At 40.1% G+C, this 112,715-nt stretch overlaps 1 protein-coding gene across 5 annotated transcripts; it reads right to left on the bottom strand.

Moving 5' to 3' along the window:
* Positions 1–2,048: 2,048 nt before the first annotated feature.
* CCDC158 (coiled-coil domain containing 158) lies at positions 2,049–41,199 on the bottom strand. 5 transcript variants are annotated; one of them, XM_089526302.1, is made up of 27 exons: positions 41,158–41,199; positions 37,868–37,918; positions 36,458–36,494; positions 36,040–36,161; positions 34,419–34,669; positions 31,925–32,034; positions 29,777–30,104; positions 26,532–26,608; positions 26,220–26,330; positions 24,437–24,551; positions 22,831–22,950; positions 21,129–21,326; positions 19,213–19,695; positions 18,888–19,077; positions 18,030–18,182; positions 16,602–16,714; positions 15,237–15,395; positions 13,479–13,571; positions 12,619–12,741; positions 11,774–11,937; positions 9,360–9,413; positions 8,440–8,499; positions 7,094–7,155; positions 6,631–6,840; positions 5,585–5,608; positions 4,125–4,226; positions 2,049–2,208 (listed from the first exon to the last, which is right to left on the bottom strand). In XM_089526302.1, exons 3-27 carry the CDS (start codon positions 36,481–36,483, stop codon positions 2,132–2,134), a joined length of 3,525 nt encoding a protein of 1,174 aa, XP_089382428.1. In that variant the 5' UTR covers positions 36,484–36,494; positions 37,868–37,918; positions 41,158–41,199; the 3' UTR covers positions 2,049–2,131. The 5 variants fall into 5 exon arrangements, with proteins under 5 accessions (XP_089382428.1, XP_089382426.1, XP_089382427.1 ...); XM_089526300.1 differs by lacking the exon at positions 41,158–41,199 and adding an exon at positions 41,127–41,151; XM_089526301.1 differs by lacking the exon at positions 41,158–41,199 and adding an exon at positions 39,453–39,584.
* Between the last annotated feature and the right edge of the window lie 71,516 nt (positions 41,200–112,715).

The following is a 112,715-nucleotide window of genomic DNA, read 5'->3' as shown; positions in this document are numbered from 1 at the left end:
AAAGAAATTAGATTTGTCTGGCATGACTTGTTTCTCTGAAACCCATGTTGACTTTTTTTGATTATGGCATTGCTTTCTAGATGTTCACAGACTCTCTGTTTAATGATCTGCTCTAGAATCTTTCCTGGTATAGATGTCAGGCTAACTGGGCGATAATTGTTGGGATCCTCTTTTTCCCCCTTTTTTGAAGATGGGGACAACGTTTGCCCTCCTCCAGTCTGCTGGGATTTCTCCTGTTCTCCAGGAGTTCTCAAAGATTATTGCCAATGGCTCCGATATTACATTTGCCAGTTCTTTTAATACCCTTGGATGTGGTTCATCTGGTCCTGGAGACTTATATTCATTTAGTTTAACCAGGTATTCCTGTATTAGCACCTTACTTATTCTGTCCTCTTCTGCTCCATTATCCTCAGGTTGCCCACCCTTTTCCTTTTCTGAGAAGACTGAGGCAAAGAAGGTGTTGAGTAATTCTGCCTTTTCTCTGCCCCCTGTTACCATTTTGCCATCTTCTCCACGCAGTGGCCCTACCATTTCCTTCTTCTTCCTTTTGCTGCAGACATATCCAAAAAATCCCTTTTTATTCTTTTTAACCTCTCTAGCAAGCCTGAGTTCATTCTGCACTTTAGCTTTTCTGACTGAATTCCTCTTTGGTCATTTCTCTGTTTTTCCATTTCTTATACATGTTCTGTTTAAAACTTAGCTCAGTTGAAAGTTCCTTAGTCATCCATCCTGGTTTCTTGAGACAGAGTACCCTAAATCCACTGTACAGCTACGGTATCCCCTCCTAACTTAGCAATGACATACAGCAAAGAAATAAGTCTGTATTTTACAGAGGGAGCTGCAGTAATGTATAATCCTGTAGAAAATGTACAAGGTAAACATCTCTACTTATTAACATAGCTTTCCCCACCCAACACTCCTTTCATTGGGAATTGTGGTGCTGGGGAATAAGGTCAATTCATTCCACAGCATCTGAAAGCCTACCATGTTCTACAGGCCAAGAAGTGGGTACAGTGGACCCTTGTTATACGCTGGGGTTTGGTTCCAAGATCCCCCGTGTATAACAAAATCCGTGTATGCTCAAGTCCCATTAAATATAATGACATAGCAAAATGGTGTCCCTTATAAAAAATGGAAAATCAAGGTTTGATATTTGAAATGTATACTTTTTGGGAACATTTTCAAACCGTGTATGCTTGAATCCGTGTATAAAAAATCCGTGTATAAGAAGGGCCGACTGTATTGTCCTACTTGACAATTTCTTGAGATGTACAGGTGAGTTGCTACTGACAATTGTTTCCAGATAAAGACTCCACATGCTGGTGGTCATCTAGAGAAGCAGCAACCAAGTAAGTAGCTTGCTTATTTTCTTGCAAGATTGCTACTGGGTTTCCTGGTATGAGAAATAACTTTGTTCTTATGTGAGTGCTACTATAAGGTCAAAATTTGACCATATGGAAAAGGACTTGTAAATGTTCAGAAAAGTTAGTGAAGAACGACTTAAAGAGAAATGAATACAGTGACACAACGAAGCTGTCCATAACTGGCTAGTGATAGGATGATGCTCTGTGGTCCATCACTGCTGAGTGATGGATGGTTTGAGCATGCCATTATAAACACTCTTCTTAATTGAGCTTTCCCAACTCTGCTCAGAAAGTAGCGGTTCCATCCACTGAGCACTGATTTGTGATTAGTATTGCTGCATTATGCCTGCCACAGCTGTATCTGTCCCATGCAAGGCTGAATATGGTATTCCTGGGCTAAATTTAAAGACACTGCAATGCTACAGACATTGCTGTGCCGTGCCTTACATTAACAGGATTAGATCATTAAATACATATGAGACTGATCTCTGATTAGTTATTCCAGGTTTTTTTAAAATAGTAAAATTAAAAAAACTCCCCAGATAATGCAAGCTAAGATATTGAAGAGTGTAGTACAACATCTCTCTTACAGGTTTACTTGTGACTGATTTGCATCCGTTTTTTGCTGATTTCTTCACTGAATACTTTTCTAGTCCAAGAGACAGATTACAAAACTATGTTAGCTTTTATTATTAAAATAAGCAGCAGGCGTTCAACCTGCCATTCAACAGAGTGCAATCAAGATACATTGAAAATGGCACTACATTTCATTTGGACAGCTTCTTCTCCTTCTCCTTTGCTTTCTCAATCTTCTTTTCCTGGCATCTGATCATTGTAGACATTGCTGAAAGTACCATTGAGGGAAAAGGTCATTAACAGCACACATTAAATAATTCCTCTGCAAAAAGGTCATTAATACTACACTGCCGTCACTACAACTACATTACTTCTTTGAGCCAAAAATGGGGCAAGACTAGAGCAGCTGTGATCTCAAACCTTGGAAGATTCTGTGGGATGCATGTACTCATGCACTGCACAGCCTCCAAAGGGAAGGCTGCTTGAAATATCTGGAATGGGAAGGGTTTCTCTTGTTGGAATTTGCTTTAATAGGAAAAGGTACTCTTAACCAACTCCACAGAGGTTTACCTGCAATAACACTTTGTGAACTGCCTGAGCATGGGAAAGAAGTTGTGAAACTCCATGCAATCTAGCCGTAGGCTGCCTGAAAGTAAAACTGCTGAATTATAAAGGCAGCTGGGGATATTAGTGGATATACACTCCTCTGTATGTCAGGTTGACTTCACCGTACCAAAGCCAGAGCCACCCGTGGGGGTCTTCCAGGTCTCGAGTTTGGTTTTCTTTTTAAAATTGTTAAACATATGCCTCAATGGTTCCTGTCTGGCAGGATCAGTTCCTACGTATTAAGTGTTCCTGGAGTATCTGTGCCATTATATTTAAACTAATGATTATTAGTTTTATTATTCAATTACATCCCAAGCCTTCCCCAGAAATAAGATTCCGCTCAAGCATAGAACAGGCAGTCAAATATATAGCAGAGGTAGTGTCTACCTTCACTTCTTAAGAAAGATGGTAGAGGAGTGACAGCCAGTGCTTCATTCTGAAGCAGGTCTGGCTAAGCCTTTAAAAAAAATTAAAATAATTTTAAAATTACAGATATTAGCAAGGCACTGTAGGTGCAGAAAAAGGTGTTGATGGAGACAATGTCATCTCCCACTAGTTTTAAAGGCAAGAACTGTGGGTCAGCATGGTGTAGTGGTTTGATTATTGGACTACAACTCTGGAGATCAGGGTTTGAAGCTCCGCTTAGTGATAGAAACCCACTGAGTGACCTTGGGTATGTCACACACTCTTGGCTCCAGAAAACCCCATGATAGGGCTGTCATATGTTGGAAATGACTTGAAGGCACACACACAATCACAATGTTGGAAGGCATTATCATCATAGTGGCACAAGTAGCATCCAGCCAACACTGCAAACTCCGTTCCACTGAAGCACCAGCATCTCTATCTCCCATCTCCGGTCTGCAATATTCAATAATCTGCCAGCAAAGGATCATAGGAGCCTTCCTTTGCCTGTAGATGCTGCATCTACTCAAAGTTTGCTATACATACACCAGGAATATTTGAGGAGACAAGATAACCTTCGAGAAAAATCATGTTAGTTTAAAAAAATGATTTTTCCATTCTTCACCGTATCACTGGTGAGAGCTATTTAGTAATTTGAAAAGGGTCTCATTCAACAGTTGTTTAATAAGTATATGGGAAGCTAAAGCAGGGGTAGACACCAGCATGGTGTAGTGGGTTGAGTGCTGGACTCTTGAGACCAAGGTTCAAATCCCAATTCGGCCATGGAAACTCAATGGGTGACACCGTGCAGGTCATACTCTTTCAGCCTCATAGGATGGCAATTGGTAATCCTCCCCCTGAAGAAACTTGCCAAGAAAACCCCATGATAGGTTTGCCATAAATTTGAAATGACTTGAAAGCACACATGAACAGCAGCAAAGCAGGCAACCTGCTGTCCTACAGATGTTTTCAGCTACAACTCCGCCATTCCTGACAATGGTCATGCTAAACATGGATTTTGTAAATTTTGTATTCCAAAATATTTTAAGGGAATCAAATTGCGAATCTCTGGATTAAAGTGTGACTCTCTGTATATAAAAAAAACAATACATAGCAAGGCCAGGAACAGTCCAAGCATTTAAGATCTCTTTGTGATGTGCCATATTTCCATACCTTGGTTTTTCAACTGCAGCGTTTCCACAAGGTTTTGCAAACTCTCCATCTTGTTCTGTAGCTTCCTGCATGTACTTCCATTGGCTTCCTCTATCTGCATGGCTTTGGACAAAAAAGTAAACTGTTAAAGAGTTGTAAATCATATTCATCTGCAAGCAGCACTGCTGTAGTGCTGTAGACACTGAAACTAGACCAGCTGATAATTCAGTTTATTATTGGTGTCACGTTAACACTTGCCACTACTAGATGTCCTGATTCAGAATATCCGCAGATTTATAGTTGCGAAGTCCTAGCTATTTTCACAGAGTCACCCTCAAGCTTACCATGCAGACTTGAGAATAAGGGTGAACCTGATCCTGCCCCGGTTCATCCTCCTCCTGGTGACTAATCCTGGTGTAACCTAAAGATTGCTAGTCTTGCAGGAGAAGGCTTAAAGGCCTCATGACTATCCTAACACCATGAATGACCCCATGGGTAGAAAGTTGGACTTTCAGAGGGGTGTAATTGTTCAGGATCAATAAACATTTCAGGAAGGGAATATTTGGTTGTGCCTCACTGGTAAACTACAGAGACCAAGGGCTTTGAAGGGGTTGAAAATATCACAGCATACAATACTGAATATATACATACATAAATACATACAATCTGCTTTAATCAGTGGGGAACATTACACAAATTAGGTGTAATTACAAATAAAATTTATTATTTGCTTATTTAATAAATCTTACAGGAAAAATAAATAAATGTGTACAAATTTCAATGTAAGAAGTACTGAAATCCAATATGAAACAAGGAAAGGAAGAAAGTGTTTCCACATTTGGAGAATGAGGCGAAGGCAAGGCAAGCAGACATTTCACTCTCAGGGCCAACCTCACCCCCCACCCCCATCTGTAAAAAGAAATAATCCTGCTTGCCTAGCTTTCAGAGATGTTGTAAACCCAGGGTAGTGAACTTTTGCCCTCTACATATCAATAAACTATTAGTTCTGTCACATTTTGCTGCTGGAAATGCTGTTTAGAGAACTGGACTTCATCAACATCTGGAGGGCTATAGGTTCTCTAGCTGTGCTACAGAGGTTACCGAGGTAAAATATATGAAGAATTGTGCTCATTATTTTTAAAAATGAATTTTTATTATTGTTCATCAGGGCTATCAACACTGTAGTTGGAAAGGAAAGGCGAGTTCCAGTCTTGCTCTCCCACCCCAACAGTAATCCCCAAAATTCAAGATCTGTTTCACAAAGTAGGTGCCCACAAGCCTCTGAACTCATGTGACCCTTGAAGGTGCAAAAGCCTTTTACAGAGCAAAAGATATAACGGTCAGCTTTCTTTTTCCTTTTATTCAACGAAGAAGAGTGACCTGTATTTCAGCAATGAGAACAGATTTGTGAATTCAGAACCAGTTTTCCCTTCCAAAAGAAATGCAATGGAATATATTTAAAGAAGTAAAATTATACTTACAAGAACCAGTGCTGAATGAGATATCTGCTTAGATGGGAAAAAAATCAATTAGGATTACTCTTTTTCTTTTTACAGTCAAAGCACAAACACAGACACACACCTAACTAGCTAGATAGATAGCTATCTAATTGCATTCATTGCCACTGACTCTATCACTCCATGGCAAACCTTACGGACTTTGTAATTGTTACACAGATGCACAGACCATACCATCCCCTTTAATTTTGTTTGGATCACGTTTTACACAGTGGCCAATTTGCCTTTTTTTTAATTGAATGTTTCCTCAGAAATACATCTCACTGTATTCCATTTGTCTTCTTCCTAGGTAAGTTGTGCACAATAGTGCACCATTAATTTACACTGAAAGCCTTTTATAACAGAATTCTATGCACACTGACACAGAAATAGAAGTGACATCCAGGAAAGTTGGATCATTGAGGCTGTGAGCAGGATCTGCGCCTCTTAATAAAATCCTGCACACTGTTTGGATGTTGAATCAAATACTATTATACCAGAGGATTCCTGTGAAAGCCTTAAAGCTGATAAGACTTAGTGAAGAAAGGCAAACATTCCTTTTCGCCGGTGGTTTTTTACTGTTTTGATTATTACTTCGCACTAAGGATGCAATTCTTCACTAATTTACTTCTCAAAGGAAGCAACAAGCTGTTTTAGCAATTTCCCTCAAAAACCACATTTTTAAAAGAGTAATCACAGTTTGGGACTTACTTTGCACAATATTCACAGGTGGGTTTTAAGTGATTTTTTAAATTGTAGAAAACAGCATTTTCTGTGCAGGAAATAGCACTGGAAACAGTATCTTTCGTACAACCCCCCAATTAAAAAAATGCTGTTTTCTACACAGAAAATGCTATTTTCTGTGCAAAACAACTACATACAGAGAATAAGTCTTAAGTGATACTACTTCTGCTATAGCAATCATGTGCAAATTTTCTCATCAATCCAGGTTTTTTCTCATCAGGGTATCCCTACACTGGAGAAACACATTTCCCCACTATTTCTAATCCTCTCCCCTGCTCAGCACTTACTTTTACAAGCAGCTGAGGTTGTGGCTTCAGGGGAGTTGCTCTTCTTCAGACTGGATCGACGTTCCAAAGAGGGTGCAGAAGAAGCCTTAAGGTCATCCAGTGGTGCAGTTAGCAAAGAATGCACAGGAGACCTATCTTTGTACCTCTCCTCTGGAGACAGATTTTTCGAAGAGGTATACCGAGGAGTAGAACTGAAGATCGCTTCAGGTGCTAAATACAATAAAAGCAGCACACAAATAAAAACGGCAGCTGAATAAACAGAATAAAAACCTTATTAGTAGAAACACATATAGCACTGCTTTGAGGAGAGCACCTATGACCTATAACTGTCATTGCCACTGTCCTCGGGAACTATGGGATTTGCCTTTTGAAGGGATGGGGCAGAGATCTCTCACACCTAATTCTCAGCAAACTTCAGTGCCAAACGTATGAGCAATGCTTAATGCAACCAGTGGAAACTTACTGCTGGAGGCAAGTGAGAGGATTGGGTCTTCAAGGTCTGCAGTGTGTAACGTTAAAGGCTCCCTGTGTACAAAAAAAGTATAGAATTAACAGTGATTGTGCATGAAATCCATCCATAAAAACAACATATTTGTTGAAATGCAAAAGACCATATTTCTGCATACACAAGGACACCATTACAAACTTGTCATGGCGATAGCAATATTATAACTTCTTGGCTGGCTCAGAACCAGAGATCTGCTATTCCAGCCTTCTGTTTTCAAGTGGGTTGGCCAACCAGATGCTTCTGAAAGCTCACAAGCATGGCACGAAAGTTAATAGTCCTCACTTATTTCTCTGTTTGCCACATTTGATACATGGAAGTATATTACCTATGAACATGGAAATATTATTTTGTTGTTATAGGTTCTAGTCCTTTATAAACATTTTCCCTCTGTGAATTTGTCAAATTCAGCTGTCAAAGAGCTGTCTGGGCTGTACACAGGTAGAGGAAAAATGGCTAGAAAACTCCAGGGTTCCAGTATATTCTAGAGATTACTGTCATGTCTTCTCTGGGTGATACAAGGAGTTCATCTATTCATGGAAGTGTTTTTATGACAGAAGGAAAAAGCCATGGCACATGTTAAGAGACCAAAAAAATACACTGTGTTATAAATCAGAGACGTAGCTGTCTCAGTCTGGAATATCAGTATGCAAAGGGATCTTGCAACACCTTCGAGATCAACTGAGTGAAAGAAGTTGTAGCATAAACATGTCTCCAAATCTTATGCTACTTCTTTCACACAATTAGTCTCAATGTGCTGCAAGTTCCCTTTGCATACTGTACTATAAAGTTGCTTACACCAGATACCATTTCCTCAGGAGGAGCTCTACTGAAGTGCTGAAGTCTAGATACTGACCAAGGAGTGTTCTGAAAGGGCCAAAGGAGTTTATAATAGGGAGCACATTTCTACTTATGTATTGCACTTCAGTGGGATATGTATGCCTCTAGATTCCACTCAGAAGTACAACTGACACTAGCAACCATGGGACACTGGCCAAGAAGAATTCTGTATAATCTCAGACACTATAACTGTAGAATTTGTGTAGTCTGGGTAAAGGCAGACAGACAGATAGGAGATTTGGGGAAGATCAAGTTGCCCTTCCTAAAATCTTAAAGACATAACATTACAACATGAAGCTTCCACTCAAACAAGTCAAGGGATTGCCACTATTGTTTCCACTGGCTCAGTAATGAACTATTTCTTCTCAAAATATTTACTTCTTGTGGAAAAGCAAGCCTCCAAATAATAAGCAGCGATAAATGTCTAATGCCAGGATATTTAGACCAAAGACATTGTTTCTCACCTGCTGAAAGCATCTTGCCTCAGGGTAACATCTGTGGGTAAATCTCTGACTGCAGCCTCCCTGCATTGAGAGAAAGTCCATTTTTAAAGCTGGCAAGGAAATTCATATAAACATGCCAGAAGTTGTGATGCTAGGGGCAAAAATAGAGAGACAAGACTCCAGCACCTGCCTTCTTGGGTCAAATACATTTTTAGGAGAAAAAAGGATGATTCAATATATAGTTTTAAATTAAAAAAAAGAAAAAAGAAAAAAGGCAGCTCAAAGAATGTGACTGTTTTTTTCTACCAGGGTAACGCCCTTTCCTAAGAGAATTGCTCAAGTACTATAGATGTAAAGTCTAAAAGCAATGCAAAAAGAGGCACAGGTTCCAATCTGGCCACAAAACACTTAGTCAAAGGATACTTCAGAACAGATGCTGCTGAAGCATTTCTAATTTCTTTTTTAGCTCGGGGAGAGTAGCTTCCCTAAGAAATGGATCTGGGAGGTGTGTCATCTAGGCAACTGCCACAGGCGTGTTCCTGGAACAAAGCCCACTTTTCTGCTGAGAATAGTTTCTGTCATGGTGGAAGCATCATAAGAGAGGGATATAACTGGGCTCTAAAGCACAGGAGGAGGTTGGAGGGAATTGCATCTGTTGGCCATAGTGGTTGATAGAGTCTGAGAATTGCAGGCCTCCCAAAGTAAATATTCCAGCTTTGGGACTCTCCATAGAACAGGATTTAGAGGGAATAACTAATGTCTGAAGGTACAGTGTACACCTTAGCAGTAATCCATAAGTCTTTAGGAGATAGGAGAACAACTGCTACATCAAAAATACATAATACTAGAAAAGAAAAGAAATCTCATAGTTCTTCTGCCTAGCTGTGTCACAGTACTTCAGTCTTCAAAGGAGGAGGAGTACTTCAGCTTAACTGCCTCACCTGCTGTAGGTTTCATGTCTTCTTCTGCCAATGCATTCTCTGTTTGCAAGGTCTCTGCATGGGGGAAAAATGCAAACCACACCACAGGTGCTTGTTTAAATTCCTAGTCTTTCCTACCCTGAAGAGCTAGAGTCATTTCAAATAAATTACATATAAAACAGTTGGTTTGAGACAAGACAAAAAGAGGATTATGAAGTCTTCATCCCAAACATGGTGCCTATCTGCACAGTAACACACTGAAGGATTTTGTAGCAGCAGCGATAAATCCATAGAATGCCTCCAGATGGCAAATGTATCCTGAGGAGGCAATATTTGTTCCTGCAGGTCTCATGTTTTTCTAAAGTATCCAATGTTTCTGTAGTTATCGTCTAGTTTCTTGCAATTATCAGTACCACTGCAATATTTTTCCCCAACATCGAGTGGATTTCTTTTTAATCCTGAGATATATCATAACAAAAATGCCTCCTTCTCTTCTCCTCTTTTCTCTCTTATTTATTTATTTACACAAGAGTGATAATGTATCAGTGAAATGGCACTTTTGTATGACAACACTCATAAGGGAAAATATTTAAAAGAATGGAGAAAATTTGCTCATCAAAAACAAACCATGTCCTGCTTTTTTAAAACCACTTTCATAAAGTGCTAGTGCAGATCCAAGAAATCACTACAATAGCCTGCACCACCACCTCCACCCCCCAAATAATGGAACAAGTAGATATGGAAGCTACATTGATTTGCCAAACCTAATGCGCTATATTGTGTGGACTTAGACCTGTCTGAGAACCCTCCATTAGTGATCGGATGAGTTGTCTTCAATGACAGATGAGAATCATGGGATATCAAAGGGCCAAACTACACATTATGGTATTCGTACGTTTGACCAAGCATGCAAAGTTTTTCAAATGTGACGTGTAGTTTGGCTGTCAACTATTGAGATCATAGAGTGGGAAAATACAGGATAAAGGATTTAGATAAATGAATGGCAGAAGAACTTGGAGCTTAGGGGAAAAGCTGACAAAAATCTAACTAGGCCAAGAGAGGTTAGAAACTGGAGACTGTGAAAAGAAGTTTCGACATGATCCAAAAGAATGCAGGGAAAGAATTAAAGAGAAGAAAGTGAAGTACAAGTAGGACAGAATAAAACCAGGGAAGAAATTTATACAACCTTCAAAGGTGAAGCTGCCTAAATTTCAAGTTAATTTGAAATGACTAACAGACTTGCAGACCTCTCATCTCCCACCAGTTAGTTTGGTACTTCACCCACCCTCTTCTCCTGTCTGCTGTGAGTCCAATTTGCAGTTTACTAGTCTATTATCCCAGAGTCAGCATGTGAGGAATATTTAATTGCCACATCAAAGACCACAAGACCTTCCATGTACCATATGAGCCAAAGGTTTCTTTGTCTATGGATCATTCCTTTCCAAAATCAGGCACCTCAAATCATACATTTACCAGATTTTAGTCATTTTGGTTTTTAAGGAACTGCACTGGCAGTCAATAGGCTTCTAATCGGAACTAAAGATCCTGATGGTAACATTTAGAATCCTAAACTCCCATGAATTGCAATATTTGGAAGAGTGCCTCTCTATATATTTGCATGCCCAAGGACTGAGGGAAGCTAGAGGGGCCCTCTTTGTCTCCCACCAATGCAATATGAGGAGGTGGGAGAGGGCTTTCTCTGTTATGGCACCCTAATGGAATGCCCTCCCCTTAGGAGCTGAATTGGCACTGAAATTGGCTTCACTTCAGAGCCAAGTTAAAACATGACTTTTCATTAAATCCTAAGGATTTTATTTATTCAATTTCTACATGGCTTTTAAACTGTTTTAATTTGTTATGTTTGTTTAATGCATTTTTATATTATTCATATTTTACTGTTTTAATTAAAATTGGAATCAACCTGTTTAAACTGTTGTAATTCTATGTCACCCTGAGACCTTCTCATATAGATACCTTAAGAACATAGCTATCTTAAATATATAAATAAGGTGCAGTACATACCGCCATAAAGCAACATACCGTTGCTGATTCTAGGGTTAGGGACCGCGCGGCAACCGCATGGTCCCTAACCCTAGAATGTATGGGCGGCATAAAAATGACAATGCCCTGTATACACGGGCACCGCCATTGTTACATAAGCGCTGCACGGCATCCGCAGGTTGCCACGCGGCACTTACGTAATGAGTGTGCCATTGGCGCACTTGTTACGCCGCCTCTGCAGCTTAAACAGAACCCGCTTTCACTGATTATTTTTCCTCCTCAGGGAAGCCGCACGGTTTGGTGGCTGCAGCTTCCCTACAGAGGAAAAAAGGCCGTTGGCAGGCTGCTCTTTTCAGGCGGTATGTCCCAGGCCTAAATTTCTCCCCCCCCCCCCCTTTCCTGAAGGCAAACTGTAGCATTTTGCACATCCTTACAATGCATTGATAACACCTTCTGTAATTGAGTCAGTATCACTGTCATATTCTCTCCTGGGGAGAATTGCAGAGGGGATTTCATCAATTGTACTTCGTAATTCTTGAAGAAGTAGCTTTAAATCTCGTAATGGATCTTCCTTAGCTGAACTAGATCTGGATGGTATCTAGTGGAAATACAGATTGGGAAAAAATGACAACATATATTTGTATTATGATGTTATTGAAATATACCCAAACAAACAAACAAAAAACATTTTCTTTGGTTAAAAGAAAATTTGTTAAAAGCAGAGTGTGGTTTCATTTTATATTTTCTGAAATGGGGAAATTTGACAACGTGAGTCAGGTTTTAGTAACAAAGCAGCACGCAAGAAGCAAGAAAGCTATGGTGCACATCCGCAGCTTAAAGAAACAGACTATTGTTTATGAAGCCTTAGATGCCTGTCCAAATGTTGCCAGCAATACTGGTTTTCAGCAATACTTACGCACAAGTAAATTTGCATAGGATTACAGCCTATACTATTTTTGATTATTGCCATAGTCAGTTAATATATTTCCCACTTATCTTTATTAAAAAAATACAGTACCTTTATTGTAAAGACATTAACAACTTAGTGGTAGGGTTTTTTCAATCATACACTTTAATTTGAGATAAATTAAAAACAGAATAACTACTTACAAAATTGGAAATGAAAATAGACTTGCTCCAAAGATGTATTTTTTATTTTTAAAAAAATCCAAAGAAGAAGCATGTTTTCTAGATTCTTAGTATATTAGGAAACTTACTTGTTGCTGAACTCGGCAACAGCTTTCCAATAAAGTTTTTATGTTATAGAACAGATATTTACCAGAGAGATGTGGCCTGCAAAGGCTTGGGATGCTGGGGCACTAGAGGGGTGGGAGTGTGGCAATGTGGAATGCCGCTGCTTCATCAAAGAGGAGCTCAATGTATATCCTGGCCCCTGCAATTCCTGTGGAAGAGAGTTGTTATGAGTAAGCAGAATAAAGGAACTCAGCATGGAAAGCAGAAGAGGAGATGTGAGGCTCTCCTTTGTAGAAGATAAATCTCTAATTTAAAACAGCTATCCAGTATCAGTTACAGCCTGCTTAATGAAAACTGCAACACATGTACTGGGCCCTGCAACAAACTTGGATGCTTGTATCTAGGCAGAAATAAGGGAAGGGTAGTATATGGGCTTGTCTGCACAGGTCAGACCTATGTCCCCCCCCCCCCAGCCCGTTGTCCTGTTTTAGCATCAAACACATTAACAGGGGGCTTCTCAGCAGGCACAATGGCACGGCAAGAGAAGAGTGTGCACCAGTAGGAGGTCTCGGGCCAGCATGGGGACAAGCATGCAAACACTTATCCATTCCCGTGCCAACCTGGATGAGCACCTGGGCCAGAATACCATGGGCTCAGCCTGTGCTATCCTGGCCCGTCTGCTCAGCCCCTGTGTTTCATGAGACACTAATATTCATTGGTAATAAATTAGAAGTAAAAGTGTTGTAAGAGACAGGATGTGAGATGTTGTGCAATCTGACTATGTTACCTTTGATATATTTGCGAACAAGATTCATAACAATTAGCTGACAGAGGTATACCACAAAAGTGTTCCACACTAGGAAACAATCTGATTTTGAAAATTAAATTTATTTATATTAAAGAAAAATGATATGCTTCCAGTCCACCTCACTGAAGCAGACTTACTTTTACATCCAAAGCGTGCTGAAGCTTGAAGCGCATAGCTTCCTGTTCCTGCTGCTGCATAATGCATTGACATTCTGCAAACTGCAGAGAAGCCTGTGTGGGACAATGTTAAGGTCTATTAAGCTTTATGATGGAACTTTGATTTGAGCATTGTCAGTAACATCTGAAACACTTAAAAGGTTTTCTTTGTATCTTGATAGAAATGTTTTCAGAAACCTAAAACTGATCTACCAGTTTGGAATTCAATTATCTGAGGCTATGGTTGCTAGCACACTGAGGGTCAGAACTTATGAGATGACAGCAGCTACATTTGTCAGCCTCATTCAGAAGAAAGTAGGAATGACATTGGTTTGATGTTAACATCAAAAGGGGTACATGGGCAAGCACTCTCCTTATTTCTATGACCTATCTGTATGGTTCCACTACCAGATCAGAATCAGATAAGATCCTCTTAGAAGAGGAAGATCAATGTGGCTTTGAAAGGGAGGTCTGTGCCAATCCAACCTCTGAACACAATTTTTTTGAGTACAAGTCACCAAGACTTTTCTGCACTGGTTGGTATGTCCAGGGCCAGTCTGGAGCACTAAACTCTGGAACTGGCCCTGGATTGACCATAAAGTGGCTGCACATCCTGGGGTATACCTGGTGTGGTGATGCAGTTTTGTTTGCATGGGACAGCTGGGCTGACTCTATATCAACATGGCTGTCTCGATCCTTGGCCTCAGAGTCATCATGTCTCTCACATGCAAGGCCTCCCAGTGCAGCACTGCTCCTCCAGACGGTGGGCTCACTCATGTGACCAATGAGAGGAGAAGGTAGGGGGACCCCTTGATAACATGGTAAGGGTCTCCAGAAACCCCTGCCATGTGATTGGTGTGTCCCTCTGGCCTATTTTCTCATTCAGAGGCCTGTCCATGGAGCACCTGCAGGTAAGTAGTGAGGCAGTGGTAGCTCCAGGGACAGGTAATTCCCTTTCCCTGCTCAAATTGGGCCCATACTGTCTGCACACTGCAATACTTCACACTAACCGCAGGATTTTGTGGAAACAGCAGGCTTTCAACAACTTTGCTAGCTTTGGGGAAAAGTCTCTTGAACAGGGAAACCTGTGGTATTTCAGTAGAAACTGCCATACACTGTGGAGGGACAGCACCAGCATTGGGGTGAGCACAGGGTTTTTTGACCATGCAGATAAGGCCTAAGACTTTATGGAACATAAATGATCACACATCTGGCCTAGCTATCTACTTCTATAATTTTGTTGTTTGTCGTTTACCTTCAAGTTGTTTCTGATTTATGGGAACCCTAAGGGAACCACATATCATAGAGTTTTCTTGGCAAGATTTGTTCAGAAAAGGTTTGCCCTTAGGCAACCCTAAGATGAACCTATCCTAAGTTTCTTGGCAAGTTTTTTGAGAGGGGGTTTGCCACTGCCATTTCTTTTCCCCCCAAGGCTCAGGGAGTGTGAATTGTCCAAGGTCACCCAGTGGGTTTCCATGGCTGATTCCAGGGAATTTGAATCCTGGTCTCCAGAGTAGAAGTCAAGCCAGCACATCACACAGGTTCTCAATTTTGCTGGTAGCTTTCCTTGGAAAAATTTTGGTTTATGATGTGTATCACTTCAAAGTTCAATTGAATTCAATTAACTTTAGCTGGGTGATGTCCAGTGTATAGATTGGCATTTCACAGCTTCCTAAATCTGCCCTCTGTTTAACAGTAGAGCCAATTTTGGAAATAAACAGATGGAGTGAAGAAACATACCTTATCCAGTGCTGCTTCCATGGTGGCAAGTTTTTCTTTCAAGCGTTTATCCTGTGACTTTAGAATTTCCAGCTCACTGGCCATTTTTGTGTTTAAAGCAGCCATACAGGTAAGTTCCTGGTTTAGCTTATTTCTCTCTTCTTTCAGATAATGCTTCTCCTACATGGACGAAATGAAAAGACTAAAATAAGACTGATATTAAAATTTCCAAGAACTTACATTCTCAGATTTGAATTTCACAATCTAAACCTCTGACAAAAATTTGATGACACTAGGAAAGACTATGATCCCATGACCCACAATTTTATAGTGCAATGCATAAACAGTTTGTGACTGAATGCAGTACTATAACTGGACATGATAACTGGTCCTAACTCAGTACTTCATTCAAAACATTTTCCAAAGGGAACTGATTTTAAAAAACAAACAAACAAACAACTTCAGAAAGATTATTTTGGGATTCACTAATTTCCTTTTTAAACGACCATAACATCGACAAGCTGCTGTTTCAAATGGTTTCTTCTTCTCTTTATAATTCGTCCAACGAATATACTTTTATATGGATTTCAAATAGTCTGTATGTTATGCCAACACTGACCTGGTTTACTTATAAGATCAAACCATATTTTAGCAGTATGAGACTGTCTGCATCAAGCCTCAGGTGCGAGACACACCGCTCAAAATCGACGTGTTGGCACCAAAACTAGGGTTCCAGAGCATGCAGCAACCGCACACTCCAGAACTCTGGTTTGTGCCGGCGGCATCATCATGGTGGCATCCTCTCCACATGGGCGCCGCCATGATGACGCTGCCGCCATGCAGTGTCTGCCATGCCACTTCCTGCCCATCTGTATCGGGCCTAAGTTTCATTAAAACAAGTCACCTTCCTAAATAACTTTCCTATAATATGATTTAAAACTGGTATCATTCCACTTAAGATTCATTAGCTTTGTCCACATTTGGAAGACACAACAACCTGTGTAAAACAGGAGCAAAAACTCCTAAATTCCTCACAGTTGCATTGACTTTAGTGTTACATCTGAACAAACTCATTCTCTTAGGCAATGCTGAGATTTTCCAGTTTGGAAGGAAAAATAAGCTCATTTAATAAATACAGGGATCTATCTTAAAAGAAAACTACATAGAAATTCCTTCAGAGGAATTTATAAAAAGGTAGTTGAAGATCTGCAACAAACACTATGAGCCAAATAAATGTGACGTTTTTCATTAAAATTGTATGCTTATACCTGGGACAACTTTACAACAACAACCCTTTTTTCTAGTATTGTCTTGCCATTATAGAATTTGGCCTGGCCATTCCACTAAGAAAGACAGATCTAAAGTAAGTATTTTAGCAGTTTTGACCTTAGTTGCAGTGGTCATCGCTTCCTCCAAGAACTTAATCTTGCTCTGCAAAGCATCTATCTGACCTCGCTTGGCTGTGATTTGCTTCTGCATCCCCATTGCAACTTTCATGGCTATAAAAGAGAGTAACTGCAGTGTGTTAGTGTCATCTTGGTCTGATAACAATAAAAAATTTTCCGCAGGTATTATACCATGTTTTTTAGTACAGACATGCCCTAAGGCTTCTAGTTCTGGCCAAAATAAGATTCTTCTAGTGGTCTGAAATAATTACTAGCAGCCAAACTTTCTGAAATCGCTTTCATGCCACTCTAGTCTTCTCTTTAAAGCATTCTAAGGAAGTTTGTAGCATGAAACCAAGAGTTACTTTTTTAAAAGTAAAGGTGTTTCCAGATAGGGAAAGTGTCTCTGGAAGCTGCAGGCTTTGTATCTGTATAAACTGATTTTATTTTGGAGATCCCTATGACATTTATCTCAATCTTAGGTATTTTCTGGGACCTCTCAGGATTACAAAAGACTTTTAATTCCCACTCCCAAGGTAGATTTAAATTAAGCCACTATTTTCTGAAACGAAATTTATCTGTACTTGCCTATGTGTTTGGATTGTCTTGGAAGCAATAAAGATGACCACCAAGTAAAAACAGCTAATGTTTCCAAAACACAGATCCGAGACAGAGAGAGAGAGAGAGAGAGAGAGAGAGAGCAAAAAAGGATGTGTGTGTATGTTCAAGTTGCCTGTCAGTTTATAGGTCAACCCAATGCATTTCACAGGAAGCTGCTTTCAGTGGAAGTTGGTGAAAATTCATTTCTGAAATGTTGCCTGAGATTGGATGTGACATGACGGGGTGAATGGAAGGAGAAGGAAACCAGTGGTATTGCAAGAAAGAGACTGGATGCAAACCTGTGAATATGCAGGTATGATCAAAACAAAAAGAACAAAGTCTCACTACATCCTGAGATTATTATTTTTTTACCCATCTGGATGCACCTTAAACAGGGAGGGGGGGAAAGCCTGGGGCTAAAATTAGTGACAATCCTCCTTCTACACCAACCCCCCCCCTCCAAAAAACCCCAAGTTACCATTCAGTAACAATTATCATAATATACTTCTCGAAGGGAAGAACTGAGTGGTGGAACCTGAGTAAACAGACCCACCTACACTGCAATCTTGTAGTGTTTCTGACATTTCTAATGGTTGCCAACTATTTGGGGCCCACTGATCCTGGTCATGCTAGCTATAAGGCATATTAGCTCCACCAACCTTGTTGCTTTACTATTCTACACTGAATGCTCAGTTCTGATTCATTAACATTCATGTGAAAATCTGTATTAAAACATCAAATGAAGAAATAAAGCCACTTTATAAGCTGCATCCCTCATAATGGGAAAAACAACACAATTCTACAAAAAAGAAATAAATCCCATGATTACCATGGCCATCAGACCCCTCCATAGTCTTTAAGGTGGCCCTTGTTTGTTCCAGTTCAATCTGAGCCGATTTCAGTTGTAACTTCAGTTTGTTCACTGCAGCTTCCATCTCTTCACTTTTTTCTCGGAAGTCACTTTTTATAACTTCAGATTCCTCTGTAAGGCAACAGAATCAGAATGGAGGCATGGAATTAATGTATTGGTGAATGTATGTGAGTGAAATTAATAAGAAGTCAATGCAGATATCTCAGGGACCACTTGAGAAAAATCCTTATTTGAAGTTTCAGATGAAGCATGCTACGAAATGCAGCAGATGTAAGATAGGCTGCATCTGCACTGCAGAAATAATACAGTTTGACACCACTTCAACTGCCATGGCTCAATACTATGGAATCCTGAGATTTGTAGTTTGCTGAAACACCAGAGGATAAATATTTCACAAAACTGCAAATAGCAGAATTCCATAGCATTGAGCCATGGCAGTTAAAGATGTGTCAAACTGCATTATTTCTGCAGTGCAGATTCAGCCACAGACTAAAGGTACAAAGGTAGCTATGCTGGCTGGACAATAAGGGTGGTTTTAGTCCAACCTGCAAACCATCAGGTTGGGAAACAATGTTCCAGGACTACTCATTTTATTTCTTACCTGTCCTTCTTTCTCCCAAACCTATTTTTGCCACCCAAATGCCCCTTCTTCTATTTTGATTCATCCTCTTTCCCCCCACATTCTTAAGTTCCATCCGTCTACTCTCTTTTCTATCTTCTATCACTTGATTTGATTTTGCATTTTGTCCTGCTTTTCTATATACATACAGCAGAATGATTACTTTAAAATAGCATCAATAGAGAAGAATGAACAACCTGCAAGGGTAGCAAGCTCAAAGCGACTAATTTTTACTTCATTAACAAGCTCCTCTCTTTCCAGTGTCATCTCTTTCAGTACTCGGAGCCTCTCAGAGTTTGTATTCATCAGTTTCACTCTTTCCAGTTCCATCTCACTCAGGCTGGCTTCCAACTCACGGAGGTGGCAGTCTTTCTTGTCCTGCAAAATCTAGAAAAAGCAAACTAATTCTTATACCCCATGACTGTGAGTAGTCTGATCCTAAGATCCCATGACAAATACCAAAGTTCTTTCCTTAAAAAGAATTACTACTCCCTGCCCTAGAATCCAGTGAAACATACAAACCTTAAATTCTTGGATTTCCAGTTTCTTGTCATTGACCTCTTTCAAAAGCTGAGCATTTTCTACCTCCATTGCACCAGATGCCCGGCTATGCTGGCCTATGATCTGGGTCATATTCTCGATTTGCTTCCGTAGGATCTCAACCACCTTTTCCTTCTCCATCAGCTGCACCTTCAAGGATTCACACTCTGACTGCACACTCCGTAGGTGATCACCTTCATTTTTCAGTTGTTGGAGCTCATGTAATTTGCCATCCACTCGCCCACGAAGCTTCTGGATTTCCTCATTTGTCATCTCAATCACTGATTCCTTCTCTTGCAGGCACAATGTCAGCTCAGACACTTGTCTCTCTGCTGCCTCTAAGCTTATCTTTTTTTCTGTCAATTCTTCTACAACGTTGCGGAGCATTTCTTTGGTTGACTCCTGCTGGGCAGTCATGGAGGCCACTTTCTCTATACTTTCGTTCTTTTCTTTAATGGCAGACATCTGGGGAGGGGGAAAAAGCATTTCCTAATTGCTTTCACTAACCAAGGGATGTTATACAAATTTAAGTATAATTAGGGTAAGGGAAGAGGCAATTCTGAGCGAGAGGAGATGTGGATGAGTTTTTCTCCACTCTACTCAAACGTTTCAACTCAGCATAGACTTGATGCTTTTGTCAGTTATCTCTGCCAATTAACTCTTTTATCTGGAAACTTACTAATCACTTGTCAATTGTGCCACTTCCAACTTAACTCACCTATGTCCAGCCAGATCTTTCCTTTAAATAGGGAAGCATGTGCTTCCCTATTTACACAGATACTTACTAGTACACAGAGCTTGCCAGTCCTCTGTGACAGTGTTAGAGCCTGGACTGATCCATTATCTGAAAAATTTCTAGGGAGTTATAACCAGACAAATGCTCTGTCCTTTTGCACCTTTGTGGCACTTTTTAGTCATCCCATCCTTCCAATCCCCTGCATATACTTCTTTCACAGATTTATGATATATTCAAGCCTTATAAAATTCAAATGAATTTTTCATCTACATACCCTCAATTCCTGTTCCATTTTAATTACTGAAAACTAACCCAAACTGAAAGGTTTTATACTGTTTCCAAAACACAGATTAACTTAGTGTAGAACAGGCACCACTTTACATGCCCTCATTATACATTTCATTTCCACAACAGATCTATGGAGGGAGACTAGACTCAGAGAGGTAATGACCAATGGATTTGTGGCTGCATGAGGATTTGAATCCAGCTCCCCACAACTAATCAAACATGTTAACCATTACATCACACTTGAACTACACTTCTCAGATCAGTTCAAGCAGATGCTGCTCCACTGCTTTGTTCTATAGCTTTTACTTACAGTCATGAGAGTTAATAATTGTTCTAGTAAAAGCTAAAGTGGCCAGAGCCATTCTAATTGATACCAGGTTCAGACCAATGATTCCAATTTTCCTACCATTAAACTCACATACACATCCCACTTTTGCTTTTACCATAAAGCAACAATGCCATCAACAGGCAGCTGAAGAAATAATCACAGATTATTCTCTAAAATGCTTCCAGTCCATCCAACCAGTCACACACATGGCATATCAGTTTCATAGTGGGATAGTTCTATAGAGATATAACTCACTGTTCTTGCCTTGTCCATTTCCAATTAGATTTTTAATAAAGCATCAATTTGGATTTTTAAAATGTTTAACTGCTGCATGAAGGATGGGGAGCCTATAAAGAGCTGTGTCCGACCCACAGAATGGTGGTTTCCTGTGCCCTTTGTTGGTCTAAGAGTGGCATATGCTTCCAGATATAATAACTAAAAGAAAGCTCTCTCAATCATCAGGAGTTTGAGAATATAACATGCTATAAATTTTTCAGTGCATATTTTTCCCTTTGCCAGTTTTTAGCTTTGGGCATCACTCCTTACCTGTCGTTCCATTTGTTCCTGGCTTTCCATCTTCATGGACTTCACTAAGGAATCCATGCGCTGCAGTTCCATGTTCTTGTTGTCAAGTTCTCTCCGCAAATGATCAATGGTGATGCTGCTGCCCGTGTCTCGATCCCAGAGCCGTTTATTCTGCTCTTTTTCTAGAGTGAGCTCCATATCCTTCCTGTGCAGCTCACACTGCAAAGCAAAGCAAAGCAAAGCAAAGCAAAGCAAAGCAAAGCAAAGCAAGCAAATAAATAAATAAATAAATAAATAAATATTTTAAAAATCCAAGCATCAGACAGTAATTTTACCATTTGCTCTGCATTTTAAAAAGCAAAGAAGCTTCACATTCATCATTATTAAATTACTCATATTGTACTACACAGCCAAAGTAAGCCATATGCTAAAAAAAATCCTAAATAGCCACCTCTGCTTCAAATTAATCCACTAATTTAATCAAAATATCATGCAGCGATATAAAGTTTTCTTATTCTGCATAGAGATGGACACAGCTGAGCTAATAATGCCTGAACAGAGCTTGGAAGTAAAGTGTTACAACAAAATGCTTTAATTGTATTAAATTACTTCCACTCTTAACAATTGTCAAAGACCATCGATCTCCCCCTTGAAATACTGAGGGCCTAGGTAACTCACTCAGCAACGAAGAAGGAGGCTCCAATATTAGTTTTCACAGGGAACCTACTTCTGAAAATTGGTCTTTACTCTCTTGTCTTTCTCTAAGACAAATTGGAAGCCATGCAGGACTTCTCTAAAAGACTTTTGCTTCAGCTTACAGGCTTACCAACTTTAATGTATATGAGAATGATAATGTGCCCCCAAAGCATAATGAAATTATTTCTGTCCTAAATGAAGCTCAAAGAGGATAAGAGGCAAAACTCTGTTGTGGAAATGAACATCTAATCGTGTATGTCTACCGTGTTTGTTTTGTACACAGTTAAAGCCCCTTCCTAGAACTACTTCATGAGTTTTAAACATGTCTAAAAAATGATCTACGTAACTTCTTCCCCTCAAATCCTGAATAGCAAATCCTTAAACATTAGAGAGTTTATTTGCTAGTGGCCCTCCACGGATTCTGTATCCATGGATTCAACCATCCATAGCTTGAAAATATATATATATTTAAAATTCCCAAAGTGCTGTTATGACCTAAAAGCGTTACACAGCTCAGGTCTAGGCTATCTGAAGAACCATATTCTCCTATATGGTGCTGCCCCTGTTCTGAGATCTTCTGGGGTGGCCCTTCTCTCTGTCCCACCACCCTCATAAATACGGTTGGTGGGAACAAAAGACAGGACCTTTTCGATGGCAGCTCCCATTCTTTCCAAAAATTCCTTTCCAGAGAAGCTAGACTGGTCCCCTACTTGCTTTATTTCTGCAAGCAGGTGAGAAGCTTTTTGTTTTGACTAACTTTGGAGGGCTGACTGCTTAAGAGGGAATGGGCCTTGTATGATATGCTGGCTTTTCTATTTGCTGTTTTCTTTTTAATGGTTTATATTTAACAAGTTTTAATTCTCTCACAATTTAATTACAGTTTCAACTTTTGTATATTGCAAATTTTTAGCTTTTTTTAAAATAAGCTGCCTTGAATCCTGAATTGGGAAAAATATAGGATATTAATGCTGCTGGTGGTGCTGGTGCTGCTACTGTTACTAATAATAATTTTGTCTTAGATTCCTACCTTTAACTCCTGAACCTGATCATCTAAGTTTCCGGTTTCCTGGCTGTACTGATCCCTTTCACTTTGAGCCTCTGCCATTTCAGAGTGAACCAGATGCAGCTGTTTCTCAAGATCTTCTATCTACAATATTAATACAAAGACAATCCACAATCACAGAGAATCTTGCAGCAACTTTTCTACTCAGATGAGCAGCACAGTAGAGATGTGGCATGAGCAGAAATGTGGTAGTGAAGGCACAGAACTCAGGTTCCTGTGAATCTCACAATTGGTTTGGGTTTTTTTTGTTGTTGTTGTTTAGGTAAGCAACTATTTCAGTTTTGAATGGCCGGCATCCATAGTTTTTTGTGGGTTTTTTGGGCTATGTGGCCATGTTCTAGAAGAATTTATTCCTGATGTTTCACCAGCATCTGTGGCTGGCATCTTCAGAGAAAGTTATTAGATGTTAGTCGTTTGTTGAAATAGTGGAAACCAAATGGGGGCAAATGGGATTCGAAGAACTTGAAGGAACTATTTTAGGTTCCTGCATTATTTTCCACTCTTCTCAATGGCAGACAAAATCAAAATTATATTAAACGGTAAGAATAAATCAATTATATACAGTATGAAGTTTTCTTAGTCACAAGAAGTTCGTTTCTTCTTGGAGAATCATGTTTTTTTCAGTACAGAATTTGAATTACCTACTTTTTGAAAGACTATACAGCTCAAGGAAAGTGACTGGAAACAATTCTCATAAACCTAAAGTCACTCCACTGTATATGCTACATTAAATGCAGAGGAAAACAATTTATTCTTTTCACAGAGAATGTTTTATAGCTGGTGCCTATGGGATTGCCCTTCTCTGTTTAGGCAGATTGGTGGTGGATTTATTTCCCAAAAATGACTAAACAGTAGCTGGATGGCCATCCATCGGGAGTGCTTTGATTGTGTATGTCTGCATGGCAGGGATGGACTGGATAGTCCTTGTGGTCTTCCAGATCTATGATTCTGTGGTGCTGGGTTGCAGCAGCATATCCACAATGAACAATGCAATTCCAAGAAAGAGTAGGAGTACCTATTGCTTTGTATCCATTATCTGTGCAAGTTAAGAACTCATCAAAGAACTCACTGCATTACTTTCAAACACTCTGAAATGTTAGTGAGAAATCTACTTCTTGGAATTATTTATAAGAGAGAGTATCACTCATGTTACAAGACAATTCAGCTTTCACTCAAATGGAGAAACCTGCCAAGCACAGTGTTAGCAGTTGTTAAGAAGCCTTTGGGATTAGAAGTCAAATGGCAATGTATGAGTAACTGCCCGTAAAAAGTAAAATCAGAAGTATAACTTTTCTCAACCAGCTTGGGGAATGGCATGAAACAGAAAGAAAAAAAGACCCTCAAAATGATTTAGCCTGAGCATAGTTCATTCAACAGCTGAAGAAGGTTAGCTGAGGAGCATACATTTCTGATAAGTTCGTTGCTTAATTTGTGTCAGAAACACAAACATGAAGAAGAAAGGCATATGCAAACAACAAATTTCATTCTGGTGTATTCATCAGTACTGTAGTGCTGAACGTAGAGTTCAAGATCCACATAATATAACTACTTCATAACGTTTTGCACTTACCTTGTCCTGAGATGTTCTCCTTGATTCTCGCAGCTCAGAACGTAATTGAGACACAGTGCTTTCCAGCTGATTGATCTGGCGCATATACAATGAATTTTGATTTCTTGCTTGTTCTCTAAGAAATAAAGAAGAACAAGGAGAGAAAAATAAAAGAAGCCTGAAACAAACAAACAAACAAACAAAAAAGAAAGTTGATACAGGGATGTGTAGCAGTTTGCAGGGACAACCAAGGGTGTCTTTGGGAGGTACAGGGGGTTCTGACTGCACCATGTGACACCTCAGAGGGGGTGAACACCTGATGGGTCAGTAACTCACTGTCCACCCCAAGACACCCAAACCTCTCCTCCAGCCAGGGCACTTCTGTGCCCATTGGTTGTGGCTGCTGGTGGAGATAGGGTGCTTCTGCCACTTAGCAGTCCCTTCTGGGTTTGGCAGAGTTGCTGACTGGGCCAGGAAAGGGATGTGATGACAGTAGCAGAAGCATCAGTGGCAACAGACTCCTCCACTTCTGCAAACTGAAAAGTGTTTATGGCCACCCCGCCATCACTGCCCTTTCCCACCTGGCCAGCAGCCCTGCTGGACCTGAGTTACTACACTGGGGCAACACTAACCCTAGTGACACCACTGAGGATAGCCACTGACTCAAGGAGTTCAGCAAATTCAAGGAGCACCTATCCATCAGCAGTATGGGCTACAAAACCTAATGGAAGTTCCAAGTTTCAAATCAGGCATGTCTGTGCCAAATGCTGACTGGAACAAACAGGAAAAAGGCTGTGGGTTTCTTGTCCTGTTTGTTGCCCTTCCTGAATAATCTGATTGGCTACTCTTAGAAAGAAAATGAATTAGAAAACCAGGGATCTTCCTATGTTCAAACGAGAAATGAAATTAAGAAAATGAATGAGTGAATGAAGAAATGAGTGTGAAAAATCAATAAAATAGATTTACTGTTATTTGCAATGACTCATACAGTGAACTGTATACAATATTAAGCCAAACTGGTTTATTGGTAACAAGTAGCATGCAAACTTGAGCAACTAAAGTATTCAGAAACCATACAAAAGGAGAAAAAACATCAGTGATGTTTAGGAACCTGGACTCCTGACTAATCTTTCCTCTTATAATACAGAGTTACAAACCAGGGTCTGAAGCTAACTGATGGATCCAGGTTGAAGCAATAAGCCTTAAAAACTAACAAGTTCTATCTGCAGAAGTGTTGGTGCACTGCAACCCACTGCAATCCAAGCATGTTAGAGAAACAGCAAAACCACTCTAAATTCAGTCCAAATGTTACATTTTCCCTAACATGTTTCTCTTTACTTTAGTGAACAGAAGAGGAGCCAGATTGGAGTGATGGGGTATCAAGAGCCTCAGTTAACCAGAATGTCCAGTATGAAGGCAGCCAGTGGCTTATGACATAGCTGGAAAAATACTTCCAAATACCAAGGAAAAGTCTCAATTATTTTGGAGGCAGTATAAGATTTTTGAGGTGTCAGCTCTACAAAGGTCTATGAAAGGAAAGGTAAAATATAAGACCAGGTACTTGGAATTGTACCACCTATAGCCTACTGTGCATGTGTCATGGAATAGCTCCTTTTTCTTTGTTTATGGTGGGAAGGCAAGTGGGGACTTTCCCTATTTACTTTTTTCCTATCCTAGAGTAATTTCAGAAAGTTAATTAACTTTGAAGCAAATTTTTACTGATATGTGCAATCAAAGTAGGGGATTATTGCTTTAGTAAACTTGCAGTGATATACTTGTAGAACAGTACAACTGAGAGACATACTGCACAATTTCCAGCTGGCTTTGGATATTGCTTGCATGGCTGTGGGAAGCATTAGCATTCTCACTCAGTGCTTCCAATTCCCTTTCATGTTCACTGATCAGCCTCTCAATACTGTGATTGAAAAACAAAGAGAGACAGCATTAATAACATCAGTGATCTGTTTGCACAGAAGCAGGTGCAGAACATTTGATTGCACTTTAGTGTTACCAATAAACAGAATCTAAGGACTTGTCTACATTGGTTGCTTAATCCGGGGCTACATTCTAAACAGTTTAAATAAATTTAAAATACAAAAAGTAAAGAACAATGTACCTCTCATGATGCTGTTGAAGCAAAATTTCAGTTTTGGACTGGGACTCTCTCTTCATTTGTTCCAGTTGTTCTTCAAGCTGTTATTAATAAATTAATTAATGACAGCTGTAAACAATTCTTCTTACATGAAAAGAGCATGTAAAGCAAAATGTGTTCCTTGGGCCACATTAGTTCCCAGGGACTTCAACGCAGACCCCAACACCTTTTTTTAAATTAAGTATTTCACTGAAAAAGCAAACCTGCACCTTCCACAGGGGCAGTGAAGGACAATGTTACCACATTGTTTTAGGCCAGGAATGCCTTTCCCTCCCAAACCAGAACTGTTCAAAATGTCATTAAATTGTCCCTTGCAGCCCCCAAATTATTTTTTAATTGTTCATTTTTTTCAAAATAAATTTACAAAAATAATGAGAAAAGGTGCATAAGAGGAGATGCAATTCTCCAGGTCGTGTGTGTGTGACTCCAGACCTGAGTTAGTTGCCCATTTCTGATGTAAAAGACTGAAGGCACTGTTGGCTATGTATAGCACATGGATGTTAACACTACAATGAAAGAGAAATTAAAAATGTGTTTATTCAGGATTGTTACAAACATACCATCAAAGATTTCCTTATGAATTTGGAAGTGTTACTTTTCTTGACCACAACTTCCTGAATCCTCCAGCCAATATCAGATTCTGGGAGCTACAATCTTAAAAGGTAACCTTTTCAAACAGTTCTTTCTTATTATTGCAGCACCAGTGGTATGTATGCTGAAGAACTCCATTTACTCAGGCTATGAGACCTTTGCAATGTGGAGGCCTACTACCACACTGCAGTCTCTATGCAAGCTTTGTTTAGCCATGGAATTACCCAGCACAATTTTATCCTGAGATACTGATTGTCCTGCAGGCTGAAGTCAATGATTATGCTAACTAAAATGCATTTTGTGTGTCTGCTAGAACTGTCCCAATGCCATTAGTATTAGTGTATAGGCTTTCTCATAGCCTTTGCAATTTCCAATAAACCATGAGCCATTCAGATTGGAAACTGAATCTGGAGCCACTCCAATGAAATCAAGTGCATTTGGCAACAGTCATGGAAAGAAAAACCACTGTAAGATGATACACGAAATGCCAAGAACATTTAAAAACAAATTACACAATGTCAGTTTACATTAAAATGTCTTACATCTATTATTAGATTTATTGTAAATTGCTTTGAACATGTTAGGTTCAATGCAAAGTTTGACGTGTGCTTATTTTTTATGTATAAATAATACCTCCTGGACCTGGGGATGGGGGAGCTGAGTCAAGATCACATCCACAAGAAGGGTTGCTGTGATTGACTGAAGATCTGACTGATGTTTCCTTCTCTTGCAAAGAGTAGTTTGGAGGATTTTTGTAGGTCCATGACAATGGCACTCAGTAGTTGCTGCTAATATACAGATTGAGCCTCCCTTATCCAAAATGCTTGGGGACAGAAGTGTTTTGGGTTTTGGAATATTTGTATATACATAATCTTGAAAATGGGGTCCAAATCTAGACATGACACTCATTAATGTTTTATACACCTTACGCACATAACCTGAAGGTAATTTTATGCATAATATTTTAATAATTTTTGTGCATGAAACACTGAACTCTCAGAAAGCAAAAGTGTCATTATCTCAGGCACCCATGTGGACAATTTTGGAATATTTCAGATGTTGGCATTCTGGATAAGGGATACTCTGTGTGTGTGTATATCTCTCTCTGTGCGTGAGCAAGGTGAAACTAAGCAATATTAAATGTGACAAGCTTCTCTGAAAGGTTGGTTCATGTTTTCCAAATAGATTAGTGAATATTAAGAATGATTGTCAACAACCCTATATTCATTTTATAGTAGTGATACTTTTTATTTTTAGAAAAAGTTTAAATCTGTCTTTTAAGTTATTAACCCACTGTTCTCACTGCCACTCAGGGTTGGCATAGTTTCTGAGGAAAACAGTGTAGTGTTATGTGAACAGATATAACTTTTCAAAATTGAAATCCCATTTTTCTTGTGGGAGGTAATGGTGTTAAGAATGCAGTAGTTAGATAATTCTGCCGCTGTTGTCTACTTTTAACTTTAATCATGCTAGCATTTGAAGAAATTGTTTGGAAGCAGACAGAAATGCAGAAACCTGAAACTGTATTTGTCTCCTGACACATCCCTACTGTTCATCATGAACTGTGGTGGTGTAGTGGTTTAATGCCTGTACTGCAGCCACTCACTCAAAACCATATGGTTGCAAGTTCAATACCAGCAAAAGGGCTCAAGCTTGACTTAGGCTTGCATACTTCCGAGGTCGCTAAAATGAGTACCCAGATTGTTGGGGGCAATTATCTTACAGTTGTAAACCGCTTAGACACTGTTAGTTCAGTATGAAGCAGTATGTAAATGAAGTTGTTTGTTTTGTTTTGTTCCCAGTAATCATACATTTTCCTCTGCCTGGATCTAATGCTACTGTCTGTCACCTTCCATTCCAAGTCATAACAATGAGAGATTACAGACAGAAAACTAGTGCTTTAAAAAGGTGCAAAACATATTGCCTATGGTGTGTACACTCATCCTACTATCTCACATAAAGCTTCTTAGTTTTTCTCAGGGTTTGCAAAACAGCTTTGGACAGATACAAAACTGGGATTAAAGAACAGCATGTGCGCATGCACATGCAATGGCAACAGTGCTTTCATCTTACCACTTTTAATGTAGAAACAGATTGCCTATATTCCAGGGTACTGGAGTTGGATCCAGGATCTGCCATTTGCTAGCAAACTATTCCCATGCCATATCCAGCTTTACAGGAATCAAAGTTATTCCAGTTTTGACACAAGGGTTTCCTGGCCTGGCCTCAAACCTACTTAGAAGCAAAATTCAGAACAGCCTTGTTGGCACTTAAACCCATGCACTTTCAAAAGACCAAAATGCATTACACTGCCCTAGGGTTGTGACTAATGATATTGGCCATCAACTGAAAATATTACAGCAAGTAATCCACTATGGTTACCTGTATCTATCATATGAAACAACAAAGTGTATCCAGTGTCAAAGTGACAGCAGCAGGGAGGTGCTGTGGGCCTGTATTGTGCTCCCACCAGATGAATAAAATCAGTGTATCAATGTGATTCTAATCACACCACATGTTCTCTTTCAATCTGTCTCTCTACCACACATACTACAAACATACTGCTGAGTCCTATGCAATCTTTGTGCAATACGCAATGTGAATAGAAGGACACTTACTGGGGCAGTTCTTCCTCTGAGGCGCAACACCTCAGATTCTAGGTCTCGCAGAACTTTGCTGAAAGCAGTGGGCAGGTTGCAAATGTGGAGATTAGCAATGCTCTCATGTTCATAGACCTTCTTGCTCATGTCCTCTTCATACTTCAGTAGGGCATTCCGGAGTTCTTTGAACACATCTTCGTGACCCTGTACCATCGTCTTCAGATGTTCTATTTGGTTGTTGGCCTCCTTCAACATTTCCTCCTGAAGCTGGTTGGCTGTTTGCAGTTCATTAACTGTAGTCTTCATCTGGCAGTTGAGATCTTCTTGGGTACGGGACTCCTTTCGTCTGTTTATTGGAAAGAGAAGCAGCCAATAACCAATCTAGGCAACTCTGTATGTTTCAGTACATAAAAAACAGCTTCCCATTCTCCTCAACATCAGAATACAAATGTATGCTTCCCTGGGCAAGGGGACCTAAATATGAGATACCACTAGAGAGAAGGCTTGTATTTGTCATTTATGCAAGAGCTTCCTGAATAGGAAAAATCATGATCACAGCCTCTTCTGATGATTTCAGGATACAAGGAAGAAATTTAAGTTACCAGGAATAGACATTACAGTTATATGCACCATCAGCACCTCCCTTTTGGATAATAATTTTCCAAAATGTGTGGGGGTTTTAAATTGTAATTTTTAATTGTTTGATGTTTTATTTATACTGTAGGAATCCGCTTTGATTCCTTTGTGAAAAAGCAGAATACAAATAAATAAAAATAAATATATTATTATTATTGCTTTCCTGAGAGCCAACTTGGTGTGATGGTTTGAGTGTTGAATTACCACTCTGGAGACCAAGATTTAAATCCCTGCTCAGCTATGGAAATCTTTGGATGCCCTTGGGCAAATCACACTCTCTCAGCCTCAGAGGAACACAAAGACACCCTTCCAAACAAATCTTGCCAAGAAAACCTTGTGACAGGTTCACCTCAGGGTTCCCTTTAGTCAAAAACAACTTGCTTTGCTTTGCTGATTCAAACCACAAAGCTTCAATAAACATTAGAATCACAGACCAGGAAGCCTTGATGCCTTTCCAGAGCGCGATAGCTGCAACGGCGCGGCTATACGCCGCTCCTTTGGCGCTGCATCATATGGACGCAGCACCAGAGGAGCGCAGTGACACAGTGCACTGCATGGAGCAGTGAACAGCATCATGGCACACTGGGGAGATGGAGTCGTGGTGTGCGACGTGAGGACGGTACGTCCCGGCTCCGCCCCCATGCCAGCCCAATATGCCGGTATGTATAGGGCCTACGTTTCTATTAATGCAGTCTAAAATAGCATTTCCCTTCTTTGCTGCACCATCTTACTGCTGGTTCATGTTCAATTTATGATCAACAATAATCTCAAGGTCCTTTCGCATCCCTACCCACATATTTTCTACCCCTCACAGAGAGTAAAGAAAGAAAGAAAAATCCTCCATTGACACCAGTGGAGTCTTGCACCTTTATCTCCCCATTCAAGAAGTGGTGGTGGATTTGGGGCAGGGGGGGGTTATGTGTGTGTGTGTAACTAAACAGCAAAGTTGAATCATCCTCTAGTTGCATGCAATGAGTCTGATCTAAAGACTATCCCCAAAGAACATTTAACACAGCATGTAGTTTAACTATTTATTTATTAATATATCACTTTTTATTTTTAAAATTTCAAAGCAGTTTTTAACAAATACAATACATCTTATATTTAAAAATAGTATAAAACTAAACCCATTAAAACAATTCAGTGGAAACTTAGGGGTAACTGGTAACAATAAGAATCAGGAAAATGCATGTATAAACCTGTTAATAATTAGCAGACAGGGGAAATACCCAAGAATAGGTGCCTGCCTAATTTGAGTGGGAAGGCTCTTCTACATAACTGGTGCCACCACAGAGAAGGTCCTCCGCAACACCCTAACAAATGAACCTCACTGTGCTATGGTATGGAAAGCAGAGCACACCCCATCCTACTGAATGTAAAGACCAAGGCAGCATGTGTGGTGCATAAGCCTATCTCCAGAATCCTTTCTGTGTCTCCCTCCACACCAATTATTTTAAAGCTCAACCATAATGCTGCAGTCAGTAGAAATGACAACTGTAGCAATTTCTAATTCACAGTGAGCAGGCTTACCTGAGATCAGCAATCGACTCTTTCTCTCTGTTTGCTTCCCGAAGGTTTGCCTGCAACTCAAGTATTGTTTGTCTTAAACTGAATTTCTGTTGCTCATGTTGTTCTGTAGCCTGTGGGAGAAAAAAATAAATCACAACATTCTTCTGAATACTGGGCTGAATATAATTTAGAAGAAAGGGGATAGTGCTGTACCAAAGACCTTCAGAGTAGAAGCAGTCCATTAACTGTAACTAGAAGAAGGTGTTGTTAACTTCCATCAAATGAACTTCGACTTATGACAACTCCATGAATGAAAGACCTCTAAGTCACCCTCTCATCAACAATCCTGCTCAGGTTTTGCAAATTCAGGGCTGTGGCTTCCTTGATTATCCAGTCTGTCCATCTGGATTGTGGTCTTCCTCTTTTGCTACTGCCTTTTATCTTACAAAGCATCATTATCTTTTCTAGTGAGTCATGTCTTCTCATGATATGGTTCAAATACAGCAGGGTCAGTTTAATTATTCTAGGTTCTAGGGAGAGTTCAGGCTTGATCTGTTCAAGAACTCACTGATTTGTCTTTTTAGTAGTCCACAGTATCTGTGAATCTCTTTTTCAGTGCTGCTCCTGCTCCATTCACAAGCCAGTTATTCCAGCAGATAGTTCTTACTGAGCATGACAATCCACGAGAAGTCCCTCATATCAGTAATCCGACATATATCATATAAACATGTGCATACCCATGTCCCACACCTCACAAATAATACCTCAGATCTTAAGATGCAGCTGCCGGGGGGGGGGGGGGAATCTAAATTGATTAACTGGCCATCAGTTCAGTTTTACAAAACACATTGAACAGGATAGCAATAGCTCTTACTTCCTCTGATTAGACTGAAATAGCCTAAGGACAAAATTCTAGTCCCTCCCTTTAAAATTCTATACCTTCTTGTCTTCTGCCATTTAAAACTACAGTCCACTATACCTTCTTCCTTTCCTGTCTTTTTCATATCACTTTCTCACTTTGACTGAAGCAGTCTCTTAAACATTCAGATTTATCTGTAGTGCAGATAAATATTAAAATATTAAACTGCCATTTGTGCAGAGCTTAGAAAGTTACATTTTAAGGCTATGCCAAATAACCAGTCTGGTTATTTGCTAGTTTAGATGTGTAAGACAAATTCATTAAGAAAAGGGCTTGCAGGACATAAGAGTCCATACTGGCATGACTCTAGAGATTCTGGAAGTTAGTCTAAAAATTCATTTTTCCAAGATATTCATTCTTCATCCCTGGGGAGATTTGGGGAAAGACTGATCTCGCACAGCTAAAGATTATTAACAGAATTTTTAGCACCCTGACAAAACTTCCAACTATCACCATTCACAGAAAGGCAAGGCATAGTTCAGCTTGGTTGTGTCCAAAATGCATGGTGTCCTTGTAAGAGGATTTTCTTCCCAAGATTTTTTCAGAGGAAGTTTGCCAGTGCCTTTCCCTATGGCTAAAAGAAGCCGAATGTCACCCAATGGGTTTCCATGGTTCTGTGCTCCCAGCATCCTAGTGCAAATCATTACACTATGCTGGATCTCTTTAGTTCATCTTGTATAATCCACAAAGGTTTGTAGACAGACAGTCTGCCTTCCCAAGCCCATTTCTTCACTGCATTTAACTCCTTCCTCAGCCTTCATTCTTTCAGTTTTTCCACATTCTCTATTCAAGGCCAAACTAGATGTGATTTTTATTGCAGGAATGAATGCAATTAATTTGTTCCAATGCTTTTCAGGTTTCCTGAATTCTTATTTATACTTTATTCAAGTGTGTATGTTAATTATATTTGTGCAATAAATTGTGAATTTATTTGGCTTACCAATATCAGCCTTCACTCCTGTGACCTACCCCTTTCCCCATACCAGCAACATTGTTGTCCCTCTAATTTAGATACGGCTTCTAAACAGAAAACATATTGTTTCAATATTATGTTTGTTAAATGTTGTTAAATAACTATCATTTTTAATACATGAAGAATGGTAAAGGCAGCCATCTGATGAAGAACCTAAGGAGCTCTTTTCAGATCCAGGAGTTTTCCAAGTTAAGAAAATGGCCGCCAGAGCAGCTCTAGAAGCGGGGATGGGCCTGGGCTGTATGCAGATGGCAAATTCGGCAGTAAAAACCATCTGATAACATCAGGATGCCACTGAATTAAATTTTAAACCGGATAGAGGTAAACTGAATTAACATGCATGCTATAAGTTTCTAAAAGAAAATGAGACTGTTATGTGTCCATTGAACCAAGAAAGAGACTATGGAATTGTGGTAGCGTTAACTTGGTGAAATCCACTGAATTAACAAAACCTGTTATAAAGAGACATCCATGATTCAGGCTAGGCTCAGAATACAAGCTAATTTTTGACAGTGTTCATTCTCTGCTTTATTTGATTGCAGAAAACACATAACTCTGATTATAGTATCCATTTCCTGCACTTACATGGCTATCAGTACATTTGTCTTAAGTCTGAAACTCACTTCATTTAGCCTCTTCTGCAGATCTCTGACTTGCTGAGAATATTCTTCTATGATGGTCTCAACCTGCTCTCTCCCCGAGTATTTTGAGGGTTTTCTCTGGCTTTCAACGTCTAGATCATATTTACTATACAAGATTTTTGGAGGGCTACCACCAGAAGGACCAAGAGCAGAGTAAGCAGCGCTCTCTGTTTTTCCGCTTTGCATACTGGAAGACTGAAGATTTGGGTTGCTTGTAAATGGAACAGACACACCTAAAAACAAAAACAGAGAATTCCAGGGCAATGCTATGAAGTGTAAAGCTGGCAGCACCAGTAATATGGTGAACAGTTATTGATCACTTCCCTCTTGTCCAGACACTCATTTCTATGCAAACTCAGATAAAAATGAGCAATCAACACAACAGTGCTTTAATATAGTGCTGTATATCCAGACAGCAGTAAACATTGTTCAATTTAGTGAGTTCTTCATCTGGGAATTTATAATTTCCAAGAATTTCACAGCTGTTCAGCTGTTTTCTTTTGTTTATTTTTTTAATGCCCAGACAATTATATGCAGTATATGGCAGAAATAAGGTGTGATCCCCATTCTGCTACAAAGCAGTAGCTCTTCCTCTCCCATTAAACCATGGTGGAATTCATACCTGTGACATACAAAACTCAATGATCGCAGTTTGTGAATAGGAAGAATCTTTAGGAGTCAATGTGAAGTCGAAGGCTTTCATGGCTGGCATCCATAGTTTTTGGTGGGTTTTTCGGGCTATGTGTCCATGTTCTAGAAGATTTTCTTCCTGACGTTTCACCAGAGAAGAAGATGCCAGCCACAGATGCTGGCGAAACGTCAGGAAGAAAATCTTCTAGAACATGGACACATAGCCCGAAAAACCCACAAAAAACTTTAGGAGACATTTCCCCAAGGAACCAGGACACATCCCATATGTTCATGTGCCTTCAGGTAGTCTGCTGACTCAGGCTTGCATCCTTCCAAGGTCGCTAAAATGAGTACCCAGACTGTTGGGGGCAAATTAGCTTACTTGCTAATTATCTTACTTGCTGTTCACCGCTATGATCTTTGGAATAGCGGTATATAAATAAAACAAATTATTATTATTATTATTATTATTATTATTATTATTATTATGACGACCCCATGAATTTCATAGGATTTTCTTAGACAAGGAATACTCAAGATTCATTTGCCAGTACCTTCCTCTGAAATATAGCCTACTGCACCTGATATAGATTATGATTTTTTGTTCCATTAAAGAAAGTGTCAACATAAGGAGGGGGGAAAAGATCTGGAGGTACTAGCGTGGAAAAGTGTATGTAGGGCCTCAATTCTTCATTGTAAATAGCTGGAAAAGACAAAATGATCAGGCTATTTCATGGGCCACTTTTGAAGGGCCTCACACCCACCACCAATGACTTGTATATTACTTTGAAATGTATACCATGCTATACAATGGTTGTATAGAGTAGAGATCACTGTTAATTTTATTTTATCAATAGAGAATTGGACTCAGCGATCAGACATTTGTCCTGACAAATTATTTCATAGCCATTTGTAGAAAACTTCAAAGTGCTCTTGAATCTGTATAAATATGCATAAGATGCAGTGTACATACTTGAAGATGCAAGTTTACAAGGAGAACCAGCTCCTTCTCGATGTGTGATGGCTTCTACTGAGAACTTGTTTGCTTCCTCCTGGAGCTTTAAGGTCTCTTGTGACTGTCTTTGTAGTGCTTCTCTGTGCAATCAAATGGTACAATGTCAGTGGAGACAATACAACATTAATTACTCAATCCATAATAAGCCTATTACTTTCATTCAGAATATACTGCTGAATTACAGAGAACACTATATTTCATACCTTAACACCCTCACAAAAACCATCAAATTGCCACTTAACAGTTACCTTGACTGACAGATCATATTGCTATATTCTCCATAAAAAATACTAGTGATCACATGTATTCTTTTAGTTGAAAATATATTTACATATTATTGATGGAATGTCTTTAACAGCATGAAAGCAAGTATTACCTTAGTTCCTTAATATTCTTACTCATTTTTGCAAAACCTGCAAAAAGCAAAGCAAGACAAAACAACTGTATTGCTAAGTAAGAAATTAATTTCATAAATCTTACAGGTGAACATATACAGATAAACTTATAAGTACTACAAACATGCATGTGTCATGTATTTTAATACTCTGGTTTAAATTATGTAATTTTTTAAACATTCAAAATATTAACAAAAACATTGTTTAAAAAACAGAAGAACAAAGCATGGTATCCAACGTTTCCCAGGAAGTTAATTCTTAACCAGTGACGGCTGGTGGCTACTATGTCAGTGGGGTAGTGAATTGGCTCTGGATCCATTCAGACTTCAAAAGAATTATCTAAGATATAAAACAGATTCAGAATTTTGGACAGAAATTTTAATGTTTGTACTACACTGTGGAACAGATTCATTACTCCACTGACATAGGACAGCACCAGACACCACCATCTGTACTGTTAAACAGATTGCCTCATACCATAGACTCAGGCCCAGTACAAACCACTAGTTTGCGGTGGCCTGGGGCCAATTCTAGGGTTCTGGAGCGCACAGCATCCACACGCTTCGGAACCCTAGCATGTATGGATGGCGCCATCTTTACACAGTGCCATCCATACGGCGTATATGTCCATGACACATGTGCGCCGCAGCATCCACACCTCTGGGCGCCACTCTTATGGACATGTCACATTGCACCAATGGCGCACTGAAGATGACGTCCGTTCATGCCAACTAGTGGCAGTTGGCTGCTGTGGCATCTGTGCAGTTTGGCTGCTGCAGTGTCCCTCTGGAGGAAAACCAGACGCCTGCAGCCCGGACTTTCAGGGATGTATGTACTGGGACTCAGATTGATTTATATGTGTTAAGAACCAGCCAAATTAGTCTGTTAGAGCAATAACAAGTGACTTGTGGCATTTTAAAAGCTTCCATATCCATTATGATGCATTAACTTGGATTTTTTGTCACTATCACACCATATTTTATAATACCCTTAGTTATTACTTCTGTACAATTTTAAAAGCAAACTGAATAGCAATAGCATGTACATTTCTATACTGCTTATCAGCAAACTAGCACTCCCTAATGTGTTAGTCAATTGCCACCAACGAGCTAGGTATTCATTTTATGGACCTACGAAAGATGGAAAGCTGGGTGGACTTTGCAGTGCCAGCATTTCAACTACTGCCCCTACAACTGAATGCACCACTAACTGTCCATTTCTTCATTCCTCATGTCCCCCCCCCCCCCGTCTTTGAACATACAGACCATAATCCAAACATTCTTACCCTAGTTCATGCCTTTATTCTAATAGAAGCTAATATATCTTTCCCATACTCAGACAGCATCACATAAGAAGAATAGAACTCAGATGTATTGGCAAAGTATTGATACCTCAAAAGGTGCTTGCCGAGCTCAAGAACCACAGAAGGATTTCATGGAAATCTAGAAAAATATAATTCTATTAGCATTCAAAAATTTCAGACAACAGACAGAACCTTCAGAAAGCAAGACAGAAGATTGTACGTTGTCAGGGGATAGGCCATCATTTTAAAATTTCCAAACCATAACCACTGAGCTTCTGTTCTGTTTCCTCTTATGTGGGACATGGCACAATAACACATAGACTGAAGATAAGTGCACCCATCTCCCACTCTCCAGACTGCTCTTTTAAGTACCTTCAAGAAGGCAAGACCTTCAATGCTCATTTTATGTTTGTCAGGAGAGAAGGCTAAAAAAGAAGTCACATCTGTTATAATATCCATGAACTGGCCTTGATACCTAGTTCTCCTGGAAAAAATAAATGTTGCCCTGGGCTACTACTTCAGATTGCACATGGAAGTTCACACTATTGAATGCTCCTCTGTACAAACAAGAAAATAAACAGCTGACACAGGGAAAATGTTGATTGTTAAGAAGGAGTGGTCATCAGCTGGTATATACTTTTATACTGGTAGGCAATTTTATTTTTTGTATGGAGAGGCATTCAATCGTAGGATTCTCACTGCATTTTGATGTAGTGTGGCCCAGAGGCACACTTTACACCTCGCTGGGGCTGTACCAGCACCAGAATTTTATATAGGTTTCCATAGCCTTCACAAATATTGACTTAATACACTTACACATAGTTCTAAAACTGTAAAGAGTGCTTTTAACTTCTCATGTATTACTGAAACCCAAAACTCACTCTTTCTCATTCATACTGTGTTGTCCATCTTTTCTAAGGAACAAAATTATTATCATGGGAGGCAGAGTCAAATGGACACGGGATCAGCTCTTAGTTTTCATAAGAGATAAGAGAGCTGATTCAGGATGGTCCCAGGATCTGAGGTTTCAGGATCAAAACCTGAGACTGTGGGACAGCACAGGGATCACCCTAATATCAATGATGACTACAGTGTAGTAAAAGCTTGCCATTAAAATGGCCAGGGAAAAACAATTGTTTGAAGAACATTCTCAAACATAAAATCTGTTCCCATAAAGAATTTCTAATGATCCTCCAATTCACACAGTCCAATCAGCATAAGAACAACCGTTTTAGCTATAGTATAGACATTTGACATATTTATAACATAAGACTGTATATAATTTAGGGCTTGTGCATCAAAAATGAATGTTATAGCCTCTGGTGTCCTAAAACATATTTAAAGACCACTCCTTAAAGAAAGCAGCATCAGCGACTACCTATGTGTGTAAAGAAAAGAGGGGTACATATCCCCTAAATATATCAATTATATATTTGAAATTTGATCACTTCCTCCTAAAGAATCAAATATCGGAGTCAGCCAAGCTGACAGTTGAGTGCAATTTTAGGGACCATTTGAAGAAATGACAGGAGAGAACTGAAGGATTATTACTTTTAAAAAATGTAACAGGGTATGTGTTGTCTTTGGCTTCCTTCCCTGCTTACATCTCTAGAAATTATTATTATTATTATTATTATTATTATTATTATTATTGGATTATAAAGCTGTGATACCAGAGGTGCCTTAGTTCATCATCACAGATTGGGAGCTGCTGCCAAGCAACTAATGGAGTACAGACAGATGTACATCTCTGGGTCTCTGAGGAAAATTGCAGATTTCAGGTGCTCAACACTCCTGTATATCCCCTAGTAAACAATAATTTAAATATATTGTTAAGTTGCTATTCACCTCACTTTGGATCTTGTGAAAATAAAATGACATTTGCCACACTTGAGACCTACTGGGGCATAACTAATGCCTTGTTCAACTGGGTCTCCTGAACAATCTTGTCATCTAATAACAGCTCCCTTGGGTTCTTCTCCCCTTTCCAATTTCACATCCATCTCAGAAGTCTGGCCTCTCTTCCCATTATATATGTCCCCTGATAATATGAAAGCTTTGTGACCTGGTGCTTTAGAAAATCTCACCTAATCTGTTAGAGCACTCTGCCAGGTTGGAACAAGCAAAATATCAAGATGTCATGTTATAAATTAAAAAAAAAAACAAAAAAAAAAAACAGTCAGCCTTCTGTATCCATGGATTCTTTATCCCAATTCCTGTGGATTCAACCATCTACAGCTTGAAAATATTTTTAAAAATACATAAACTCCAGAAAGCAAACCTTGATTTTGCTGTTTTATATAGGGAACCCCATTTTACTATGTGATTGTATTTAATGGAACTTGAGCATCCACAAATTTTGTGTCCGTGGAGGGTCCTGGAACCAAACCCAGCACAAGGGCCCACTATATGTGTTGCTTTGGGACTGTGGTGGCCATTTGGCTACCCATTATGTCCTGATAGGATTCCAGGCAATGGCATCACTACGGTTGGTGTCACTCGGTACAGTCCCTCATGGTGTCACACCCCCATTGACCTCCTCCTCACATTTCACACCATACAGAACCCTTAGTCATGCCTTTTTGCACTCATGTTCCTCATAAATCGTAATTCCCATCCACCACTGAATGCTAACCGTTGTGACATACACAACTAGCAAAATTATACCTTCAAATTACAATATCATACGCACAACCTAAATGTATTTATATATACATAGTTAAGAGATGGTTAAAATGTGATGTCTTTTTAAAAAGTGCTGGGGACTCTCCTTTCTCCTGCCACTGCTTCACCTCACTCCCGCCATTAAAGCATTTCAAAGGCAAGCGGGTGAATGCCACAACCCTTTTCTGCCCAAAAGTAGGGGGCATCTGCCCCCCTTGTTGTGATGCTACTGCTTCCAGGTGTTTTGGACTCTGGCTCCCAGAATCCCAGACCGGGTGGCCAGACGTCCTCCATTTCCAGGACACATCCTACATCCCAACCTCCTGTTCAGGAGGAAGGTCAAAACGCCCTCCATTGAGCAGGTTTTATTGTGGAAAGCCCTACGTTTTCCTTGAATGTCCTACATTTGGGGGGTGCCTTGTCCTCCTTGGCGGTTAGGACATCCGGTCACCTTGATCCCAGACCAATGAGGCTTTTGGGAGCTGAAGCCCAAAACACCTGGAGGACCAGAGTTTGGGAAACACCGACTTAGAACAACAGCATCTCCTTTGGAAACAAAGTGGGGAGAGAACAACCTGAGAAGCACAAAGTAACCAAAGCTAAGGCAAGCAGGGAGTCACAGAGGTGGGCTCCTGGGCCTCGATGGAAAGGCCTGAGCCCCGTAGGCCCAAGGCCTGGCCCACCTGCTCTGGGCTTGTCTCACTGGCGACTCACCTGGAAAGGAACCAGCGAGAGAAGCATAGAGTGGACACCTGAACAGGTGTGGCCAGGAAACTGCAGCAGCCTCTGGTGGCCGGAGGTGGTACTGCATGGGCTCCTTGCAAACTCAGGAAGCCCTTCATGTGCCATGATGAGGCCTACAGAAGGGTTTCATGTAGGAGATTATCGCATTGGCTAATGATCCAGCTGCTCCCCAATGGGATACTGTCAGGTTGTGGGTTGCTGGTGGGTATTGTCCAGGAAAGCGACCAAATGGCTGATAAGACCAGCTCAGTTCCTAAACAAACAGTGCGAAGCAAGTCCAAAAGCACAAGAGATATTACCAAAAGGATTTGTCCAGAGGTTCGAGGTCCAGGGTATCATAAGGCAGTCTAAAGGTCAAGGGTTCCAGAGGGTCAAGATGGGTCAGCAGTCCAAGAAGCAAGGTTTCAGTCCAAAGAGCAAAGGGAGCCAGAGATAGAGTACTTTCCCCAAGAAAGTCAGATAATCACTGGCAACCAGACAAACGTTCGACAGCTGCTTCTATAGGCAGGCTGCAGGCATTCAGGTATGTCCGATTGCCAGTGCATTTCTGATAAAGCCTTTGAGACCTTTGAAGGCACTCCCTTTTGGTTCTATGCTGACTGAAGATAGGCACACTTCCCTGATCCTCCTCCATGTCCAAAGACTCTGCCACTGGCAGACTTGGCTGCTGAACCTCCTGAGAGGCACAGACTCTGCTGGAGCAGAGCTAGGGCTGGAGTCAGGCTCCACAGCTGCAGGCTCAGATCCCAGAGGCTCTGGCTCTTCCTCTGAGTCCTCCTCCAGGCTGGGCATGACAGGTATTATCACATGTAATTCACCGTTGCTGCTACTGCCGCTGGGCAGTTGCAACTCGGCTGCGTCCCGGGTCCCAGGCGCATTTCAGAAGCTAACTTTCCAAAACGGCAAGCTCCTGGCCTGGAAAAGTGGCCTCTGAAGCACGCCTGCGACCTGGGGTGCAGCCGGGTTGCAATTGCCTGCTGGCAGTAGCACCAAACCACATGCGATAATACCCACCATCAACCCGCAACCCAGCTGTATCCTGTTGGGGAGCAGTCGGATTGTTAGTCAGTGCGATGATCTGCGTAGTGTTGTCAAACTGAAACCTGGAGTTAGCTCCTGTACCTTTAATGACTGTATCACTCTCCTTCTGGGATATCAGTGTACACACCCCACATCCCCCTCCCAATCACCCCAATGACACTACTGGTTGAAGTCACCCATCACTGCTACATCTGACCAGATATCCTCCTTTTCCAGGACATGTCTTCTATTTCAGCCTTCTGTTCAGGAAGAATTCCAACATGTCCTCCATTTTGAGCATGACTAAGAAGCATGGATTTACATTTATAGGAGTGTTTTTAGCTTTTATTTGGTAATGTCCTACATTTTTCTTCAATTCCCTACATTTTGTGCTGCCTTGTCCTCCTATGCGGTTAGGACATCTGGTTACCCTGTTCATTTAGGTTGCCAGAGTGAAATCTGGAGGCAGCTCCTGTACCTTTAATAGTTGCTTAGAATAGGTAATTTCCACAGGTGTTGCTTGTTACTAGCTTTCATGAAAAGCAAGACCTGCTGAAACTGGAATTCCCACAGATGTTGCTTCTTACCTGGTTGTATGAAAAGCAACACTTGCTGAAATTCTCTCTTTTACTCAGCCATTTAAGGTACAGGTACAATCTTCAATCTGGCAATCCTGTAAGACAAAAAGGACACCAAAGTTGTGCATAACGCTGTCATTCTTACAACATAGATTAGTGCCTGGGATGAATTTGCAAGCACAACTTACTAAGGATCCTTTGACTCACAGTTTATCAGTCCTCATGCTGGTAAACTGTTTGCCCAATGATAGTGGTCTACTTTGTAGTTATTGCAATAATTACAGGTTGAGTTTCACTTATTTAATATGTTTGGGACCAGAAGTGTTTTGGATGTTGCTTTTTTATTTTGTTTTGGAGTACCTGCAAACATCTTACCAGTTCTCATGCAACGTGATGGTAATGATATTGGTCTACCTTGCAAAGTTATTGCAAGGATTATAGGTTGAGGCTCCCTTATCCGAAATGCTTGAAGCCAGAAGTGTTTTGAATTTTGCTTTTTTATTTTATTTTGGAATAACTGTATTTGCATATATGTACACAAGGAGATTTCTTGGGGATGGGACCAAAGTCTTAACACAAAATTCACTTATGTTTCCTGTACATCTTATATACATAGTCTGAAGGTAATTTTATACACTATTTTAAAAATAATTTTGTATATGAAACAAGTCTGTGTACACTGAAAGATCAGAAAGCAAAGGTGTCACTATCTCAGCTGCTTATGAAAAAATGTTTTGGTTTTTTGGAATATATCAGATTTCGGAATTCCAAACAAGGAAAACTCAATCTGTACAAGCAAATGTATCTTACAATACAGTAAATTTTTTAGGCTTCCTGTGGCTGTGAAGCCCATCTACGGAATTCTTTCCTCAGCACGCTTTGTTTTAAATAGTGCACACTTTTAAAATTACTCAAACTTTTATAATAATAATAATAATAATTATTATTATTATTATTATTTGTATACCGCCCTATGGGAAACCAATCCGCGCGGTTGACAACAGTAAAATATAAAATACAACAATTAAAAACACTTTTGTGTGCTTCTTAACATCGGATGGGATTTTAATGTCTTCTGTGGATGTGTTAATTTTGCTTTTCTATAGATTTGGTTATATTTTCCATGTCATTGTTGAAAAACGCTGAATATATTTATTTTAAAAAGTGAACAGTGGCACAGAAGTTTTAAAGCATATAGATGGGTGCATTACATGCACACAAAGGAAACACTTCTGATAGCTCTAAAGCACAAAATGTAAGGTATTAAATATAGTCATTAAGTTGAAGTCATTCAACTATATTTTGGTTTGTTGGATGGGCAATTATGGGAGGGAAGAAGGCCGAAAGGGAAGAAGTTCACTATTTTGCATTTAGACCAGCTTTAGACAGGCTTCAGCCTTGTGAAATCTATTTTACTAGAATGCTGAGATTCAGCAACTTGGTTCAAGAGAAGGAAGCAATTTCCAACTGCACCCCATGTGGCAAACACTAGGATGACCTACATATTTGAGTACAAAGCAACATCTGTGTTAGTTCAGGTCAGGAATTAGAACAATTGGAGGGCAGAACCTCTTTTTACTTTTCAATTACGTGAGAGTCAGAAGACCTTGCTGGATCCACTGGAAATCATTTAGCGATCTACCAACAACTCTCCATACATTTTCTGCCTGTCCTTAATTTAGGTACAGTGGACCCTTGGTATGTGCTGTGGTTTGCTTCCAGGACCTCTGTGGATAACAAAATCCATGGATGCTCAATCCCATTAAATACAATGACATAGTAAAATAGTGTCCCTTATATAAAATAGCAAAATCAACTTTTTGAAATTTATATTGTTTTTGAATGTTTTCAAGCTGTGGATGGTTGAATTCGTGGATAAAGAATACATGGGTAAGAAAGGCTGATTGTGCTTTCATTTTAGGACTTGTATACATGATTAAAATACGCCTCATTCTGTGTGCATAGAATGTGATCCCATCATACACAATACACAGGACTTTTTTTTTGGGGGGGGGTATTAAAAACTCTTCAAACTCCCTAGAAAATGGTCTCACAGATTTTTTAAAACAGCCTTCAGGCTTTTTTTTTTTGGGGGGGGGGGATTCCTCAAACTCTGCAAAAGATGGATCTGTTGCTTTTACCAGAATGTCCACACAGTTGTGAATTATCAGACGTGTGAACACCCGATTTGCATGCCTTCGCATAGCAGCACATTTCAGTAGAGGGCAGATGGATGGGTGTTACTGCTAACAGATTTCTTTGGTGTTTTGTGTTGCATATAGGGTTTGCCTATTCTCCTTGGCAATTTGCATCGTTTTTATTATTTTTTTCAGACTGATTGTTTAAAACTGGTATTCAATTTCCACATTCAAATAACCTCTTTACCCCACTACCAAAGATGATGGCCATTTAAAAAGTGAAAGGTTGGGAGGAGAGGATGGAAGAATAGGGTCATTTATCTAAACACCAATGAAGGCTTTACATGTTTTATTATTCTGAGTGAAAAGACAAATACTACGGATTTGAGGAAAATCTTACTTAAAGCCATTTAAGTAAGATTGTGGCTTGCAACAAGAGCCATGCAGTGCTCCAAACTTTCTTTGCTAGCACAGATGCAGTGCCAGCACAAGCGTGAATAGATGATGAAGGAAGAAGTGCATATGTTTGCATCCTTCGATTGACAGCCAAATCATCATAATCATCATCATCATGCTGCGTGTGGCCAATAGAAAACATTTAGGTTCAAAACGCACTTCAGAAATAATCCATTTTGAGACTGCTTTAATTGTCCTGGCTCAGTGCTAGGGAATTCTGGGAACTGTAGTTTTGTGAGACATTTAGCCTTCTCTGTCTGCCACAATAAACTACAGTTCCCAGGGTTCGCTAGCACTGAGTTAGGGCAGTTAAAGCAGTCTCAAACTGGATTATTTCTGCTGTGTGTTTTGGACCATAGTTGCAACTAGGAACAAACAGGCTTGGGAGAAATGAACACAATTAAGCATCAATGTGAAACTGCAAAAATCCACATAGATTTGAATAATAAGACTTACATGTAGACTAACCCAACAAGACGTACTGCTTTTCCTCCTCAGCAGATGTGCTGTTATTAGAACAAAATAAAACAAGAAGCAGGGGGAAAACAGTACAAGTTTAGAAGTGAAAGGCAATATTGGCCAGCGGTACTTGTTTTGTGCCTTCAAGTCACACATCTATCATGGATTTTTCTGACTTGAACTAACACAGATGTTGCTTTACACTCAAATATGTAGGTCATCCTAGTATTCAAACCCTGGTCTCCAGAATCACAATCCAACACTGAAACCACTGTATCGGCTCTTGAACTATCCATCATTTTATCACTGTTCAGGTAAGGATAGGAAAGCAAAGAATGATTCATTATTAGTACAGATATACTGTACCTCACTTTACAAAGCCTCTAATAAGAAGCTAATTTTTATTTTTGTTACGCTTGTCCTTTTTTCTCCTTGCTCCCTATCGGGAAGGGTTTTTAGCAATATTCACAATGGCACAGTGAAAAAGGGCTGGAAAAACACAGGCTTTCAGTGTTGGGTTGTAGCATGTGTCTGCAATAATTTTTTAAAGTAAAACTTGAATGGGGAAAGAGTAGCATTCTGCTCTAGTTGATCTTACATGTGCCTGCCTATAGCAGGCAAGACAAACAGCAGCTGCCTCCAAAATCCTTTACTCAGCATCCAAAATCAGATGTATTCAGCATGCAAGAGAGAGAAAATAGAAGACCAGATAAATACGTTTCACTAGCCTGTTAAAAATCCTAGATATATAAATGTAGTCACAAAAATAAAAATCATAAGAAAGGTGGAGGCAGGTAAAAGGGAAGAAATCATCTCTGGATGCATTTGAGATAAGCTTTCAACCTAGAAGGTTCAAAAGGTTTTTGTTTACTTATGCAAGGCTGACTTGACCTGGTTGTTTCAGTTAATGTTTGCATATCATTGGTTTTGGATATAAATTGCTGGAACATATTGAATTGGTCTTCTTTTTTGTATGTAGTAGGAACCTTTTCCTGTTCTTTCCATGTTATTTCTCCCTCTGGTACCAAGTTTCTATTAATTTACTGCCCAGGAGTACATGCATTTTGTTAACTGGGGCATTCCTGTATAAATAACATGTTGTTGTTGTGTGCCTCCAAGTCATTTTTGACTTTATGGTGGCCCTTAGGTGAACCTATCATAGGGTTTCCCTGGCAGGTTGTTTCAAAAAGGGTTTGCCATTGCTATCTTCTGAGGCTGAGAGTGTGTGACTTGCCCAAGGTCACCCATTGGTTTTTTTAGCATGAGCTGGGAATCGAACCCTGTTCTCCAGAATTGTAATCCAACACTGAAACCATTACGCCACACTGATTCTCCATATATATCATATGATAGATTAAATGGCAGAAGAAAAGGGTATTTTTTACATGACTTTTATTAAAAGGAAGAAGAAAAATGGTCTGAGAAAGCAAAAAATCATTTTAAACAAACAAGAGAGACAAATCTTATTTCACACTGTCACAATACAATTTTCTAGTTTAGGGTCATGAGAACCATAATGCTGTGCACATCCATATATCTGCCTCCAATATTAATTTGCTTATATCTATGGTGCAGGTACCATATATACCTTAAACATAAACCCAAGCAATTGTGTACAGTAACTAAATAAAAATGTAATCAAGACATTAAGTTTGATTGGACATTTTCAGGTGAAAAATTCTGAAAGGGGATATTTTAAAAAAATCATTTCTGCACACGGTTGTTCATTATAAATACTTTGTGATTAAAAAGACCTATAAAGCCTGTCTATGAGAATCTATGAAGGGAAAGACAGGAGGCAGGAAGTTCCTCCAATCTGCAACCTGCTACAGCATCAGGCTGGACAAAAGTTGAAAATTCAGACAATGAAACAAGTCAGTCATTAACAATGCAAAACCCCATCCTGGGCCACACTACATGCACCTACCTCCAGCACATTCCTGAAAGCTTTCAGCCTTGCAGTTTTCTGCAAAGTGTGAAAATGTGCATTATGCAGGTGGTGGTTGTGAACTGGCTTGTGAAATGAACTTGCTGGGCACACACAAGGGGAGAAGAGAGGGTCTTGCTTCTCTCTGAGGACTGCCCTACAGGTCATGCTTCGGTCTTCCCTTTGCACACGGCCCTGGTAACAGTTGGCTGCCAAAAAGGACTCCTGAAGTGTACAGCCGTTGAGAAAACCAGTAGCTCCACTAATCTTCTTTTGGGCTTCTGCTAGTGTAACCCAGGCAACAAAAAACTCCACCTCTGATAGTAATGTGTGTGTGTGTGTGTGTGTGTGTGTGTGTGGGCACGCCTGGGAACCAAACATTGCCATTTTCTGGTGTCCGGTTTCCACTAGCAGAGAGCTTTTGTTCAAGCATCTTTATAAGTGCTGTAGAAGGAAATTGAACACCTGCTGTTCTCAAGGCTCCTTTGGAAAGGCTTCTTTGCCACCAGTTAGCATATGTTCTTATGCACACAGGGAATGAGGAAAATGCATCATCCATAGGGTTGCCAGAGTGAAAATTGGCGGCAGCTCTTATACTTATAATGGTTGTACAGAAAAGGGAATTTCCACAGTTGTTGCTTATTACCTAATTGCATGAAAAGCAACATCGGTTGAAATTCCTTCTTATACCTAGCCATTAAAGGTACAGGTGTTGTCTCCAGTTTTCAGTTTAGCAGCCCTATCAGGATACTTACCTTTGTGGAACCGCAGGTAATGCTGATCAGTAGAATAGGCAATACAGCCAAATACCAAGACACCTCACAGTGGAGAAAGCAGGTGGAAATGAAAAATTGCAGTGGAAAGGCAGTAGCTGAAAAGATAATAATAATATAAAGTCATGATGCATCACAGCGAAGACTCATATTGGTCCAGCACACTCTTTCCCACAGACTTCTGAGTTGCTAGATTGACTTTTTAAATGCCAAATTCTAGAAATCTTTTTTACATGCTAAATCATTTTTACATGCTAAAATTATATGCACAAAAATGATAAACCATCCTTTTTTCTAAATCATTTTCCTTTGAGAGAAACGTTTTGGGTCAGTTATATTTGGAAATATTTTTGCTGCCAAGTCTGGGCAAGAAGGCACCAGGCACCAACCTATAAGTTGGCTGAGCATGGTGAACATGTACATCCAAATTACACTGGTTTTGCAATGGATGGTGCATCAAACATGGCTGGGTACAACAATTCTGTGTGGTCTAAAAGCTGTATCCCATTTCTGTTGTATCTCAGATGTATCTGTCATTTGCTGGTTCTGTGCATTCAATATGGAGAATCCAAGCTACCATCAAATATTACATTTTTTATTGTCAGAAATACACAACTGGTTTAGCCATAGTGAATTAACAGAAGCAGCATGCAAATAATTGTTTAGAGTGATGAACACAGCTACAGAATTTGAGCCAACTCAAAGGAAAGGTTATGTTTAATATTTTGATGAACTGGAAAGAGCTAAAGGCTTATTTCACTTCTACTGAACTAGCCTAATCACAGTTTGATACAAAATTTAAAGCACAACTTCTAAAGGAAATGCCAGACTACAAAAACTATTTGCTCTTTGACTCTGTGACACCTGTTGTGCAGGAATTTAAATACTGAATAGCCTTTTAAAGTAAACCAAAGCTGTTCATCATGAATTATACCAAGAAATATTTTTGCATCAGAAGAGTCTTCAGAATAGACTGTATGATGCCAAAAGAGGGGAGTGGTGTAATAATCAAGTTGATTTTGGTGTCAAATTCTTAAGAAGTACAGTTGATCCTCCATATCGATGGGCTAATCATCTATGGATTGGAGCATCAACAAATGGCCCTGCCCTATGATCGTCAATGGTGGCATGGGCGTGCAACCACGCCAACACAGCCATGTATGTGTCGATGTCCATTGACGATAATGGGCTTTGAAGTCCTGTGATTTTTAGTAAAGTTGGCCTTCAGTATCCGTGAGGGATTTGTTCCAGACAGACAGACAGACAGACACACCCCTTCTTGAATACTAAAATCTGTGGATGCTCAAGTTCCATTGTGCCCAATAGCAGTGCAGGCATGAGGCCGTGCTGCCATTAGGGACAATGGGACTTCAGTGTTGATGTGCATGTAGGCTTGCCGTATCCCGGGAACGGGCGGGACTATCCCGCTTTCTGGGAGGCGGGCACGGTCCCATCCTGCTCTTCCTCAGTTCCCGGGACAGGCAAGGCCTTCTCCAGAGGTGGAGGAGAGTCCAGGCTTCAGTCTGGGCTTCCCCATGGCTGGAGGAGGCCCAGGCCGAGCATTGCACGGCCTCCTGGGCCTCTGCCAGCCCCAAGGAGGCCTCAAAGGTGGATGCACTCGGTGCTTTGGACTTGGCTTCCCCGCAGCTGGAAGAGGTCCAGGCCAAAGCACCGAGCGTTTCAGCCTCCACCAGCCCTGGGAAGGCCTTGGAGGAGGTGGCACACTTGGCGCTTCGGCCTGGGCTTTCCTGCAGCTGGAGGAGGCCCAGGCCGAAGCGCAGAGTGTTTTGCGGCCTCTGCCAGCCCTGGGGAGGCTTCGGAGGTGGCGGCGTGCTCAGCACTTCAGGCTTCCCCACAGCTGTTGGAGGCCGAGCGCCGAGCACTGCGTGGCCTCCGCAAGCCCTGGGGAGGCCTTGGAGGTGGCAGCATGCTCGGGGCTTCGGCCTGGGCCTCCCCACATTTTTAATTAATTAATTAATTAATTTTTGTCCCGGTTTGGTGGCAGCCAATTATGGCAATACTGTGTGCATGATGCCATGCCAACATTAGGGAAAGTCCCTGTTTCCCCTGTGGCAGTGTGTGCACGCGGACACACTGCCATTAGGATAACGGGACTTCAGGTGAAGTCCTGCTGTCTCTAATGGTGGTGTAGCTGCATGTACATGCCGCCACTGGGGAAAACAGGGTCTGTCCCTAGTGGCAGTGCGGCTGTGTGCATGTGCTGACACTGGGGACAATGGGGGCTGTCCCTAATAGCGGTGCTATATGCATGCTCCACAGTTGGGGGCAATGTGGGCTTGACGTCTGCAAATACAGTGGTATCCCGGGTTACGAATTTAATTCGTTCCGCCGCCGCGTTCGTAACCCGGAAACTTTCGCTAGCCGAAAAAGCCATAGGCGCTAATAGCGAAAGCCGCGATTTCGTGCGAAAAAGCGCCGAAAAGCACCAAAAATTTTTTCGTAACCCGAAATAACCTTCGTAACCCGGAAATGTTTTTTTCAATTGATTTTTTTCGTAACCCGGAAATTTCGTAAGGCGGCGCATTCGTATCCCGGGGTACCACTGTACTCAAATCCGCAGATGGCAAGTCTGTAGATACCAAGGGCCGACTGTATGTGTGGGGAGGTCTGGAACTAAAAAATTTGCCAATATGGAGGGCCAACTGTATGTAATAAGTTCCTACAGCAAAACAACATTACTGAGGCTTATCTAGAAAAAAAATGTTAAGGAACGATGTATGTTATTAAATAAATGTTGTTAGCATATTTGGCAGAGGTCATCCATAACTGAAAGTTCCTCCATGTTTTTAATGTTGTTTCCTGCATTCTCCAGGAATGCAGCTGTGTTTTATGTGAGGTATCTAACTGTGGAATTTTAAATTCAAGCCATTGAGCCTGGTGTTGGCTGAGTTGGTAGAACAATAGGTCCAGAATTTATTTTATGGTGCTGCTCCTGGTGGAACCTGAATGAGTCATCAGGTTTCAACATGCAATCTAAACACAAACAGTACTTTATTACTGCAATATCCTTTAATTAAATTAAGTGGGATACAGACTGCCCAAAAAGGGCGGTCTGCTGCCACCTCCATTTCCACTGGCGGAAAGCCTCAGCTGCCAAATGGCGAGGCTTCCCAGCGGCAGAAAAAGAACCCTCAAAAAGCGGGTTCTTTTTGTGTTGCGCTTGCAATGCCCGAGTGCGCAAATGGCGCACTCGTGATGTCGCAAGCGCGACAAGATGTGCGGACGCTACACATCCGTCGCATCAAAATAGCAGTGCCTGTGTAGACAGGGCGCCACCATTTTGACGTACTGAGTACGTATAGAGTTAGGGAGCGTCTGAAAAGGACGCTCCCAGGCAACCCTAGCATGTACTCAGTACGTGCTTTTTGGCCCATCTGGACAGGGCCTTAGATAAGTACAACAGCTCTTCAGCATGCACAGACTAATTTAGAATGATCAGGTACTTGTATCGGCACAATTAACTTGTGTGAGAGAATATACACATCAATGCAAAGGAACACAAATAATTATTTTTTCTCTTTATACAGCTAAACAGGAGAATAGTATCTCTTTTTGGTTAGCATGACTTATTCAAGGTAACATTTGCATAGTGGCTGAAGATGTCAGCCTCATAATGATCTGGTAGATCCACGGTAGATCCATGGAGGATCTACATAAGTTCAACCTAGACAATGAGGAAATAGAAGTAGTCAAAGAGTTCCCATACTTTGGCTCAAACATCAATCAGCATGGGAACTGTTGTCAAGAAATGAGAAGAAACTAAGAATGTGAGGGAAGCTGTGAAATAAGTAGAAAAGATCCTAAGAGCAAAGATATACAATTAAGCACAAAAGTTAGAATCACACAAACCATTGTACTCCCTATTACCATGTATGGATGTGCAAGCTGGACAGTTAAGAAAGACAACGGGAGGAAAATGAATTCATTTGAGATGTGGTGCTAGAGAAGAGTGCTGAAGATCCCACGGACAGCCAAAATGACAAACAAATGGGTCCTAGAGCAGATCAAGCCAGCAAACTTCCTGGAAGCCGAGATGACAAAATTGAGGCTCTCATACTTCAGCCACATTGTGACAAGGTGCAACTCACTGGAAAGGATAGAAATGTGAGAAAAGGTGAAGTAGAAAGAGAGGAAAACCACTTGCTAGATGCAGGGAGGTAATGGGTATGAATTTACAGGAACTAAGCAGTTGCGGAGGATAGAGAGTCTTGGAAATGTCTCATGCACAGGGTCGCCATGGGTCAAGATGTATTCAAAGGCAGTTAACAACAACAAAAAGATCTGGCAATGATCACTCCCTTTAAAAGTGCTGGGCATTGTTCCCAAAACTGTCATAAACAAAGTTTTTCTTCATGAATCACACAAATGGGTTATTCTGAGCCTGTGCAGTGCATCTTCAGAATTCCTAGATCTATTACATAAGCATTTTAGCAGTAGCCTTGTTAACTCTCTGAGCGACCTACCTGCTTGCTTCCCACCTAAGCCTCAGTTTCTTTTTGTCTGCCACAGCAGTATCATTTCAGGAACACTTCAGCGTTTAGTTTTCCTGTCAAACTTTGCTTTCTATGAGTCTATACAGACTGCATTAAAGGCCGGTGTGAGGGTGGAGTGGGGGCGTGGCGTCCACGCAACGCACACCTTGGCTCCCATGCTGGTGGGACGTTGTGTGCCCCACCACATGGCTGGCAGTATCACGGCACTCCTCTGGTGCTGCGTCCAGATGACGTAGAGCCAAAGAAGTGCCGAAAAGCCACAGCACTGGTGGCTATGGTGCCCTTTCTGCGGTGCAAAAAGAACCTGCTTTTTGCAGTTCCTTTTTTTGCCACAGAAAGGCTGGGTCGGAGCCATGGCCTCAATCTGGCACTGAAAGGGGCAGCTGCAGGCTGCCTCTTAGGGACAGTCTGTTCAGCCCTTGTGTTTGACACAGACTGTCTTGGGTTTTCTTTATTATTTCATCATTCTTCATTCACCTTCACCTTACTTACTTTAAAAAGAGTACAGTGATTTCTGGCAAAATACTGGAGGTAAATGGCTGCTTCACTTGACTTTTGTGCTTGGCATAGGCTGGTTGTAATACAGAGATGATGTTAACATTTCTACTGTATGAGCAAAGCCTATCAGTGACTTCACGGGTGGTTTGGAAACAGTCTAAACTGACAAATGTTTGTCTTCTTTTCCCCCGCTCCACATCAATCCTCTTCAGTTCCAACCTCTCTCTCAATGGATTTTCCCATTCTTGAAAAAGCGGCAGGAGAAGCCAAGATTGTAGATGGGCTCCTCAGGTGGATACGGGCTGCCTACAGTCCGGGTACGAGTAAACGTGATAAGATCCGTTTTTGTCTTTTAGATCCCATGTCTCTCCTGCAATAATCTCCTTAGAGACTAACTGTGCAAAAGAGGTTTCAGCATACATTTTCGTAGACTTGGTCTACTTCCTCAGATGCATGGCTATGAAAGCTGCCGCTACAACTTCTTTCACGCAGTTAGTCTCAAAGGTGCTGCAAGTTCCCTTTGCATACTGATATTCCAGACTAACACAACTATGTCTCCGAAAGGAAAGTCATAGAAATCTTCTAGCTTACAGTAAGATTTGTGGCCAAGGAGCCTGGCCTGGTACTCAGTCTAAAACATTAAAAATAAATAATTGGTAATGGTTTTCATCCCTCCAAAGCAGAACCTCCTTAGCAGTAGCAGCCTCTGGAGTCCTTAGAAAATATGGGAACCTCTGTGGCATCACACAGTTCTTGGCCTGCTGTGACAAACAAGCCGTCCCATTTCCATCTCTTTCTTGTTCCCTCCAGTGAACACTCTCATTTAGCAAGCGGCAGGCATGACAACCCAGGCAGCGCAGTGGGAAAGTGCTGAAAAGAGTTAAGCTATCTCCTTAACATTTTTTCAAGGGATTAATTTCACCTGCTTTTCCTGTTTTCCTGGCATGCTCTCTTTCTCCCTTTATAAATTCAACCGGGAAACTATTTCACGTTCCAAGCCCAAGAGAATAAGTTTTTTTTAATGGTCTTGGCTTCATTCCCTTCCCCCTGTCGCTGCTACTTTTGACAAGTCACAAAATTGTGAAGTTAGCAGAAAAGCCAGTTGAGAGACGGAGAAGATGCTTTCATTCTTTAGAGGCAATGAACTGAGGAAAAAACGGCCATTGTAATGGTAAATGGCTGACAGAAGGGAAGAAAGGGGTGATAATCAATCAAAAATGAAGTGCTGGTCTGCACTGGAGGAGTTTGCTACCCAAAGTGTTTAAATGTGTTATTTTTGTTCCCTTTTTCTTTTCTTTTTTTCTTTTTGATATTTTGCCTGTTTATGCAAAATAGAAGCGGGTTAGAACTGTGAATGGCAAGAATCATGAACTAAAATATCTTACATAAGAGAGGTTTTGCAGAAGGAGAAATGCAACACAGTGACAATACAGCATCAGAAAGCTGGAAACTCTGATAATAGAAATGATATGCCAAAACGCTATTTTGAGGTGTTTTCTGCACAGCATTCTGGACTTTTGCTCAAAAAGAAAATGAACTCCTCTGGCAATCTTCCTAGCAGACTATGAGACGATTCATCATGGACGTGAGGGATTTTAATCTTCAGCTGTCTTGTCCCCAAACCCTTTCAATTTCTGCTTTTGGTTGCAGAGGAGGTTCTAGAAGACAAAGATGAGGATGTTGGACAATATAAACAGGGGCATTATTTCTTCTTCAAAAGGGAGCCTAACCCATAAAGGAAGATACATTTATTTGGAGGCTTTGCTCCACGGAGGAGCTCCATGGGGATTTACTTTGAAAGGCGGACTGGAACATGGGGAGCCATTAATCATCTCCAAGGTAACTTTGTTTATTGGACTTAGAGATGCATTGCGTTGCATTTTTTGCCAAAAGTGCTTCAAAAATCTCCAGGTGGACAGAAGTTTTCATTTCAGGAAAGAGCAAGAGAAGAATCTCTTAACTCATAACTGACAGAGTAGGGAATCTTTAAACAGATAGGACCTGTTCATTTCAAAGGTGTTAGTCCCAAAGAAGTGCTACCTTGGTGGCTTCTGCTTACTCCCTTGCAAGAGATGACTTTTCTGCACGAGAGACAAAATGTACATTTCTAAGCCAATTTACTGCTGAAATAATTTGACATGCTTGGGTTTAATCTGATTTAGTCTAATTCAGGCAAGAGAGATTAAACCTGCTTAAATCCATAAATTTCACTTTGGAGGTTCAAGCTGCATGCATCAGGGTGGAAAAACAAAAAAGTCTTTTATGCATTCATTAAATGTTTTTTTGTTGTTTTAAAATATGAGAAATGTATGGAATATTAGCTGTAACCAAAATATGCTGCTCTGTTGCTGGTTCTAGACAAAGCAGAAATCTGTCTCTGTCAGCAATAATGTGCAAGCCATAGGGTTCCACTGGGCTGTTTTTCAAACAGGGCTCTTTGCAACAGACAAGTGTTTCTAAACAAAAATTGTTTCAAGATGAAAAAGTACATTAATAATAAAGGCCTAAATCCTAAGGTAAGTCCCAACTATACTAGTGCCATAAAATCAGCTTGATTTACCTGTGTATTGACTAATGTTCAACAATGGTTCAATGTGTCTGCTCAAGTTTGGACTAAACAATCCATCTTCTCTGTGGCAGATTCAGTTTGAACACATACTCACTGCATTCTGAGCTGTTTATTACACAATTTGACCCACTACACTTTTACCGCACAAGAATGCCTATCTTCAGCCTTTAAATTATTCTGGGAAGAACAATCATCTTGAATTTTGAAATCTCTGCTTAACTGAGTGTGTGCTGAGTTTCCCCCTTTATTGAAAAACCTTTCAAGTGGAAAGAAGTGGTCAAACGATGATTGTTAATCTTTGGAGAGAAAAAGCTAAATCCTTAGCCTGGAGACTCTTTGTTTTGAAGCAAGCTTTTTTTAGCCAGTAGGTTTGATTACTGATTTATCAAATAAATAGTTATGAGTTTGGCCATGTTGATCAGTACCTTTCTACAGTGGATTAACTCATCACCAAGTCATTAAAGGTGTTCAGGAATTTAACGAAATAACATTAATTTGCTTTCTAGATGTCTGGAAATCTCTGTCCTGCCTTCACCTAGTCAGAGACCATAGCATTCAAGGGAAATAGCTAAAGCACTTGTGTTTTGTTTTTGCTTTGGATGATGTAGGCCAAAACTGAGGCATCCTTAGGGTGTAGTTTCTCCCCCCCCCCCCTTTTTGGACCCTAGAATTGATTAATAGTTGTGACTCTGCTGTACTTGTATATTTTCAAGGGATCGTCCATTTTAATTTGCTCTGTAGTGCTATACTTCTATACTATATAGGGAAAGATAATTTAAACACTATTAAAGGCAGCATTTGAGAGCAATTATCAGAATGCTTCCAACATAATCCAAATCAGATCAGAGCAGCTGTCAATATCAGTAATTTCTATGCATTGGTCTGCCAAATGACTGGGATGCCAAATTCCAGATGCACCAGTCAGAATGATCAGTACCTTAAGATTTTGAGAACCGAATTCCAAAACTTCTGGAGTCTAGAGGCTAAGAACCACTGCTCTAGAGAAGTGTTTCTTAAACTATCTGATGTGGAAGAATGGCTATTCCCCTCCTCCCCATGTTCCTGGTACCAGTACCATATTTGTGCCCATTGACTGCAATTGTTTCTTTCCTGGAAGCTCTCCAGGAATGGGCACCAGCTAGCTCGGGGATTGGAACTAGCCCATGGACCACCACTTTGAGTGTCCGTGCTCTACACCACATTGCATAGGATACCAACAGTGGTGTACACCCTCAGTTATTGCAATGAGAATAGAACCCAGTTTATGAACAGACTATGTTTGACATTAGAATATGTTTCCAGGTGAATTGTGCTGCTACCTCACGTGTCAAACATTCCCTACAAGTACCTGCTTAAGAACAGCTGTCCTGAAAGCCAGTCTACATCTTACAATTGCACTCTAAATAACGTTTATGAGTTTGCTAGTTATTGCCGATGCCATAATATGGGAGACAGTTGCAGCTGTGAACCTATTGCTTTTGACACTTGGTGCAGATCATTTTTTAAATACTCCCCCTCCTCTCTTCAACAGCCTTTTCTGGATCTGGTGGAGCTGTTGGCCAGGCAGCAAAGAGAGGAGACTCCCTTTCCTACGCAGCCAGCAGACCATCCAGACTCAGAAGGCAGCCCCTTCCCACCAGCGTACCAGGTAACAACCCCTCTGAGGTGTCACCCAGTGGGCTTCATACCCCCTCCACTCCTGTAGTGATGTCCCTGGACCATTGGAAGAGTTCTTCCACTCCTGGCTGCAACCAGGGATTTTTTACATGGTGCAAGGATGTCAAATGTGCCACTCTTCATATTTTAAGGGATGTCATACAGAACACTGGTAAGGTTCTTAGGGTGCCTCCAAACAACGCTTTTGTTGTACAATTTGTGTTGCTTGATAGGGAAATGTGGGTAGGGGTGGGAATCCAAACAATATTCTTTTCTTATAGTTGTAACTCTCCTATGTTTTCCTACTGCTTTTTCTAGTTTTTTTCTTGCCACACACACAAAAAAATGAGGAACAAACACTGGAATACTTGTACAATATATTTGTGTGTTAGCACTAAGAGCCATTCTTCTGGAAATACCTTAATTAAAGTAATGGGAAGATTAGAATATTCCCAGTCAAACTTAAGTTGAGTGTCTGTTTTGAAATCACAAAGATTTATGACAATTATTTTTCTCTTACATTGGTCTACTGTATATACTTGACTATAAATTGACCTCATGTATAAGTCAAAGGTAGGTTTGGGGGGTAAAGTTATGGATTTGGAGATGACCCATGGATAAGTCGAGGGTAGAACCTAGGGACATGTAACAAAGGTTGAAGCAAAGGAAAATAATGCCAAAGATTCCAGCAAGCATGACTGTTTGTGCTCCCCTAAAGGCTCGATGGATGAAAGAGTAGAAGGAGAGTCAATGCTTCTAGGATAGATTACATTCTTGGCTTTCACACAAGATGGTTTCTTTTTAAATAAGAGTTAAAATACATTACTTACATTGACCGATGAATAAGACAACTCAAGTTTTTGGGGTCAATTTTATGACCAAACTTTCTAGACTTATACATGAAGATATACAGTATATAAGGTTACTGGTAGGCAGTGATGAAAAGAAGTGTTGTGGAGAGGAAGTCCTCCAGTGTATTTATTGATATTTTATGACCAACTGTAAAAATGCTGAGAAAAGGACATAACTGGCTGATTTATTACAGAATTCGATGCCTTTATTATATTATCCAGTCTATCTACAAATTTTACAAACTCCAGTTCATTGACAGTGGTTTGAACAGAGATATTTTGAGTTGGTACGCTCCTCCTCTATTGTCTTTTGAGGGCTCCATCATCCTCCACAGTGTATTGCAAACTCTGTACTTTGTTGGGATGCTTCAACAATAAGAGATAAGAAATTACCAGAGCTTTTCAGCTGTTGTGTGTGTTCACATAATCTAAACCCTGATTGGATTTGCTTATTCCAGCTAACCTTTGTATGGAGCTTGACCAACAATAAAGAGATGATATCTCTTCAGACTGCAAGTAGATGATGATAGCATAATATGATTTATCTGAAAGTCCCTCATTTTTACAGTTGAGAAGGCAAGGACCAAGTGTAAGGTGTTGGCTCTCAGGAATCGAAGACATTGAGGGGAAGAGCAACTGTTCTAACTAATGACCTTTTGTTTTGTATTTTGGAAATTTTACTACCCCCCCCCCCCCCCCCAGGAAGATGAGCCCATGCATGTTTACTCAAGTGTTGGAATATGACTCTGGGAGGCCAGGGTTTGATATTGTGCTTGGCCATGAAACCTACTGGGTGACTTTGGTCAAATCACATACTCTCAAACTCAGGAGACAGCAATGGCAAACCTCTTCTGAACAAATCTTGACAAAAAAACCTCCATGATAGCTTCACCTTAAGGTCACCATAAGTTGGAAATGACTTGAAGACACACAACAACAAAGGCCCATGGTGTCTGACAAAGCTTACTCCATAGTAAGTTGTTCACATTCAATGCCTTCACATCTTGCCACTGTTAAGATTCCTCTTCCATCTGCAGTCCCCTCTAGCACACGGCATTATTTCATGTGTGAGTTTGTTCTCAATTTTAAGGATGTTTAACTGGTAGGCATTAAAGCAGATACTTGCACAGAGGAGCTTCGTTGGGCAAGAGAGATTGTGCAATATTTATTGGCAGTGAAAGCTGAGGAACAGGGAGAGCACAATCTCATAGTTCACTCCTTTTCTCTTGGTTCTGGTTTTCAATGTAAGCAAAATAATTAAACAAAAGTTGGTTCCTCTACCACAGAATAATAAGAAATATGAACCGTTTGGCACTGCCAGTTGAAACAAGATATTAAAATCACCTTTGACTTAGTGGAGTGGTGTTTAACTTATAATAAACTTTAAGCACGTAATGCATTTTCAGTGGTGGGAAACAGAATGGATTTTTTTTTTCATTCCAAAAATCTTATTGCAACATACATATTTAAAATAAAATCAGAGATGGCACATATTGAAAATTAATGAGTCTGTGGGACTTGGTTTCTACAACAACCAGCTGTCTTAATGCCAAATATGCTTGGGGTGTGCATGATAGCATCAATAAGTCAGTCTCTTGTCTTCCATTTCCTTAAAACTTCATTATAGAATTGATAGTCGCAAAAAGAAAAGAAAAAACTTATTTAAGGTACTTCGTATCTGTGGTATTTATTTACTCACTAGCAGAATGAGGTATTTCTGACTCAATAATATGTATAGCAGGAAACTCCTGAGGCAGAAAGCCTGAATTATAGGGTAGCTTCAGACCGTGGATTCAGATCCTGGTTTGTTTGACCCAACATACCTGTGTGTACATTTGGGTTCAAATGTTAAATCATGATTTAGCTAAAGAAATAATGGCTTTGTGCATATCTTGGAAAAGCGCTGTTTACAGGTTACATTTGAATCCAGGTACTGGATGTGGGTTTGGACAAAAAAATGATAAAATAAAATAATACTGAATCCTAGTTTAGGGCTTTTTACCCTTATAATGAATGTGCTTCCAAGCCTGAAAGGTAAGATAGGATAATACAAAACATCATTTATTTTATTTCAGATGGACGGAAACAAAAAACTTGGTAGTATGAGCTTTTGTAGGCTTGAGCCTACTTCCTCAGATGCACACTGGTTTTCTAGACTAACATGGCTATGACTTTGAATTATATTTCAGATGTAAAGTCACCATCATCCATTTTAGTAATCCTTAGCCTGAACACATGGACATTTCAAACAGCTCCATATTTATGGAGAAAAATAGACACATATTTCAGATTTTAATGTCTTGTAAACTATGGTAGAAGAATATATCAAATGCTGTATACAGCTAAGGGTGAAATAGCTATGCAAGAGAACATAATTCTGATTTCCAAGCGCTTAAGGGTCAGCCATAGAGAGATTTAAAAATAGTTGCTTTTTAAAAATAAAACGAAACATTGAATCAGCTAACTATAGATTTCTTAACAGGAACCTAAGAATAATCTACCAAAAGAAGTTCCAGAGTGGTGGGGCATCTGGGACTCCATGAAGGAAATACTATGTCTGACTGTCAAGATTTCACAAACAAAAGTATCTGTATGGAGGGAAACGTCTCTTAATGAGGGATTGCAAATTCAACCAATAGCCAGAGATGATGATATTGTACATTATTTAGGTGGTCCATGCATGTGTTGTTGTTGTTGTTGTTGTTGTTGTTGTTGTTAACCACCCTCAAGTCAATCTTGACCCATGACAACCCTGTGGATGAGACATCTCCAAGACTCCCTGTCCTCCACTGCACTGCTCAGTTCCTGCAATCTCCTTCATAGAGTCCATCTGTCTACCATGCAGCCTTTCTCTCTTTCTACTTCCCTCTATCTTTCCTAGCATTTTTGGTTTTTTTCCAATGAGTTGTCCCTTCTCATGATGTGGCCAAAGTACAACAGCCTCAGTTTTGTCATCTTGGCTTCCAGCAAGATTTCTGGCTCGATCTGTTCTAGGACCCATTTGTTTGTCTTTATAGCTGTCCATGGGTTCCTCAGCACTCTTCTTCAGCACCACATCTCTAATGCCTTGATTTTCTTCCTATGTTTTTTCTTCACTGTACAGCTCTCACATCCATACATGGCAATAGGGAAAACAATGGCTTGTATGAGTCTAATTTTTTGCTCAGTTGTATATCTTTGTATTTAACCTAGTTCTTCCATAGATACCCTTCTGATTCTTAACCTTCGTTTGGTTTTCTGGCTGCAATCTCCGTTTCTGTCAATGTTTGATCCAAGGTATGAACATTCTTTTACTATTTCTATTTCCCCATTGTCTAGGTTGAATTTGTGTAGATTCTCTGTGGTCACTATTTTTGTTTTCTTGCATGTACCTTAGTTAACAAAAGGGTCTCTTGTGGGGTATGTGTGCATGTAAAAGTATGTGTCATACACCCAGGGCATGTTCTATAAGGACATGGCAAAGGCTCAGTTTCTCACAGGCCTACACAGAAATGTGAGGTCTAGTTTTGTTCCCTGTGTATCTTTTTTGTTAGAATAATATTTTTCTGATTTTCTATTTTTATCATGGATTTTCTATTTTGATGTCATGTCACCTTGTCTGTCAGTGACCTCTGGGCACTGTAAAAGATTCCAGGACACGATCAACACATGTGAAGGACCCAGGGACATAGCCAGGATTTTGGGAAAGGGGGGGGGGGGGTCCAGACTAAGTGCCACCATTTAATGGGGCTTGGGTGCGGCGGTGCGGTGGCACACACCATTCATTTTATCTAACGGAAGGGGGGGGGTCCAGACCCCAAGGACCCTCCCCCTTGGCTAAGTCCCTGAAGGACCAGCCAGGCCTGTTAAGCTGTGCCATCACCATTTATAAACTGAAAGGGCATTCATTTGGGGCTGTGCATGGCAGGGAAATATGGAGTTGATTTTCACATCCAAAGGAAAAATAACATATCTGGTTGTTCATCACCATAAACAGCACTTCTGGATCACTTGTGGGCTAAGTACTCCAGGAAGAGATCTTAATTGGGTCAAAATCTATCCTTCTCAGGAAACTTTGGCTAGATCTATGAGAAAGAGTTTTTATACAGGCACGGTTTCTATCTTGACCTGGATTAAATTTCTTTTCCCTGCTACATCAGCACAGAGTTAAGGCCACAGCTGTGTGTTTATTTTTATGATTATGGCGTGTGTATCCCTTTGAGTGCAGATATTTCAGAGCTGCATAGCTCCTGAGTGATCTAACATTTAGAGAAAATGTTAATTTAAAGCAACAAGTATAACAGGGTTCAAGATTTAAGGAGTCTGTTGCTCACTAAAATCCATTTAGCTGCCCTTTCAGTGGTTACAACTCAGACCTTTTGGGAAAGCTTAGCATACCACAGGGCTTCTGAAATGCCCTTTCTAATCTTACATTCAGTAACCGTGTAATTAACAAGAGAACAGATTCTTGTCCTAGGAACAGAGGCCTCAACTGCATTCTTGCCTGGGCAGTAGCAACAAGGAACACTGTTACCTGCTGTGCTACTGCTCATTCATCTTCTTAAAACTTTCATAACCATTTAGCTAGTAGTCTATACTGGCCTGCAATAGTTAGAACTTAGAAGCAGAGGAGGAGGAGGAGGAGGAACTTAACATCCCCCCTACCCAGCAGGATGATACAGATTGATTCTCCCTTTCCCAAAATGTTTTGGATTCTGGAATATTTGCATGTACACAATGAGTTATTTTGGAGATAAGACCCAAGTCTAAACATGAAATTCATGTACGTTTCATATACACCTTATACATATAGCCTGAAGGTAATTCTATACATAATATTTTAAAAAAGTTCTGAGCCTGAAACAAAATCCTATGCACACTGAACCATCAGAAAGCAAAGCTATCTAAGCCACCCATGAAATAAGTTTTGGATTTTGGAATATTTTGGAATTCCAGAAAAGAGATACCCAGTCCATAGTAAGAAATAAACGTCTGATATTAGCAGTACTGACATGAGTGCAGGAAGCAGCCTAAAGTATAACTGAAGATACTAACTAGCATTTTATAGATTGTCCCTGTCCATAGAGTAGATTTTTGACAGGATTTTGATACTTGATGCTTGAACCAAAGTTGGCACAAAATAAGTCACATCCAGTGTGAAGAAAGGATAAATTCTATGATGTGGATATTCACAGTGAACAAATGTATGTATTTTAGAAGGAAGTTCTAGTTCCTTGCCATATCTCAAAACAAATTCCTATAAACTTCAAGCAGAAGAGCATTCTTAACTCCCCTGAACAGATGATATCCCCCATGATATCTTCTTAGGTACTAGTACTCTTACTAAAGTATTCTTCTTGTTGTTGTTGTTGGTTTAGAACAACAGGCTTATTTATAATGAAAATTATTCTTTCGTTCAGTGTACCAGTCAGGTTGTCAATCCTCCTTTACTATAAAAGGGCTTCTGTTTGCTTCTGCTGAACATTCCTTGCTCAGGGATCAGCTGGGACACAAGCAAAGGGAGCCACAGATTTTCCAGGCAGGGGATAAGGCTACTTGACTGCACAGATAATCAGTCTGCTGTGATCTGTGACAAAAGATTATACTGTCATCATCTCCTCTTTTACTCAATCTCTTTTTAAAAGTAAACTTGAAAGCTTGCTAAAGAATTTGCTTGCACAACTGATACACCGGAGTGATTGTTCCCAGTGATGTCCCCATCCCTGGAGTCTCCCGATCTGTTTGGGGGCTGCCAAGAGGATGGCGGTGGCCAAAAGGATGCACTCAGCGCTCTCCTTCACTGAGATGGCAGAGGTCTCCTTGTGAGGAATCCTTTGCCACTGTGGGGAAGCTGGGAGGGAAGCAGTGGGAAGAGGGCCTGACCAGGTGTCACCCCACTTCTGGGATGTCACCCAGTGTGAAGCATACCTCCTGCACCCCCCTAGTGACACCACTGATAGTTCCACATAACCATATTCCTAAACCATGAATGTTGAGACTGATATGGTACCTTATGATGCAAGGCTGTGGGAACAGTGAAACCCTGAAAAACATATAGCTTGATATAAAAACCATACTTTCTTAGATATAGGTATTTTTGATTTTAGTAGACTGCAGCCATAGAGCTGTACTCTGTTGTTGTTGTCATTTCTGACCTATGGCCACCCTAATAGCAATAGCAGCTTCATTTATATACCTCTTCATGCCTCCTAAGCAGTCTCTAAGTGGTTTACAACTGTAAGCTAATTGCCCCCAACAAGCTGGGTACTCATTTTAGCTACCTCAGAAAGATGCAAGGCTGAGTTAACCCTCTGGCTAACCCATCATGGGAAGGGTGACCAGATGTCATAATTGCAAAGGGGGAAAAGGCACCACAAAATATAGGACATTCGAAAAAAAATGTAAGACATTACCAAATAAAACTAAAAAACTAATGTAAATTCGTGCTTCTTAGTCATCCTCAAAATAGATGACATTTTCAAATGTCTTTTGCAATTTCAACCTGAAAGGTTGAAATGTAGGACATGTCCTGGAAAAGAAGGCTGTCTGGTCACCCTGATCACCCAGTGTTTGCTCCTTGCATCTGAGAAGTAAACCAAATCTACACAAGCTACAGCGTCTTTCACCCAGTTACTCAAATACAGAACTAAATGGACAATTTAATTTGTGTAGTAATACACCTGCCATAAGGTTTATTTCTGTAGCATTGGACTTATTATAAGCTTATGTAATATTGAGATATGAGATGAAACAACTTGCTAAAGAGCTCATGCTTTGCAGTCTAAATTGCTCTCCACATTCCTTCATGTTAAAAATGGACAAGTACTTGTTATGCAGTATCTTGACAAACATGAGTTAGTTGTACCTAGTTGCCATTGAAATGAACAAGCTGCGATCATATCCAACTTGCCTCATAGATTTCAATGGGGCTTAAGCCTGGATCCAGCACTAACATAGATTGAAGTAATAAACATTTGATAAAGCGTTGGACTGGAAGAATTACTGATGAGAACATTGCTGTTCCAGAAATGATAAAAATTCAATATAACCCGTAGATTGCAGAGTACATTTCAAAGTGTTGGCTGGGATATAAGCTCCAAAATCCCATTAAGACATAACAGGATTTATGTGCATTCCTTCCACCTCTTTAGCTTTCTGCCCTGGAAACATGTCATATTGGGCCAATGCCATTGCCTAGCCAATGCAGCATCATTTCACTTCTATAGTCCTTCCTTGGTAATCATTTGGCTTGAAATCTACTTCCGACTTCCAGAAGAAAAAGACACATTTTTTCCCATGGCACCAGCCGGGTAGACCTTATGCACGAAGCCTTGGAAAGAATAAGAATTTCATGCTTTTGTAAAAAACTCACCGAGCCTCTTGGACCATAAAAGGTAGTGGAGTGATATTATATGACTCTGCGGACATGGTAACAATGCGTCTGTCCTTCTGTCTACAATTATTTTAAAAACTGCCTGTGGCTGAATCTAAACAGGCAAAACAGTGCATCCTTACCTCACTCTCAGTCCTGTTGGAAGACAAGATGTCCCTTTCATTCCAGTGAGAAAACACTTATTTTTGATACCTGAGGGCTTTAAGGCAATTTTAAAAACCTTTCAGTTTAGAAGAAGTATTGCCCAGGATCTTGTTCACAAACAGAGAGCTGGAAGAATCAGCACTTTTTTTTTCTTTTTTCTTTGCATTATGGACATATGGGAAGCTTTGGATCTTTGATCTTTAAATATTTGCTTACCTTTAGATGTCCTTTCCAGTAGTGTGTCAGAGATGGGTTTCACGGGGCTAGCACTATAAAACACTACCTGGGAGTAGGCACTATTGAATTCAATAGGACTTATGTCTTGAGTAGACCTGTATAAGATTGCACCATATGCCATCAGTCCTACAATGGACTAGGTCTACAGTTTTCCAAAATGAGCATACCGAGACCCTGTTTCACGTGTTAATTTCATAGGCTGCATCCACACTGGAGAAATAATCCAGTTTGACCTGGCTTTAACTGCCATGGCTCAATGCTATGGCATTCTGGGAACTGTAGTTGGTTGTGGCACCAGAGTTTTGCTCTGGTGCCACAACCAACTACAATCTCGAAATGCCATAGCATTGAGCCATGGCAGTTAAAGCAGGGTCAAACCAGATTATTTCTCCAGTGTGGATAGACTCATACATGTTAGAAAAGAAGGCAGTCAAGTGGCGAAACTTAAATTTTGTGGCAGTATGCTTAACTTTTATGGAAGTGGCAAAACCTTAACTTTTATGGATCCCTGCTCACTGTGTGGCCATTTCACCCATCTCTAGCAGCATAGTGTCCCATTCCATGGCTCCTGCTGGCTGCTTGGATGATCCACCTGGTCTGATCATTCAGACTGATGCTTAAGAGGGCTGAACAAACCAAGACATTCCCTTTCTCAAACTCTGAACAGCATACAAATGTTCTCTGCTGCCCAGAAATGCTTAGTCTTCCCCATCCACTCTCCTTGTATATTTCCAGGCATTGCTTTGTGTGTGACTGTTAAAGGGGCCTGTGACTCTTGGCTTTGTCTTTTTCTTCATTGTTTGCCTTTCTTGTATGTTTTAATGTTTTGGTAAGGGAGTTATGACATTGGGCCCAATCCAGTTCAGGGGGAGAAATGAGCCAGCATAGTGCAGTGGGTGCGTCATGGTTTGACTGTTGGACTAGGACTCTGGGAGCCCAGAATTCAAATCTCTACTCATCCATAGAAACCCAGTGAGAGACCTTGAGCATACCACACTCTTTCAGGCTCAGAAGAAGCCAGCAGCAAACTCACTCTGAAAGGTCGTAGTAAGTAAACTCTGTGATAGGGTAGCCTTAGATAAACTGGAACTAACTTGAAGGCACACAGCAAGAACAAAAGTCCCCAGTCTTTCACCTGGGTTTTTAAAAATCCTTTTACAAGATCTTGTGGTGAAGGCTTTCAGTGATATTCCTTGCTTGGGGGCTGCTGGTCCTAGCTTACTCTCAAGTGGGAGTCATGCAGTGCCTTCTTTCTATATCCGATCCCATGTTCTCTCATCTCATGGAGTTTGCCCAGCAAATAGGCTGGCAGGGTAGTGGTGGCTCATCTGTCACCTAATCCACTGCTGCATGCTGTAGCAAGACAGCGTTTTGACAAGTTTACTTCAACAATGTCTCTATTCCTCTTACTCATTGAAGTTTGCACCCATCCTTCCATGCTAAACTTGCAATTAATTCATCTGTTGGCTCACTTAAGACTCACTGTAAGTATCTGAGCAACCTGGAAAGAATCAGGGCACATATCCAGATTACTAGGGTAGTCATGACAAGTGAAGTATAATTGCTAGTTCAGGGATAGGCAACCCTGTATCCTTCAGATATTTGGACTGCAACTTCCATAAACATTGTCCAAAATATCTGGAAGGCACCACAGGGTGCCTATCCCAGTGTTAATTTACAAATAGATTTTGCAATGTGAAAATAGCCTCTGTGCCACATACACAGCACCCTGAATGGCAAGGCACAGAAAGTTGTTGAGATTCCAGAGGGATCTGTACACTGTTAAGAAAGTGTATCTTCATGGGCCCATATCCTTCCTTCTTTATCTATGTCTGCCCATTGTACCCTACTCTCTTGTTTCATTTATTTTAGGTTAGACTGTAGGCAGGAAGTTAGGTTGGCCCTCCTCTCTACTATCCTTCCACCAACAGGCAAAGACTTTTTCATTTAAACTAGGTTTGGTGATTAACTGGTTGTTGCAGAAGAGTCTTAAATTGAGAGTATGCCCTGTACTTTTATTCTTATTAGCAATAACAATAACATTTACATTTCTATGCTGCTTAACAGTGAACTCAGTACAATCCTGGGCTCCATTCTCACTAGCCCATTTGCCCTGGATTGAACTGGGTAGATTCGGTTGCCCCCATACCGAATCAGCCCAGTTACAAGTGCCCACTACCCTTTACCCTGATGGGGCAATTTGCCCCTCTGAAGTTCACATTTGCAGTACCGCTTTAAAATGGAGCCTCCTTTGTTGTCAATCAAATTATCTTCCGCTTTCGTCAAAGGTGACATATTCTACAACTATTGGCCAACCGAATGAGTGCTTTCCCCCCTCCTTTTTAAAAACAACAACTGGCAGCAGTGTGTGCATATTCTGTCAACTTGTCAAATTTAAAAACCTCCAGGTGTGTGTGTGTGTGTTGTTGTTGTTGTGTGTATTTGAGTCTTTACAGATTATTGTAACCCTAAAACGATCCCATCCTGGGGTTTTCTTGGCAAGATTGGTTCCGAGGAGATTTGCCATTGCCTTTACCCTGAGGCTGAGAGAGAGTGACTCCCCCAAAGTCATGGGTTTCCACAACCTTCCCTCTGAATGTTGGCCTCTAGCTTCCCCTTCGCCTCCAGCCCAGCATTTCCTCCTCTTTGGAACCTCTTCCCTTCCCTTCCAGCCCAAAGCATTTGCATAATCTGTCACAATAATAATAACAACAACAAATGTCGCTTGCAGGGGAGGCCATCTGAATGCCATCTCTGCATCTGCTTTCCCTCCGACTGCCACCCCAGAATGCCATCTCTCCTTACATACACACATGTAGCACAAGCATTCACACATTGTATCAATTAGCCAAAATGAAAGGGAAACATTTGCAACATTGTAACATTCACATATTATGCCACACACACACAAAAAAATTTTTTAAAAAATGCCACTTGCAAAATGACCTGCCATGCCAACAGCGAGCAAACGAAAGGGAAATGTAGCACAAGCAGACACATTCTATCAATATGTATCAACCTGTAGAAAAAGCATTTGCATAAACTGTCAAAAATAAAAATACAAGAGAGAGAGAGAGAGAGAGAGAGAGAGCTGCCTGTGAGAGGGAGGCATGTTCTGCATGTTCCGCCCTCTGCCCTCCCTCTGACCTAAATCCCTCCCCTGAACTTGACCGATCATGACCAGGGCCAAGTTCGCATTTGCTGGCAGCAGGGGAGAAACGGGTTTTTCTAAAAGACACACAAAATAATCCACTTCCGGAAAAACTGCTCCAAGGGTTTTAAAGACTATATTGTTTAGAGAAGCATTCCCAGAGGTGAGCCCCTCTCTGACTCAGGAAGCCTCCTTTTAACCATCCATTAAGAAGCCAAGTCCTTCCTCCAGTCCATCTGCCTTGGTCCAGGCCTCGGAGGTGGAGAAGAACTGCTGGACCTGATCCCATTCCCCACCACCACTCCCTTCTCCTTTTGTGTCGTGTCTTCTTAGATTGTAAGCCTGAGGGCAGGGAACCGTCTAACTAAAAGATTGTATGTACAGCGCTGTGTAAATTTACAGTGCTTTATAAATAAATGTTAATAATAATAATAATAATAATAATAATGGGGATTTGCCCTGGATCAAGTGTGGAAAGACCCTAATTCTGATGTGTTTGAACCGGTGCCAATGGAAACTTCTGACTTTTAATTCGGTTTACAATTCGGTACAAAAGGTAGTCTGAATGGCCCCTAAGTGGTTAACAATCTGTAAGCCAATTGCCCCAAACAAGCTGGGTACAAGTCATTACAATGTAGTGTTATCCTGGCTGGGAACCAGAAAGGAGACTTGATAAAACTTGTGTTATAACATGTGTAGTGTGTCTCTGTTCAACACACAGTTGATGGACACAAATATATTCCAATTCTGCTGTTTCTCTTTCCAATCTTCCTTTATAATTTTTTGTTCCAGGACTACTATTCCAGGACTACTAGGAGCCCTGGTGGCGCAGTGGTTAAATGCCTGTACTGCAGCCATTCACTCAAGACCACAAGGTTGCGAGTTCAAGACCAGCAAAAGGGCCCAAGCTCGACTCAGGCTTGCATCCTTCCGAGGTCGCTAAAATGAGTACCCAGACTGTTGGGGGCTAATTAGCTTACTTGCTAATTAGCTTACTTGCTGTTCACCGCTATGATCTTTGGAATAGCGGTATATAAATAAAACAAATTATTATTATTATTATTCTGATCTCCAAGGTGGAATGCCCAAGGAGGTTGAACTGTTTTTTGTATGCTCCATTCCTAATGTTTGATTTATGACCATTTATCATCTGGCGCAGAGACTACCCTGTTTGCCCAATGTAGAGTGCTCAAGAGCATTGTTGACAGAGGATATCATATACCACATTAGAGGATGACTGTGAACATACCTCTAGTATTATGGGTGATGTGGTTAGGTCCTGTGATGACATTTCCCAAGCAGATATGTTGGCACAGTTGGCATCTGGGTTTGGGGTAAGTTCTTGTACCCATCTCCCCATTTATGCTATGTGTCTTCCTTTAGATAAGTAAACATTTGAGATTAAGAAGCTGTATTTAGGCAAGTAAGTGCCTGACACAAGAGCCCTTGAGAGGGCAGCGCTGTTGTCCAGAATGGGTTGTAGTTAATGGATGTATCTCTTAGTTGGGAGCTGTTTGGGACCACTAATGGGGTTCTGCCATTTCTTGTATTTAGTCTTTTCTGTAATATATTAGTCCTTGGTACAAGTATTGCCTTGGTGGCTTGTGGTTGGATTCCTCCCCCCCCCCCCCCCACACTTCTTTTTGTATTGTAGCTTGAGGAATGATTGTTGTAATTCCATGAGTTTGATGCCCCTGTCTTGCGGGGATGAGCAGATGCAGTTGTACTGGTGTTCAGTATAGAGATGGGAGCCATGTAAGTATATGTAGCAGTCAGTAATTTATTCTTGCTAATTACTGCTTAACACTAAGGTGATATTTTAAAATACTAGAGGTATTTCAAATGAAACCAGAAATGTTTTAATTAAGCTAGGTTTATTTCCTGAGGGTATTTTGCATCTTCACTGAACAGAACTGGCAACTTAGAAGGATCCAGGGGATGCAGGCTGTATCAGGACCAAAAAGGCTAAACAGAAGAAAAAATGTTTTAAACTTTTGAAGGTTTTGGGAGGGTATTAAAAACACACTTCTGATGGCCTCCAGAAATCCACCTAGTGCCAGTGTCAAAAAGCATTTATTTATTTTTTTACATTTAAAACGCGTTTGTGTTTGTTGGCTTTAGTTAGAGGGCACTGAGGAGACATAGCCCAGAAAAAGGACTTTAGGGCTAGAAGCAATCCATAGGTTGCCCTTTGGCCACCCCAGCTTTAGAATCTTAAAATGACAACCATAAATAGAGAATTCTTCTTTAGGTAAAACTCTGGTGTTTCCCTTCAGAATCCCTCCCAATTTAGCTCATTGTAGCAGCTTTTCAAAAAATGTGTAAATTCCTAAAAGCAAATCTTGATTTTTCCATTTTACATAAGGGACACCATTTTATTATGCCATTGCATTTAATGGGACTTGAGCATCCATGAATTTTGGTATCCACAGGGAGTCCTGGAACCAAATCCCAGCAGGTACCAAGAGCCCACTATACACCAGAAGGTTTCTGTCTCCTTCTCCAACTTTTCAGAACAGGGTTTGTTATGTTAGTACATCACAACATTGGTGGCTGCTAATTTCAACAATCCTTTTGCTCCAGAAGTATCCATGAAGACAGGAATGAGATTTTTAAAATGCTATATTATCCTCACATTATCAAATGCAGGGGGAAGGGGGGATGGTTTACTGATGAGAAAAGCCCCAAGGTTTTCCTTTTCACTTTGTCCAATTATGCTGGGATAATACCCTTGCCAACCCTGTCCATCACTTGCAAGCTCAGTCAGAGAAAAACCCTGACCCGGCCAGCTGGGTGAAAGAAACCAAACAATGATGAATTCACTTTTCAGTTGATCTTGCATGAAAGGTCTCAGAGTGGCCCATCAAGCAGCTCTAAGAATATAAGATATTTTTCCCCAGTGGTAGTGATGGGGAAGCAGAGATGAAAGGCAGTTAAAACTATCTTTAAATTCAGATTTAATTCTTTTTTATTCATTTCTGCTTAGCTGTTTACTATAATATTCTCTAGATTATATTGCTGTTTGCATAATAACCACTGCAAACTCTTCACAGAAATATTTTAACATATTTTCTCTGCAATAGTGAAAGGATTTAAGGAAAACAACTAACCATACATTGTTGCTATACCTTGTTGATATTGATAATATTAATGACCAAGAAAAAACCAAGCTATGGAACATAACCACAGACCACTGTTAAAGCCAAAAAGCAATATTTTGAAATACAATCAGAAGTAGAAAAGAAGAGCGGAGAAAGGGAGAAGACTCATGCTGGCAGAATGGAATATGTATGTGTTCTCCTCAGTGCTCTATCACAGTTCTTGTTTGTTCACTGAAATGTCTTCAACATGGTCTGTATTAATGGCGGATGGGATGGGATGGGATGGAATATAAAAACACAAATTCCAACAATCCAATATAAGCTCAGCAATGGTAAATCAAAACCAAGTTGCTTAAACCTCAGAGCCTGGGTAAATAACCAGATCTCAACTAGGATCTGTCCCTAAATCTCCCTTTAAGAAAAAGAAGGTGTGTTTCCTCTCCAAATTTATCCTTAAAAGTTCTCAAGTCTTTGTTTGAAGGTTGCACCTCCAAAATTAATCACAACACATTTAGACAAAAACAAACAAAAATTTGGTTTTATGCAGAAAAGCATGTGTATTTTTGTATTACCCTTACCTTCCCTATTTTTTCTCTCCTATTCTGTTTCCATGGTTTAAAAAAATTGATTGCAAGCTCCTTGGGGCAATTTCTACCTATCATTCTGGCTTTCAAGGAGTATCATGAAAATACTATTTGAGGATTAAAATTGGTAAAACATTATGAGCTTGTTATATGCATAATTAACTACAGCTGTACATAAATCTCTTATCTTTTCCCCTAAGCTCTCTATTCTCTTGCTGTCATGGGAACTTAATTAGTAGCACAAGAACGTCTGATTTACATAGAATAAACCAAAGGTTCCCCCACCCCTTTGGAATTTTTCACAAAATAGTTTGGTTTTCTGAGCTTGACCAAGTTATAAATTGCTTGCAAGTTCTGTGTTGGTGCAACCTTTTCTAAAACGTGAATACAGTCTGAAAGCACAATGACGACTTCCAGACCATTTGGTGCTGCTAACCTCAGAGACAGAAGCAAACTGTAGGCGCATGTCACATAACCAGCACTGACAGCGTCAAGGTTAATTCAGGACAACTGCATCATGATGGATGCAACTTTTCCTTGTTTCATGGGGACTCAGAGCTTCCTTTCCCCACTCCACCCGCTCCTCATGAGAAACACCGTAACAATCAGAACAGGAAGAGACAGGGAACAATGGGGAATTTTCTTTTCCACACCAGGATTTTTGTGTGTTAATGAGGCTCACGTGTGAGACCAGCCAACCATCTCAAACCGTTGAGTTTGCACATGAGTGCATCAAAAATGCACATGCCATTCAGCAACTTTTTAAATATCCAATGATTCCAATGAACACTGTATCAGTTCAGCTATTTAAAGTGCATGATATTTGATACTGGGAAATGGGGGAGGCTGGGATAAGAAAAACCTGTGCCATTGTTTTCAGAGGGAGCAGCAAGGAGGAAAGTCCATAAAACAGAGCAGCTTAGCAGTTATTGACATGTTTTGTTTTGCAATGCCATGCATTCCCAATTTGTTGTTCAATCAATTTTGTTTTATTGGAACCACATCTCTGTGCAGCTCTGCGGGTTCTATTGCTCACATGTGTCAGCACTGTGAATAAAAATGGAGTCGATGATGCAGATGTATTCAAAACACATTCAAGACATGCAGAGTTTTATGCTGTTTTATCCCAGGTCTATCCACATTGGTTATTCACACAGCCAGCAATGAAAATCTTTCAGGAAAACTTGGGGCTCAATTAGCCTGGGTTTTGCAGGGGTTTTGGCAGCTCCCTCAGTTTAATTGGATGCATTCAAAATGCATATGAACAACACCGATTAAACCCACATTCTACCAGGATTGTTTACACCAACTGAATAACCCTTGAGACTAGAAAAAAATGTCTAAAAGTCCCAGGTTTTGCTTCTGAACTAATTGATTTTATTTGGGAGAGCTACATGACATTTCCCCCATCCCAAAGTATGCCCAGAGAATACCTGTATTGTCAAGAACTTTTCATTCTCACTCCCATGCTCAGTTCAAATTAACCCACCATTTCCCAAAATGAAATTTACCTCTTTTGGCTGTTTGTGTTACACTGGAACTAACTAAAATGGCAGCTGCCAAGAATCACAGCGATATTTCCCCCCAAAATCCTGGATTAGTCTACACATTTAAAATACTCCTCATTCCAGTCAAACAGAATGTGATTTGGCCACATGCAGTTTGCAGGTGTTTGGCCTTTTTGTGGAGGCTGCTCCCTCAAAAAAAATTCCTTAAACTTAACAGGAAAAAGCTTTGCAGTTTTTACTGGAGTATCTTCTAAAATCTGCAGAAATGTACATTGTTGTATGTGTCACCATCTGTTTGCTTCCTATGCATTTGGATAGCTGCACATATTTGGAAAAAGGAGAATGAATAAATGCAAATAGATGTGAATTTGCACAGGAAAGTGAAGACAATTATCAATGCTAATGTGCGAAAATGTGCACCAATTCACATACTACACATACGTGCAGACTAGCCCCCAGATTCAACAGAGACCAAGCGAGTGAAAGAGGAATGCTAGCAATAGAAGAAAAGGATCCAAATGCTTAACTAGTATAATATTGCTAAAGCTCTTTAACAACTTGATTATAACTCCTTAGTTATAATTAAAAAGGGCTCAGTGGAAATTGAAATCAGTTTCTGAAGGGTTGCCTGAGTCTAGATGTAAAAGGTGATCAGTGGGAGGCAGAGGAGGAAGACTACAAGAGAGGGAGGATGGAGGGAAACACAGGATATTCTGAGAAAGAATTTGGATGCAAAACTATGAATATGCAGGTAAAATCAAAACAAAAAGAACTGGAAGGTCTTGATACTTCCAGGGACTTTTCCTCCTTTCTGGGTAAACCCTTAATCCTGCCCCAGATTTAATCTTCATAAGAAGGTTGTGTATATGTAGGGTTTTTGATTTAGTTATGTCATTTGTTGGTCCTGGAAACGAGATTTTCTTTTAAGGATTAATCTATTAGAAGGCCTGGTGGTTTCCCATGAGACATAAAACTAGTCAACCTGATGCTTATGAAGGGGTATAAAGACAAGGTTGCCCTGTTCTTGACATTTCCCATATTCACTTAGCATCCTGTCTACTGCTAGTGGCCAGCAGAGGGTTTGAGGAACTTTCACAAGCAAGTCCGCATCATGTTTCATTCCCTGTTGTAAATTTCTTATACTGTTGTAAAATGCCTTATATAGATTGAGTCTCTCTTATCTGAAGTGCTTGGGACCCGAAGTGTTTTGGATTTTGGGTTTTTGTTTTTATTTGGGAATAATGAAGTATCTTGAATATCAGACCCAAGTCTAAACACAAAATTCATTTATGTTTCATATACAGCTTGTACACAAAGCCTGAAGGTAATTTTATGCTATATTTTCAGTCATGTTGTACATGAAATGAAGTTTGTGTACCATGAACCATCAGAAAGCAAAGGTATCACTATCTCAGCCACCCATGATTTTTTAAAAGATTTTTTTATGTGTGTGTTTTAAATTTTGGAATTCCAGATAATGGAGACTCAACCTGTAGTGAGGAATGCAGAGATAATAGATAGGGATAACTATGTTGGCTGAAGGATCTTGGGAGTTGTAGTCCAAAAAGTAACATTTCAAACGCTCTTTGAGAGCTATTGCTCAGACTACACTAAGATAGACCAGTGTTTGGCTCAGAAAAAGGCAGCTTCACATGTTTATATAATGAATGGATCCATTTAGCAGGCTTGTCATTATGTTAAGGGGCTAGCAGTTAGAAGTGGGAAATAGCTAAGAAGCAGAACAAAAGTCATGCCTTCTTAGAACTGGAACATTCTGTTATACTGAGCTATAAGGAGCTTTCCACGTTAGTCTTATTAACAGTTCAGAAATTTTGGATGAAGCATAACAGTAACAATATAGTAAAATTGATAACAATGCTCTTATTGGTATGGTTCATCCAAAATTTCAGAACAACTAAAGGATCCAGTGTGGTATAGTGGTTTGAACATTGGACTACGATTCTGGAGACGAGGGTTCAACCCTTGCTCTGAAATGGAAACCCAATGGGTGACCTTAGGCATGTTACCCTCTCCCAGCCTCAATGGAAAACAAAGACAAACCCCCCTCTGAACAAATCTTGATAGCTTTGCCTCAGAGTCACCATATTTATTGATAGTTTAATTATATGTTAACTTTTGTATGATGTACATTTTTCAACTGTATCTGTGAGCACATCCAGACTTATTCCAAACCCCAGAAAGTCACAGATTTTGTTCCTGTTCTGGGTTATTTTATTTTGGAGATCCATGATATTTAGCTTTATACCAGAATATTTTCTGTCAGCTCCTGGTATGATCAGAAACTTTTTATAGCACCTCCCCAGGTCAGTTTATTTTAATTCAGTATAAAATTGGAACGAATAGGAGCAACAGCTGGGACTTTTAAATCAGTCTGGATGCACCCTGTTTTAACTTTTGTAAACTGTCGTGATTCTTGGTTTGGGGATAAAATGGGATGATGATAGTAGTGATGATGATGATCATGGTTACACTTCAACTGTCATAACTGCATTCTATGGAATCCTGGGGTTTGTAGTTTGGTGGGGTGATAAACCTCTCCGGGTTAGCATTCTAAGTACCCTTCACTCAACTACAAGTTCCAAGTTTATACCACTGATTATCTGGGAGAACAATATGGAAGAACAAGGGTGACTCCTACCTCAGTAACTTTGCTGATGCGTATTTTTTTTCTGCTGAGAATTAAGCAAAGTTGAGCTGCAAAAATATATTGGCTACAGACATACAGCTATTGTGGGAAGGGTATGCTCTGACTATGACTATCATAACTGAAAGACCTTAAGGGAACCAACTAGATTAATTAAAGAAAAGGGTATTGATCACCAGACATGAAAGCAAGTTGTTTCTAGATCAGACTGTAGAAGAAAGTGGGTCTGGACTCCAGTTGAACCAACCAGATGGCCATCTGTGTTGCAAGATTATTGTCACTGCTCTCAAGGCAGAGAGGCTTGGAAGCAGTTTTGCCCAAGTTGCACAGTCTTATTCTGCATGGACACATAGCCTACATTGCTGTTTGGCAACCATGGGACTCAATTAGGCATCCAGTGGTAGCCAAATAAAAGATTGGCATCATGCTAATTAGCCCAAGAGGGGATGCTGTTTTTCTTGCTCTTTTTATAACAGCCAGTCAGGGCCAGAATACATAATATCTGAGGCAGATGAGAATGATTTTTTAAAAACCAGATTTATTATATCCTTCATAGGGCTGTTGGAAATCCTCCTGGATGCCACATCTAAAGTACAGTACTTTTATATAAGGCTTAATGTACTTAAGCAAATGCAGGTCATGCTAGATAAGGGAAATCTACAAAAAGCAAAGCAAAATGCAACATCAGATTAAAATTGCTGTTTGTTGCAGCAGGAAGAGTTGCATACCCTTCAACTGTCCTGATTTGGCAAGGACCATCCTGCTTAATCCTCTGTCATCCCACTTTTTCAGCTGCTTTTAAAATCTCTCAGTCCCTCTCTCTTCCTCCCACTTTCCCCCATTGTCCTCAGCTTACTTCCATTGGTGCCAACTGAAGTGCTGATCAGATGGAGGGGGAAATCTGGGCACTCTGGTGCCACAACAAATGACAATTCCCAGAATTCCATGGCATGAAGTCATGACAGTTAAAGTAATGTCAAACCAGATTATTTTGGCAGTGCAGATGCAGCCAATGGCTTCATGACAGATGAGATATATTAATACCGTCACCCCTCCATTTTTGCGGGGATCTGTTCTGGAACCCCCCCACACGAAAAAACGGAGACTCGCATATTCAAGCCCCATAGGCTTGAATGGAGTGCATGCCCGCAAGCACACGGAGGGTGCTTCATGTGAGCACCCCATTGAGAATAATGGAAGTCGCCCCTCTGTGAATATTCAAAAGCACAGATCTCAAGTCCACGAGAAAGGAGGGGTGACTGGACAAGAGTCCTCACTACTGCACATATAACCAAAGGGAATGTTTTAAGAGAGAGTTTTGAGCCCAAGGAAACTGACTTTTGGTAAGCAGACCTTGCTTCCACTTGTCAATACTGACTGGCCACTGTAATGATCTGAATGACCTATATCATCTTGCCTATTCCGTTGAAAGGCGAAATGGGTTTATATCCCCAAAAGCTCATACTAACATTTTAAAACACAGCAAGTCTTAAAGGTGTTGCCACATTCTTTTTTTCTGCCCCACCCTTGGACACGCCACACTCTTTCAGGCTCAGAGGAAAGCAATGTATCTGAACAAACTGCAATCCAGCCACAGAGTTCTTTTTGGTTGGAGAAAGGAGGGAATTGGGTTATATCCTTTTAAAAATCACTAAAATTAGCTTAATAAATCTATTGGTTTAATATGGAAGCAATCTGGAGTGGGTCTATCAGGCTGTGCTCAATTTTTTTTACTCCTAGTTTTTCATCAAGCCTTGTTGGACGTAGGTGGCTGTAACAATGGTTGAACATAGTCAAGACAACAGATAGAAACAAATAAAGTTGTTACTATCAGACTAGCTTCTTAGTGCTTGCTTGTAAAGATTCAGCAGAGTTCCTCACTGGTGTATTTTAAAATTCTTGACCTTGCTTACTTTGAGGACTTACTGTGTCTAGTGACTGGATCCAAATAAGACTGCCCATTGCTTTGTCTTATTATGTGTTGAGATCTACAGCGACATGACAATCCATACTATTTAGCTAGATCTCCAAAAACTGTTGGGGGGGAAATTCTGATTGAGGTGTCCTGTCAAACCAAGTTCTAAATCTGAACATAGGGTGGCACTACAGGACAGTGTCATCATTTAGAATTTGTTTGAAGACCTAAATCTTTAGAATGTATATTAGGTCTTTGCTTTCACTATCCCTGGACACCTTTCCAGGTGTCTCTTTAATCTACCCAATTTGTAGGGCAGTTTTTTCCCCTTATTCCTGTTCATTTTCAGACAAATCATTGTTTTTCACAAGTGTTTATTGTATTAATGGTATCCCAAATAACAGAATAATTGAATAATACTAACAAAAAAGAATACTAACATTAGCAACAGAACAATACACATGCAAATCACTCCTGCCTTTCCAGGTCATACAATATATATACCCCAGTCCTTTCCAGGCAAGCATTCTCTGAAGATGCCAGCCACAGATGCTGGCGAAACGTCAAGAAGAAACTCTTCTAGAAATATGGCCACAGAACCCGAAAAACCCACAAAAAACTACTAATAAAACTGCTTGTATACTTATAAAATTATATTACAAACTTAAATATACATGTCAAAAACCCATTTTTAGTATCATGTGACAATACAATATAATCAATTGCTGATTCAAATTCTTGAAAAGGTCCTCCACATATGGAGCTATGAAACGGTTGAATAATTCTGGATTTGTGTGTGTGTTTTCTGGACTACATGGAATTTCTTCCGCACATCCCTTGTCAACTGCATATATGGAGGACTTTTTCAAGGATTTGGAACAGTAATTGGTTATATTGTATTATCACATGACACTAAATTTTGGGTTTTTTAAAAAAATGTATAATTTATATGTACGTTTGTAATAGAATTTTATAAGTATACAAGGAGTTTTGTTAGTATTATTCCATTGCTCTGTTGTTTGGTATACTGTAATGGATATGGGTGCTGACTTTTTTCTGGTTATTCTATTAATGGCTCAACTTCTGCTACACATTTTGGTAGCTATATAGACTTTCTGTTTACCATTCATTGCTTGTTATATTGTCAGGTATTACAGCCAGCTCTGACTTCCTAATGGATATTCCATTTAAAAAATAAAAATGCACGAATTTCATTTTCCAGTGCTTATCTAAACAATTTAGTTAATTGTTATTATATAATAATAATAATAATAATCATAATAATAATTAAAATTTATTTGTATCCCGCCCCTCTGAGAACAATCGGGGCGGCTAACAAAGTTAAAATACAGAACATGTAAAATCCCTAATACCCTCCCCTGCTTAAAAAAGTATTAAATCCACTACAGTATTTAAAAAGGCACAAAACAAAAAATACACAAACATATGACCAAAAAGTCAGCAACATCACGCCCGCAAACAGTGGGAGCAGCAGTATCTTTCCCAGACATTCTTCTAAGGCCGGGTTCTCTATTCTGGGAAGGCCTGCCGGAAGAGATCCGTCTTAACAGCCTTTTTAAAGCTGTATAAGGATGTAAGTAGTCGGATCTCATCCGGCAGGCCGTTCCACAGTCTGGGGGCAACGATGGAAAATGCCCTCTGGGAGGTAGTTGAAAGCCTAGATTTTTGTAGCTGAAGTAGGCCTCTCCCAGAGGAGCGGAGTGCGCGGGGAGGATTGTAGGGGAGAAGGCGGTCCCGAAGATAGTTTGGACCCAAGCCATTCAGGGCTTTAAAGGTGATAACCAACACCTTGTACTGGGTCCGGAAGCTAATGGGCAGCCAGTGGAGGGACTTTAAAACCAGTGTAATATGGTCCCTCCTGGATGTTCCAGAAATTACTCTGGCTGCCATATTCTGTACTAGTTGCAGTTTCCGGACCAAGCACGAGGGTAGCCCCATGTAGAGTGCATTACAGAAGTCTAGACGTGAGGTTACCAGTGCGTGCACAACAGTCTCAAGATCCCTTACTTCCAGAAAAGGGCGCAGCTGGCGTATCAGCCGAAGCTGATAACAGGCGCTCCTGACTGTCGCATTTACCTGGTTCGCCATCAGGAGCGACGAGTCAAGGAGCACCCCCAGACTGCAAACACAGTCCTTGACGGAGAGTGTGACCCCATCCAGGACTGGAGGTTGCAACCCAATTCTTGGTTTCGGGGCCATTACCGTGAACACTTCCGTTTTGTCTGGATTCAATCTCAATCTGTTTTTCCTCATCCAGCCCATTACTGCCTGAAGACATTCATTGAGAGAGGAGACGCCATCAGAATTCGAGGCTGATGAACGAGACATGGAGAAATGGATTTGGGTGTCATCAGCGTACTGATAATACCCAGCTCCATAATTCTGAATGATCTCACCCAGCGGCTTCATATAGATGTTAAATAACATCGGGGACAGAATAGCACCCTGCGGGACTCCACAGGTGAGCTCCCTTTTACTGGAGCAACTGTCCCCGAGCATCACCCTCTGGGATCTGCCTGAGATAAAGGAACGGAACCACTGCAATGCAGTGCCTCCAATTCCCACCTCCTTCAGGCGATCCAAGAGGATGCCATGATCTATCGTATCAAAAGCCGCTGAGAGGTCTAGGAGCACCAACAGGGTCACATTGCCCCTGTCGATGCTCAGACGCAGATCGTCAGTCAAGGCAACCATGGCAGTCTCAACCCCAAAGCCTGTCCTGAAGCCAGTTTGAAATGGGTCTAGATAATCGGTTTCATCCAAGACAGCTTGGAGTTGAAGAGCAACCGCCCTCTCGATCACCTTGCTCAAGAATGGTAGCAAAGAGACTGGCCTATAGTTGATCATATCCAGGGGGTCCAGGGAAGGTTTTTTCAGAAGCGGCCTAACAGCCGCTTCCTTCAGACAAGATGGAATATGTCCTTCCCTGAAGGATGCATTGATGATATCTGTAATGAACTTCCTCAATGCATCCCCCCCCCCCCCTGGACAGCCAGCCATGATGGGCAAGGGTCGAGAGGGCAAGTTGTTTTCTTCACTCTACCAAGGAGCTTGTCCACGTCATCGGTACTCACAGATTGAAGCTGATCCAGTACAATCTCATTAATGGAATCGCTGGACACCTCATCCATTGTTTCTGTTACAATACTGGCATCTAAGTCGGCTCTTATCTGAGAGATTTTATCTGCAAACAAGTTGTTAAATGCATCACAGCAGGCTGTTGTTGGGTTAAGTAAAGGGTTCTGCGCAGGGGGTATCTGCGTCAGATATATTGTTGTTGTGTGCCTTCAACTCAGAGGAGAATATCACACGAGATGCTTACCGTATGTAAATAGCCATTAAATCGTGCAAACGGAAGATCCCATTATTGCCAAATGACAGCACCAAGGATGCTTTACTGATGGAATGAGTGAGTGACGATGCCTCTACTATGATTTACTGACAGGAGAAGCATGCAGCGGTGTGGACACCGATCGTGGGTTTTGCATGATTTCTGACAATTTAATGGCGATGGTAAGGCTTACACGTGGTAAGGCTCCCATGTGATATCCTCCCAAATGCCTTTTGAGTCATCTCTCACTCATGGTGACTCTGTGGATGAGGCATGTCCAAGACACCCTGTTCTCTACTGGTCTGCTTAGGTTCTGTAATTTCATGCCTGTGACTTTTCTGATTGAGTCTGTCCATCTGATGTGCATTGTCTTTTCTAATGAATCTCATCTTCTCATGATGTGGCTAAAGTACAGCTGCCTCAAATTGATCATCTCGGCTTCCAGGGAGATTTGTGGTTTTATCTACTCAAGGACCCATTTGCTTGTCTTTTTGGCTGTCCACAGTATTCTCAGCACTCTTCCCCAGCACTATTTCTCAAAAGTGCTGATTTTCTTGTTATCTGCTTTCTTCACTGTCCAGCTCTCTCATCTGTACATGGTGATGAAGAATTCACAATATTATTATATTATACTATTATAATAAAAATACGCTTAAAATGCTGAAAAGGTTGTATATGAATTGATAACACAGGACCACTGGGGGGGGGGGGAGTAATACATTACTTAGTGTGTGAGTGTACACTCAATATGGAGTAGTCTAAAACCTTGGATCAAGTGTGGTGGTTCCCCTCTTCCATTTGGTCCTTTTCCAACTGTATGCTTACTTCATTCATGCATCAAAATCCTAGATATATGTCTGAAACAATTTCTAAATTGGCCTTTTCTGTTTTCTCTGCCCAACAATCAGCACAATATGTCCCACAGCTTTTTCTAGTTTTTGCTGGATTCAGCATTTTAAAATGCTAGGTCCCTATTTAATGCATGAACAACAGCAAATGCTGCAAATTTCTCCTAAAACTAAGTCCATTAAAGTTAATGAATCATAGATATGTTCATTAAATAGCCTGCCATTCTGAACTAACTTACTAAGATATAACTCCCACTGCAAATAATTGCTGTGTTCATGCATCTCAGAATGAGGAAAGGGGAGAAATGTGTGTTCAAGACCCAAAAAGAAGCATGGTTCTTTCACATCTTGCTAAATTTTATCAGTGAAACAAGGGTTTGGGGTGGAAATTGTGCAGCCCTGTGGATGTTTTTGAACTGCAACTCCCAGCCTTCCTTGTGAGCTGATATGCTGGCTAGTGCTTGCAAATTGCTAAGCAGCAACAGCTGAAGGGCTACAGTGTATTTCCACTGCTACCTTACATCATAATAGTATATGGATTCTGTAGTGATCCCCTAAATTAATGCCTATAGGATCTCATAGACTCTAGATATCTTAGTCATATATTTTAAAGAAAAGTAAAGCCTATTTTAATAGAATAATAATGAACACAAGGAACAGGAATGTTTACAATGTTATGGGTTATATAACTGTTGGATCCAGATGTACTAATATCGGAGTAGGCTCAGTTAAATCAGTGGAACAGCTGCAATATGACCAGGTCTTGATTCAGCTCCTCAAAATGGATATATTGGATCCATTGGCTATGTTTTTTGTTGTTGTTTTTTTCGCATATGGAACCCTCTTTCCATTTTTCATCAACAAAAGTCAACATGAGAAAAGAAAACAAGAGTCTTCCCAGATGAGAAAAAAAGTCTTTGAAAGTCCCAGGTTTAGTTTCTGTACAGACAGATCTTATTTTGGACATCTATGTTTTCTTGATTGCAAAATATTTCTTGGGACCTACCAGGGGATGTGGTGACTTAGTGGTTAAGACACTAGTTCTGATTATTGGAAGATCAGAAGGTTGGTGGTGTCTTGGACTGCAGCCAGTACACACAAACAACACCAATAAGAATGGCTTAGCAAGGCAATTAGCAAAGCAACTGGAAGCAGTCCACAAACCTTGCAAGGATTGAGCGTTAGAGAGCAATCCAAAAGCCAGGAAAACAGAAGTCAGAGTAGTCAGTCCAGTCCAGGGTCAGGGCAGCCAGAAGGTAGCAAGAGTCCAGTTCGTTCCAAAAGTCAAGGCAACAAGAAGCCAGTGCCGGCAGCAATCACACCAAAGGATCATGCAATAAACGCTGGCATTGAATTGGTGTCTCCCTGCTTCTTAAGTAGGAGATTCCCTCCTCAGTACCAGCTGAGGCTTGTTTGCCAATTGTCTCTCATCAATCCTCCTGGATCTGCGTCTGCCAGCACTCTCAGCCCTGCGTTGTTTAAAGGAGGGAACCTCCAGGCCTGGTTCCTCCCTAGAGTCACCACTAGGCTGCTGTGCCACCAGAGGAATCTCATCAGCACTAGGACCTGGCTGAGCCTCCTCCTCTGGGGCTGGGAGATCAGGGCTGGGTTCTGGCAGAGCAGGGTTAGCATCTGGTGTAGCCTCAATTACTTGTTGCACTGGAGCAGGATGAGCACCTGGTGTAGCTTCAATTAGCTCTTGCTCTGGAGGAGCCCCATCCTCCGAGACCTGCTCTTGGCTGGCCATGACAGGCGGTTCAAGTCCCAAGTGCTGCATGATGGGGTGAGCTCCTGCCACTAGTCCCAGCTTCTGCCAGCCTAGTAGTTTGAAAGCATGCAAATTCAAGTAGATAGATAGGTACTACTTCTCAGTGGGAAGATAACAGTGTTTGGTGGAGTCATGCTTGCCACATGACCACCAGAGCAGTTGTCGGACAATGCTGGCTCTTCAGCTTAGAAATGGAAATGAGCACCACCCCCTACAGTTGGTTATGACTAGACATTCATGTCAAGGGACTACCTTTACCTATACCTTTACCAGTACTACCAAGGACATATCATTCCTACTTCCCAGATCAGTCTGAATTAACACAGTATTTTCCTAAATGAAATATAGTTATACTCTGTTCTCTGTCTTATTCTGGAGCTAGATAAGATGGTTGTCCCCCAGTAAACAAGGCTATTGCTTCCAGGACACAGATTCAACATAGATCAGGCAAGTCGAAGAGGAACGTATGCACCAAAACAAAATGACCTAATGCTTCTACAGTGGGCTCTTCCCATCCATGGGGATTTGGTTCTGCTCCCCGTGATAGGAAAACAGTGGGAACTCAAACCCATATTAGTCAACAGGTGGTGACATGTGTACACCTGTGTTAGCACATCCATGTGCATGTGCTGCCATTGACTAACGTGGGGTGAGCTGATCCAGGGGAGCTCCAAACCATGGAAAGCTAGCCCATCAATATGGCAGACTCACTGTCATGTAATATTTCTAAATCTCTTTAGTATTTTGACTATAACTTCTGAATCATAATAAAGAAGGCTGAGTGGAAATTGATGAAAATGATTTACAGAAATGCCCCAGGAGTCTAGATTTGACACATGATCAGTGCAAGGAGGAGGGGGAAGAATATGAAGAAAAAAGAGTGAAGGAAATTCAGGATCTGTCAAGAAAAAAATTGGATGCAAACCTAGAAATAGACATGTAAAATAAAACAAAAAATAAATTTTCATTTTTTTCACAGACTGCCCCCCCCCTTTCTGTTTGAGCCCTTAGTCATAGAGAATAATTCCAATGATTTCAATGAGTCTCCTCTGAATATGAGTCAGTCTGGATCCAACCCATTATCCTAATATTTAATATTCTAATTATATAATTCTAAAAGGCAAAGCATGTGACGCAAAACTGATAGTAAGCCAGAGCAGTTGCATTGTGTTTTGTTATCATCATTATGTGGTTTGTGTCCTATCCTGAGAGCTACTCATATTCAGTCTGCTAGAAATAGCTCTTTGTGTTTATGCTGTGTTAGCTCTGATGAGCTGAAAGTTAAATTCCAATGGTTTCATCCAACACTTGCTTCTTATCAAGAAGCATTTCACTTCCAGCACTTACTTCCCCAGAGAAATTCACACCTTCCTTAATAAGACACTAGCTCCTCAGCTTGTAGCTATGCAATGAGTATTGCAACCAAAGCTTCAATTATAAAACAAAGGTATAGATAGGGTTTTTCCCCTCCTAGGCCTGGCACCAGCAGATGTCGTTCTTGGACAGCTGCCAGTGCACTGCAGTGAGAGTTGAAATCTGTCTGATGTTTTAATTTCTTACAGTGCTTCTGGCATAGTGTCATTCTGGTCCATTGTGGGAAAGTACAGTGGTGGCTTTAAGCCATCTGGTGCTTATTGTAGCACTACTTCTAGGCTAAGGAGCCACAGGCAACGTTTGGACACAAGACAGAGGACTTCCTGAAACCCGGAGTCTACACTGGCTTTGCTCATAATCCCTATAGAGACAACTAGACTCTGTGGTTCTCCAGACCTCAGGAAAAGAAATGCAGAGCTTTGAATATTATGTTTTAAGTGTTGCTCATGCTTTTGGCAGCAGCTCGTTGTGTTATGTGCTGCTTCACTTTGGGTGATTGGGTATTGTGTCATGAGTGACACTTTACTTTTTAATTATTTTCAATATCCTTTATTTTATTAGAAAAAATGAAAAACCACCTCAAATCACTGGAAAATTCCCCTCAAAGTAGCATACTAGCATGTTCTTTACTAAAGTAATGTGAAAATGCTACTCCTTATGAGATTGTTATTTTTAAAAAGTAAGGCCATTAGCACCCTGCTACCAGAAAAAGTAATATTTTACAGGTAATGCCATTATTTGTAGCACATTATTTTCAAGCTCAGAGCTCTATACCTTCTTCCTCACTGCTGCCTGCATCCCCTGAAAGCTCTGCATAGAGGGTAAGGGAACGCTGTTGTGAGATGATCTATGGTATAAGCGATGGCTGACCCCAAAATTAGCCCCTACCACAAGCAGGGCTCTTCCACTAGATAACATCCTGGATTCAACTTGCATTCATCTGCTTTCCTGAGAATGGACTTATGGAGGGAGATTCATGTTACTTTTACTGTTTCCAGAATGCCAGTACAAAATGCCAATGTCAAAATGCCCTCTGGACCCTAGCATAATTCTTGTGCATGTTATGGAGACAGAAAAGGATGAGAGGTATTTACACTGATATGCCTTTAGTTCTCTTTGGCGAACATATTAAATTTTTTCAATCTTTAGGCTGCAGGACAAATGTTAACGCTTTGATAAGTGTTGATGGGGCTTGAGCAGCAGCACAGCAGCAGTAGCAGCAGAGGAAGGAAGCCAGACCAGCTGAGCCCTCAAAAGGCTCCAAAGCCTTCCCTACCTCGGCTTGAGCAGCAGCACAGCAGCAGTAGCAGCAGAGGAAGGAAGCCAGACCAGCTGAGCCCTCAAAAGGCTCCAAAGCCTTCCCTACCTCGGCTTGAGCAGCAGCACAGCAGCAGTAGCAGCAGAGGAAGGAAGCCAGACCAGCTGAGCCCTCAAAAGGCTCCAAAGCCTTCCCTACCTCGGCTTGAGCAGCAGCACAGCAGCAGTAGCAGCAGAGGAAGGAAGCCAGACCAGCTGAGCCCTCAAAAGGCTCCAAAGCCCTCCCTACCTCGGCTTGAGCAGCAGCACAGCAGCAGTAGCAGCAGAGGAAGGAAGCCAGACCAGCTGAGCCCTCAAAAGGCTCCAAAGCCTTCCCTACCTCGGCTTGAGCAGCAGCACAGCAGCAGTAGCAGCAGAGGAAGGAAGCCAGACCAGCTGAGCCCTCAAAAGGCTCCAAAGCCTTCCCTACCTCGGCTTGAGCAGCAGCACAGCAGCAGTGTGGGTGTGGCAGTAAGAAAGAGAAAGCAATACTGAAGAGACACTATTGTGGTCTTTCCTTCAATCCTGATTTTCCCTTATTTTTTTTTTTTCTTAATCCTTCATTTGTGGTTGTTAGATTACATTTTCAAGCGGGCAAGGGGGTTCTTCCCCTTTTCTGTTCTGGCTTTTCCTCTCTCTTTCTTTTCCTTCCCTTTTCCTCCCTTTTGGTTGACAAGGGCGGGATAATAAGGACAGACAATAAAAGGAACCCAGATAGAAAACATAGAAGTGTAGAAGAAGGGAAAATTTAAGAGAATATCTAATAGCCGCAAGATGGAAGAAACCAAAACATTAGTTAATAATGAAAACTATTCAGTGATAGTAGAAGAATTAAAAAAGATAGGAATGGAGATAAAAGTAGAAATTTCTAAGAAGATTAAGGAAGAAATGCAGGAATTAAAGGATGAAATAAAGAGAGATATACAAAAAGAAATAGAAATGTTTAAAACTAGCATATCTCAAATTACAGGAGAAATTAGAAAGATAAACAAAACAATGACAGAGACGCAGGAAAAGACAGCAGCGTTAGAAGAAAAAGTTGGTAATATAGAGAAAAGACAGATAGAGGAAGACTACTATAAAACAAATATAGAATTAAGGCTACAAAGAAGAGCAATTAAATTAAGAGGAGTCCAAGAACAACCTAATGAAGATCTGATGATTAGGATTGTTCCAGCATTGGCGCAATTTATTGACTGGGCAGAGGTGCAGCTGGATTCGGAAATTGATAAATTGTATAGGGTTGATTCATGGGTAGCAAGAAACCATAATTTACCTAGGGATATAATGATTTTTTTTACAAGAGAAAGGGTAAGAGATTTGATTCTGGAGATAAATCTGAATAAAAAATTCGAATTAGAAGATAAAGAGGTGAAAATATTTAAAGCAATCCCAGCACAAATTTTAAAGAGGAGAAGAGATTATGGTTTACTTACAGAATACTTGAAACATAATAATATAAAGTACAGGTGGGAAAAAACAGAGGGAGTCTCCTTTACATTTAAAAAAAAAAAGATTTGTTATAAATACAGAAGAAAAGATGAAAGATTTCTTAATTAATAAGAATGGGAAAACAAAAGATGAGAGAGAAGGAGAACTCAACAAAGATAAAAGAAAAGAGAGTACAGAAGAATCAGAAAAAACAACAACAGAAGATGAAAGGGAAACAGAATCAGATCAGGAGTTTAAAACCAGAATAAGGACTAGGAAAAGTGGGAAAGAGAATGCCCAAAACGGGGGAAATTCAGAACTCACAGAACAAAAGAAAGGGAAAAAGAAAACCAAAAGGAACAGAAGAAACAGATAATAAAACATTTAATAAGATATATAATTTTTTTTTAGGAAAACACACACAACAAGAAAATATTAATGCCAATTAGTTTGGTATCGTGGAATGTTAACGGACTAAATTCAAAATTCAAAAGAAGGAAAATATTTCACTTCTTAGAAAAACAAAAAGCAGAATGGATATGTTTGCAAGAGACACACATTAAAGAGAAAGACAAGTTTGTTTTAGAAAATCAAAAGTTAGGCGAATTATTTGCAGCAGGAAATGAGAGACAGAAGAAGAAAGGAGTTGCAATTTATGTAAAGGAAAAGGGTATGGCTAAAGAAATTTTTAGAGACAAAGAAGGTTTCTTTATAGGAATTGAAATAAAATTACAGGCTGAAAAAATACTATTAGTCAATTTATATGCACCACAAGAAAATAAAGGAGAATTTTATAAAAAATTGTGTCAATTAATAATCAGATGGGATTATGAGAAAATCATAATAGCAGGTGATTGGAATGGGGTTTGGGACCCCGAAATAGATAGATCTAATGCAAAAAAAGGAAAAGGAAAGCAAGGGAAATTGCCCAATTCAGCATTTGAATTAATGGAAGAGCTAAATTTAATTGATATGTGGAGAACAAGGAATAATTCTGGCAGAGATTACACCTTTTATTCAGATAGATTCAAGACATGGTCGAGAATTGACTTTATTTGTGTTTCGAAAGATTTATGTAAGGCTATTCGAAAGATTGAAATACTACCTAAAACCTTTTCAGATCACAATGCCATTAGCATGGTTCTAGAATCTTATAAAAAACAATTCACATGGAAATTAAAGAATTACCTCCTAAGAGATGAGGAGATTATTTGTAAAATTAGAAGTGAACTACGTTATTTTTTTCAAGAAAACACGACAGCTGAAATGCCAGCACACATCGTTTGGGAGGCAAGCAAAGCAGTTGTACGAGGTCAATTAATAGAACAAGAAATAAGGAAAAAAAGATTTGAAAGACAAAGGGAGAAAGAACTAATGGATAAAATAAAACAAAAAGAATTAGAATTAAAACAAAACCCTAAAGATGGAAAACGGGAACAAGAACTAAAAATAATAAGAAACCAACTTAATCATAAAATTACACGACAAGTAGCTGAAAGGGTGAAATATGCGAAACAACACTATTTTGAACATGCCAATAAATCAGGCAAATGGCTGGCATACAAAATTAGAAAGCAAAGAGAAAATAAAACTATAATTAAATTGAAAGAGAAAGGAAAGGAATATACCCATCCTGAGCAAATTAGAAGAATAGTCACAGAATACTATAGAAATCTCTACAAAGCAGAGGAAATAACTGACATTAAAAGAAGAGAAATTGAAGAATTTATAAAAAGTGGGAAAATAACTAAATTTACAGCAGAACAGCGAGAGAAATTAAACAATCCTATTACAAAGGATGAAATACAGGCAGCAATTAAAAAATTAAAAGAGAATAAAGCCCCAGGACCAGATGGTTTAACAGCTCAATACTATAAGACTTTTGTAGATGAGTTAGTGACACCACTGCACAACGCAATAAACGAAATAGAAATAGGAAGATACCCGCAAACTTGGGGTAATGCAATGATCTCTCTGATACCAAAAGAAAATAGAGATGTGGAATTGATTGATAATTATAGGCCAATATCTCTTCTCAATCTAGATTATAAAATCTTTGTTTCTATACTGGCTGATAGACTGAAACATATTTTGTCACAATGGGTACACAAAGACCAAGCTGGTTTTCTTCCAGAGCGACATATTAAAAACAATACTAGAATTTTAATGAATATAATTGAATATTATGAACTACATAAGGAGAAGAAACTAGGTATTATACTACTTGATTTAGAAAAAGCATTTGATAATGTTAATTGGCTCTTCTTGAAGGAGGTATTAAAACAAAGTGAAATCGGAGAAAGATTTTCTAACTGGGTCAATACAATATACGCAAATCAAAACGCACAAATAATAATTAATGGTGAAAGATCTGAAAGCTGTAAAATTAACAAAGGAACAAGGCAAGGCTGCCCTTTGTCCCCACTCTTGTTTATAATGATGATTGAAGTTATGTTAAAGAAAATTAGAGAAGATGACCAAATTAAAGGTGTACAGATTAATAATTATCAATTTAAGCTAAAAGCTTTTGCAGATGATATTGTTTTATTTGTAGATAATCCGATCAGCAGCATTTCTAGAATGGAGGCAACTTTGGAGAAAGCGTGTGATATGACTGGATTAAAAATTAACAAACAGAAAAGTGGGATTTTGACAAAAAATATGTCCAACTCAGAAGAAAAAGAACTAGAGGAGAAAACGGATTTAAAGATTGTTAAAAAAGCAAAATACTTAGGTATTACTATTACTAACAAAAATTCTGAGCTACTAGAAAATAATTATACTATAACTTGGGATAAGGTGAGAAACAATTTGAAAAAATGGAAAAATCTACAACTATCACTACTGGGAAGAATAGCGCTAATTAAAATGTATGTGCTCCCTAAGATGATTTTCTTTTTCCAGACCATTCCTGTCATAACGTCAAAAAAAATATTCAAGCGGTGGAATAAAGACATTCAAGAATTTATCTGGCAAGGGAAAAAATCAAGAATTAGAATAACTTATTTGCAAGACCAAAGGGAGAAAGGAGGGTTAGGCCTACCTAATTTAGAAGTGTATTATAACGCATGTAGTATAACATGGATAAAAGAATGGATAAACCTAAACAATGAAGAACTGCTAGCGTTAGAGGGAATCAAACTGGATAAGGGCTTGCATGCCTATCTCTGTTATGAAAGGCAAGATCTTAAAGAATGGAATAAACATTTAATTAGGAGAACTCTGATTAAAGTTTGGGGAAAATATAAGAAGTTCTGGTATACCAAAATACCAGGATGGACCTCAATTCAGGAAGCATTCTATAAGTCAGAAAAACCGTTAAATAAAAAATGGATTACATATTCTGATATCCTTATCAAAACAGGGAAAGGGCAACAAATCAAAACGATGGAACAACTTAAAAAAGAAGGGAAAAAAATTAACTGGCTGTTTTATTATAAACTAAAAGGAAGATACAATAAGGATAAAAAAGATATGGGTATCGAAACAGAACTGAATGCTTTGGACAAAATACTGTTTAAGGGGCAAAAACATATGATATCAAAAGTATATAAAATGCTATTAGATATTGAATTAGAAGGAGAACTGGTAAAAAGAACCATGATCAAATGGATGCAAGATATTAAAGAATCTATCCCATTGAGCAACTGGGAAAATACTTGGAAAAAAAATTTAAAATTTACTAAAAGTGCTAATCTAGTGGAAAATTATTACAAATTACTATACAGATGGCATCTATCTCCACAAAAATTAGCTAAGATTAAAAATGTGAAAGACAACAATTGCTGGAAATGTGGTGAGAACAATGCAACTTTGTTTCATATGTGGTGGGAGTGTAAGTGTGCGAAAAAATTTTGGGGAGAGATTCACCGAACAATTCAATATACCACACAATGGGAAATAGAAAAGAAACCCCAAATGTATTTAATAAATATTACTGAAGATCTTAAGGGAAAGCTTTGCCGTGAAGAAATAGACGTTTTACTGTATATAATAACTGCAGCACGCTTAACTTTTGCTAAGTATTGGAAAGGGGGGAAACAAGATTTAAAGAAAGAATGGATAATAAAGGTAAATGAACTGAGGGAAATGGATAAAATAACCATGATGATTAACGGAAAGACAGATCAAAACTTCCAAAGGAAATGGGAAAAAATGAATAAGTTAATAACCCTAATGGAATAACAGAAATGCTGCAAAATAACTCATAAGTAACGGATGACGACAGAAAGAAAATGTCGTTTACCCGTTTAAATAACCGAATCATGCTCTCAAAACAGAGGTATCTAGTGTATAGACATACATACATACATATATATATATAATTTTTTTAGTTTGACTTGTTCATTTATTTGTTAGTTAATGACAATTAAATGTATCGCAATGTAAATATGTTTGTTTTACATGTTTTATGTTTCTATAAAATTTGTATGTCATGTTAATCATAAATAAAATTAAAAAAAAAAAAAAAGATAAGTGTTGATGGCAGTTCTGTCAACTCAAGAGAAGGAGGTTGTAGTTTGTTTGCTTGTTTTATTCAAAGACTGCTTTTCCTACATCTGAGATTAAATATCCAAGCGGACTGAAGTGTTCTGCGACTGGTTTTTGTGTATTCTCATTCCTAATGTCTAATTTATGTCTGTTTATCATCTGGCACAGAGACATCTATAATAGTCAAACATGTTTCACCATTACATTAGCATTTGCTCAGGTTTTCTTTTGTATGGCTTAACAGCCTGGTAAACTGCGTTATTCATTCTTGACTACACAAGAGGCTGCTGCTTTAAAAATGCATGAAAGGTGGCAATTTTCTGGGTTTATTTTACAGATTTTATGAAGTAAAGGCTCCTGTTTATAAGCAATGCCTGCCGCATTTCAAGCCTTTTGAATTTTTATTGATGGTAAAAGGCCTTGCACGTGCTTCATAAAAAGCAAGCAAAGCTTCTACAGACAACAACAGGACCATCACCATTAAGGCACCATATTAGAACTGAAAGGGCTTGTAGGAATGACCTTTGCCATCAGGCAGCTTTTATTAGTCTTGCTGGTGCTATTAGTTTTAGACTCATTTTGAATGGGGTCATTTGCACTTTATTTCCTCTTTCATTGTTCATTTTCTTTCTACAGTTCCTGCCACACAGACCTGTGTGTCAATATTTGGTCTTTCTTGATGACCTAGATCCAAGTATGCGCTATCCAATCCATGTGATATTGCACAGGAGTCCAAATTATCAGAGGATTCCTTCTTTCTATTCTCTTTCCTTCTTTCTTGATGCTTTCAAGAGTAGGCTACCAGGCTATACCATAATTTGCCTCTGGAATTCTTCTCCTTTTCAAAAATCATTTCTCATTTGATATAGTGCAAGTGCTGCCTTTTAAAAAATAATATCTGCAGTTATTTTTGGTCCTTCCCTTATGTAATTTTGATAATGCAAGGAAGGAGGCAAAACTTTACCTGGTAAAGCAGTAAAATGATAGTGGAATCTTCATGATACTTCATCTTCTTTTGGGTTGTTGTTAAAAGTACAGGGCCTGGGCCAGGACCTTTTGGTTCCTGAGACAGAGCAGCACATGACTCCTTATCTCCACCTTTTGTCAAGGTACATAGTATGCAAGACCAGCCATTTGGCATCTGAGGCAGAATAAACTACAAGAACCAACTTCCCTCTCCTTGGCTTAACAAAACACAACAAACAAGGTAACACATTAAAGAATTAACCATTTTATTTCAGGTCATCTAAAACTAGTTGACTCCTTTGTTTTGCCAAGTAGTTGAAATAGGCCTGAACAGTAGGGGGAAAAACATGTGCCAGCCCTATAAATCTCTTAGACAAGAGGCTGGAATCATGCAGCTGTCTGGATGTTGTTGAACTGCAGCTCCCAGCAACCTTATCCAACATTCCCAGCAGTGAGGAATATGAGGCATCTCAGGTGAACAACATGCCGTACAGTTCTCACTCCTTCATTTGATCAATGGTCCCCAACCTATGGGTCCCTAGATGTCATTGAACATAAACTTTTAGAACACTACCCAACATGGCCAGCAGCAAGAGATTCTGGGAGTTGTGGTTGAACAACATCTGGGAACCATAGGCTGGGAATGATGGCATTAAATAAATGGATAAGATTAGACTGGTCTTTGAGAAACAGAAGAGTTCTTGAATGTGTGGAACTAGTCATATGAGTCATTGGAAGATGACCTCTACATGCTATGAGAAGGCACATGGAACCATACACACATGCACACATACTCAGCAAGCATGTCTGACTGTGAGAGATACTGAAAAAATCCCCGGATTAGTTCCATGTGCTACAGCTGTGCCTACATACTAGAGACTGTATTGCGTCTGATTTCTGGAAAGTCTTTGTCTCTGCTTTGCCTTTTGTGGTGATTTGGAAGGATTGCTTTTCAGTATTAGTGCTACTGTGACAAATTGCCTGTCCAAATAGCAAATGTTGCTACATGTGACCTGAGCTGCAGTTATTCTATAAAAAGTACAGCCAGATCCATTATAAGATTAAAGATTCCATTAAACATCTTGCAGTGTTTACACAGTGTAACGGTTAGGGTCATTGGCCAGCCACTGAAGAATAATTAGTAGCAACAAAGAAACAGCTTTTAACTCTATGTGTGTATTGCATTGTTACTTTAAGGAAGCACAATTAATTCATAGATTCAGTGTCACATCATGTGGTGGTCACCACTGAACATGAAGGGCTATTTATTGCCTTCATGTTTTGCTTGTGGGCATCTTGAAAATCCCTAGGGAAGCATAAGGACAAGTAATGCTTGTCCTATGTTCTTATAAAGTGAATTGTGTTGTGATGTTTGCTAGAAAGCTGATAGCTGTTAGAAAACTGAAACTGTTGTGTTCCCTAGTAGCTAAAGCTCCTTTGGGGTGTTAATGCTGTGTTTGACAAATGTGCATGTAACCCACTATTCAGTAATAGGCAAATGAGACAGTGGACCTCCCATCTATGTTTGCATTCATATTTCCCCTCCATACAAACACAAACAACAACAAATAATTCCCAACAATTATTTCTTTGTGTGTTTCATTTAATTTATTTAAAAGATTGCAACTTCTTCAACAACCCACTGACTGCATTTAACAATCATCTATATGTTAAAATAAATTCAGAATTCAAATAACAAGTCCTTGAGACAGATCTCACAGTCCTTCCCGCAGTGCTGATGTCTTCTTCTCTGGTCCTCTTGAATGGCTGTAATATTTAAAAAGAGATCTATTCTGTTCCCCTTCTTAAGTCTCTGGTGACAAACCTCCTGTGGGAACAAAACAGTCTACTGAGCATGCTTTAGTTATTTAATTTCTATGCCACCCTTTCTCCTAGAAAGGGACCCAAAGCAATTCACAGGTAAAATTGTTTTAAAACTTTCCAATAATATTTTTTAAAACAATTGAAATAATCTAGCTAAAAATAGTATGAAATTACATGCTTTGTTTACTGTGACTGAGGAGAGAAGGAAGGGAACAATTGCTATGGCTTTTGTTGGGTAATAATTTTATAGGGTATCCCTGTTTACACCCAATCTTAATAGCAATTCAAATAATCATGTAGGTTACATGCACATAGAAATTGATTGATTGATTGATTGAAATTTTATTTCTATACCGCCGTTCCCACGATCACGGCGGTTTACAAACAATACAAATACAATACAATACAAATTAAAAGAAAACAAGTTTAACAATGAAAAGTACCCCAGATAAAACCAAGCATAGCTATACATCCTTAAAATCCATCATAAAATCAGTTAAAAATTACTAATCAATCTAAAAATACAATACAATACAATCCACGATACATAGGGGAAAAACAATCAGGACATGTGAGGGAAGGCTTGACAGAATAAATGAGTCTTCAGGTTCTTCTTGAACGACTCCAGGGAGGGGGCTAAGCGGAGCTCCTCAGGGAGAGCGTTCCAAGATTGCGGGCCCGCAACAGAAAATGCCCTTTGCGCCGTTGATACAAATCTAGTCTTGGGAACCCTCAGAAGATTTTTCCCACCTGACCTGAGTGTGGAGGAAGAAGCGCTAGGGGGCGCACTATGCACACTTTTATGCATAGCAGGCAACTATAATCTATCAGATGCCCTTGGATGCTACTCTTTTAATCCTTCTCCATTAGCTCCGGTGGCAAGGGGTTAAGGGAGTTGCAATTCACCAGGCTCTAGAAGCGACATTTCCCCACTTCTGTACTAATGGGCATGCATATGTCAAGGGAGGAAGCAAGCACTAGCAATACCACTTAACACTCCCCCTCCATCGCTCTCTCACACACATTAATTTAATGCAGCATTAATTTCTGTAAAGGGCTTAAATGGAAAGCTCCTGGGTTTGAATCTCATTGCTGCCACAAATTTATTTGATGGTGTCAAAAAAAGTCCCTTCCCATATTCCTCCCCACCAACCACATCTCACCACCAGCCCAGTCTACAATGGGGATGTTGACCTGCCTTAGAAATAGTTGCAAACTAAGATAATACAAGGTCTGGACATTTGGAAGAGCTATATACATCTATTTTTATGCCTCTTGGGCTAGATCTGGACTGCAAAAATAATCCTATTGACACCACTTTAATTGCCATAGCTCAATGGTATGAAATTCTGCTCGGGTCCTGCAACAAACTACAGTCCCCAGAATTCCATAGCATTGAGCCATGGCAGTTAAAGTGGTGTCAAACCAGATTATTCCTGCAGTGCAGATCCAGCCTTAGTTTAACTGAGTAGTCCTTAAACCAGTTTTCAACAGATTGTAATAATATGAAATGAAACATCTTGCAGGTACATGCATAATCTGATGGCCTTTAGTATTCTTCCCAATGTATGTATTATTTGGTTTTGAAAATAATTTCTTGTTAAATGTTAAAGGATGGTATTCATATAGAACAAAGGAAATGGGTGGATGGATTGCAGCAGAGACCAGACTATCCTGCCCTTTTAATGAGTTGGTGCTGGGGCTGTACTTTTATCATCATTATTATGTTTTAAAGTGTTTACATTACACTCTGCTTTTAATGGGATACTTTACTGAATTGTTTTAGCTATATTTCATTTTGATGAATAGGGTTTTTTGCTGTATTTGTTTAAAAAAATATGTTGTGAGCTGTCTTGGAGAAAGGTGGGATACAAATAAAGGAGAAAGAAACCAAGTACATTGCTTCACTTACTTAAAAATGTGGCAAGCCAGCTGAGTTGTTGTTTGGAGACTCTTCTGCTTATACTCTGAGTTATGGCCTGGACCTCTCCACCCAAGCCATTCCTTGAATATGTCTGAATTCTTTGTGCCTGAATTCTACACAACATCCTTGATCAGATGTTATTGAGCAAATTTCCTCTGTGCATCATTTTTCTTAGCTTCATTTCAAACTCCCTTCATGTACCACATTTACAGTTGTTGTTGTTGTTGTTGTTGTTGTTGTGTGCCTATAAGTTGTTTCCAACCTATGGAGACCCAAGACAAACCTATCATGGGGTTTTCTGAGGCTGAGAGGATGTGAGAGAGAGACCCAATCCAGTCAGTTTCCATGGCTGAGTGGGGAACTGAACCCCAATCTCCAAAGACTAGTCTTATGTTCAAACCACTACACCATGCTTGCTTGCCATCCAAGAGAAATTACTCTACCTTTCCTAACAAATCTTTGAAGAATTGAACCACAGATTATCTGAAATTATGGTCCTCACTCAATACCAGTCTCATTGGAGTGCTCTAGAACCCTGAGTGGTGGTTGTTATGTGCCTTCACGTTGTTTCCAACTTATGATGACCCTAAGACAAACCTATCACAGGCTTTTCTTGGCAAGATTTCCACAGAGAAGGTTTGCCATTGTTTTCTTCTGAGGTGTTGAGACTGTGACTTACCCAAGGTCACGCAGTGGATTTCCATGAATGAGTTGGGATTCAATCCCTGGTCTCCGAGACTCCTAGTCCAGCACTCAAACCACTGCACAAATAAGTAGACAGACTAAAAGATAGAACTTTATGGTTTCCCAAGCCATGGGACCCAAATTCACCACCATTCTCTTAAAGAGGCCACCTTATTTTTCCTTAATGTCTTTTAACAATTCTACTTTTAAGTGTGTCACATTTTTTTTCTGCCACATGTAGAAACAAATGTGGGGAACTTAATAAATGGGGCAGGCAGGATTTCCAAAGGAGAATGTACCAGCCCTATGTACAGTGTACCCGCACCATTTGAGCTTACATGTATGGAGACCCATGGAGGACAAAATGGCAGGAACGCACCACCACAGCAAATAAAAGGATTTAACCTTTCGCAGTTTTTCCCATATGTGTGAGGGGAGGGGGGTCTGGAACAAAACGGATCCTCTGTGTATAGGAAGGGGCCACTGTACTCTTTTGCTGTTTCATGTGATCACCATAAACAAAATATAAGCAAATGTACTGCATCTGAAGATGCCAGCCACAGATGCTGGCGAAACTTCAGAAAGAAACTCTGCTAGAACATGGCTACATAGCCCGAAAAACCCACAAAAAACTATGGATGCCGGCCATGAAAGCCTTCGACTTTACAAATGTACTTAATTTGCATAATGTCTGCAAACTGCAGGATTCAGTTTTACTACCTGCCGAATCTAAATTATGCTAGTGCAGCATTTTTTTACTGTTTTAGCACCCTGCTTAACAAGAAATACTGCTTCAATAGTCGATGCTTCCATGGTATTTCTATTTATTGTTCCAGCTTGGTTGAGTAAGGAGATGAAGTGAAGGTTCTCTTTGCTTCCTAAATAGAAATCAGTGATGGAGCCAGAAATGACTCTGCTCATGCAGGTGGAAAATCAACTTAAGGGCTAAGCCTTCTTTCTGCTATTGGATTAAGAATTCAGAGTCGCCACAAGGAGTCAGATAAGTAAGCCCGATCTCTTTTGCGTCCTTGGTGCCTGCAGCAAATTTGGTTTTGTTTCTGTTTCTGTGCTACTCTTTGTAGACTGAGTACTAGCCAAGATCAACAGCATTGCCAGCAGTGAAACTCAAGTTGGAAAATCTAAACAAGAAAGAGGAGTTTGGGCATTGTATATGGAAATTCCAAATCTCCCAAAAGAAATGTCATCATTTCATACTAGAAAGCCTAGATCCCCATAAATAAACTAGGGCTGTACTCAGGGAATAAATTTAATTGCTCTCAGTGGGGCTATTTTTAAGTAGCAATGCATAGGCCAATTGAATTGTTAGAGATTTAAAATATGCTGTTATTTAAAGTTAAGCAAAAGTGTCTGTTTTCACATAATATACTGCTTTGCTTGTTTTGATTTGGCTACAAAATTTGGGTTGCTTTGTTTTTTCTCCAAAACGGCCTAGGTATTTTTTCCCTATTTCCCCATGTCCAAGATGGGGACAGAAGATGAGGGCACACAAAAGATCATGCCTTTACATTTGTTTTTTTTTTAAACTGTATTTGCTTTCCTTGTAAACACTGGTGTAGTTTATATGTATGGTAAATTGTGTATGGTAAATCTATGATGTCCCCTAGAACCATTTTTGTAAGCTATTTTCTGCAGCTACTGTATGTGTGCAACCAGCAATATACAGTATTTGTGCTGGTTCTTCTGGCACCAGAAGAGAGCAGGGCAGTTGTTTTCATAGTGATTATCATTGCCATCATTATTCAGTTGATATAGCTTCCTGCTTCCTCTCATTTTCTGATACCTCCAAGTGCATGGTACAATTATAGCTGTTTGATAAAGGTTGAGTCTCCCTTATTCAGAAGTGTTTTGTATTTTGGAATACAGTCGTCCCTCTCGATTTGAGGTCTTGCCCTTCGCATCCCTCAGTCTATCTCATATGGCAAGCCAGGATGGAAATAATGGTGCATGCATGTGGGAGCACGCCACCATTACAATCAATAGGTCTCCAATATTGGTGATTTTTCTAATTCACGGGGAGGTGGAGTCTGGAAAGGATCCCTTCTAATCAGACTATACACTTACCCCTCCACATTTGCTGGGGTTAGGGCCACAGGACCCCTGTGAATGTGGAAAAACAGCAAATAAAAAACCCACTATGTTTTTACCTGAGAGAGCACCAGTGTAGGAATCGCTATCTCCTCCACTGCAACTCTATGCTCAGCTTCTGCCGGGCATTGACCACAGAACTGCGCTGGAAGAGCTACAAATGCCTAGTTCTCTCGGAATCTCTAGGTTCTTCAATATGACTTTTGGTTAAAGTTGACCATAGAGTTGCACTGGAGAACCTAGATATTCCTAGAGAGAACATATTAATAAAATCCGTGAATAATCAAATCAGCAAAAGTCACATATGTAGAGGGACAAGTGTATATAATGAGATATGTTGGAGATGGAACCCAAGTCCAAATATTAATATATATAATATATAATGTATATATTATATTATATACACCTTATGAGTGGCTTTTGTTTGTATGAGAGCTGCAAAAATATTCACATTTGTCTACCCTTTTTGAGCTGTGGGTGCTTGAATCTGTGGATAAAGAATCTGGATATGGAGGGCTAACTGTAAATAAATAAAATAAAAGGGCATGAAAATTGCATAGTCATTTTTGTCAGTAGGTATCTCAATGTGCAAATAATTTCTTTTTTTGATGAGAACAAGAAAATTGACAAATACTGTCTACATACATTACTACTATTTAATAGCCAATATAGAATAATCTGATGTTGCTGTCTCCCCGCCATCCCAGGAAAAAGAGAGGATATACAGTCACACACACTATGGCAACATTTTCCACTGCCAAACAGCTATGACTGTCAGGAAGTTCTTCCTAACACTGATTGACCCTCTTTTCTTGTAGTTTGAATCAAGATATTTTGGTTATGCATACTGTGGATGCTCTTATGTATCTGTATCTTATTTCCTTCTGTGTATTGATTGTTTAAAAATGCATTTATGTTCATATTTTTATGTTTGAGCTTCATCTTGAATGTTTTGAACAGATTGGCAGTTATTACATTTGGAAAGCAATATTAATTGGTTGTCTTTAGATAGTGACTGGTATCCTGCTAGTCACTCACAATCAAAATAGACCTAGTCAATTAATTTTTGAATTATAGGTCAATACATTGGTAAGTGTCATTGGTTGAACAGGTCTACTCTAGTCAGGACAATGATAATTTTGGCAAGAGTGCAACTACAAATCAAGTGAAAAACATGAGCTTGTGCCATGGCAATGCACACAACTATAGTATTTATACAGATCTTGGATAGTCTGAATGTATGTTTTGTCTTAAGTTTACTGAGCTGGGCAACAGCTAGCAGCCTAGCATTGGGGAATCAGAAAGGAGTTTAGGCCTGATTTTTGCTTTGAGTCTTACAGGTTCCTTCCCATGCATGCAAACCCTACCATTTGTTCCCCTTGTGATAGCGAAGTTTCAGCCAGCCCCTATGGGGCTAACCATTCAGTAACTTTTACAGCTAAGCAGGAATCTGAATCTGAATCTGAATCTGCATCTTTTGCATGTAATTGGTTTTCCTGCAAAAGCCAGCTACCTGTGGGTATCATTAAATACACTTTGAACTACATGTGATCTAGAGTTCAAAGTACAGAATAGCTTTCTTTCTATTGACCAGTTAGGCAGCATCAGTGGGTTCTCCTGGCTACTGACACCTGAGAATCAAAAGGGTAACTCTGGTTCCTTTCTTTTCTTTTCTCACAATCTCAAATTTCAATTTCCTGGTTTTAGGCATTTCCTGGTTTCAGTGTCTTCTAGCTCGTCTGTGGAACAGGTGCTCTGGTTATGCATTATGCTGGGTTTCTGTTTGCCTTTGGAATCATTGTGTTGTTGGTCGAAGGTAGAGTTGTGTATTATACCGTGTTGCGTGCTGGGTAGGCACACTGCTGTGTTTCCCTGGGTGGCCACCACACCCTAAATGCAAATATTTCATCCAGATACCTTTTTACAATAGAGTCTCATTTAACATGTAATGCACAGAAGTTTGAAGATGCTATCAGAAATCTATGAGTTGCTCTAACTAATCCAGTCCAACTCAGATTAAGCCCTGTTGTGAGTGTTAAATTAACACAAAAGCATGAGAGTAGGCCTACCTGTCTCAGAGCCAGCCTATGCCAATTGTCTGCCTGAGGAACAGTACCAAATGGCACCCCTCCAGTTCACCTATGTCAAGGTAAATAATACCAAAGTTCAGCCAAGTTCTTGGGTGTATGCAGCAGAAAACCCACAAACACCTTGCCTCACCCTTGGCGCTAAAAATATAATAATATCAAAGTGAATAACTAACAATCTGTTGCTCTTCCTTGAAACACAAAATTTGTGGCCTGCGGCAGCCTAAATCTTAATCCAGAGCTGGCCCTGACAAGTTTTGACAGGATAGCTGCAACTTTTTATCCACATAGATAAAGATAACATGCTTATATGCACACAGAAGCCAAACTGATGTGATGTGTCTGTTCCGCTTTCTCATGTGATATGATGCTTTTCAAGTGCACTGTTCTCTCATTCAGAAAATGAGCCCAGAACCAAGTTGGTGGGAGTTTAAGGGCCTTGGACAGAGGCTTTGAATAACCATTTTTCCATCTAAGAGAAGCTGCATGGCCATGTTATATAAACAACAAAGTATTGGGAGGTAAAGGACTGTATTTTGATTTCTTCTTCAACTGGACTCTTTCACTTATTTATTAAAATCATTTATATTCTGCACCTCAGCTGAATGATCTCCTGCGGGAGCTTTTGTAAGTCCGTACCCATATTTTTACAATCCCAAAAGATAGGGCCTGAAAGGAAAAAAAAGAGGGGAATGGGAAGATAAAAGGAAAAAAGTAACTTAGCACGGTGGGTGTAATGCCTTTGGTTTCCATCTCATCATCTTCCATTGCAGCTTGTTGAATTACTGCCAGTTGTGATGGTTGAGGGAAGTGCCTGAACTGTCCACTTTAAACTGCAGGCAGGAGATAACATGTGGATAAGAACAGCTGCATACAAAAAGAAAAGCAATAGGTCAGGAAGAAATTCAAGATAACATTCTTCCTTTTGGGGACACTTTTTTATATGAAGGGCTTTCTTTGTTTGTAATATGGGGTAGCATTCTAACATGCAGTTTCTCCACATGTGTGAATTGGTACAGCTGAGCAAGAGTCACACCATATGATTCTTGTGGCCTTGCACACTGGTTCTAAAATAATTGTCTATAGGCTGGCCTGTGGCATGTCACACACATGTACATCAGCACAGACCCGAAGTAAACAAAGTATATATGTTGCTTTAAGAGCACCAAACTCATGATGCAGTATGACATGTCAGTGCATAAGAGAAATGTGCAAGAATGACTGTGTATGTATACAGTTTTAAAGCTCATGAATGCAGTGTGGTTATGGAATGAATTCATGGAAATATCCACAGCCGTGATTTAAAGCAAACTGATAGAAATGGAATAGCAACCATCAGGAGACACACTGAATTCTCCACAAGGTTCACACATGGCTGCTTCTAAACAGTAAGTGCAGTTTAGCATTTGAATAAACCTGCCTGAAGAGGCTGTGGAATCTATTGGCTTCCTGGAAATTTTGCAAGAACATACCCAGAACCGAATAAACCTTCAGAATGACTGAGAAGAATATAGCTACCAGTCACAAAGAGCAGGTTTGGACCCCAGTTAATTTTTTTGGGGAGGAAGGTCCCACAGCTGTTTACCAAAGTGGGCTGCAGGCGCTGCTGTGGATGACAATGGGCTAGCCGACCTGATAAGTGCCTCTAGGCAGGGCAGTGTCTTTGGGCTAAGAGGGGAAGCGTTCCGAGCTGTATATTAAGGAACAGGATCTGAGGAAGAGGCTCTTCTACTTCTCTTTCTGCTCTCCCTCCCTTACTTTCAGGTTCCTGTGGGCCAGGAAGAGACACTGGAGACCTGATAGCCAGGGACCTCCTAGTGGCCACACCTGCAGTGTTCCCAGTGGCAAGGAAGCTGAGCTGATGTAGGGCGGTCCTTTGGTGAGATGGTAGAGAAACAGGGAAGGGACTCCAGTTTCTGGAGCAGCCTAGAGTCTGGTTCACCTGGAGATAGGAGGACTGGCTTCCTTTGCAGTTTTGAGCCCTTGGCACAGCAGCTTTTAAAGTTACCAATTTTACAATGTCAAAAACAAATGCTACTACTGAGAGTGACAAAAACATATACAATGTAGTTGGGCCATCCTCCTTGATTTCCATACCCCAATAACTTGTACCAGCCTCCCCTCCCATCAACCTTGCACTTCAGTTCCACATGAGAAGAAAGTTGAACACCCATTGCAATGTTTTTAATTAGCTTGCCATCCCTGATTTGGGATCCTTGCTCAATTTGGTACATCTTCTTATTGATTTCTGTCTGGTGATGGAACAAGGCATGTTGTTGTGTTCTTTAAAAAGGAAGAATTGAGTTGAGATGATAATGTTGAAACCATTGCTCTCTCTCTTTTTTTTCTCTTCACACATCCCATCCCTACCACCTCAGATTGAAAAAGGAGGGAAAGCAGATTTACTGAACTCCAAGCTACAGCCTGGGGATGAGGTGGTGAACATCAATGAGGTGGATCTAAGCAGTTCCAGACAGAGAGCCATCTCTTTAGTGAAAGGCTCATGCAAGACATTGAAACTGGTTGTTCGCAGGTATGTAAGCATGAAACATGCTGGAAATGTAAATGGTTGTTATGCCCCATCTTTTAAAAAAACGTGTTGTTTACTAACTGTTGCAGTTCTCTAATACTGGATTACTTGGACTATATTGGTTGTGATTTTTTAAAAGGACATATTAGGATGCATACATTGATTTTTTCCCCAAGGGGCATTCACTTTAGAAAACTGCTTGAGTGGCAAACTGAATGTTTTTACAAATTGGTTTTGATTTGGTATCTTCAGATAATGTTCATTTATGTTGGTTTGTTATGCAATTTGAACTATTAATTAAAATAAGTTGAGAAGAACACTTGGGCATGTGCAGACTAGCCTGTGCATGTTCCTGTTTAATGATGGCTGTTGTGAGTCTGATGAGAAATATCCTTTCATAATCCAAATCCTTTTTTACAACATAATTTTTCATTATTAAATCCTGAGGAACTCAAGATGGAAATTTGTGACATGGCCAAGGCCACAGCTGGATCCTCAGCGTAGCTGTGCAGCATCTGTATTGCCTAGATCTCAGAGATGTTGTGCAAGTACCTTTTTAGACTACAATTCCTAAAATGTCCCAAGTGGCATGGCCAATGGTCTTGCTGACTAGGGGTTCTAGGAGTCATAATCCAAAAAGGTAACTTCCCAAGCTCTCTCGTAAGAATTGTGTTGAATTTGAGCATGGAAGGCCTATTCCAGGCTATCGTTGCTAGCAAGCGCCAGACCTTGATAAACCTGTCCTTTATCTGTGCTGTTGTCTTATTCCAGTATGTTCTGGCAATAACTTTCATGAGTTGATTTTGTGTCCTAAACTTGCACTGCTAATGGACTTTAATGGAGGACTCCAAGTTCTAGTGTTCTGAGAGAAAATGGCCTTTCTTTATTCATTCTCTCTACACTGTTCATTTTTCATTTTCCTCAGTCTCTAGAAAAGAGATTTTATTCCCCTTCATTCCAGCGATCTGATCAGTTGAGGTTAACTGTCCATGAAAAAGAAGCAAATGTAGACTCAGGTGAGCCTTTTCCCTCCCACATTCCCCTTTAATTCTAGTCTATTTTTAAACCCAAGTTTTCTCCTCCCTACCTTGAAGTTCATAGTTCTGCTGGCAGAGGAAGAGCTGTTCACCTTGCCGAGTCGTGCTTCCTGGATTTTCTTATCTAAGTCAGAATCAGGTCAAAAATTGAAACAAAACAAAATCCATGCAGTTGCAGCATCAGCATAAGCCAAGTCAATGTGGTTCACTGATTATTTTGGGGGAACAATCGGCTAGCATTCCATCAGCATCACAGCCAGCTTCCAGTTTCTCTCACAGCTATTTCATAGCCTTGTTAACTTCTGGACTGTGGCCTTTTCTCTCTAGCAGAAGAGACCTTTTGCTGTTCTACCTAAATGACATTCACATCCTTTCCTGGGGGAGCTTTATCTCAGCTATATTAATTTTTAATGGAAATTATAGGTAATGCTTAGGCTAAAACTTTATACTTGTGCTGCAAAGCACCAAGTTTGGTACTAGTCACAGAATTCCTAGAATCACAGATTTTGTTTTGCTTTAGAACAGGCATGTTTCTTTCCCTTAAGGTTTAAAAGTAGGTTGGCATTTCCCCTACAACATGAGACTAGTCACATGTTGTGTTGTCAGTTGTGAGTTGAGAGCTATTGTTGAAGCTGCAGGTTGTTGCTGTGAGTTAGTGTGGATCAGTTTGGAGCTGGAGAGCAGATATTGGAGTTGATCGGAAGTCAGAGAGGAGTGTGTATATACTGTATAATATTGTACACTTTGCTGTCACAAGATAAAAGCCTCCAGAAGTTTGGATGAATCAACTGTCTGAGTTTTTCTTTTAAGTGTCAAAAGTAGTAAAAAAAAAAGCTTCATTTATATTGAACTAACTGTCTAAGCGGTTTACAACTGTAAGCTAATTGCCCCCAACAAGCTGGGTACTCATTTTAGCGTCCTCCTCAGAAGGATGTGAGCCTGAATCAAGCTTGAGCCCTTTTGCTGGTACTGAACTCGCAACCTTATGGTTTTTAGTGAGTGGCTGCAGTACAGGCATTTAACCACTGCACCACCAGTGCACTTCCAATACCAACAGCTGTGGGTACTCTGCTGTGTGTATTGTTTTGGCTGTAGCTGAGTGATTTTTCCCCAGACTGCATTGGGAGTTTAGGTCTTTAACCCACCTATAGGCCTCTCTCTCCCTTGTCCTTCCTCTCAAATTTCTTGGACAGTTTAATTTCATCTGGCCAAATGGAGCTAGGTCCCTAAACGTGCATAGACATTTCACATTCATGAACTGTTTGTTTGAAGAAATTGTATGAACATCCATCTATAGAAATGACACACAAGATTTCATCATCCATATAATCTTTAAAGAGACGAGTCCCTGGATAAATAACAAATATATACTAGAGATCCATAGACATTAGACTCACCCATGTTTAGCTAATTACACAATTCCTTTGAAAACCCAGCTCATATGTGTAAAAGAAACAGCTTACTCAGCTTCTGATATATCAAATGGTTTCCCAGAAATGTCACTCTTGTTTGTTTCCAGGAACTTGCATATCTGTTATCAGGCTGCCAGAGGAACCACCTAAGATAAATTGTATGTTGGGATTTACAGTGCCTTTTGTAGACCAGCTCTAGCTTCCAGGCTAGATGTACAACAGGATGCAATGTTGTTAGGTCTGGTGACACAGAAGCTCTTATAGGAACCAGCTTCCGCAGATGAACTCTGGAGTAAAAGAAACTATCCTACTACTATCTATTTTTCATTATAGTTGGATAGTTAATCAGTTACTGAAGAGGCAATCAAAATTAGAACATCGTAGTATTATGTATCGTAGCTTTTAAAATCTCACAGTACATCTGTACAGGGACTTTAGTGTCATCATTTGGCTAATTTGTTTTGAAAGCTTATATTCCACCCACTTCCCTGAAAGAGAAATCAAGCCAGTGAGCAAAATCAAATATTTTTAAAACAATACTCAAGAACTATGAAAACATTTTTTACCAAATGCCTTCTTAAAGACACAAATGTGTGCATGCTTACTGAAATAGTACAGTATCTTTGTTGGTGGAGCATGAGCAAAGCTTAGTGCAACCGCCAAAAAAGTCTCTAGATCTTGTGGTTGCATGCCTTGGTTCCTGAAGTGGAGGATGTGACACAGTATTGCAAGTGACAATTGGAGTATGGCAGCAGAAACATATGAAAGAAGGTGATCTTTAAAGAAACAAACAGTGTGAATGAAACAGTGGATAGCCTAGTCAAAAAGCCTGTGTGTATTATGTGCCTTCAAGTTGCTTGGTGACCCATGAATTTCATAAGGTATAGCCACTGTATTTTCCTCCAGTGGCAGTTTCAAGAAGCACTTCAAAGGGCAAAGAATGGTACTAACTATGAATCAGCTGAAACTGAAGAAAGGTTCATTTCACTCCTAAAGCTATATGAACATCTAATGAGAACTAGATCAAGGTCTTGCAACCTCATCTAAAACATGTTGCACACCTCATCCAAGTTGGTATGAGCTTTTCTGACCAATAGTACTTTGGTTTTGTTGGAATTCAGTGTTGACAACAGTTCATTAGTTCTACTGATCCCACCCCCATCAGATTAAATGATAGAGACCAAAACCCAGTTGAGCTAACAGCTGTTTCGTGTAGATATTCAGCAGCATGGGGAACAGTATATAATGTAGTTGTTAGGAAGGCTCAAGTCCATCTCTGCTTAGTACCACCTTCCTTCACTGTGGTCTCTGTACATCCACCTTGAGGTGGCCCAAAATGATACTATCAACACCAAGAGCTCCAGGAAAATCAACAGAATCTTATTTCTTTGTTATTTACTAGATGTGACCAGGGTAGCAAATATCTGTCCTCAACCAGGCTAAAATTGAGACTGGACAGACTCTTATCATTTTCATCCAGAAACTGTACCTACTGGCCTTTGGCCAATGAAACTGTAGTGCCAATGCTCATTCATGCACTTTGTCACTGAATGGGGATTTTTAAAACTGAGAAGCAGTTCATTCTTATGAATGTTTTTTCCCCTAATAACTACAATATCACAACTTCCTTCAATACCATAAGCACATGTTCTTCCTTCAAGGAAGCATTCGTAATTAATGGACAGTTGTGCAACTCTCACTATAGTGTTACCAAAAGTAATGATAATATAATGATTCCAAAGATCATTACTCAAAGCAGACACATTCCCAGAAGTTGTTGATTGTGACTCAGGCTGGAAAGCAACCATTTGAAGTCTACAACTGCAAAAGCATAATTGCTATATTTTGGTAGCATGAGAGCTGACCTTCCTGAAGTCCTTTGTTAGTTTACAGTGTGTATAATTAATATTCATATAGCAGGTGTGTGTTTTCAAATTCAGCAGGATTTACATCTAACCTTCCGGACTGCTTTTACAAAACAAGGTGCAGTTCATGGGGCATTTATTCATTTTTGCCTTGTGTGTAGTGTAGAAAATGTGGACTGTCTGAAACAAGGGGTAAAAATGGGCTGCACTTTTCTGAACAAACTGTGATTTCAAGTTAAGATGAACATGTACAAAACATTCTGAGCCATGTTCCAAAACATCTTGAAATATTCTGTTGATATGATAACAGCAGGAACATCAAAGTAAGGTACAAGGAACAAGCATGACATATAGTTTGGAAATAGTGTTTGTTTCAAATTTAGATGACTGTCATACTCTTTTCTTACTTAGTTGTTGTCACTGCATGTTTTTGTTTAAGTTCTATAGAAAGTTGGTTTAATGGTTTGTTTGGGGTGGAACCCTGGGCTTCTAAACCAGAATCCACTCAGTGCTACATTGTTAAACAAACGGTTGAGTTCCATCTACTATCAGACTCTGTTCATGGAATAACTCTATTCATTAAAGGGTTAAAAATCCCTTTTAGTACTAGGTCATGGCTGCATACCAGCAATGGGGAGGACCAAGGCCAAATGGTTGGTAGCCCCAGTTTCATTGGGGTGGTGGATCCACTCTGGGATTTACTCTAAAGGAGCTGTCAACGGTGCTGAACATTTTTGGAGTATTGCTTAGATAGCAATCTTAGCAATCCTTAGATAGCACTGTTAAAATCTGGACAAAAATCTCAAGTAGATTCACTGTACAATGACACTGGCGACAGCACCTGGCACTGAAAATGCAGACTGGGTCTCATGTTTATTTCTTCCTTCCAGCCCTCCTTTTTATTCTCCCCCCCCCCCCCCTTTTAGAGACATATCACTCTAGCCACAAGTCTGGCATGTCCCCATATGGTGGTTCTTTTCATTCCCACATAAAACGGTTTATTTCTTCTTCCTTCCTCCTGTCTCATTTTCTCCTCCTCTCCACAGGTCTGGAATGATCACTTGTAGAAGGCTTTGTTCCCTCCTGTCATATTATTGCTGTTGTTGTTGTTGTTGTTGTTGTTGTTGTTGTTGTTGTTGTTATTATTATTATTATTATTAACCTTTATTTATAAAGCGCTGTAAATTTACACAGTGCTGTACATACAATCTTTTTAATTGGACGGTTCCCTGCCCTCAGGCTTACAATCTAAAAAGACAAGACACAAAAGGAGAAGGGAGTGGTCGTGGGGAAGGGGATGAGGGCCAGCAGTTCTTCTCAACCTTCGAGGCCTGGATCAGGGGAGGGGGACTGGAGGGAGGACATAGCAATGCAGGAAATGATTCAATAAAACAGGCAACAAAGGAACATCAAATAGCAAGTGACAATTATGCAATGCCTGGGAAGGCTTCTCTGAACAGGATGGTCTTTAATTCCATTTTGAAGCTGGTTAAAGAAGTGATGGCTCTTGCTCGCGGGGGAAGAAGGTTCCAGGAGTGAGGGGCAGCGAGTGAAAAGGAGTGAGTCCGAGATGGGGCAGAGGAAATCCTGGGCTGGGACAGCAGACCTTGACTACCAGAACGGAGGGCCCTAGTTGGAAGGTGAGGAGAAATAAGGTCTGATAAGTAAGGAGGGGCCAGTCCATGGAGGGCTTTAAATGTCGACAGCAGGAGCTTATACTGAAGGCGGAAAGGGTGGGGGAGCCAGTGAAGGGATGCCAACACAGGAGAGATGTGGTCAGAGTGGTGGGTGGATGTAATAATGCGTGCAGCTGAATGCTGGACAGAAATTAAAGGACGGAGGTGAGAAAGAGGAAGCCCAGCCAGGAGGACGTTACAGTAATCAAGTCGTGAGATCACTAGGGCATGGACCACGTTCTTGGCAGTAGAGGTGGAAAGATATGGTCGGATATGTGCCTTCAACCCTATCATGGGGTTTTCTTGGCAAGATTTGTTCAGAAAAGGTTTGCCATTGCCTTCCCCTGAGGCTGAGAGCATATGACTTGCCTAAGACCACCCAGTGAGGTTCATGCCTGAGCAGAGAAACGAACCATGGTCTCCAGAGTTGTGGTCTAACACTCAAACCACTACACCACTTGCAGAGGGCTTCCTGTCACATACCCTTCAACATTTAATAGATGACAACTGGGATCTGTGTGGCCAAGCAACATCAAAGTTTAGTCAAGATGGCAAAAGCAATTAATGAGCAAAAATTGACCAGCTAGGAGAGGCTTCAGCAGTTTGCTTTTGCCTGAGTCTACAGGGAAAGGTCAGGATTCCATCCTTCTTCTCCTATTCTCTGCTGAATTAATTGAATGCAAACTGCTTTTGCACCTTGAACTCAGCTTGCACTGATGGGCGTAAACCAAGCACAAAGTG

The sequence above is a fragment of the Sceloporus occidentalis genome, unplaced genomic scaffold, assembly GCF_023333645.1.
Source record: "Sceloporus occidentalis isolate IW3139 unplaced genomic scaffold, rSceOcc1.0.p SCAF_5, whole genome shotgun sequence".
Classification (NCBI taxonomy): Eukaryota; Metazoa; Chordata; class Lepidosauria; order Squamata; family Phrynosomatidae; genus Sceloporus; species Sceloporus occidentalis.
Note: the sequence above shows the minus strand (reverse complement) of the source record. Positions and strands in the feature narration are given on the sequence as shown.

Coding starts and splice junctions, on each gene's coding strand:
- CCDC158 (XM_089526302.1), bottom strand. CDS start 36,483: ATGAGTAAGAATATTAAGGAACTAAG. Junction 11,938..12,618: donor TTGCAGGCCACATCTCTCTG/GTAAATATCTGT, acceptor TATTTCCACTAG/ATACCATCCAGATCTAGTTC. Junction 4,227..5,584: donor CTCATTCAGCACTGGTTCTT/GTAAGTATAATT, acceptor TTTTGTCCAAAG/CCATGCAGATAGAGGAAGCC.